The following is a 133691-nucleotide window of genomic DNA, read 5'->3' on the forward strand; positions in this document are numbered from 1 at the left end:
ATTCGTGGCCACAACCATGTGCTGCTGGGGCATGATGTTGTGCCTCCAGTGTTCCTGTCTTGTTGTTCCGTTTGGCGGGAGAATATCATGCCAAGTGTGAACAAAGTAACATCAGAGTCCGTTTTTGTTCACAGTTCACGGAACACGTACTTATGAGATATACCAAAGCCAAATCTAATTGAAAATTGTACCTAGGCCTATCCCATTATTTGTTTACCTAAAATGTTTCTGAATGGGAGTGTTTGTCTAGGCTAACATTAGATGTTGATTGAGATGCAGGATTGTGTCTTGTTAGTTGTAGGCGGCTAATAATGCAGGGCTCCCATGGAGCTACCATTGACGTCATTTGATTTAGACCTGTTTTCTTTTTAGCCTACTGCCTTCCTGATGCCATAAATAATGTTTTATATTTATGCCTCTCATCCAACTCAGCACCAAAACTATTAATTCCTTGTTTTAAAGGACAGCATCCTGCTTTAACCTCCATTGTTCATCTAACCACAACAACGTGATAGCATTGATTCTTCTTCTATGGATTTTAAATGGCGGTTGGCAACCAACTTTAAGGTGCATTACCATCACCAACTGGACTGGAGTGTGGACCAGAGACGGGGAAGGTCAAAAAAAAAAATCCTACCCATTATTCTCATCTCCCTAAGGAAGATTTTCTCAGCAGTTCACTTAAGCTTGGCTCTTTAACACCATTACTTAATTCTAATAACAATCTCTCCCCTTATGTTCCTCCTGACATTGATCACACCTCTCAGTTGGATGTTTTCCTACCAATTTCAATTTGCTGTTGAACCTTGTTTGTCCCAGTCTCAGCCTAATGTTGACACGTTCCTCCCTTCTCTCTCGGGCTGAGGACCTCCCTGCCCCCACCTTTTCCTGGATCTTATACTGGTGTCTTCCCTTTCCCTGCCTGTTCCACAACTCTTGACATTTGTTTTTAACCACTGTTTTTTATAAACCCCTCGGCTTCTGCTTAACTGATTGACAATTCCATTTCAACATTAGGATGTATGAGAGCCTGCTTGGCGAGAACATACACCTCCCCATTCCCCTCAACTCCCACATGAGCTGGTACCCAGAAGAACATCACAAATTCCCCCATTTGTCTCACCCTATAGAAGCACTGCAAAATCTCATACAATACATCTTGTCTGCTTCCGAGACACAAATGAATTTAAGCTCATCAGTGCTGCCAGGCCTCACCTCCTCCACCCAATCTGCAGTCAATAGTATGGCCAGCAACTCCATTGTGTAAACAGATAAATGATCCGCTGCTCTTTTTGTCACTGCCACCTTAAACTTAGGATGACATCATTGGCTCATTCTAACCATGCTCTTGTATCCTGTCCAAGTCCTAAACTAAATCATTTTTTTTGTCTCATGGTGAGTTGACTTGAACTTTAACCCTTCTTGTCCAATTACTTTGCAACGTAAAAGTGTTTCACAAGTGATTGTTGTAAATCATTTAATCAGCAGCAGCAGAGAAACCCATAAAAAGTGCATTATTATTACAGGCAGAGATGACTATCCCAAATCTTTGAAGTGAGAGGAAACCTTATTACAGTGCTTGCTACTCCATCTAGAGGCCACGAGCGAGAAAGCATTAAAATGCATTCGGCTTCATAATATTCATTAATGAACCTCAAAAATTATTTTGATTCCTATTACCATTACTTCAGCATAATTCATAATTAATAACGACTCATGAAAGGAAATAAAATAAATGTATACACTCCTTTTATTGACAATAAACAATAAAATAATTTCTCAACATTTATGAACAATCATGTGACTTAAGCTTTCATTTTACAGCAAAAAATAATTTTCACAAAGTATGTGACAGAAAATGATGATGATGATTTTTCTCGGCATATAACAAAAAATAATAGACATAAATTTGACAAAAGTGCTATAACATAACATAACATCCATTATGATCCTTATCAGCACCATAATCAAAAGAAACCCCATCTGAAATGTAAAGATTACAGTGTTCTGGAAACATGATTATTTTGCATCAGCAGCGTTATTTGCCTCAATATTCAGGAAAAAGGGATGACCACAATTTAGGGGAGTGTAAGCCTAAGCATTTTGAATGGTTCTGGGTCTGCAAACCGTCTGGCACCTTGTCCGGCAAACCCTACGGCAGCGTCCCCTGCTGCAGACCCTCCTGCAGACCTGCCTGTGTAGCCGGCGCGGTCTGCTCGTTGCCGACTACTGCGTTGTGTTCCGGTGCACTGAAGACAAGACACTGGCGTACTTGAAGGCACTTTATTGTGTACAACTCTCTCAATCTGTTCAACATCAAGGAGAGAAAATGTTCAAAACTCTACCCTCGACCAGAATCCGCCTCTCTCAGTCGAGTAGAATGCAGACTCAGCATAATCACATTCAAAAATCCAAGGAATAAAATACAACATAATTGGAAAATAAACATCGCATCTGGTGTATATCTTATGTATGTGTCATATTGCATGTTATCTCTGCCAAAAACTCTGAGCTTTTAGCCTTTACATTAATACTGTGCAACATGACATAAACCATCTTTCAAATAGGTAATACATACAGTAATATGCACGAAGCAACATGTAATCCTTCACATTTGAACTTTTCAATGCCATTAAACACTAATCAATACATGAAAACATTTTAAATGAACACATATTTTTAACCTGATATAGGGAATACATACCTGTTCAACATCAAGGAGAGAAAATGTTCAAAACTCTACCCTCGACCAGAATCCGCCTAACATAAAAAAATAAAACTGAAACGTGGGCTTCAACACAAGAGGATAGAATGACGATCGCTAACTTACAGCTAAACAAAACACGAGGTTAGCTAAGTTAGCAATTTCTCAAACTCTCAAAAATAGCTAAATTCACGACACAGCTTGATTAACTGTATGTACACTCATCATATAATATACATACAAGTTACTATGTGCACTGAAACGTTTTAGTTTTAACAGGTATATCAAGTTTATATCACGCTGAAGTGAACACATACCTCTCTCAGTCGAGTAGAATGCAGACTGAGAAAAGCATGAGACAACTCCGCATATAACCAAACCAACACTCTAGAGGGCGCACTTACACAACTAACTCTCCCAATATCTGTAAACTACACGAAATGCTGAACAATACAATATTTTGGTGAAATCAACTCACAAAAGAAAATAAAAAATAGAAAATGAACGGTTGCAAAAATCTGTAATTCTTTGACCTGTTACATTCACCCCTCTTTAATTTCACAAAAATCCTTCGCACGTCGAGGGTGGAAAATAACCAAAAACATATAGAATTAAACTCTTGTCCACTTGGTCCAAGATAGCCCTGGGACTCCATTTCCCATATACAGCGCATAAAGCTACTTACAAAGTAAGTTAAAAGAAAACAGCAGTTGATCAGGCTACTGCCCCTTCTAGTGAATATGATGCCTTATACACCATATGAGATCTTGGAACACTTTCCCTCCAATATGAACATCTCATGACCCAGGTCATACTACTGGTAATAAAGAAAAATATCTTAATCTCAAAAATGTATCTAAAATAAAGAACGGAAAGACAGTGACCTTCTGACTCCTGTAACAAAACCCTTGGTGAGTGGTTTTTGTTCTCTATCAAGCGATCGACTGCCTTAACAACCCTGCCAGTACGTGTTCTGACAACCTGACTTTCAAACCCTTGTACTTGGGAGGGTATCTGACTATCCGTCAGTGTAACAGGTGAATTGACGTCCGAAGACCCTGTCTCATCTAAGTCAGGAACATCAATTGGGGCAACAGAGTCAGTGTCAGTCATGTGCAAATCAGGGGGGTCACTGGAATCCGACAAGTCTCTCACAGGTGAGTATTCATTTTCCCCTTGGCCTCTGACCTCTTTAGACTGGGCTCTCGTGGGTGTCAGTTGAACAGACTTCCTGGACAGAGAGTGGGGCATCTCATTCTCCATCTCAGACTCATCAGCTTCTCCAATAGACTCAGAGTCAGAGGATGCGTTTAACCACGAACATGTACGGTCCTCAGAAGCATCTACTGCCATGCCACTCAAAGCATCAACAGAAGGAGGCTGAAACTCACTGGCCACATCCGAGGCAGCTCCATTCGTCTCTTCATCGCTTAGTTCTGGCATGGGCAAGAAGCTCACGTCCAACATCAAATTCCGATGAACAACTTTTGTTTTCCCACTTTCGTCTCTGACTTTGTAAACGTGAGTCTGAGGGTTCCGGTCTATGATGGTATACATAGTGGCTTCCCACTTATCCGCTAACTTCCTCTTCCCTCTCTCTGCTTTATTAGCTAACAAAACTCGGTCGCCAACGTTCAAGTGGGTTCCACGAACTCTCTTGTTGTAGCCATCAGCTTGATGTTGCTGTCCTTTCCTCGCATGCTGCTGAGCTATGTCGGCAGCCACATGGAGGTTCGCCATCAGTTTCTCTGCATAGGTCTTATAATTCACCACGACTGGATCCCTCAAGACTTATTTGAAGACCATGTCTACTGGGAGTCTGGGGACCCGACCATACATCAAATAGAATGGAGGATATCCAGTTGTTTCATGAGTGGTGGCATTATACGCAAAAGTCAAAGTCTGTATCTGTTGGACCCAGTGTTGCTTAGCTGTCAGGGGTAGGGCACGCAACATACTGCCAAGTGTCCTATTGAAACTTTCGGTTTGCCCATTTCCCATGGGATGGTATGCTGTTGTGTGTTTTTTCATAATCCATGTGAGGCTGAGGAGTTCAGCTATGAGTTTGCTTTCAAAATTGGCCCCTTGATCAGAATGTATTCGCTCTGGGAAACCGTAGATGCAGAATACGTTATCCCATAACTTCTTTGCTATTTGCTTTGCAGTTTGGTTTATGCAGGGAAAGGCATGAGCCAATTTTGTAAAGTGGTCTGTTATGACTAACACATCGACAGATCTTTGCTTACAGTCCTCAGCACTCCAAAAATCAATGCACACCAGCTCCATGGGTGCCGAAGTGCGAATGCTCTCCAAGGGAGCTCGGGCAGCTGGTTCAGGGGTCTTTGCAAGGATACAGCGTTGGCAGCATTTCACATATTCCTTGATGTCTCTTCCCATTTGCGGCCAGAAGAAACGCTGTCGGGCGAGGTGTGCTGTTCTAGCCTGCCCTTGATGCCCAGCGAAATCATGCACACCAGCGAGAGCTTTGGCCTTCAAGCTAGCAGGCAGCACAAACTGATACCTCTTCTCTCTGCTTAATGGGTCTTTGGTTACCCTATATAGGACTCCGTCCTGGACTTTTAGATGATGCCACTGCTTGCACAGTGTCTGGGTCGTAAGAGCTAACCTCCTCCTCCCTCGCCTAGGTGGTGGCTCACCCCTCTGAATGAGTGGCAGGACTTCCCTGATAACTGGATCTATTTCCTGGCTGTGCCTCAGCTCGCCGATGGAGAGGGCTGGAAGTGTGTCTTGTTCTGAGGGCACCGCCTGGGGAAGAACATTGAGAAACTGTGTTGCTCTTATCTCTGCTCCCCTTTCCCACTCTACATGAGCTTCACAAGCAGATTTCACATGAGAGGGTTCTTGACTGCCGGCCAGCCTGTCTTGAGTGGGGTCCATAGTTACACAGCACCCTGCATCATGTGCCTGGAGACACTGGGTCTTACTCCGGAAGAGATCTTGGACTTTCTCCTCTTTGGTTCCCTCTGCCTCGGCCAAAAGACTTTCATAGGGCTCACTGATCAACCTTTGGCTCACTGATTTAGCAAACAGATCTCTACTCAGGGCATCTGCCACAATGTTCTTTACCCCAGGAATGTGTTTGATACTGAAGGTGTATGGGGAAAGCTTTGCCACCCACCTCTGTTCGCAAGCGTCAAGTTTTGGTTTGGTCATTATATAGGTCAAAGGATTATTGTCGGTCCACACTGTAAAAGTGTGGCCTTTCAACCAGTGGCTGAATTTCAACCAAAAACACTCCATTTGAGCGCCAAGAACTCCAGTCGGTGAGCAGGATACCTCTTTTGTGAGCCAGTGAGGGTCTTGCTGGCAAAGGCGATCGGGCGTGCCTTCGTTTCTCCTTCTGGTATCTGGGACAGAACTGCCCCAAGGCCATCAAGAGACGCATCAATGGACAGAACCAAGGGCTTAGAAAAGTCTGGATGGTTAAGGACCACACAATTCAGGAGCTTCCCCTTAAGGCCGGCGAAAGTGGAATCGCAGTCAAGGGTCCAATCCGCAGGTTTGAGCTTTCTGTAGACTCCCGCATTCTGACTGTACTTCCCGGCCTTTCCTCTCCGTTTCTGGCCAGCTGTGAGAGCAAACAGGGGTTTTGCGATGGAGGAGCAATTTGGTATGTAGTGTTGGTAATAAAATACCATCTCCAGGAACGACTTCACTCTGTGAACTGAAGGAGTGCAGCCATCATCTTCCATCAAGTCCCTCTTTGACATTTTGGTGATGACCTCGACCTTCTCTGGGTCAACAGCAACACCGTCACTGTCAACGATGTGTCCGAGAAACTTCACAGATCTCCACAACAGATGGCATTTTTTTGGACTCAACTTTAGATTGTGCTCCCGTAGCCTCTGGAAAACAACCTCTAATCTGCTGAGGGCCTGCTGTTCATTGGGGGCAAATATCAAGAGATCATCTAGGTAGCACAAGAGACTGCTGAAGTTAAGATCGCCAAAGATACTCAGCATCATCCTCATGAAGGACGCTGGACTGTTGCAAAGCCCCTGTGGCATTCTGTTATACTCGTGCAGGCCTAATGGTGTTGTGAAGGCGGTATACTTTCTGTCCTCCTCATGCATGGGCAAGTTATAAAATCCAGACGTGAGGTCCATGGTGCTGAAGACGGCATTACCGCCATGGGCAGCCAAGCAGTCCGATTGATGGGGCAAAGGATGAGCATCCTTGATAGTTCTTGCATTCAGCCATCAAAAGTCTGTGCATATCCGGAGGTCGCCATTTTTCTTCCAAACCATCACGAGTGGAGAAGCATATTCACTCATTGATTTCCGTATGATTTCCTGTTCCTCCATCTCGGTGAGAACTTGGCACAGCTTTTGATAGTGGGCTGGCGGCACTCTGCGATATGGAAGACGGAAGGGACGGTCGTCAGTGAGGCGGATCCTATGGGCAAAGCCCTTGGCTTCTCCACAGTCAAGATGATGCTTTGAAAATATATCCTGATATTTCTCCAGCAATGTCACAAGTTGGAGCTTGGTGGAGGGGCTCGCTTCACAATGATCAATGTCGACATTTCCTAGACCAGACTTCTGCAGTCTGTCTTTCAGGTCACCGTTGTCGTCCTGTTTCACATGAGTCACTCTAACAGAGCCAGCATCACTCTGACAGGAACCCTGGAACAGTGTGAGATCTTCAGCTGCAACACAAGTAGAGACGTCCGCAAGCTTGCTATTCCTTTTCAGTGTGAGTGGTTTGTCTGAGATATTAGTGATTTTCATGGGAGTCCAGCCATCTCCCCATAGCGGTGTTACCACTCTCCCCACCATAATGCCCAGAGGCACACACCTGGAGGTTGTAGGCTCCACCATAACTGTACTCCCAGGTGACTTGGGCATATTACTTGGCAGTCTTCCCCACAGCAGGTACTCTTGTTTGGGAAGGAGAGTCACCGCCTGAGTTAGCTTCACTGTCCCTACTTTTTCTGGGACATCTTCACCCCTCCATCTTGTGAGACTGGTCATCATTTCTAGAAACTGTTCGCCATCTGGAGACCCTTTTGTGTTGCTCGAGATAAGTGTCCAATAACTGTTCTCGTTTTTCAGCTGATGCAGTACACGTTTCAACATGTTGGTGCCTACCATTATGTCGTCTTTCTGACCAGTGATCACCAGAACAAGGACCATGCACTTTACCCCATACAGACTTAGTTCCATGTCATACATGCACTTGGGGCGCACTTGTACTCCTCCACAGCCAACAAGGATGATATGCTGTGAGAGTTCTTGATGTGGGGTCAAGACGCTATCCGATAGTAGTCTCTGCTCTGCCTCTTCACTTATCGTGCAGGCCATTGAGCCTGTATCGAGGAGCCCTTGCAACTGAGCACAGCCATTAACTGTCACCGGTGCGTGAAATAACTCACTGAACGTCTCAACTCTGTGAATATTCTGAACAATTACCGTGCAATTATCAGACATTGCTTTACAGACATTGACATACATCTCCTTCAATTATTCACTTTCTTCAAGGGTTGAATCTTCAACGCTCACACATCCCCTTTCCGTATGTGAGCTATCTAGTTTAAACTGGCTCCACCTTGCTCAGAGTTAGGTGGTGTGTGCGCTAACTGTGGCTGAGCGTTAATTCTTGGCCGGCGCTGTTGGCATTCTCTCTTCCAGTGGCCGGGCTTGTAACAGCCCATACAGAGGTTCGCCTGTCTACAGTGTGCAGTAGTTGAGTGTTCGGCAGACTGACAGACTTTACATCTACTCTGAACAATGGCTGCTGGCCCCCTGCTTGGTGGCACGACTGCTGTTGTGTGTGCCGTCTGCTCTAGCACACGGTTCAGCAAGCCAATGAGAGACTGCATGCAGATGCTCTCTGTCTGAGGAGAGGATGGAAGCCCCATTGCCTTTGGGTAACCAGTAAGGTCTGTTGGGTTTTCAGCAGCGACTGTCTCTGTGGTTAATGCCTGAGCATGTGCACCAATGTTCTTTGGCCGATAAGATTTGGCTTGACACATTGTGCTAGCCTCTCTCTGATGTTCAACGAGGTGTTCCTGAATCTCATTTGCTGTCCACTTTTCAGCTGTTTTGCACTTTAGGACACTTGCAAGAGCGGGGTCGGGACAGTGTTTCACCAGCATCATTGTGACTTCGTGAGAGGGGTCCTCAATGTTTCGCCCCTGCCTTCTCAGACACTCATCTGCGACATCCACAGCCTTGTTCAAGCGTATCCAATAGTCCATGGGACTTTCTCCGGCCAGAGGAAGTGTGTTATAGAAATCTGCTAAAGGCATAGAGGAGTAGGTTAACTCACTGAAATGTTGTTTCAGAATATCAAAGACGAGCTTGGAGTTCTCAGCTGGCTGCAGCGATGGCATACTGCGCAGGGTAACTTTAACAATGTCTCTAGCCTTTCCCATTAGTCTTGACATTATCTCCTGGGAGTGCTCTTGCGGGTGTACACCCCTCTTATTCAGATAAACGCTCATAATCTCTTCCCACTCATGCACTGTGTGTTTGTCTGTTCCATCACCCCTGAAGTACGGCGGCTCTTTGACATCTGTCTTCATGACTAACTTTACTCCTGTCATGTTCAAATCAGACTGTCCATATCCTAAGTTCAGGCTAGGCGTAGGAGTGGTTTGGTTATCTGCACTACCAACAGATCTCTGTAATTGGCTAGCAATGTTCTCTCCTATTTCATGAGCTAACTGTGTGATGAGACTCCCTAGGTCTGCAGAACTCACATGTGAACTAGACACTGGCTGACGTGGAGAATGTTCATCTGTTTGGGTGTGAGTGTATGAAAATGCAGGACGGTCCACTGAACTAACGCTGCTTGCAATGTATGGAGCATCTCTTAAGCTACGCATGTGTGGTGCGGGGGAATATTCATCAGTGCGTAAGCGTGTGGACGAGAGTACAGGTCTGCCTAGTATACCAGCACCCCTAACCGGCGTGCTCTCCACCCTACTCATAAACCTGCCCCTCCCCAGGCTTACCCCTGCAGCATCTCCAACACTAAATGGTGTCTGCGCATCCTTACCATCAGTCATTTAAAAAAAAAAAATAGAAAGTTGTAATATACTATGGTAATGATATGTGAATCACCAGAACATGTGAATATGATTTTTTTTTTGTAAAATGATAGAAGTAGCTGAGGTAAGCAATTAAGAGCTACAATTTACACATTAATGTTTGCCCTTATACTTGTCAACGTTCCGAAGAGGTTCCTACTCGTCACAGCAACCACCGGCGATCACCCTGGCGATGATCTGAAGCGAAGATATCCGGGTCACGGCACCAATGTAGCCGGCACGGTCTGCTCGTTGCCGACTACTGCGTTGTGTTCCGGTGCACTGAAGACAAGACACTGGCGTACTTGAAGGCACTTTATTGTGTACAACTCTCTCAATCTGTTCAACATCAAGGAGAGAAAATGTTCAAAACTCTACCCTCGACCAGAATCCGCCTCTCTCAGTCGAGTAGAATGCAGACTCAGTATAATCACATTCAAAAATCCAAGGAATAAAATACAACATAATTGGAAAATAAACATCGCATCTGGCGTATATCTTATGTATGTGTCATATTGCATGTTATCTCTGCCAAAAACTCTGAGCTTTTAGCCTTTACATTAATACTGTGCAACATGACATAAACCATCTTTCAAATAGGTAATACATACAGTAATATGCACGAAGCAACATGTAATCCTTCACATTTGAACTTTTCAATGCCATTAAACACTAATCAATACATGAAAACATTTTCAATGAACACATATTTTTAACCTGATATAGGGAATACATACCTGTTCAACATCAAGGAGAGAAAATGTTCAAAACTCTACCCTCGACCAGAATCCGCCTAACATAAAAAAATAAAACTGAAACGTGGGCTTCAACACAAGAGGATAGAATGACGATCGCTAACTTACAACTAAACAAAACACGAGGTTAGCTAAGTTAGCAATTTCTCAAATTCTCAAAAATAGCTAAATTCACGACACAGCTTGATTAACTGTATGTACACTCATCATATAATATACATACAAGTTACTATGTGCACTGAAACGTTTTAGTTTTAACAGGTATATCAAGTTTATATCACGCTGAAGTGAACACATACCTCTCTCAGTCGAGTAGAATGCAGACTGAGAAAAGCATGAGACAACTCTGCATATAACCAAACCAACACTCTAGAGGGCGCACTTACACAACTAACTCTCCCAATATCTGTAAACTACACGAAATGCTGAACAATACAATATTTTGGTGAAATCAACTCACAAAATAAAATAAAAAATAGAAAATGAACGGTTGCAAAAATCTGTAATTCTTTGACCTGTTACACCTGCAGACTCTACGACAGACCCTCCGATGAGCAGGTCCCTCGAGGTTGGATTCGGACTCACCCTATAATAGTAGAAACAAGGAATGTTTAAAATCATACTGCAGTGATCATTTGGATTGTATATGTTACTTGTGCATTCAAAAGCATTGGAAAAGAGCATCACGTTGGAGCCCTCTCCCCGGTGCTTTTGAATGCCCCGCTAACTGATACAATCTGCTTCCACTAGAAAAATACTAGCCAGAATATTCTGGCTGTTGCTAAATAACCAGCTTACAAATTTAGCAATGGTTTAGACAAAACAACAACACCCTAGGTACAGTACCTTGCAAAAGTATTCATCCCCCTCTGCGTTTTTCCTATTTTGTTGCGTTACAACATGTAATTTAAATTGATTTTTATTTGGATTTCATGTAATGGACATACATAAAATAGTCCAAATTGGTGAAGTGAAATAAAAAAAATCACTCAAATAATAAAATAATGGAAAAGTGGTGCGTGCATATGTATTCACCCCCTTTGCTATGAAGCCCCGAAATAAGGTGCAACCAATTACCTTCAGAAGTCACATAATTAGTTAAATAAAGTCCACCTGTGTGCAATCTAAGTGTCACATGATCTGTCACATGATCTCAGTATATATACACCTGTTCTGAAAGGCCCCAGAGTCTGCAACACCACTAAGCAAAGGGCACCACCAAGCAAGCGGCACCATGAAGACCAAGGACCTCTCCAAACAGGTCAGGGACAAAATTGTGGAGAAGTACAGATCAGGGTTGGGTTATAAAAAAATATCAGAAACTGAACATCCCACGGAGCATCATTAAATCCATCATTAAAAAATGTAAAGAATATGGCACCCCAACAAACCTGCCAAGAGAGGGCCGCCCACCAAAATTCACAGACCAGGCAAGGAGGGCATTAATCAGAGAGGCAACAAAGAGACCAAAGATAACCCTGAAGGAGCTGCAAAGCTCCACAGCGGAGATTGGAGTATCTGTCCGTAGGACCACTTTAAGCCGTACACTCCACAGAGGTGGGCTTTACGGAAGAGTGGCCAGAAAAAAGCCATTGCTTAAAGAAAAAAATAAGCAAACACATTTGGTGTTCGCCAAAAGCCATGTGGGAGACTCCCCAAACACATGGAAGTAGGTGCTCTAGTCAGATGAGACAAAAATTGAGCCTTTTGGCCATCAAGGAAAACGCTATGTCTGGCGAAAACCCAGTGAAGCATGGTGGTGGCAGCATCATGCTGTGGGGATGTTTGTCATCGGCAGGGACTGGGAAACTGGTCAGAATTGAATGAATGATGGATGGCGCTAAATCCAGGGAAATTCTTGAGGAAAACCTGTTTCAGTCTTCCAGAGATTTGAGAATGGGATGGAGGTTCACCTTCCAGCAGGACAATGACTCTAAGCATACTGCTAAAGCAACACTTTAGTGGTTTAAGGGGAAACATTTAAATGTCTTGGAATGGCCTAGTCAAAGCCCAGACCTCAATCCAATTGAGAATCTGTGGTATGACTTAAAGATTGCTGTACACCAGCGGAACCCATCCATCTTGAAAGAGCTGGAGCAGTTTTGCCTTGAAGAATGGGCAAAAATCAATTTTAATTCCAGGTTGTAAGGCAACAAAATGTAAGCAACTGTAAGTCGAAAATAAGCTAAAATATCAAAAAAGGGAACTATCCCTTTAACCTGTGTCCTGTTATTGGTTCCAATGTACAGCAAACCTGACCCATAAAGGATCATACATCTGTTGCAGGCTCATCCCAAGTCTTTGCAGTGATGCAGCTTGATCCGTATTTGGACCAGCCTGTGGGGCATCGTTGCCTGCTCTCTGCCCCCTCATCTATGTCCTCTACGTCCTCCGCTACATCCTCCTCTACGTCCTCCTCTATGTCCTCCTCTACGTCCTCCCCTATGTCCTCCTCTACGTCCTCCTCTACGTCCTCCCCTACATCCTCCTCTATGTCCTCCTCTACGTCCTCCTCTACGTCCTCTTCTACGTTCTCCCCTACATCCTCTCCTATGTCCTCCTCTACATCCTCCTCTACGTCCTCCTCTACATCCTCCTCTACGTCCTCCACTACGTCCTCCTCTACGTCCTCCTCTACGTCCTCCCTACATCCTCCTCTACATCCTCCTCTACGTCCACCTCTACATCCTCTTCTTCGTCCTCTACGTCCTCCTCTACATCCTCCTCAACATCCTCCTCTACATCCTCTACGTCCTCCTCTACATCCTCCTCTACGTCCTCCTCTACGTCCTCCTCTACATCCACCTCTACGTCCTCCTCTACGTCCTCCTCTACATCCTCCTCTACGTCCTCCTCTACATCCTCCTCTACATCCTCCTCTACGTCCTCCTCTACATCCTCCTCTACATCCTCCTCTACGTCCTCCTCTACGTCCTCCTCTACATCCTCCTCTACGTCCTCCTCTACATCCTCCTCTACATCCTCCTCTACGTCCTCCTCTACGTCCTCCTCTACGTCCTCCTCTACATCCTCCTCTACGTCCTCCTCTACATCCTCCTCTACATCCTCTACACATAAACTCACGTAACCCAATTTTGCAAGCTCTGATATTGCTAATTGGAATACAAGTAGTCAGTTGTCTGCCCTACATACACAAACAAAGAGGATTAGGATATCTTAATGCATCTTGGAAATATAGTGTAGACCTGTAAACACAGAGATACAATAGGCGGAAATATCAACTAGGAATATTTATGATGAATGTAAGCTTTACTCTTTGGTAGCTGATTATTAGACAACTTTCCAAGTAAAATGTTATCTCGTTCAGTGCTGTATGGTTCTGCCTGACAAAAATACATACAGTTACACGTCTTTTCATGTTGGGACTATTGTAATCGTCTCTAAGGAAAACAAGTGGGCTCAGACATCGAAATTATTTTTTTGGGGGGTCCAAGGTTCCTTAAAGGATTTTGTATCCACCCTGGATTTTGCCTCAAATCCAATATGGTGTCCAAAATCCAATAATGGTGACATAATACCATCACAGGTCAAATCACATGTAAATATGAATTTTGTCGATGAGAGGCATTTTTTCAGAATTGTGTACAACCCTCATGTCCATAAAGACTGTTTTGGTGTAAATCTATTTTATTCTGAATCCAATATGTCCAACATGATTACACTCCAACCCCTTGGCCTGCATATAAATTGCTGGGTTTATTTTGTATGGTGTTATTCTGTCTTTAAAAGGGTTTCATGTGCCTCTTAGTATAACTAGGACTGTGAGTGGCACTGCCATGCCTCTGTTGTGTTTGAACAGCTGAAGCCAACTAGCTTTTCAATGTGTGTTCATGTTGTCCACTACACAAGCACATAGTAGCGTAACCAAGTTACAGGAAAGCAACCTGTAACACAACAGTCAGCCACTCTAGTAGCGTATATGTACAGCTCAAACATTTTCTCTATTTTCCCCGCTGCCTTGTTCACACTGGCAGTTTGAAGTGACTCAAAAGGCCCAAAAATGTGAATATCCGATTCGAATCTGTTCTTTTTCCTGCGGTCTGAACAGACAAAAAACACATGGAATCGGATATTTCAAGCCACATTTCAAACCACCTTCGTAACTGGTTTGAAATCAGCTACCAATCTGATTCCTGGGCATGCAACTTGTCTGAACTGTCAAATCTGAATTTTATGCCCTGAAGTGGTTTTTCAGACTGTTATTTGGCATATCTTGTTGCTTTCTAGCTACTCTGTTGAGTTTGACAAGAACGTATGGTAACTAGCTTGTTATTATCTAATTGTTTACAAACAAATTAGTGAATGTGCTAGAAAGCTAAACAGCTACCTAGCTAGCTAGTTGACTGCTTTGGCTAGCCAAAAAGGACTGGTTCTGAAAGTTGGATCATCTTATCCTTTGAGGCTTTAAGTGTTCCTATGCTATGATTTTGAACATTCAAAGCAACTGGGAAACATCCATGGCAGGCATTGTTGTCACCTTAGCTTGCTACATAACTTCTGAGTGATATGAGCACCACCAGCCCACACCACTGCACACACACCTGTCATTACTATGACAACTAACGTAGCCATGTCAGCAAATGACTGCTGTCTGAACATACACAATCTGATTTGGTCACTTGTGATTTGCTGTTTGGACCGTCAGTATTCCAAAATGGATTTGAAAAACAAAACAGATTTGAGAATTAAGGCCTGCAGTGTGAACAAGACTTTAGTGTGCAAGGTTGTTTCAAAGTATTTGAAGGGACCAGGACATGAGTGTGTCCTATCCTTACAAAAATTAAGCATGGTAGTACAATAAAAAGAAATACCATGGTACTATCATGGTTTTTTGGTCACTACCATGTCAGGAAAATACCATGGTACTGGTACAAATACAATTGGTAATTTCCTGCCAGGGTAGTGACCAAAACAACATGATAGTACCATGGTAGTTTGTTCATTGTACTACCATGGCAGGAAAATACCATGGTATTTGCACCAGTACCATGGTATTTCCCTGCCATGGTGGTGACCAAAAAAACATGCTATTTTTTAAAAATTGTACTAGCTACAATGGTACAAAAATGAACCATGGTAGTACAATGAAATAAATACCATGGTTTTGTACTAGCAGCATGTAGTGAAACATGAAAGCATGGTAGTTGTTTACAATGTATTATGAAGGTCTGTGTCCCACTGTTTTTCAGGCAAAGTGATCAAAAATAGTAATTTATGGTACTCACATAATGCAACATTGACTACTCACTCTGCAATGGCAAAGTGTAGGCCTAATACCCTCTTAAACCCCTTTAGCTTATAGTGACAAACCCCAACACACATGGTCTAGTAGGGTAGTGTACCCTCTTAAACCCTGGGACCTGGATAGGGTATGGTGAGAAGAATGAAGGGAGTCTGAAACCTTGAAGATTTAAAATAGTTAGTTTATCTGATGCTTCTCTCTTCAATATAGTTTTCAGTTGGCTCTCTCTCATTCAACTGACTTGGCTACTCTTATACAATTCTAAATAGCCAACATACTAAAAAACTATTTGTAAAAAATCTTATCTCATAGATAAATGTTCATCATGTAATTCTCAACATATCCCTAAAAATAGCAAGTTACAATGGGTGTGTTCATAAATTCAGACTTCAGAGAGTTGTCATATTGTCCATTTGTATATTCAGAGAGTTTCGCCCTAGCAGAGCTGATTAGGCTGTTTTCATGTTATCTAGAGCGTTGGTGACTGTAACTGTGCTGCTGGCAACAATTGAATTACCTTTTTTTGCCGACGTTTACTGACACCGGTCATATTCAAGGGGTGTTGCGCGGTCGTAAATTCATCAGTTATTCTGCACTCTGCCACACTCAGACTATAACCACTTCACTATACACACTGTAAATGATTACAAAATGCCAACTGGGTTACCATATATCTGACATTCTCCCACATTTCAGGTTGCAACTCTGCGTTGCATCGTGCATATTAACAGCCCTTAGCCGTGGTATATTGGCCATATACAACACCCCCTCGGGCCTTATTGCTTAACCATGGTATTAATTAGGTGCATGGCAGTACATCATACTTAAAAGCTAAAACCATGGTACATTTCCATGATTCAGATTTATACCATGGTATAAGTGAAAGTACCATAGTAGTACCATGGTATGAATGAAAGTACCATAGTAGTACCATGGTACATTTTTGTAAGGGTAACAGGGTGAGGGGTAGCCAGTAGTGGTTGTAGTTCTGGGGCCTGACCAGGTTGCACAGCTAACTGTTCATTCTGGGCAAGTTGCAGCGACAAGGGCAGTGTCCTTCCTGTATGACTGGCAAGGTATTCAGGGCTGTGTGGTTATCAGTTTCCATTTCTACAACAGTTGGGTGCAGACATTCAGCAGATGCAGCTTGCATGCCAACGAGACCCACTGACTAACTGGAATGTTATCTCAGCCTGATTGATGCTGGGGATACTCCAGTAGTGAAATGGTTGGTTGTCTGTTTGTGAAGGAGAGTCTGTGAAAGGGCTGTCACAAACAGACCTGCCTTTAGATCTTTCCAACGTCTAATTGACCTGTGGGTGGAGTTTTTTTATGTTGAATGTTTCAAAAAGTCCTGCAGGTCACGTCCTACATATTCCTTTATATTCCTTTGAAGTCAGGTAGGATGATTATTTGGCCGATATTTACTGTGGGTAGTTGGCTGTGATTACGGTCTGGGGCAGACCCAGCAGGAGATGAGGAGAGTGACAGAACCTGTGAGGGTGACCTCAGGTTACCTAGAGGTTACTTAGAGTGTACGTCATAGATTACGACTATGAAGCATTGGTTATGAGCACAGCTCCACAAGCGTATACATTTGAAGATCATCCCTAGGCTTTGATGGACAGTAAAGGTGTTGAAGGTGGTGGAACTGATCAATCATGGTGCACAAAGAGGACTATCTCACAGTCAATCCCCAACCACCATACACAATCACATACAGCATCTTTAGGTTCAGTTTGACCATCCTAAGGGGTCTCTTGTTTGCCATAGATGGCATTATGTCCTTATGGGGATGTTTGGGATTACTGAACAGTTTTCCAGACCAATGCATGAGTTACCACAGCATGAGAGCTCATTCTTCACATGCGAGTCCAGTTCAGGTGTCACATGGGCAGGCCAGCCATGGGTGGTAGCAAAATAGATACATCTCAGCTAGCACCTTTGGTGCCTTGGAAGTTGTGGGAACATGTTTTTGCTTTCACATTAGTTTGGGAATGAAGTCATACGTTTCCTGACTGGTAAAACTGAAGGTTTTCAAAACTTTCTGAGAACAGAAGTGAAAATTTCGCCTGTTCTGGGAAGGTTGCAAGGAGGTTCTGAGAATGTTTTACTCTGGTTCCTTGAAAGTTTTCCTGGGAGGTTTAATCTCTGTGAATGTAAATCATACGATATCTGGAGGTTTTTGAATAACTTCCTTAAAACTTTCTCTGAATGTTTCAATAAGACTTTTAATACCACTGCTAGCTTATTTTGGGTTAACTTTGTTTAACTCCAAGTACAGATAGGACACATGGAAATAATGTTTCTTAGACATTGATCATGCAAACACATTTTTTTTATTTATTGTGACACGGCATCAGTGAGATTCAAACCTGTAATCTTGTGTTGTATATTCATGGCATTAGTCCACTGTGCCACCAGGATGGAGCTAGCATGCCGTGTTTTTTTAACACATACAATTCAAACAAACCCCATTTCAAAGGAAGCAAACGCTTATTAAGATCAAGTGTAGCCAATGAGTGGGTACGGCCAACACACCTGAACACACTTAACAAGATAAACAATTGAGAGACTTTTGTTGACGCTGAGAACGGTGGTTTGTGGTTTTTATGGAAAGTTTCCTTAAAGTTCTTAGAGCAAATTGAGAACATGACTTTAAATGTCCAATGCATCTCAATATCAAATCATTTCTGGGTAACAATTCGGTATACCTTACTGTGATTGTTTTAAAATGGTCAAAAATAAACAAAAAATAGCTTCTTAGCAAAGAGCAATTTCTCAAGCAAAAATGTTGCTAGTACTGTCTGAGAGTGTTCTGAGGGGGAGGAGAAAACTGAAAACTATTAACTAACTAATTTACCGCCTGTTGATGTCACCAGGCAGGCCAATACTAAATTCCACTAAAACAGGCTGAAATTTCAGGCGGTCTTTTCAAACAGCTCTTACACTAAAAGGGCTTTATCACATTTTTCACAATTTCACACTATTATTCCAACCTCACAGTGTTCAAATACATATAAAACACAGGGAAATCACGTTTTTGACTGCATCTGGCCTTTATATAGAATAATGAGGAAATCTGTAAGAGAAGTTATGCTGAAGTAGTGAACTTCCCACAGAAGAACGTTGTTTCTTAACGTTCTCTGAACTATTTGAGAACATTCCCAATGTCAAACCAGTTGGAGAACGTTCCTAGAACATTACCAAAATTGAAATTAAATGTAAACATGTTTGAACTTTAAAAAAAAGTTTGGTTAAAGTAGTCAAATACCAAGAAAATAAAGTTTTTCCTTAAATGTGCTGAGAATGTTCCAAAGCCAAGCAACTATCCTACACCTTTCCTGGAAGGTTGTGGGATGGTTGTATGCAAAATAACCATAGGACAACCACACTTTCACTAAGCTCTTAGAAACATATGGTTCTCAGAACGTTATGTGCTAGCTGGGATTTGAGGAGAACGCACGCCAGCACTTTCCAAATGGCATTATGGCTGTTGAATGGCCTCCTGACACGTGGCAGTCCACTTCCATGGTGTCTCTGTCTTTATGAACTGCCTGAGGGGAGGACTGATCGTGGAGTTGGCCTATCGAGGACAGTTCTGGGAGATTCAGGACGGAATTGACATTGGAGAGGTGTGTTGGTTCATTGTGCTGAACACCCGCCTTATGAGCTTGTCATCATATGTGGTTGCATCCTCCGTATACACCATGTTACCAAGTCAACATGTACGGCAGGGTTCCCCAACTGGCGGCCCGCGGGCCGAATTTGTCCCGTGGTTAGTTTTATTTGGCCCCCCAAGTTTTCTGAGCAAAAACATTTATAACTTTTAAAAGTTATTTTTTGTTTAATTTTCATTGTTGAACATAAAAGACTGTAAAATCACCAGGGTATCAGCTCTCAATTGATTTTAACTTAAGACATCTGTTCCCAAGTATTCTCACTCATAACAGAGATATATACAAATGTAAGCAATGTTTGAAATTATTATGTTTCAGTCAAACATTATATCTGTTTGGGCTTCTTGCAATTTGAAGTATGTTCCGGCCCCCAACCATCCACTCAAAAAAAATTGGCCCGCGGCTGAATCTAGTTGATGACCCCGATGTACGGCAACTCCAGAGCAGACTGGGAGATTCAGGATGGCATTGACATTGGATAAGCACAATTCCAATGACATGTGAAGGCCCACTAAGTTGATGGCATGTCTTCTCAATGACTGTCAAGTTGTGCTGGTTCATTGTGGTGCCTTATCCGTGTGTGGTTGCATCCACCCCGTACACCATAATGTCACCAAGTCAACATGTATGGCAACTCCAGGGCAGACAGCCAGGATGGTGGACATGATAAAAATTTTTTAAAAATGTGCCATCTGAACCCAAACTGCATAAGAGTGCACCGTAACATCCCAATGAGCATCACAAATGCAGTGAGCCAGCGGATGGTCATTTTGGACTCAGGCAGCCGTATCGGTCTAGCAATGAAACAAAGCTTAGTTCTAAATAATGAGGTGACTTAAGAGACCAATCATGGAGGTACAAGTTATACCACAGTTGGTATACTGCAAATTGTAGAGCTCGGGATAGGGTGTCCTGGGTTGCCTCATTGATCCTCAAAGAGGGTCATGACTTGGAATAATTGGTGTTGCCATGCCAACCAGTCTGCTGCCTTTACTATATCCAGACAATGGTGTTGGAGTGTAATTATGGCAGGTCTGCTGGATTCCCAACCTAGTTGAATTACACAAAAATAGTATTGAGTACATGTGAGGCAAAATGCATCATACTGGCTGTATTTCTGTATTTTGAAAACTTGATTGCTGACATGTAAAACATTTTGGGACTATATCAACAATGGACAAATGAAACAAACACCAGAAGATAGTTTTGGAGTGGAATTCTCCTTTTTAGATCTTTCTGTCATGACAGACAGCAAGGTCACCTCCCAAATAACAAATCAAGGGCTCACATTTTACAATCTTCAATTACACCCATAAACCTAATCTATGGTGCAGAAAGAAAAACAAGCCATGAAAAGGAAACAATATCAACCTTTATGAACAACTAAAGTATGTTGTACTTTGTTCAATTGCTACAGGACTATACTGTACCTACACAAATCACAATTTCCAGTTAACAATTCTTTGAAATTACTGATTTACAGATGCTGCAGAACGTACCTGTGATTCACTTAAACAGGTAAATCCTCTTCTCACCTCACACTGTGTTGCTGCCTGTTTTGATATGTTTTTCAGTGAGGTCTTTCTGATTGTTTCTAACATTAGTGTCCTCTGATTGTTACGTATTATAATCTTATATGTCTCGTTTTCAAAAGTTAATCATCTGCATGGCGAGGTTGACCATTTCCCTGTTACTCAGTGCTACCTTTGCTCTGAGTGGTGCAGCAGGTAAGACACACAGCAAAGACACTTTACACTTTACAATATTGACACTTTTCACCTGCCAGTCTTATCTGTGTTTTTGCTGTTGCTGAGGCCCAACCTTCACTGTAATATTGCCTGTTCTGTTCTTGTTTCAGAGCCCCTACTGGAGGAAAACATGGAACAAATCCCTGCTCTTTGTAAGTGTTTCTATAGAAGTCTATATTGTCTTGTGTATGGCCAGGACATTGAAACTCTAGCATGTTTTGTCCGTTCTACTCATTCAATACCTTTCCTTTTACAGTGCCCTTTCTGGAGACTAATATTGAAAAGGTTCCTGCTATGGGTAAGTTGATTATTTATCAGTGAATACAACTAGTAGAGGTTCCTCTGTCAAATTGTGTTTCCTATCTCAAAATAGTATCCCTCCTCACTGAGTTTGTCTCTGTTTTTATAGAGGATCTGAATGATGAGGGAAACACCTTTGAACAGAACCCACCTCTTGGCAAGTCTGTACCAGGTAGACTCCCCTCACTAGTACATGCTTTCTGTTGTCAGAATAAGAAGTGTGTGAGTGAGTAGTCGTGTGTAAACAAAGACACTGCGTTAACATTGCTACCACAGGTCTGTTTGAACTCCACCCTGTGCCTGTCCTCCTCCCACTGACTGATCGGACAGAGGAGGACGTAGAGGAGGACGTAGAGGAGGACGTAGAGGAGGATGTAGAGGAGGACGTAGAGGAGGACGTAGAGGAGGATGTAGAGGAGGACGTAGAGGACGTAGAGGACGAAGAAGAGGATGTAGAGGAGGACGAAGAAGAGGATGTAGAGGAGGATGTAGAGGAGGACGTGGAAGAGGATGTAGAGGAGGACGTGGAAGAGGATGTAGCGGAGGACGTGGAAGAGGATGTAGAGGAGGATGTAGAGGAGGATGTAGAGGAGGTTGTAGAGGAGGATGTAGAGGAGGATGTAGAGGAGGATGTAGAGGAGGATGTAGAGGAGGTTGTAGAGGAGGATGTAGAGGAGGATGTAGAGGAGGATGTAGAGGAGGACGTAGAGGAGGATGTAGAGGAGGACGTAGAGGAGGATGTAGAGGAGGACGTAGAGGAGGATGTAGAGGAGGATGTAGAGGAGGATGTAGAGGAGGATGTAGAGGAGGACGTAGAGGAGGATGTAGAGGAGGACGTAGAGGAGGATGTAGAGGAGGACGTAGAGGAGGACGTAGAGGAGGATGTAGAGGAGGACGTAGAGGAGGACGTAGAGGAGGACGTAGAGGAAGATGTAGAGGAGGACTTAGAGGATGTAGAGGAGGACGTAGAGGAGGACTTAGAGGAGGACGTAGGGGAGGACATAGAGGAGGACTTAGAGGAGGACGTGGAAGAGGATGTAGAGGAGGACGCAGAGGAGGACGTAGAGGAGGACGTAGAGGAGGACTTAGAGGAGGATGTAGAGGAGGACTTAGAGGAGGACGTGGAGGACGTAGAGGAGGACGTAGAGAGCCTGCAGCATTGCCCCACAGGCTGGTCCAAATACGGATCAAGCTGCATCACTGCAAAGACTTGGGATGAGCCTGCAGCAGATGTATGATCCTTTATGGGTCAGGCTTGCTGTACATTGGAACCAATAACAGGACACAGGTTAAAGGGATAGTTCCCTTTTTTGATATTTTAGCTTATTTTCGAGTTACCTAGGGCGTTCTCATTTTGTCTAAACCGTTGCTAAATTGTAAGCAGGTTATGTAGCAACAGCCAGAATATTCTGGCTAGTATTTTTCTAGTGGAAGCAGATTGTATCAGTTAGTGGGGTATTCAAAAGCATGGGGGAGAGGGGTCCAAAGTGATGCTCTATGCTTTTGAATGCACCAGTAACATATACAATCCAAATGATCACTGCAGTATGAATTTAAACATTCCATTGTTTCTACTATTATAGGGTGAGTCCACATCCAACCTCGAAGGACCTGCTCCTCAGAGGGTCTGCAGGCAGGTGTGCTGGATGGTCTGCAGAAGGGGACGCTGCCGTAGTGTCTGCCGGACAAGGTGCCTGACGGTCTGCAGACCCAGGACCATTCAAAATGCTTAGGCTTACACTCCCCTAAATTGTGGTCTGTAGTGAATCCAGAACACTGTAATCTTTGCATTTCACTTGGGGTTTCTTTTGATTATGGTGCTGATAAGGATCATAATGGATGTTATGTTATGTTATAGCACTTTTCTCATATTTATGTTTATTATTTTTTGGGTCCCGCTTTAAATGACATTCAGCTTATAAAGGCTTCATAAAGCCTTCATAAGCACAACATAACTGTCTTACAAATCATCTATAACTGTTATGTCCCGTGTAGCTCAGTTGGTAGAGCATGGCGCTTGCAACGTCAGGGTTGTGGGTTCGATTCCCACGGGGGGTCAGTATGAAAAATGTATGCACTCACTTAACTGTAAGTCGCTCTGGATAAGAGCATCTGCTAAATGACTAAAATCTAAAAATGTCAGGCTTTATAAAGGGTTCATAAATGTGGCATAACTGTGAGACATAATCACCTATGTCAAATGTGACATAACCACTATGTCGAATATGATATAAACATATAAACATATAAACAAAGGATTGAAATACGCTCTAAAGTGAAGTCATGTTAATCACATCACAGATAATCTTGTTCCCAGACACTTCCGGCCAACTGTACAGAAGGTGTGGTGGACCAACGGATAAAACTTTTCCTTCATTAGTTAAGGTCAGGTTAAAAATAAAATTTTAAGAAGATAAATTGTGGAAATGCGCAGGGTTTAGCAATAATTATGACTTCTGGTCTCCAGCATGGAAACAGAAGAGGAATACCTGGTACGGTAGTCTCAGGTCGGACTACTTCAAATCATCTTGGTTCTGACACACAACAAAAGCTTTGCAGGTCCATCGACCCATTTTAAATACCTCTCACACCCTACAGTAACCTGTGGATAATGAGAGAACCTTCATAAATCAGCAAAAAGTTAATAACCTATTTATTGAGACTTCATGTAGTGTCCTGCAATACTTAGTTTGAAGTGAGACACCTTCGGTCATTCATAACACATCCATAAAGACTCTATATCGCATCACGCTGTACTTACTTCAAAGTCAGACCCCTTCGGTCATTCATAACACATCCATAAAGTCTCTATATCGCATCACGCTGTACTTACTTCAAAGTCAGACCCCTTCGGTCATTCATAACACATCCATAAAGACTCTATATCGCATCACGCTGTACTTACTTCAAAGTCAGACCCCTTCGGTCATTCATAACACATCCATAAAGACTCTATATCGCATCACGCTGTACTTACTTCAAAGTCAGACCCCTTCGGTCATTCATAACACATCCATAAAGTCTCTATATCGCATCACGCTGTACTTACTTCAAAGTCAGACCCCTTCGGTCATTCATTATACATACACTGAACAAAAATAAAAATGCAACATGCAACTATTTCAAAGATTTTACTGAGGAAATTAATTAATTAATCAGGCCCTAATCTATGGATTTCACACGACTGGGAATACAGATATGCATCTGTTGGTCACAGATACCTTAAATATATGGTAGGAACGTGGATCCGAAAAAAACAATTTGCCTTATGAAGCGGGGCACATCTCTTTTGCATAGAGTTGATCAGGCTGTTGATTGTGGCCTATGGAATGTTGTCCCACTCCTCTTCAATGGCTGTGCGAAGTTACTGGATATTGCGGGAACTGGAACACGCTGTCGTACACATCGATCCAGAGCATCCCAAACAGGCTCAATCGGTGACATGTCTGGTGAGTATGCAGGCCATGGAAGAACTGGGACATTTTCAGCTTCCAGGAATTGTGTACAGATCCTTGTGACATGGGGCTGTGCATTATCATGCTGAAAAATGAGGTGATGTGGCGGATGAATGGGCCTCAGGATCTCGTCACAGTATCTCTGTGAATTCAAATTGCCATCGATAAAATGTAATTGTGTTCATTGTACTTAGCTTATGCCTGCCCATACCATAACCCCACCGCCACCATTGGGCACTCTGTTCACAACGTTGACGTCAGCGCGCACACACGACGCCATCTGCACGGTATATTTGAAACTGGGATTCATCTGTGAAGAGGACACTTTTCCAGCGTGCCAGTGGCCATCGAAGATGAGCATTTGCCCACTGAAGTCGGTTACGACTCCGAACTGCAGTCAGGTCAAGACCCTGGTGAGGACGACGATCATGCAGATAAGCTTCCCTGAGACGGTTTCTGACAGTTTGCGCAGAAATTCTTTGGTTGTGCAAACCCACAGTTACATCAGCTGTCCTGGTGGCTGGTCTCAGACGATCCCACAGTTGAAGAAGCCGGATGTAGAGGTCCTGGGCTGGCGTGGATACATGTGGTCTGCGGTTGTGAGGCAGGTTGGACGTACTGCCAAATTCTCTAAAACAACGTTGGCGGCAGCTTATGGTAGAGAAATGAACATTCAATTCTCTGGCAACAGCTCTGGTGGACATTCCTGCAGTCAGCATTCCAATTGCACACTCCCTCAAAACTTGAGACATCTGTGGCATTGTGTTGTGTGATAAAACTGCACATTTTAGAGTGGCCTTTTATTGTTTAATCAGCTTCTTGATATGCCACACCTGTCAGGTGGATGGATTATCTTGGCAAAGGAGAAATGCTCACTAACAGGGATGTAAACAAATTTGAGCACAACATTTGAGAGAAATAAGCTTTTTGTGCGTATGGAACATTTCTGGGATCTTTATTTTCAGTTCATGAAACATGGGACCAGCTCTTTACATGTTTATATATTTGTTCAGTGTACATACATGCCTTATATCATATGACGCCAAACTTACTATAAAGTCAGACACCTTTTGTCATTCATAACACATACATAAAGGCTTAATGATGTAAACACACATGTATTAACACTTAGGGAATTATCACTAACAGCTAAAACAAATAAACATTAAAGACATGTTTAAACCATACATTTCCTTTTATTTGTTCATTTTTAAAACAATACAAAAACATGAAGTTTCAAAAAGTCCAGCAATACAATTACATTGAACATTACACAGGGCTGTAAATAGTTTAGCTTGTTCCTGAGCTGGCGGACGAATGGTTTTTGCCTCTCTGCCTGCTGGAGGTACTGCATGTTGGCTCCAACCTTAAAAGTAACAACAAAGAACGTTAGCAGGTCTGTTAGGAAATGCCTTTGCACACCATCTGGATAAGGGCATTTCTGTGCTGCGTCAGAAACTGGGGAGATGGGAAACTTCATTTGATTTGTATTATTATTGGACTAAAGCATCCGCCAACTCCTGGACAGTCTGTGGTGCAACGTGGCGTTGGTGGATGGAGCGAGACATGATGTCCCAGATGTGCTCAATTGGATTCAGGTCTGGGGAACGGGCGGGCCAGTCCATAGCATCAATGCCTTCCTCTTGCAGGAACTGCTGACACACTCCAGCCACATGAGGTCTAGCATTGTCTTGCATTAGGAGGAACCCAGGGCCAACCGCACCAGCATATGGTCTCACAAGGGGTCTGAGGATCTCATCTCGGTACCTAATGGCAGTCAGGCTACCTCTGGCGAGCACATGGAGGGCTGTGCGGCCCCCCAAAGAAATGCCACCCCACACCTTGACTGACCCACCGCCAAACCGGTCATGCTGGAGGATGTTGCAGGCAGCAGAACGTTCTCCACGGCGTCTCCAGACTCTGTCACGTCTGTCACGTGCTCAGTGTGAACCTGCTTTCATCTGTGAAGAGCACAGGGCGCCAGTGGCGAATTTGCCAATCTTGGTGTTCTCTGGCAAATGCCAAATGTCCTGCACGGTGTTGGGCTGTAAGCACAATCCCCACCTGTGGACGTCGGGCCCTCATACCACCCTCATGGAGTCTGTTTCTGACCGTTTGAGCAGACACATGCACATTTGTGGCCTGCTGGAGGTCATTTTGCAGGGCTCTGGCAGTGCTCCTCCTGCTCCCCCTTGCACAAAGGCGGAGGTAGCGGTCCTGCTGCTGGGTTGTTGCCCTCCTACGGCCTCCTCCACGTCTCCTGATGTACTGGCCTGTCTCCTGGTAGCGCCTCCATGCTCTGGACACTACGCTGACAGACACAGCAAACCTTCTTGCCACAGCTCGCATTGATGTGCCATCCTGGATGAGCTGCACTACCTGAGCCACTTGTGTGGGTTGTAGACTCCGTCTCATGCTACCACTAGAGTGAAAGCACCGCCAGCATTCAAAAGTGACCAAAACATCAGCCAGGAAGTATAGGAACTGAGAAGTGGTCTGTGGTCACCACCTGCATAACCACTCCTTTATTGGGGGTGTCTTGCTAATTGCCTATAATTTCTACCTGTTGTCTATTCCATTTGCACAACAGCATGTGAAATTTATTGTCAATCAGTTTTGCTTCCTAAGCGGACAGTTTGATTTCACAGAAGTGTGATTGACTTGGAGTTACATTGTGTTGTTTAAGTGTTCCCTTTATTTTTTAGAGCAGTGTATATACATGGCCGTGACTACAGTATGTACCACAGAAGAACCAAGAAACGAAGAGCGACACCACAGCTGTCTTTTTTAGCTTTTATGTATATCTGCAATAATATTATGAAAAGACAGGACAGGAATACATCAGTCTCCAATGCACCATCTGACAAGTTGTTCTTTCTCTCTCAGTGTTTTCTCGGACTCACACAATCACATTCATAAATAAAGCCATAACATATCAAATAAAATAATAAACAATCTTCAATACTGTGATGTCACGAGAGGCTGTGTCCTGGAGGGACGTTACATCCCCCTGAGATGGCTGCAAACCCAGACAGCTATGGCTCCATCTGCTGGTATGGTCGGGAACTCCAACCCTCTATGGCCAATCTTCCCACGCAGCTGAAACCAATCAGGAGCTGATGGGCTGAAGGTTTGTTGAAGGGAAGAGACACGGTCTCCAACCGGGGCTCTCTGGAGGACAAGAGTGCTGCACGTCCACTTCCATGAGGAATATAAGGATTTGGAGATACTTACCTTTGGGGAAATACTCACCTTTGGATGTCTGCACCTGTGGAAATACGTGTGGGACCTTTGGAAGGACGTTTTGCTGGGTTGGCCACTAGCTGCAACGTGGAATACAGTAAGACTGGGGAAAAGTTATTTGAGCGAGTGAGAGTTATGATTGTGGATGTGGAAGAGACATCCCTGAACTGTTAACCCTTAAAGAGCCACCAGAGAACAGAATTGTGTTATACTTTCGTTAGTTTCCCAAGACCTTTAATAAAATCCTTGTTTTGGTTGAACCTGGTCTCCTTGCACTACTTGAGCAATCCCGCTGAAAGCTGTGTAGCCTCTCGTGACATCACAGATGGTGGAGAATACGGGCACGCTCAAGCGGTAATAGTGCATGCCAGGAGGATACCGAAGGTTTGATCACCCAGTTTTCCAAGTTGGCCGTAGGCTCCCCGCCGACTGAAATGGAGGACATATTGAAAGCCCTTGTTGCTGGCCAGCAAGCCCAGATGCAAGCAAACGTGGCTCTCTTGGAGGAGCAAAAGAAAGCCAACCTTCTGAAGGCAGAGGAATTGCAGTTGCAGAGACAGAGGGTGGTCCAAAATACCCGCCCAATAAAGGCAAGTGACTTTATATCTAAGATGGGAGCTACCGATGACATTGAGGCATACCTGCATGCATTTGAGGCCACGGCCACTAGGGAAGCCTGGCCCAAGCAACAGTGGGTTGGTCTGTTAGCCCCCTTTCTAACCGGGAATCGCTGAATGCTGTCCGGGACCTGGGCCCTGACCAGGTTACTGACTATGATGCCCTGAAGTCTGAGATCCTCAGCAGATATGGACTCACAAAGTTTGGTATGGCCCAGCGCTTTCACAGCTGGACCTTCCAACCAGACCAACCTCCTCGGGCGCAGATGCATGAACTTGTCCGATCGCAAGGAAATGGCTGGATCCGCAGAGGAATACAGCAGCGGCGGTGGTGGAGGCCGTTGTGGTGGATCGTTACCTCACGCGCCCCTGCCTTATGAGGCAAAACGGTTCATCAGTCAACAGGCCTTGACCACGGCTGATCTGACCGTGGAAGCTGTGGAAAAGTACCAGGCCACAGCGGAGATGCTGAATGCTTCCCGAAAAGACCCCAGGAGTGCGGCCCCACCACAAATGGGAAGAACCCGTCCAAAGGACCCCAAGGTCTCGAACCCAGCCACGTCAGGACTTATCCCGGCTCCAGGGGGAGCCAGAAACCAGGCGGGTCCAAGAAGAGTACACCAGGAGGGGGGAAACTCGACAGTGTTACCGGTGTGGGGAGATGGGACATATCTCCTGGCAGTGTGGGAAACCAGCCGATGAACCTATGCCCACTGCGGAGTCCTCCAGCTCAGCACCCACACACCGTTTTGCCTCGCTCTTGGGAGTCGTAGATGGCGGCCCAGATCGACCCCCCACCTGCCCGGTAACTGTGAATCACCATGATGTGGAGGCCTTACTGGATTCTGGTAGCCGGGCCACCCTGGTGCGTAAGGATTTGGTGGGCCCAACGTGTCTGACCCCGGGGAAAGTCCTCCCAGTTTCCTGTGTCCATGGGGACACCAGAGAATACCCCATTACTGAACTTACAATGACCAGCACACGGGGAACCATACACACGACGGCGGGGGTGGTTGATTCCCTCCCCGTCCCTGTCCTAATTGGACGAGACTGCCCAGCCTTTTACCCACTCTGGAGAGAGTCTCAGGAGAGGATAACCCGAGTACCTCGGAAACGGAGAGGCAAGACTCATCCTGGGAAGGCTCCGGTGCAATCCTCCGAGTTACTCACTCCCGCCCGGGCTCTGATAGGGATGGCAGGTGCCCAGACCGACACCGAGACTGGTCCGGATACGGGAGAAGAGAACGCAGCCCAGGAAAGTGCTCCGTTCTCCAGTGAAGAAGACGTCCCAGGCACCCAAGAGCTTCCCCCTCTCACAGGCCAGTATGGTACGGCTCAATTACAAGATCCTACTCTTGCAAATGCCTTAAGAAATGTGCAGGTATTAGAAGGTGTAGTGTTAGGTGATAAGACAACCCCTACTTACCCCATTTCGCAGTAAACCGGGGGTTAGTATATCAGATAGTCAAGAAAAATGAGGAAGTGCATGAACAGCTCCTCGTGCCACAGCCCTATCGGGCCACAGTACTCAACCTAGCACACACACACCCGCTAGGGGCCCACTTGGGGGTAGAGAAGACTAAGGAAAGAATCATGCAACGTTTCTTTTGGCCAGGAGTACACAAAGAGATCGAGAACTACTGCCGTAGTTGCCCTGAGTGTCAGCAGGTTGCGCCAAAGCCCACATATAGAAACCCGCTCATTCCCTTGCCCATTATCGAAACTCCTTTTGAGAGGATTGGATTAGACATAGTCGGGCCCTTACCGAAAAGTGCCAGGGGACATCAATACATTCTGGTCATTCTGGACTATGCGTCCCGGTACCCGGAGGCCATTCCGCTGAGGAAGGCTACATCCAGACAAATCGCCAAGGAGCTGTTCCGTCTCTCAACTAGTCTGGGAATCCCAAAAGAGATATTGACGGACCAAGGGACTCCATTCATGTCCAGGGTGATGAAAGAACTCTGTGCTTTACTGAAAATCAAACAGCTGAGAACCTCGGTCTACCACCCCCAGACAGATGGCCTAGCTCGAACGTTTTAACAAAACACTAAAATCCATGCTGCGGAAAGCGGTAGGGGAAGATGGGCGCAACTGGGATCAGCTGTTACCATACATATTATTTGCGGTGAGAGAGGTACCTCAGTCTTCTACTGGTTTTTCACCCTTTGAGCTCTTGCTTTCCTACAGACCCAGAGGACTGCTCGACATCGCCAAGGAGGCCTGGGAGGAGCAGCCATGCCAACAGCGGACACTTATCGACCATGTAGGGGCTATGAGGGAGAGAATGAAGGCCATCTATCCCATGATGCGGGAACACCTGGAGGCCAGTCAGCGTCAACAGCAAGCCTCCTACAACAGATCTGCTCAACCCAGGGAGTTTAAGCCGGGGGACAGAGTGCTGGTCCTGGTGCCAACCGTTGAGTGCAAATTCCTGGCAACCTGGCAAGGACCATATGAGGTCATTGAACGCATGGGAGAAGTAAACTACAAGGTGAGGCAACCAGATAAAAAGAAAACTGAGCAGATTTATCATGTTAACCTTTTAAAGAAGTGGCACGCCAGAGAGGCGCTGTTCAGCTCTCTACCCCCACAGAGACCCAGGAACCGGCGCGAGAAGAGGTTCAGCTGGGTCCAAATCTGTCCCCACATCAACGACAGATGGCCCTGGAACTCGTGGAGCAGAACCAGGATGTCTTCTCCTCCCTTCCCGGTCACACAGAGGTGGTCCAACATGAGATCCGCACCATGCCTGGCCGAACGGTAAACCAGCGCCCGTACCGCGTGCCAGAGGCTCGTAAAGTGGTTATACAGAAGGAGGTAAGGAAGATGCGGGAGTTGGGAGTAATCGAAGAGTCCCACAGTGCCTGGGCAAGTCCCATCGTACTAGTTCCCAAGCCAGACGGTTCAGTACGATTTTGTAATGACTATCGAAAGTTGAATGAAGTGTCTGAATTTGATGCATACCCAATGCCTCGTGTCGATGATTTAATAGACTCCTTGGGGCATGCTCGTTTCCTAACCACTCTTGATCTCACAAAAGGCTACTGGCAGGTGCCCCTGACCCCCGGCGTCTAAGGAGAAGACAGCCTTTGCCACCCCGGGAGGGGCTCTACCAGTATACCCGACTTCCGTTTGGTCTCCACGGGGCACCTGCCACGTTCCAACGCCTGATGGATCGAGTCCTTGCGCCCCACAAGAGGTACGCAGCGGCTTATTTGGATGATGTTGTTATACAAAGTCCGGATTGGGCCAGCCACATACCCCGGGTACAAGCGGGGCTGGATTCGCTCAGGGAAGCAGGGCTCACGGCAAACCCGAAGAAGTGCAAGCTGGCCTTCAGTGAGACAAACTACCTGGGGTACACCATTGGGCGGGGGTTGGTCAAACCACAGGAAGCCAAACTGCGGGCCATACAGGACTGGCCGCAGCCCATCACCAAGAAGCAAGTAAGGTCATTTTTGGGCCTCGCTGGCTACTATAGACGCTTTATTGCAGATTTTGCTACCATAGCTGCACCGTTGACGGAGCTGACGACCAAACGCCACTCACGAATGGTGAAGTGGAACCCTGCGGCGGAGGCGGCTTTCCTCAACCTGAAGCGAGCACTCTGCTCCAGTCCGATCCTGGTAGCACCAGACTTCAAGAAGGAATTCATTGTCCAAGCGGATGCTTCGGAGGTGGGTCTGGGTGCTGTCCTCACCCAGGCACATGACGGTGAAGAACATCCCATTCTCTACCTAAGCAGAAAGTTACTTCCAAGAGAGAAGAACTATTCAACGGTGGAGAAAGAATGTCTGGCTGTAGTCTGGGCCCTGGAGTCCCTTCGGTTCTATCTCCTGGGCCGACGTTTCATGGTGGTATCTGATCACGCCCCTCTGCAGTGGATGGCCAAGAACAAGGAATCAAACAGTAGAGTAACCAGATGGTTTTTGAGCTTGCAACCGTTTAACTTTTCGGTTGTCCACAGGGCTGGCAAGCACCACGGCAATGCGGACGCCCTCTCCCGGCGTGATGCCTTCTTCGCTGCCTTTACCCCGACGAGGACGTCGGTCCCGAGGAGGGGGATGTGTGATGTCACGAGAGGCTGTGTCCTGGAGGGACGTTACATCCCCCTGAGATGGCTGCAAACCCAGACAGCTATGGCTCCATCTGCTGGTATGGTCGGGAACTCCAACCCTCTATGGCCAATCTTCCCACGCAGCTGAAACCAATCAGGAGCTGATGGGCTGAAGGTTTGTTGAAGGGAAGAGACACGGTCTCCAACCGGGGCTCTCTGGAGGACAAGAGTGCTGCACGTCCACTTCCATGAGGAATATAAGGATTTGGAGATACTTACCTTTGGGGAAATACTCACCTTTGGATGTCTGCACCTGTGGAAATACGTGTGGGACCTTTGGAAGGACGTTTTGCTGGGTTGGCCACTAGCTGCAACGTGGAATACAGTAAGACTGGGGAAAAGTTATTTGAGCGAGTGAGAGTTATGATTGTGGATGTGGAAGAGACATCCCTGAACTGTTAACCCTTAAAGAGCCACCAGAGAACAGAATTGTGTTATACTTTCGTTAGTTTCCCAAGACCTTTAATAAAATCCTTGTTTTGGTTGAACCTGGTCTCCTTGCACTACTTGAGCAATCCCGCTGAAAGCTGTGTAGCCTCTCGTGACATCACAATACAAAGACTGTATAATAGTAATTCTTAGACAATAGAACCATACCTGCAATAACATTATGAAAAGACAGGACAGGAATACGTCAGTCTCCAAGAAGGAGAGTGATGGAGTGCTGCATCAGATGACCTGGCCTCCACAATCCCCCGACCTCAACCCAAATGAGATGGTTTGGGATGAGTCGGACCACAGAGTGAAGGAAAAGCAGCCAACAAGTGCTCAGCATATGTGCGAACTCCTTCAAGACTGTTGGAAAAGCATTCCATGTGAAGCTGGTTGAGAGAATGCCAAGAGTGTGCAAAGCTGTCATCAAGGCAAAGGGTGGCTATTTGAAGAATCTCAAATATAAAATATATTTTCATTTGTTTAACACTTGTTTGGTTACTACATGATTCCAAATGTGTTTTTTCATAGTTTTGATGTCTTCACTATTATTCTACAATGTAAAAAATAGTAAAAATAAAGAAAAGCACTTGAATGAGTAGGTGTGTCCAAACTTTTGACTGGTAGTGGATATAAAAAATAAAATAAAAAACGCTTTCTTGAAGTGAGATGGTCCTTCTCCACTCTCATGTCATTAGGCAAATTACTTTTACAGGGGTGGATCCCCAAATAAATGTGTTAAGTGATCAAAACAAATTAAGTTAGTTGTGCAATACATTTTATAGAAAAAACAATAAGTATCATATTGTTTTTGAACATGTGCATGTTTTTCTCCTCTGACAAAACAAAAGCTGATCCAAAGGGGGTGTGGCAGATTTCAAAACTATTTCGCGGTAGGATACACATAGTATCCTCGATGATAGGTGGCAATCGAGGAGGACACTCTTCTGTTTGCCTACTAACGAATTGACAAACTCTTTGAGAATGGAGAAGAGAGGACTGAGGATAGATTTCCACATCGATAGAGACTATCTTTGAGAACCTCCAGAAACCTAAACCTAAACTTCAACTGTTAGTTTGTGTGTGTGTGTGTGTGTGTGTGTGTGTGTGTGTGTGTGTGTGTGTGTTTGTGCCATCCACCCCAGAATCTCAAATGTTTCATACTGAAGCATATTTACGTAGGTAGAATTGGGGTGGTTTTATGCGTGCACTCAAATACAGTATTTTCTGACGATAAAGAATTCGGACTGAGTTATAATAATATTTCAAACATAATGTATTTATTGTCTGAAACTGAGCTTATTTAGTGTTCAGCAGATAGTTGTAAAAATCAGATGACTCAAATACAATTAAATAAAATTGTATTTGTCACATGCGCCGAATACAACAGGTTACCTTACCGTGAAATGCTTACTTACAAGCCCTTAACCAAAAATGCAGTTTTAAGAAAATAGAGTTAAGAAAATATTTACTAAATAAGCTTAACATTTTAAATAAAAAAAATAAAAAAAATAATATAACAATAATGAGGCTATATACAGGGAGTACCAGTACCGAGTCAATGTGCGAGGGTATAGGTTAGTCGAGGTAATTTGTACATGTAGGTAGGGGTAAAGTGACTATGCATAGATAATAGTCCCGTGTAGCTCAGTTGGTAGAGCATGGAGTTTGCAACGCCAGGGGTTGTGGGTTTATTTCCCACCGGGGGCCAGTATGAAAATGTATGCATTCACTAACTGTAAGTCGTTCTGGATAAGAGGGCCTACTAAATGACTAAAATGTAAATAGTAAGCAGCAGTGTAGATAGCAAAGCAACAATGACACATCATAAATGTACAACGTTGAAGAGTTAATGTTGATATTGTGCATTATTAGACCACCCACACCACAGAGGATGAGTAGTAGTGGATGTGTGCAGATTTTTTATGCCCTCAAGCATTGGAGTGGGTTAATTACACCGTTTTGTGAAGTCCACAGCGTCCATGGAAGAAAAATTAAGACACAATGGTGTTTTTAGTCTGATTAGGCTACAGTGTGGAAATTCTTACTATAATTTACAAAAATAAATAATTTCTCCAATTGATTTAGCTATATGTTGAACAATGAGAGAACATTTAATAGAGACGTGACTGGGTATGTGTGACTGAGATACCGTGTAGGAACTTGGAAGCACCATAGACTGTTTTGTCAGTGCTGATTTGGAGGTTGGACTCGTTTCCAGCAAGTAGACCTGTCATTCCGATTTCTTGCTGTGTCCTTTTACCGAGCAAGCTAACCAATGTGCACCGTCTGGAAATATGATATGAATTGTGCCTAAGCGCGAATTTATAACACATTTTCATTTACCCCTTGTTGGTAATAGCATTATGTTACGAGTTGGAAGCGCAGTGGCCTGGTAAGTGGGGTAACAATAAAGAAAGCTCAACCTTTACCGCTAGCCGGCTAACTAGATATATAGATAGGTACTGTTAGAAAGCGAGCAAGCTAAGTTAGCAATCTGGGCATGATGATAGTGTTGCTAGCTGTGCTATATTGAGATAACTAGTTAGCAATGTTGACCACAATACTAGCTAGCTAGATAAGTCAATCAATTAATGATGCATACAAAAACAGCAATAGCTAGATGACAATGATGTACTACTTCTAATTACCGGTACCTGACTGGCTAGCTAACGTTACCTTAGTTAACTGGCTTGTTGCCTAGAGGCTGACTACGAAAGGGTTGTTATTAGTCTTGATGATGGTCAAGAAGGTAACGCAAACAGTTAGTAGCTAGACATTTGCTTGGTGTAAAACAAATTGGAATCACTGATATCAAGTGGCCTGCTCGATTGGGTGTGGTGTGGGTTAACTAGTTAACTGCAAAACAAAAGGTTGACATTGTTTTTACGTTCACGTTAACAATGCATTTTAGCTAACCAACATTACTGTATTTAGACAGGCAGATATGCAGCTACTGTAGCTAGCTAACGTTATTTGTTCCCTGTTCAATCAACACTATCATGCCGTTGTTGTTCATCATGTTGTATTGTACAGAAAAATATCAATCGTTCTACTCATTACACCTAGCTGATGTCTGCAGAAGGTACAGTGTTAAAGTTGCTTGTGGGTCTAAATCCCTAACCCGTTTTCTCCATGTCTCTGTCCTGTCAGCATGGCCTGCAGAAACCTGGTCTCCCCCAACATGGGGGTGAGGTTCAGGATGCCCTTACAGAAGCTGCACCCTCTGTCTCGTGCCATCCACCACCGGTACAACGCCAGTGCCAATCCCCCGCACCGCTCGGCAGCCCGCCACTTCACCTCCATGTCCCGGCTGCCCATGCAGCCCCCCAAGCCTCCCCCGGGCAGCCATGGCGGCTGGCGCTACCAGCAGCACCGCAACTTCTGGATGCTCCGCCTGGCCTCCAGGCTGCTCAAGCTCCGGTACATTGTGCTGGGCTCAGCAGTGGGAGGCGGGTACACTGCTAAAAAGGTACAGTACATTTGAGGTAGAGGAGAGTGCGTTGAACGTTAACGGCCAGACATACACTACCGGTCAAAAGTCTTAGAAAACCTACTCATTCAAGGGTTTTTCTTTATTTCTACTATTTTCTACATTGTAGAATAATAGTGACGATGTCAAAACTATGAAATAACACATTTGGAATCATGTAGTAACAAAAAAAGTGTTAAACAAAATATATTTGAGATTCTTCAAATAGCCACCCTTTGCCTTGATGACAGCTTTGCACACTCTTGGCATATCTCTCAAATCTAGATACCAGTTGGCACTCTGACCTCTAATTGGCTTGACCTGCTTGGTAAGAGCAGTGAGAGTAACGAACACACAGATAAAGTGGTTTACTACCATTCACACTGTGCTTACGCTATATTGGCTTTGAGTGCTGTTTTTCTAATCCTAATGTACGAGTCCACCTACTTACCTCCACTCCCAGTGGAACAGAGGTGAATTGCTCTACATTTGACTGCCGCTCTGCTAGGGTGTGTGTTTATGCCAGACTGCCAGCACAGATGAGATTCCCTTATGAGCTGGTTATCTCAAACCCCTTTCACTATATGGTCCAGGTTTACATATGATTATTGTATAGGCTAGATGTGTCTAGTCTCCCCTCACACTTCTTCTCTTTTTAACCCAGACTCATTCAAGATAGAGGAAAACACAAGGGTCCTTTTACCTAAGAGTTAACCCTTTCATGTCACTTAGAATGGGAAATACAGTGCATTTAGAAAGTATAAAGGCCCCTTGACTTTTTCCATATTTTGTTACGTTACAGCCTTATTCTAAAATGGATTAAATCGTTTTTTCCCCCTCATCAATTTACACACAATACCCCATAATGACAAAGCAAAAACAGGTTTTTAGGATTTCTTGCAAAAAAAATAAAAAAACATTCAGAGACTTGTCCCGAAGCTACTCCTGCGTTGTCTAGACTGTGTGCTTAGGGTCGTTGATCTGTTGGAAGGTGAACCTTTGCCCCAGTCTGAGGTCCTGAGCGCTCTGGAGTAGGTTTTCATTGAGGATCTCTCTGTACTTTGTTCCGTTCATCTTTCCCTCGATCCTGACTAGTCTCCCATTCCCTGCCGCTGAAAAACATCCCCACAGCATGATGCTGCCAACACCATGGTTCACTGTAGGGATGCTGCCAAGTTTCTTCCAGACGCGATGCTTGGCATTCAGGCCATAGAGTTCAATCTTGGTTTCATCATACCAGAGATTCTTATTTTTCATGGTCTGAGAGTCCTTTAGGTGCCTTTTGGCAAATGTGATGTCAGGTGCCTTAAACTGAGGAGTGGCTTCCGTCTGGCCACTCTATCATAAAGGCTTGATTGGTGGAGGGCTGCAGAGATGGTTGTCCTTCTGGAAGGTTCTCCCATCTCCACAGGGGAACTCTGGAGCTCTGTCAGAGTGACCATCGGGTTCTTGGTCACCTCCTTGACCAAGGCCTTAATCCCCCGATTGCTCATTTTGGTCGGGCGGCCAGCTCTAGCAAGAATCTTGGTGATTCCAAACTTCTTCCATTTAAGAATGATGGAGGCCACTTGGTTCTTGGGGACCTTCAATGCTGCAGAACTTTTTTGTCACCCTTCCCCAGATCTGTGCCTCGACACAATCCTGTCTCGGAGCTCTTGGTTTTTGCTCTGATGTGCACTGTCAACTGTGGGACCTTATATAGACAGGTGTGTCTTTCCAAATCATGTCCAATCACTTGAATTTACCACAGGTGGACTCCATTCAAGGATGATCAATGGAAACAGGATGCACCTGAGCTCAATTTCGAGTCTCATAGCAAAGGGTCTGAATACTTATATAAATATTTTATTTTCTAAAAACCTGTTTTCACTTTGTCATTACGTGGTATTGTGTGTAGATTGATGAGGGAAAATATGTATGTAATCCATTTTAGAATAATGCTGTAACGTAACAAAATGTGGAAAAGGGAAGGGGTCTGAATACTTTCCGAATGCACTGTATGTCCAATTGTTGTGCCCTAACCCATCCCTTGAAATATTGTTGTTGTTAATCTTTAACTGAGGTATTTTTTTTGTCCCATTTAAAATTGTAAATTGACCATGTGATTGAAATGCCACTTCTGTTCTGTTCTTCCAGACCTATGAGGAATGGAAGGATATGCTGCCTGATATGAGTGAATACAATTGGGTAATACCTGATTTCTTCTGGGAGCTGAGTAAACACATTGACCTAGGTAAGATTTTTTTTCTGAATCAAAATGGGGCTTAGGTAGTGGGCATGGCCTTCCTTTCTACTCAATGGAAAATTTAGTGGCCCTACTTTCTACTCAACGGAAAATTTAGTGGCCCTCCTTTCTACACAATGGAACATTTAGTGGCCCTCCTTTCTACACAACGGAACATTTAGTGGCCCTCCTTTCTACACAACGGAACACTTAGTGGCCCTCCTTTCTACTCAACGGAAAATGTAGTGGCCCTCCTTTCTACTCAACTGCAAATTTAGTAGCCCTTCTTTCTACACAATGGAAAATTTAGTGGCCCTCCTTTCTACACAATGGAAAATTTAGTGGCCCTTCTTTCTACACATTTTTCCATGGCTTATTCCATGTTCTTATGCTATCTGGGTAACTCAAAACATTATAACAAAGTCAGTGGGGGCCCCATGCCATAACAAAAAAACTTCTGAATGCATAATTTTCTGGAATTTTAGATTCTCCCTGACTTTATAGCTATATTTCGGTGATTGTTAGTTCTCAAAGATGATCTTATTAAAATATATAGATCCGTTGTCATTTTTTTTTTTTTTTACATACTTTGTATCTGTTTCACTTTACACTTAAAATGTTTTTCAATGCCGAAAAATTATTTGTATTTGTTTTACTGTTTGGATTTAGGCGGCCTGAAAAAAAAACATTTATGCAGAAAACCCCCTACATGAAATGACTCATTAGAAGCCTATGAACTTGAAATTCTGATATAGATTTACCACTGTTAAATAACTTGTCATGTTGGTTTATTTCCTGTCAATCAGTGAAGTGTGTGGTTAATCTGATGTGAATTGGATGTAGTACACTGCTCAAAAAAATAAAGGGAACACTAAAAGAACACATCCTAGATCTGAATGAATGAAATCATCTTATTAAATACTTTTTTCTTTACATAGTTGAATGTGCTGAAAACAAAATCACACAAAAATTATAAATGGAAATCAAATGTATCAACCCATGGAGGTCTGGATTTGGAGTCACCCTCAAAATTAAAGTGGAAAACCACACTACAGGCTGATCCAACTTTGATGTAATGTCCTTAAAAGAAGTCAAAATGAGGCTCAGTAGTGTGTGTGGCCTGCAGGTGCCTGTATGACCTCCCTACAACGCCTGGGCATGCTCCTGATGAGGTGGCGGATGGTCTCCTGAGGGATCTCCTCCCAGAGCTGGACTAAAGCATCCGCCAACTCCTGGACAGTCTGTGGTGCAACGTGGCGTTGGTGGATGGAGCGAGACATGATGTCCCAGATGTGCTCAATTGGATTCAGGTCTGGGGAACGGGCGGGCCAGTCCATAGCATCAATGCCTTCCTCTTGCAGGAACTGCTGACACACTCCAGCCACATGAGGTCTAGCATTGTCTTGCATTAGGAGGAACCCAGGGCCAACCGCACCAGCATATGGTCTCACAAGGGGTCTGAGGATCTCATCTCGATACCTAATGGCAGTCAGGCTACCTCTGGCGAGCACATGGAGGGCTGTGCGGCCCCCCAAAGAAATGCCACCCCACACCATGACTGACCCACCGCCAAACTGGTCATGCTGGAGGATGTTGCAGGCAGCAGAATGTTCTCCACGGCATCTCCAGACTCTGTCACGTCTGTCACGTGCTCAGTGTGAACCTGCTTTCATCTGTGAAGAGCACAGGGCGCCAGTGGCGAATTTGCCAATCTTGGTGTTCTCTGGCAAATGCCAAACGTCCTGCACGGTGTTGGGCTGTAAGCACAACTCCCACCTGTGGACGTCGGGCCCTCATACCACCCTCATGGAGTCTGTTTCTGACCGTTTGAGTAGACACATGCACATTTGTGGCCTGCTGGAGGTCATTTTGCAGGGCTCTGGCAGTGCTCCTCCTGCTCCTCCTTGCACAAAGGCGGAGGTAGCAGTCCTGCTGCTGGGTTGTTGCCCTCCTACGGCCTCCTCCACGTCTCCTGATGTACTGGCCTGTCTCCTGGTAGTGCCTCCATGCTCTGGACACTACGCTGACAGACACAGCAAACCTTCTTGCCACAGCTCGCATTGATGTGCCATCCTGGATGAGCTGCACTACCTGAGCCACTTGTGTGGGTTGTAGACTCCGTCTCATGCTACCACCTAGAGTGAAAGCACCGCCAGCATTCAAAAGTGACCAAAACATCAGCCAGGAAGCATAGGAACTGAGAAGTGGTCTGTGGTCACCACCTGCAGAACCACTCCTTTATTGGGGGTGTCTTGCTAATTGCCTATAATTTCCACCTGTTGTCTATTCCATTTGCACAACAGCATGTGAAATGTATTGTCAATCAGTGTTGCTTCCTAAGTGGACAGTTTGATTTCACAGAAGTGTGATTGACTTGGAGTTACATTGTGTTGTTTAAGTGTTCCCTTTATTTTTTTGAGCAGTGTATTTGGGCTGAGCCAGTGCTGTCTTTCTGTTAAGGCTGCTTAGTTCGTTTGTTTCATTTGATTCTCATGTTCAAAGGGTAAACTCCACCTACCCTATCGCACTTCTCTTCTGCACACAGATAAACTAACCAAAGTGCTGCCTGAGTTAGAGGAGATTGCCAAGCTGCTACCCGAGTTACCTGACTTCGATAAGATAGGAGAGAACGTCACCTTCCTCAAAAGCATTCTCTTCACCGGTGAGTACAGGCTTTTTGGAGGCTATGTCAGACAAAGCAGGTCATCAATTTTTTTAGGCCAGGATTGTATCTTTTTTTGAACAAGTGGCAAAGGTGATAAATAAACATCTTGAGTTTTGAACCCAGAATAGCTATAGCAGCTGCTTCAAGTGGTAGAAAATCACAGTTGACGTCATTGGTAATCTGAACTTGAAGTGGGCTTCTTTTTGTTGATTCATACCTGCATTACCCAGCAATCTACCCTCATACTTTCCAGCAAAAAAAGGGTTTCGCTAACAAGTTGCAATCACTTTTCACTTTCCCGATTAGCTATCCTGCATTATTAGTAGTATCACAATAACGTGCCCGGATTGCACACGTGGCCAATGGTATCCAACTCCGTACTTGCAGGACGCAGCCATGACAACAAGCTCACAGCAGGGCCTTGAAACATGTCTCCAGCAGTGACCTCTGACCCCTTTGCTTCGGTCTTTTGATTTGTTTTGTGTTCTTCCTTCCTCCCCTCCCCTCCCCTCCCTCCCCTCTGCATTCTTCACAGGTGTTGGTAGTAAAGGAGCTTCTGGTCAGAGTCTGTTGTTAGGTGTGTACCCCCCCACACTCAGTCCCCCCTCTCCGCCCTGGTGCTGTTTGAATACCCAACATTGGTGTGTGTGCGGCAGCACCCTTGCAGACCTGTTTAGCAGTGGTTTGGAGCCGAAGACGATGTCAAGTGTTCCTGGATGGGGACCTCCAAATCCAACACGATTGCGTTCCAGACTACCAACTCATTGTCTTTATTCAATGCTGCTGTTGTTTGAGACACCAATGACACATGATTGATGGAAGGATTGTTTTTTTTGGGTGGAGACAATACCAGAGTGTGCTATGATTGACATAAAGGCTTTCATTGATGTAGAGGATTTATCCTTATGTCATATTATTGATATCAGAAGGGTGTAGAGATGGACATTTTGTTCACTGTCTAATTATGCAATCGAATTCCTCTGAAAACCAAAATTGACAACTGAATTGGACATACTTCGATTGGATTGAATTGGTCTACAGTCTTGTGTTCTACAGTGGTCTTAACAACAGATCCAGTGCTTTATCTCCCTCCTTCGCTTTGGTTTCATCTGACTGGCTTTTGTCACTTTTCCTGCTTGTGTGTTTTTGCCTTCTTTTGGTTTACAAGTTCCTCCTCGCTCTCCCTGGCTTCCCTAGCTCTCCCTGGCTCTCCCTGGCTCTCCCTGGCTCTCCCTGGCTCTCCCTGGCTTCCCTCGCTTTCCCTGGCTTCCCTGGCTCTCCCTGGCTTCCCTGGCTCTCCCTGGCTTCCCTGGCTCTCCCTGGATTCCCTGGCTCTCCCTGGCTTCCCTGGCTCTCCCTGGCTCCCCTGGCCTCTTTGGTCTCTCTCCCCCTGTACTTACATTATGGGAGGCTAGTCCTTGTCTTAGAGGGCTCTCCTTTTCTGCTGGTAGCTGATGCCTCTCAAATGTTTGGAAGATACATCTCTCTATGAGAGATGGAAACACCTTGAACTCCATCCATCCATACCTCTTCTTTGACTTGCTAAAACAATAGGTGTATTCCTGGGTTGTGTCGCAAGTGGCACCCTATTCCCTATGTAGTGCACTACTTTTGACCAAGGCCCATAGGGCTCTGGTCACAAGTAGGGCACTATATAGGAAATGTAGGGCACTATGTAGGGAATAGGGTGCCATTTGGGACATAGTCCTGTACTGTAGTTGTGAGGCTTGTTATTGACAGGTCTTTCATTGGCTGGATGAAGGATTGTTGTTCCATTACATTCTCAAGGGCAGTGTATAAATATGTACAAAGTTAATGTTTTGCTACGGGTCCAGCTGGCTCTGTAGCATGTCCCAATGCCACGCTGTGTTGTACAGGAGAGAAACAAACCAAGTCTTTCATAACAGTACTGTATAAGGTTTAGCCGATTTGACGGCAATTAATTAATTATTTCATTGTCATTATTTTGTAGTACCATATCAGACATAACTGGTCGGAGATCCAATGAAAAGCACAAGCTCCCAAATGTTATTGTGAGCAATATTTTCCAAACCTTTGAGATTCCATCACGTGGGTGCTGCTTCTGATCTGGGGCATATACACTAGATAGAGTCCTCTCTAATGTTGGGCATGCCAATACATTTGACTCATTATTGTTTTTTGCTAATAAACTATTATCGATGATGTGTAATTATGTGTGGGTAACCTTATGATTTTTGTCATGTGTTACGCTGTTTTTGTCTCCTTGCAGAAGCCCCTGGGGACACTCCAGTGAAATCTGCCACAGAGGCCCCAGTCACGTCCACACCAGAGGCCAGCGGCAAGCAGTTTAAGAAGGTAAGTCTGCTCTGCACCGCCTGACTAGCTCACCCTCGCTCCCTGTGGCATATAGCTTGGCCTCCTCATCAGTAAACTACTGCATTTTGGAGTTTGCAGTTTGGGTCAATGGCAATGCCATTTCAGCTCCAGTCAATTTGTGAAATGAAGTGAAATTCAGGTCTTGAGTCAAACTCCTAGAGGTAAAGCGTTGTTTTTCAGGTCATTAACTGAATTTCACATCATTTTTACTGGGCTGAGTTTGGGATTGACCACAGTCCTGGCTGACTACCTATACAGTGCATTTGGAAATTATTCAGACCCCTTGACTTTTTCCACATTTTGTTATGTTACAGCCTTATTCTAAAATGGATTAAATAAATATGTTTCCTCATCAATCTGCACACAATACCCCATAATGGCAAAGGGAAAACAGGTTTGAGAAATTTTAGCAAATGTATAAAAAAACAGAAATACCTTATTTACATAAGTATTCAGACCCTTTGCTATGAAACTCAAAATGGAGCTCAGGTGCATCCTGTTTGATTGATCATCCTTGAGATGTTTCTACAACTTGATTGGAGTCCACCTGTGGTAAATTCAATTGATTGGACATGATTTAGAAAGGCACACCTGTCTATATATGGTCCCTCAGTTGACAGTGCATGTCAGAGCAAAAACCAAGCCATGAGGTCGAAGGAATTATCCGTAGAGCTCCGAGACAGGATTGTGTCGAGGCACAGATCAGGGGAAGGGTACAAAAACATTTCTGCAGCATTGAAGGTCCCCAAGAACACAGTGGCCTCCATCATTCTTAAATGGAAGAAGTTTGGAACCACCAAGACTCTTCCTAGAGCTGGACGTCCAGCCAAACTAAGCAATCGGGGGAGAAGGGCCTTGGTCAGGGAGGTGACCAAGAACCCGATGGTCACTCTGACAGAGCTCCAGCGTTCCTCTGTGGAAATTGAAGAACCTTCCAGAAGGACAACCATCTCTGCAGCCCTCCACCAATCAGGCCTTTATGGTAGAGTGGCTAGACGGAAGCCACTCTTCAGTAAAAGGCACATGACAGGCCGCTTGGAGTTTGCCAAAAGGCACCTAAAGGACATGAGAAACAAGTTTCTTTAGTCTGATGAAACCAAGATTGAACTCTTTGGCCTGAATGCCAAGCGTCACTTCTGGAGGAAATGTTACACTATCCCTACAGTGAAGCATGGTGGTGGCAGCATCATTGGGGATGTTTTTCAGCGGCAGGGACTGGGAGACTAGTCCGGATCGAGGGAAAGATGAACAGAGAAATCCTTGATGATACCCTGCTCCAGAGCGCTCAGGTCCTCAGACTGGGGCAAAGGTTCACCTTCCAACAGGACAACGACCCTAAGCACACAGCCAAGACAACGCAGGAGTGGCTTCGGGACAAGTCTCTAAATGTCCTTGAGTTGCCCGGACTAGAACCCGATCGAACATCTCTGGAGAGACCTGAAAATAGCTGTGCAGCGACGCTCCCAATACTACCTAACAGAGCTTGAGAGGATCTGCAGAGAAGAATGGGAGAAACTTTGTAACTTAATACATCCGATAGTAAGCACCAAGCTCTGTTGACAGTGGTGCAGCTTTCTCACAGCTACTTTTGAGGATTTTACATGTGGTGGTGGTCGTCTTCAAAGCTGTTTCCGCGGTTCGCAAAATTAGCATCACACTAGCTGAATAAAATGTAAAAGGCTTTGAAATTTAAAAGCTTGTACAATCAATGCTCCGTTGACATTTCAGAGATACGCTTGTTTTTGTGTGAAATCTCAGAAAAATAACAGAAATTTCTAATTAATATGAAAAGTGTATACAAAAATGTAATGTCTCAAAATCGATATCTATCTTACCTCTATATTGTTTTATGACCTACGGATTCGAGAAGAAACATGACGAGTTCAACGGGAAAGTGAGCCTGTCAGGTAGCCTTTATTCTTGCACAGAATCCAGCTTAGCTGACACGATGCTGTGCAGTTTTCCTTATTTTGGGAGTACAACGCTGTGTACTACTCCCTTCACAGAACAGCGCAAACTGGCTCTAACCAGAATAGAAAGAGGAGTGGGAGGCCCTGGTGCACAACTGAGCAAGAGGACAAATACATTAGTGTCTAGTTTGAGAAATAGGTGCCTCACAGGTCCTCAACTGGCAGCTTAATTAAATAGTACCCTCAAAACACCAGTCTCAACGTCAACAGTGAAGAGGCGACTCTGGGATGCTGACCTTTTAGGCAGAGTTGCAAAGAAAAAGTCCCCATGTTCAGTGGAATAGTCCTGCTACTCAAGTGAGGAATTTTTTAAAAGTCTAAAGCAGTGGTCCCTAACATGGAAAAACACTATCATAGACCAACGTGATTCCTGGGTTGGGGTCAATTCAGTCTCAACTCAATGTTTTTTTAATATTAAATTAATGAATTTGTAATGGATTTATTTATTTATTAATTACCTGAATGGACTGAGGTAAAACAGACCCCAACCCTGCTTCATAGTTCTGGAAAGTCTCTCAATATAACAGTTGCCTCAGTTTTTGGATGTACATTAGGCAGCTAAAGCCAAGGGAGAGGGAAGAGTTGGGGACCATTGGGCTGTGGCTTTACTCATCTCCCCCTGGCCTGCAGCAAGCTTTCTGCTCATCTCCCCCTGGCCTGCAGCAAGCTCTCTGCTCATCTCCCCCTGGCCTGCAGCAAGCTCTCTGCTCATCTCCCCCTGGCCTGCAGCAAGCTTTCTGCTCATCTCCCCCTGGCCTGCAGCAAGCTTTCTGCTCATCTCCCCCTGGCCTGCAGCAAGCTTTCTGCTCATCTCCCCCTGGCCTGCAGCAAGCTTTCTGCTCATCTCCCCCTGGCCTGCAGCAAGCTCTCTGCTCATCTCCCCCTGGCCTGCAGCAAGCTTTCTGCTCATCTCCCCCTGGCCTGCAGCAAGCTTTCTGCTCATCTCCCCCTGGCCTGGTACAGTAACTTTCCCAAATTTCCCAGGTTTTCCAGAAATCGTGTTTGGAGGATTCATAGATTTCCTGCTTATTCCCTCTTGATTCCAGAAAATCGTCCAACTGGGATTTCTGGAAAACCTAGGGATTTTGGGAAAGTTACCTGAATTTTGAAACCCTCTTCCCAGCGCAGCTTGCTTCGTTTATCATCAGGCTGATTTTAACAGATATAATTGGATGATTCTGACCCAAATCCCACATTTTTATGGTGATTGTATTACGTGTTTTGAATATAAGGAATAATTTTTTATAGTTTATCCACATTCAATAATGTATCCACATCTACATTATCCTTAAGCATGTTGAATATTAAGAGTTTTCATGTGTCATATTTTCATTGCCTCTTATAGCATGATCATTGTGTAAGTTGGAGGACATCAGTTGTGTTTTAGTATTACTATAAAAACCAAAGTAATGGTCACTATGGAATACTGCTCAGAAACCGTACAGAATCTTACCCCTGTGTGCCACTGGCTGAGAGACACTGGTTGTGGTATCAGTTGCCTCATCCGCTTTCAGTCTCCGGACTGGCTAAGTCTGTTCTGGAGTCTCTGTGACAGAGAAAGTCTGACTGTTGGGTACCGCTGATGGTGGCAAGACCTAGACATGGATTCAGTTTCCCCCGAGCCTTGACAGAATGGTGACCAGAGGTCCTATGATGATGACGACTCTGTGGGCATAGACGACTCCATGTCTATCTATCTATAGGTCAGCCCTGGCTTCAGCTCCAGCCTGGTTGGTTGGTCAGTGTGTTGCTTGAATGATGGGTACAGTATGTTGTGTTGACGGCTGTGTTGCTCCTGCTTCTCTCTCACTGTGACGTCCCTCAGGGTCTGCTCGACGAGCTCATTCTCATTCAGCAGCAGATCCAGCAGGCCGAGGAGGTCGTCTGGCGGGCCTCCGCAGCCAATAACGCACAGCCAAGCCCAGAGCCCGCCCCCAGCCCACCCCCGCGCCTTCCTCCACCACCACCACCACCTCTGAGCCCGCCCCCGCGCCAGATACCCGAGCCAATGCCAGCCACCGCCCCGAACCCCAGCCCCAGCCCCCCTCGGCAGAAACGCAAGGTGAAGGTCCTACCCACCCTGCCCCCCACCAGCACCCAGCACTCATCCGTAGAAGCCCCCTTCAGTACGTAAACAGTAGAACCGCACCCAAACCCACCTACCCTCCTCAGGAAGGACAAACCCCCTGCCGTTCAAATTCACGCTAACGGAAATTTGCCGGGTAATTCTATAAGGAATACTGTTGATGAGATTGGTGGATGAAATTGCTATTGTCATATGTCGTTTGGATTGGTACCATTGAGCAAGCCTAGAGCTCCTTCCTAGCTCACATATCCTATGAAAAGTGGACAAGAAGGCACTTTATTGAACCTCTAGTCATTGTTGATTTCTACCATTGTCTTTTTATAGCCTATGCTATATGCTAATCGTATTGTGCAGTGCTAGTTTTCAATCGCTGAATACAATGCAGTGATAATTAGCAAATATTTAATTAACCACATCTTTCGTGTCACTTTACCCAAAATGTTCTGGTCAGTTTATTTGATTCTGGGCTAGCTGTTTTTGTCTTACCAAGTTAGTTTGGATATGCTAGTTAGCCTACATATGTTAGTTTGCATATGCTAGTTAGCCTACATATGCTAGTTAGCCTACATATGTTAGTTAGCCTACATATGCTAGTTAGCCTACATATGCTAGTTAGCCTACATATGCTGCATAGCACACATTGCCATCTCGCTTCATTCAACCCGCCCAGACATAGTACCCTGCCTACTCCCTCAAACTTCCTCTTAGTTTGAACAAGGCATTGAAAAAAAATCATCCATCCACATGGTGTCCCTCAGGGCAGTGTGCCGTGACACACTATGTTGTGCCACTGGTGGAATGGCATGTCTGATGCCTGGCAATCTCAGAATCAGCTCACGCCAGTTCAGTACCACAGTAACATAGCCCTGGCTCCCTCTCTCATGTAAACCGCTGGACTACGACCAACGCTCCCTCCGCAACACTCCACTAACGCAACACTCCACTAACGCAACACTCCACTAACGCAACACTCCACTAACGCAACACTCCACTAACGCAACACTCCACTAACGCAACACTCCACTAACGCAACACTCCACTAACGCAACACTCCACTAACGCAACACTCCACTAACGCAACACTCCACTAACCAAAATTGTATGGAGTGGAGTGACACCCCACTGCATGGTGTGCTGTGCACTTCTGAAATAAGTCTACATATCAGCTATACAGTAATTGGGTTATAGGCCTATATCACTACTATATGAGGACAGGACTATATCAGGACAAGACTAGGACATGACTATATCAGGACAGGACTATATCAGGACTATATCAGGACAGGACTATATCAGGACAGGACGATATCAGGACTATATCAGGACAGGACGATATCAGGACTATATCAGGACAGGACGATATCAGGATTATATCAGGACAGGACTATATCGGGACAGGACTATATCAGGACAGGACTATATCAGGACAGGACTATATCAGGACTATATCAGGACAGGACTATATCAGTACATGACTATATCAGGACTATATCAGGACAGGACTATATCAGGACAGGACTATATTAGGACTATATAAGGACAGGACTATATCAGTACATGACTATATCAGGACTATATCAGGACAGGACTATATCAGGACAGGACTATATCAGGACTATATAAGGACAGGACTATATCAGGACTATATCAGGACAGGACTATATCAGGACAGGACTATATCAAGACCGGACTATATCAGGACTATATCAGGACAGGACTATATCAGGACAGGACTATATCAGGACAGGACTATATCAGGACAGGACTATATCAGGACAGGACTATATCAGGACTATATCAAGACTATGACAGGAGTATAACAGGACTATATCAAGACCGGACTATATCAAGACCGGACTAAATCAGGACAGGACTATATCAGGACAGGACAGGACTATATCAGGACCATATCAGGACAGGACTATATCAGGACCATATCAGGACAGGACTATATCAGGACCATATCAGGACTATATCAGGACAGGACTATATCAGGACTATATCAGGACAGGACTATATCAGGACTATATAAGGACAGGACTATATCAGGACAGGACTATATCAGGGCTATATCAAGACTATGACAGGAGTATAACATAACTAAATCAGGACAGGAATATATCAGGACAGGACTATATCAGGATATAGGAATCAATACTATATCTTTCTTAGTCCCCTAATCAGATAGAATGCTATAGGCTATGATCACGGCATTGTAATTTGCAAGTAGTTAGCACAATCACCTTAGCTAAAGCCCCTGTCTTTCTTCTATATGTGTGTTTCATCTCCTGTCCCTCCTTGCCGTCCCCATCAGCTCAGTGGTGCTGTGTCTCCCTCCATCTGCTTTGTGATCTCCCCCTCTCAAAAATGCATTGCAGGTGTGGAATTGTTAATCTGGGGGGCTGCCGAAGTCACGTGAATCATCATGGTGTAATAATCTTGAAAATTATCTCTTTGATTGATGATTGCGATAATTCAGCCGTCTTTTCCAGGGCTGGATTTGACTTGTGCCTGTGTGATTTTTGCACTGTGATTCACAGTATACAGATTAAGACCAAACGAATGACTACAACCTGGAATGGAATCAGTTATCCCCCTTTGTTGCATTAACTTGTCTTTCCTCCACTGTTGTGCCCCCACTGATCTATGTGATGTGATGTGATGTGCACGTTATCTGTTTGTCATGATGCTAGTGGTCTCAGTGGGTTTGGACTGGCTCACAGAGGGTGATGGGTTAAGACATTTCCTAGACTTGTGTTGGAGAGGTTTAATGAACCTGCTCTTTCTGTGACTGCTCTCTGCGTCTCCAGTCTTCAGACAAGGAGAAGGTGGACCAGCTTCAAGAGGAACTGCTCCGAACTCAGGTACAGCACAAGTATTATACCACATTTACACAGTAAAAATCCAGTTTAATTTGGTAAATGGTCCATCTCCTTCCTCCAGTAGACTCCACATATTAAACCACATTGACCTTGTAAAGTCAGGTAAAATAAAATAAAAATAAACTTTTTAATTGATAAATGCACTGAATTTAAGAGAGAATTTGTGATTTAAAGATGAAATCTTCTCTCTCTCTCTCTGTTGTCCTCAGATGAAGTACCAGCGCATGCTGGAGAGACTGGAGAAGGAGAACAAGGAACTGAGGAAAGTGGTGCTGCAGAAAGATGAGAAGGGCATCCACCAGAGGAAGGTCAAGGTGAGTGTGAGTCGCACACACACACACACACACACACACGCACAAACACACACACACACACACGCACAAACACACACACACACACACGCACAAACACACGCATATGCACAAACACAAACACACACACACACGCACAAACACACACACGCACAAACACACACACGCAGTGACACACACACGCAGCGACACACACACACACGCACAAACACGCAGCGACACACACGCAGCGACACACACATACCAGGGTTGTGCATGTGAGTAAAAGTTAATGAAGAAATTTGTTTCGAAACATTATTTTGTTATCGTCTCCTCAATAAAAAGACTTCTTCTCCCATCAGGCATTGCTCTAAGTGTTCTTCCATCTGTATTTCTTCTATAGAAGTCTCTGATTGACATGTACTCTGAGGTCCTGGACATCCTCTCAGACTTCGACTCGAACTACAACACCCAGGACCATCTACCCAGGGTAAGAAACAACAAATAGCTCATGGCTTTCTGGAAATGCAATCAAATGATGGAGACATTATTGTGACCCCTTTCTCGAGTGTACTGTATGCCAGAAATACATCAATTGTTTCCTGTTGCAAAGGAAAAGGCATTGTTGTGAAATGGTAGGTCTCTGCTATCTATCACGCCCATGTCATCTAATCCCTCCTCCCCTCTACCACCCCACCCAACCTTCCCCTCCTCTCGCTCCCTCCTCCCTCCTATAGGTGGTGGTGGTGGGAGACCAGAGTGCAGGGAAGACCAGTGTGTTGGAGATGATCGCCCAGGCTAGGATCTTCCCCCGGGGCTCTGGGGAAATGATGACCCGCTCTCCTGTCAAGGTATAGGAACTCATTTACTAGACTACCTTAACCCCCTCAAGACCCCTACCTTCCTTAACTGTAGCTGTAAAGATATCAAAGATGTATAGAAGCCAGCGTTTACTTGACACAGTAGTGTTGATTATTTAATTTTTTACATTTTAGTAATTTAGCAGACGCTCTTATCCAGAGTGACTTGCATGAGCAATTAGGGTGAAGTGCCTTGCTCAAGGGCACAGACAGATTTTTCACCTAGTCGGCTCGGGGATTTCGGTTACTGGCCCAACCCTCTTAACCGCTAGGCTACCTGCCGACCCAATTTATATTCTTATTTTAAAGGGGCAATCTGAGATTCGGTACATCCATTTTTGGAATTGATATATAGCCATTGTTCTTGAAGAATATAACTTATTAAGTGGCGGGGTGACCGCTTTGTTGTTTGTCCAGACTTGTCCTACTGCTGTGGCTATTCCTTGATGAATTTCCTCTTTGATGCTCTCTAGGTCTGCACTGTTCCATATGGGATGTTGTAGTCCACAGTCTGAGTGCTGGAATGAGGCCTGTGTTGTCTGGATGGATGGGCAGCGTTACCAGAGTAGTGTTGTTGTTTTGGACTGGGGACTTTGACAGTTATTCATTTCATTTTGCCACCTGCTGCTCTCCCTCCCTCCACTAGGTGACGCTGAGCGAGGGACCTCACCATGTGGCCATGTTCAAGGACAGCAGTCGAGAGTTTGACCTGGGAAAAGAGGAGGACGTAAGTTTAACACAGTGAGGCGCTCTCTCTCCCACCATGGAATCATCTTTTCATTGGTGTTCATTCACACTGATTCACTTGTTGATTGGTTCATTCTCTCTTCCCTGCAGCTGGCTGCCCTGAGACATGAGATCGAGCTGAGGATGAGGAAGAGTGTCAAGGAGGGACAGTCAGTCAGCCCTGAAGTGAGGACAGAACTCTCTATTGCTCCACATCTTCTGCCTTGTACCTCTGTCTGCATCCCAAATGGCCCCCTATACCCTATATAGTGCACTACTTTTGATATAGGTCTCTGGTCAAAAGGAGTGGTCAGTCAAAAGTAGTGCACTACTAGACTTGGGAATAGGGTGCCATTTGGGATGCATCCATGTCTCTGCCAGCCATATAAAGAAAGCTCACTAGTACTCAGCATTGTACCAGCTGTATGTGGATCTCTGACTGTTTTTAGTGCTGACTAAATGTTTTTTATTTTTCCTGTGTGACAGACGATCTCTCTGAGTGTCAAAGGACCAGGCATCCAGAGGATGGTACTAGTGGACCTACCAGGAGTCATCAGTGTGAGTACTACACACGCACACACACACACACACACACACACACACACACACACACAAACACACTCTCCTTCTCTCTTCTCTCTCCTCTCTTCACTCACTCAGTTACATTCACACGTACAGAAACACATACATGTGTATGAAAACAGTGACCGTACAGTGGTAGGAGCAGTGATGGTGATGCGATGGTGTGTATTCCTCTCAGACTGTGACTGCAGGCATGGCAGCAGACACCAAGGAGACAATCTTCAGCATCAGTAAGAACTACATGCAGAACCCCAACGCCATCATCCTCTGTATCCAGGGTGAGTCAACACTGGAGTCACCTTTCCATGACCAAACAGGAATATCCTAGAGCTCCTTTCCCTCTCTTTAATCCCTCGCCTCCACTTTGATCCTGTGTTCTTTTCTCTCCTGTCTCCTCTCCTGTCTCCTCTCCTGTCTCCTCTCCTGTCTCCTCTCCTGTCTCCTCTCCTCTCCTGTCTCCTCTCCTGTCTCCTCTCCTGTCTCCTCTCCTGTCTCCTCTCCTGTCTCCTGTCTCCTCTCCTGTCTCCTCTCCTGTCTCCTGTCTTCTCTCATGTCTCCTTCCTCATCTCCTGTCTTCTCTCATGTCTCCTCTTCTCCTGTCTCCTCTCCTTTCTCCTCTCCTTTCTCCTGTCTCCTCGTCTCCTGTCTCCTCTCCTTTCTCCTGTCTCCTCTCCTGTGTCCTGTCTCCTCTCATGTCTCCTGTCTCCTCTCATGTCTCCTGTCTCCTCTCATGTCTCCTGTCTCCTCTCCTGTCTCCTCTCATGTCTCCTGTCTCCTCATGTCTCCTGTCTCCTCTCATGTCTCCTCTCCTGTCCCGTCTCCTCTCCTGTCTCCTCTCCTGTCTCCTCTCCTGTCTCCTGTCTTCTCTCATGTCTCCTTCCTCATCTCCTGTCTTCTCTCATGTCTCCTCTTCTCCTGTCTCCTCTCCTTTCTCCTGTCTCCTCGTCTCCTGTCTCGTCTCCTGTCTCCTCTCCTTTCTCCTGTCTCCTCTCCTTTCTCCTATCTCCTCTCCTGTGTCCTGTCTCCTCTCATGTCTCCTGTCTCCTCTCATGTCTCCTGTCTCCTCTCCTGTCTCCTCTCATGTCTCCTGTCTCCTCTCATGTCTCCTGTCTCCTCTCATGTCTCCTCTCCTGTCCCGTCTCCTCTCCTGTCTCCTCTCCTGTCTCCTCTCAAGTCTGCTGTCTCGTCTCCTGTCTCCTCCTCTCCTGTCTCCTGTCTCGTCTCCTGTCTCCTCTTCTCCTGTCTCCTCTCCTGTCTCGTATCCCCTCCTGGTTCCTCTCCTGGTTCCTCTCCTGTCTCCTCTCCTGTCTCCTCTCCTGTCTCGTCTCCTCTCCTCTCTCCTCTTCTCTTCACCTCTCCTCTCATCTCATGTCTCCTCTTGTCTCTTCTCTTCTCCTCCTCTCCTCCTTTACCTGACATGCTCTTCTCTCACCCTTCATCCATCAGATGGGTCAGTGGATGCAGAGCGCAGCATCGTCACAGACCTGGTCAGTCAGATGGACCCACAGGGGAAGAGGACCATCTTTGTCCTGACCAAAGTAGACCTAGCAGAGAAGAACCTGGCCAGCCCTAACCGGGTGAGATATAAACTCACACACACACACACGACACATGCTCACACACACACACGACACATGCTCACACACACACACACGCACATGCTCACACACACACTCGCACATGCACACACACACACTCGCACATGCACACACACATGTTCAAGACGTTTTGCAACGGGAAGCGGAAAATGACAACAGTGGACAAGTTGAGGTACTCCCAATGAGCATGGACTAAATACATTTGACAAGTTCAAATGGTCTGAAAACAATTATGAGCCTCCTTAGCCACAAAGGGGCACCCTTTCAGTAGTTTAAAAAGTTGAATGGTACACTCAAACAGTCACGAGGTACAGACTGCATGAAATCCAATGACACTTGATTGCATTGGCCCTCTCATCTGGGATTTTATTCATGTAGTTTTCTCCCTACAGATTCAACAGATTGTTGAAGGAAAGCTGTTCCCTATGAAGGCCTTGGGCTACTTTGCTGTGGTGACCGGGAAAGGTAAGATGCATTCCCTGCTCCAGTCTTACCCATCAGAGCTATCTTAAACACATCTAAAAACACTGGACTGTTCACTTCAACATGTTCTGTTGTTTTATGCTTCCTTAGAAAAGTATAGATTGAGTTACGTGTAGCCTACGAGAGAACGCATGTGTTGTAATTCGTGTGTTGTGTATCGTGTCAAACATTTAACAAAAAGGTTTGTAAATTGAGTATATATCGCTACAAAAAAATACTCTACAACTAGAGCAACTGTTGAAGGTCAACATCGTTAACAACATGTGTGAGAAATACGCAAGGACCACCAGGGGAAAAGACAAGAAAGTGTCTGACTCTGGCTTACTGCATGAGCTGAAGCTAATTAAATACAAAATAGACGGTATGAGTTTAAGCTTCACGAAACGGCTGAACTGTAAAGTTGACGGTCTGCAAGTGACCCTAGAAAACGGTATTTTACATTTTTAGTCATTTAGCAGACGCTCTTATCCAGAGCGACTTACAGTTAGTGAGTGCATGCAAACCCATCCACTAAATTCGACCCTGAGGTGTCCATCATTATAGCAGGCCTACCGTTGGAAGAGGAAGAGGAAGTGATGGAGAGAGCGAGGGTACTCTGCTCCAGTATGACCCGGAGCTAGTAGCTGCAGAGCGGATGCGGGCGAGGGTCCGGGGCCGGGCGTGATCAAGCTGGAACTACGCTCTGTCCAGGAGAAAGTGGCTGTCGTCTGGCAGAAACAATAGCTGAAGAGTGATGAAAGGTTCAAGGATCACCAAAGTCTCACACGGAGCGACTCATTGTTCTGAGATCCCGACCGGGAAAACTTCTACATCACAGGGAGTGGGCTAGTGATGCAACAGCCTTCATCTGGTCCTGATGCTGGTAGAAGGGGCGGGGACAGTGAGGAGGACTGAGACTCACCTGCCCAGCCAGTAAGAGCCGACCAGTTTAATCTTCTTCAGTGGAACTTTAATGGTTGGACGGCTTTGAACTGTGAGCTAAGACAATTGAATGTACTTTTACTGAATCCTGACATTATAATCCTGAATGAGACACATCTAACAGGTCAGCATTCAATTGAAATGGACGGGTACACTTGGTTTGGACATAATAGGAAAACGCATGTAAGAGAGAGCCTAAAGTATCTGGTGGAGTTGGACTTTTTAGTTAGAAACAAGATGCTTGAGTCCTATAAAGTAAATGTGACTGACAAATCAGTGGATGGCATGATGGGACTGTGATTTGAGCATCGAGTATCTGGATATTGTTTTGATAGTCCCCGTGCCCAAGAACTCTAAGATAACCTGCCTAAATGACTACCGACCCGTAGCACTGACGTCTGTAGCCATGAAGTGCTTTGAAAGACTGGTCATGGCTCACATCAACAGCATAATCCCAGAAACCCTAGACCCACTCCAATTTGCATACCGCCCCAACAGATCCACAGATGATGCAATCTCTATCGCACTCCACACTGCCCTTTCCCACCTGGACAAGAGGAACACCTACGTGAGAATGCTATTCATTGACTACAGCTCAGCATTCAACACCATAGTGCCCTCAAAGCTCATCACTAAGCTAAGGATCCTGGGACTAAACACCTCCCTCTGCAACTGGATCCTGGACTTCCTGACGGGCCGCCCCAGGTGGTAAGGGTAGGTAACAACACATCTGCCACACTGATCCTCAACACGGGGGCCCCTCAGGGGGTGCGTGCTCATCCCCTCCTGTACTCTCTGTTCACCCATGACTGCATGGCCAGGCACGACTCCAACACCATCATTAAGTTTGCCGACGACACAACAGTGGTAGGCCTGATCACCGACAACGATGAGACAGCCTATAGGGAGGAGGTCAGAGATCTGGCCGTGTGGTGCCAGGACAACAACCTCTCCCTCAACGTGACCAAGACAAAGGAGATGATTGTGGACTACAGGAAAAAAAAGAGGACTGAGCACGCCCCCATTCTCATCGACGGGGCTGTAGTGGAACAGGTTGAGAGCTTCAAGTTCCTTGGTGTCCACATCACCAACGAACTATCATGGTCCAAACACACCAAGACAGTCGTGAAGAGGGCACGACAAAGCCTATTCCCCCCTCAGGAGACTAAAAAGATTTGGCATGGGTCCTCAGATCCTCAAAAAATTCTACAGCTGCACCATCGAGAGCATCCTGACTGGTTGCATCACCGCCTGGTATGGCAACTGCTTGGCCTCTGACCGCAAGGCACTACAGAGGGTAGTGCGTACGGCCCAGTACATCACTGGGGCAAAGCTCCCTTCCATCCAGGACCTCTATACCAGGCGGTGTCAGAGGAAGGCCCTCAAAATTGTCAAAGACTCCAGTCACCCTAGTCATAGACTGTTCTCTCTGCTACCGCACGGCAAGCGGTACCGGAGTGCCAAGTCTAGGTCCAAAGACTTCTCAACAGCTTCTACCCCCAAGCCATAAGACTCCTGAACAGCTAATCATGGCTACCCGGACTATTTGCACTGCCCCCCCACCCCATCCTTTTTACGCTGCTGCTACTCTGTTAAGTATTTATGCATAGTCACTTTAACTCTACCCACATGTACATATTACCTCAACTACCTCAACTAGCTCGGTGCCCCCGCACATTGACTATGCAACGGTACCCCCCTGTATATATAGCCTCCCTACTGTCACTTTATTCTATTGTATATATAGCCTCCCTACTGTCACTTTATTTTTACTTCTGCTCTTTTTTTTCTCAACTTTTTTGTTGTTGTTTTATTCTTACTTTTTTGTTTAAAATAAATGCACTGTTGGTTAAGGGCTGTAAGTAAGCATTTCACTGTAATGTCTGCACCTGTTGTATTCGGCGCATGTGACCAATAAAATTTGATTTGATTTGATTTGATATTTTCTCCTGTTATTTGCCTCCTGAGGGCTCATCTACAGCCGTGGTCAAAAGTTTTCAGAATGACACAAGTATTGGTCTTTACAAAGTTTGCTGCTTCAGTGTTTTTAGATATTTTTTGTCAGATGTTACTGTGGTATACTGAAGTATAATTACAAGCATTCCATAAGTGTCAAAGGCTTTTATTGACAATTACATTAAGTTTATGCAAAGAGTCAATATTTGCAGTGTTGACCCTTCTTTTTCAAGACCTCTGCAATCCGCCCTGGCATGGTGTCAATTAACTTCTGGGCCACATCCTGACTGATGGCAGTCCATTCTTGCATAATCAATGCTTGGAGTTTGTCAGAATATGTGGGTTTTTGTTTGTCCACCCGCCTCTTGAGGATTGACCACAAGTTCTCAATGGAATTAAGGTCAATCGGAAAGGGGATTCATCAGAGAAAATGACTTTACCCCAGTCCTCAGCAGTCCAATCCCTGTACCTTTTGCAGAATATCAGTCTGTCCCTGATGTTTTTCCTGGAGAGAAGTGGCTTACTCACTGCCCTTCTTGACACCAGGCCATCCTCCAAAAGTCTTCGCCTCACTGTGCGTGCAGATGCACTCACACCTGCCTGCTGCCATTCCTGAGCAAGCTCTGCACTGGTGGTGCCCCGATCCCTCAGCTGAATCAACTTTAGGAGATGGTCCTGGCACTTGCTGGACTTTCTTGGGCGCCCTGAAGCCTCCTTCACAACAATTGAACCTCCCTCCTTGAAGTTCTTGATGATCTGATAAATGGTTGATTTAGGTGCAATCTTACTAACAACAATATCCTTGCCTGTGAAGCCCTTTTTGTGCAAAGCAATGATGAAGGCACATGTTTCCTTGCAGGTAACTATGGTTAACAGAGGAAGAACAATGATTTCAAGCACCACCCTCCTTTTTAAAGCTTCCAGTCTGTTAATCTAACTCAATCAGCATGAGTGATCTCCAGCCTTGTCCTCGTCAACACTCTCACCTGTGTTAACGAGAGAATCACTGACATGATGTCAGCTGGTCCTTTTGTGGCAGGGCAGTGGAAATGTTTGTTGGGGATTAAGTTCACTTTCATGGCAAAGAGGGACTTTGCAATTAATTGCAATTCATCTGATCACTCTTCATAACATTCTGGAGTATATGCAAATTGACATCATAAAAACTGAGGCAGCAGACTTTGTGAAAATTAATATTTGTGTCATTCTCAAAACTTTTGACCACGACTTTTGACCATTGAATGCATTCAGTTGTACAACTGATTTTGCGCTTTTATTTTCTATGTTTTATTTGTTCAATTTTTTTAAGAAACATGTTATTGTCAAGATGAGGTAGAGGAGAACATGCAGAGTCATACTCCCCTAACCAGCATCTGAATGCAAAGGAAGTCATACTCCCCTAACCAGCATCTGAATGCAAAGGAAGTCATACTCCCCTAACCAGCATCTGAATGCAGAGGAAGTCATACTCCCCTAACCAGCATCTGAATGCAGAGGGAGTCATACTCCCCTAACCAGCATCTGAATGCAGAGGGAGTCATACTCCGCTAACCAGCATCTGAATGCAGAGGGAGTCATACTCCCCTAACCAGCATCTGAATGCAGAGGGAGTCATACTCCGCTAACCAGCATCTGAATGCAGAGGGAGTCATACTCCCCTAACCAGCATCTGAATGCAGAGGGAGTCATACTCCGCTAACCAGCATCTGAATGCAGAGGAGTCATACTCCCCTAACCAGCATCTGAATGCAGAGGGAGTCATACTCCCCTAACCAGCATCTGAATGCAGAGGGAGTCATACTCCCCTAACCAGCATCTGAATGCAGAGGGAGTCATACTCCGCTAACCAGCATCTGAATGCAGAGGGAGTCATACTCCGCTAACCAGCATCTGAATGCAGAGGGAGTCATACTCCGCTAACCAGCATCTGAATGCAGAGGGAGTCATACTCCCCTAACCAGCATCTGAATGCAGAGGGAGTCATACTCCGCTAACCAGCATCTGAATGCAGAGGGAGTCATACTCCCCTAACCAGCATCTGAATGCAGAGGGAGTCATACTCCCCTAACCAGCATCTGAATGCAGAGGGAGTCATACTCCCCTAACCAGCATCTGAATGCCAGTGTTACCCTAGAGGAAGTCAGGAAGGTAGTTGAGCATGCTAAACCAAAGAAAGCTACAGGAATTTATGATTTTTCTAATGAAGTTTTGAAGTCACCTAAATTGTTCCAAATACTATTTGAACTCTCCAAGGCTTGTTTTGAGAATTGCATTATTCCATCTGGATAGTACGAATCCATAATCAAGCCTATCCACAAATCCTCCAAACATGACCCTAAAATCCCATTGAACTATAGAGGGATAAGTCTCATTAGCACTGTTTGTAAATTGTATTCTTGCACTGTAAATAACAGGCTCTTCCACTATCTAGAACAGTCTTTAGGAAAGCCACAGTGTGTATAGACATACAGTAACAGTCAAAAGTTTGGACACACCTACTCATTCAAGGGTTTTTCTTAGTTTTTACTATTTTCTACATTGTAGAATAATAGTGAAGACATCAAAACTATGAAATAACAAATATGGAATCATGTAGTAACCCAAAAAGTGTTAAACAAATCAAAATATATTTTATATTTGTGATTCTTCAAAGTAGCCACCCTTTGCCTTGATGACAGCTTTGCACACTCTTGGCATTCTCTCAACCAATTGTTTTCTAAAGCTTATTTTTGTCTAGACGTCACACCTAGAGTAAAAACCTCCAGGCTTCCATGAGTCAAAAAATATATATCATTAAAAAAGGAATTACAGGGGGCAGTTTGGAAAAACTTTTCCTGTGTGAATCGTTCTCTGGAATAACGCACTAATGGGGTAATAATTACATAACCAACTTCTCTAGTAATACTACTCCTGTTTGAATAGGGCTTAATCCCGTCCGAATAATCCACTGGAGAAACGGACTTGCTGGGGTAATAATTACATAACCAAAGTTCTATAGTAATACAAGTCCCGTAGTCAGGCCTTGAATCACTGACGTGAATCTCTATTGTCCCCTCTTCTTTAGGCAGTGCCGGGGAAAGCATTGACTCCATCAAAGACTACGAAGAGGACTTCTTCCAGAACTCTAGACTACTCAGGTGGGTGTCCTGGCTCCCTACCATCTGTTTTCAATTGTTTTCTAATTGAATAGAAATGGAACTGCGCTGGAACGCGTTATCCTGACCTGTGTCCTTCTGTCCAACCCAGAGACGGCATGCTGAAGGCCCACCAGGTGACTACCAAGAACCTGAGTCTGGCTGTGTCCGACTGCTTCTGGAAGATGGTCAGGGAGTCAGTGGAACAGCAGGCGGACGCCTTCAAAGGTAAGCAGGCTGGTTAGGGCCCCAGAATAGTCCTCGGAGGTGTGTTCCCCAAAGGCTTATCCATTTAACCTAGGTAGAGACACAAAGGATCTCAAGAATTAACCAACCCTGTGAGCAGAGAAGTGCGATATGTTGGAAGCTTGTGCAGCAGAGCTTTGTAAACAAAAGAGAAATGAAGTGATTATCAGGAATTTAGAGGTCCGGCCGACTTTCTGACAAAGGATGCAGTGATGAGTATCAAACCTGTCTCCTCTGATAACAGGAAGCATGATATTATACACTACATCCAAGGGTTATATTATACACTACATCCAAGGGTTATATTATACACTACATCCAAGGGTTATATTATACACTACATCCAAGGGTTATATTATACACTACATCCAAGGGTTATATTATACACTACATCCAAGGGTTATATTATACACTACATCCAAGGGTTATATTATACACTACATCCAAGGGTTATATTATACACTACATCCAAGGGTTATATTATACACTACATCCAAGGGTTATATTATACACTACATCCAAGGGTTTTATTATACACTACATCCAAGGGTTATATTATACACTACATCCAAGGGTTATATTATACACTACATCCAAGGGTTATATTATACACTACATCCAAGGGTTATATTATACACTACATCCAAGGGTTATATTATACACTACATCCAAGGGTTATATTATACACTACATCCAAGGGTTATATTATACACTACATCCAAGGGTTTTATTATACACTACATCCAAGGGTTATATTATACACTACATCCAAGGGTTATATTATACACTACATCCAAGGGTTTTAGAGAAGTGGCTGCTGCATTCTGATAAATGGTGTCACCATAATCAAGAGCTGGCAGGAAGGTTGCCTGGACAACCTGTTTCCTAATGTTTAGGGAGAGGCGCATGATCTATTTCTATAAAAGAAGCCTTCTTTAAATCTCAGTTTCTTAACGAATTCATCCGTATGTTTTTTTTTTTAAACGTCACATTTTTGTAAATCCAAAATCCCAGATATTTATAGGCTGGAACCTGCTCGACGAGAGAACCATCCAATGCATAAATGTGTAAACCATCATTTAGTTTTTCCCGCATTAAGTACCAATTTTAAATCAACAAGGGCTTTCTGCAAGGCAACAAAATCAGATTGGAGCTCTAACATAGCCTGATCAGCAGTTTGGGTAATAACATACACAAGTGTCATCTGCATACAGATTGTAATGAGGACAGATCCCCAAATCAACCCCTGCGGGACACCTTTAGTAATATCGAGGTAACTTGGCACCATCAGAAAGCACACACACATTGTGTCCTGTCTAGTTCCCAAACCACTTGCAAAAACGCCTGGTCAAGGCCCATTTCAGACAACCTTTGAATGAGTAGGGGATGGTGGACAGTATAAAAGGCCTTGGATAGGTCTGTAAATATGGCAGCACAGTGATTCCTATGATCTAAGCTATTTAACACGTTTAAGACGAGCGTAGCTGCTGAAACGGTCCCGGTCTATAACCAGACTGTTGCACATGAAGAATATCATCTGAAGTTTAAAAAGTTCTTAGCTGCTGTACACTGGATTCTTGACATACTGTAGCTCCCTCTAGTATATCTACTGCTGTACATATCATTCTTAGTATATCTTGTGTTAATTCATCCAGTGTATATACGTGTAGATAGCATTTGGATTGCTGTTAGTGCTATTTAGGTTAATTGGATTTGTTCAAGATTTCTTGTTATTTTTGTAATTATTTGTGTACTTGTTTGACATTTTACTACCTTGTTAGGAGCTAGTAGCATAAGCATTCCACTGCACCCGCTATAACACCTGCTCCTTTCCTTCATGCTAGGCCATCTAGTCATCTACCTCCTCTTACATCCATGGCTGAGCACCACCACCCAGCTTCGTTAGCAAGTGATGCACACTTTTCCTCTCTGCTCGCTCCCACCTTCCCCTTCTTGTCCTCGCCCATCCTGCCACACTTCTCCCCTCGCCCGGCGCTGCTTCCAAGTGGCCATTATCCCAGCCAGCCGGTGGTCCTCACTAACTGTAGCAGCAGGGACTAGATTTATGGCCCTGTGGCTGTGGTGTGTCCCTGTTGCTCTCCTTCCCATTGTGTGGCGTGTTGTTGATCTGCTGCACGTCAAAGCCCCTCCTCACAGGCACCGAGCCTGGCGCCGGACACCCTGGCCCAATAACCCGCCCACCCCGGGTGGGCTTTTGGATTGGGCTTTTGATTAAGAGCGTGTTCTCTAGCGAGTGATCTCAGCCACGGCGCCATCCCTACTGCCCCGGTGTTCGTGCGAACATAGGAGGTTCTATTCATCATCAAAGCAGGTAGTAGTGAAGCTGTCCTTATGCAAACTGCTTGTTAGTGACGTTTTCAATAGTTCTACTGGTTAAGTCATAACACCAACAGATGAGACATTCGGACAATAAAATTAGACCGTCTAACCAGCTAGCTCACCTGCTACTGTCTGGGTCAGCCTGACTGTCTAACCAGCTAGCTCACCTGCTACTGTCTGGGTCAGCCTGACTGTCTAACCAGCTAGCTCACCTGCTACTGTCTGGGTCAGCCTGACTGTCTAACCAGCTAGCTCACCTGCTACTGTCTGGGGGCAGCCTGACTGTCTAACCAGCTAGCTCACCTGCTACTGTCTGGGTCAGCCTGACTGTCTAACCAGCTAGCTCACCTGCTACTGTCTGGGTCAGCCTGACTGTCTAACCAGCTAGCTCACCTGCTACTGTCTGGGTCAGCCTGACTGTCTAACCAACTAGCTCACCTGCTACTGTCTGGGTCAGCCTGACTGTCTAACCAGCTAGCTCACCTGCTACTGTCTGGGGCAGCCTGACTGTCTAACCAGCTAGCTCACCTGCTACTGTCTGGGTCAGCCTGACTGTCTAACCAGCTAGCTCACCTGCTACTGTCTGGGTCAGCCTGACTGTCTAACCAGCTAGCTCACCTGCTACTGTCTGGGTCAGCCTGACTGTCTAACCAGCTAGCTCACCTGCTACTGTCTGGGTCAGCCTGACTGTCTAACCAGCTAGCTCACCTGCTACTGTCTGGGTCAGCCTGACTGTCTAACCAGCTAGCTCACCTGCTACTGTCTGGGTCAGCCTGACTGTCTAACCAGCTAGCTCACCTGCTACTGTCTGGGTCAGCCTGACTGTCTAACCAGCTAGCTCACCTGCTACTGTCTGGGTCAGCCTGACTGTCTAACCAACTAGCTCACCTGCTACTGTCTGGGTCAGCCTGACTGTCTAACCAGCTAGCTCACCTGCTACTGTCTGGGTCAGCCTGACTGTCTAACCAGCTAGCTCACCTGCTACTGTCTGGGTCAGCCTGACTGTCTAACCAGCTAGCTCACCTGCTACTGTCTGGGTCAGCCTGACTGTCTAACCAGCTAGCTCACCTGCTACTGTCTGGGTCAGCCTGACTGTCTAACCAGCTAGCTCACCTGCTACTGTCTGGGGCAGCCTGACTGTCTAACCAGCTAGCTCACCTGCTACTGTCTGGGTCAGCCTGACTGTCTAACCAACTAGCTCACCTGCTACTGTCTGGGGCAGCCTGACTGTCTAACCAGCTAGCTCACCTGCTACTGTCTGGGTCAGCCTGACTGTCTAACCAGCTAGCTCACCTGCTACTGTCTGGGTCAGCCTGACCGTCTAACCAGCTAGCTCACCTGCTACTGTCTGGGTCAGCCTGACTGTCTAACCAGCTAGCTCACCTGCTACTGTCTGGGTCAGCCTGACTGTCTAACCAACTAGCTCACCTGCTACTGTCTGGGTCAGCCTGACTGTCTAACCAGCTAGCTCACCTGCTACTGTCTGGGTCAGCCTGACTGTCTAACCAGCTAGCTCACCTGCTACTGTCTGGGGGCAGCCTGACTGTCTAACCAGCTAGCTTACCTGCTACTGTCTGGGTCAGCCTGACTGTCTAACCAGCTAGCTCACCTGCTACTGTCTGGGTCAGCCTGACTGTCTAACCAGCTAGCTCACCTGCTACTGTCTGGGTCAGCCTGACTGTCTAACCAACTAGCTCACCTGCTACTGTCTGGGTCAGCCTGACTGTCTCAACCAGCTAGCTCACCTGCTACTGTCTGGGTCAGCCTGACTGTCTAACCAACTAGCTCACCTGCTACTGTCTGGGTCAGCCTGACTGTCTAACCAGCTAGCTCACCTGCTACTGTCTGGGTCAGCCTGACTGTCTAACCAGCTAGCTCACCTGCTACTGTCTGGGTCAGCCTGACTGTCTAACCAGCTAGCTCACCTGCTACTGTCTGGGTCAGCCTGACTGTCTAACCAACTAGCTCACCTGCTACTGTCTGGGTCAGCCTGACTGTCTAACCAGCTAGCTCACCTGCTACTGTCTGGGTCAGCCTGACTGTCTAACCAGCTAGCTCACCTGCTACTGTCTGGGTCAGCCTGACTGTCTAACCAACTAGCTCACCTGCTACTGTCTGGGTCAGCCTGACTGTCTAACCAGCTAGCTCACCTGCTACTGTCTGGGTCAGCCTGACTGTCTAACCAGCTAGCTCACCTGCTACTGTCTGGGGGCAGCCTGACTGTCTAACCAACTAGCTCACCTGCTACTGTCTGGGTCAGCCTGACTGTCTAACCAACTAGCTCACCTGCTACTGTCTGGGTCAGCCTGACTGTCTAACCAACTAGCTCACCTGCTACTGTCTGGGGCAGCCTGACTGTCTAACCAACTAGCTCACCTGCTACTGTCTGGGTCAGCCTGACTGTCTAACCAACTAGCTCACCTGCTACTGTCTGGGTCAGCCTGACTGTCTAACCAACTAGCTCACCTGCTACTGTCTGGGGCAGCCTGACTGTCTAACCAACTAGCTCACCTGCTACTGTCTGGGGGCAGCCTGACTGTCTAACCAGCTAGCTCACCTGCTACTGTCTGGGTCAGCCTGACTGTCTAACCAACTAGCTCACCTGCTACTGTCTGGGTCAGCCTGACTGTCTAACCAACTAGCTCACCTGCTACTGTCTGGGGGCAGCCTGACTGTCTAACCAGCTAGCTCACCTGCTACTGTCTGGGGGCAGCCTGACTGTCTAACCAGCTAGCTCACCTGCTACTGTCTGGGTCAGCCTGACTGTCTAACCAGCTAGCTCACCTGCTACTGTCTGGGTCAGCCTGACTGTCTAACCAGCTAGCTCACCTGCTACTGTCTGGGGGCAGCCTGACTGTCTAACCAGCTAGCTCACCTGCTACTGTCTGGGTCAGCCTGACTGTCTAACCAGCTAGCTCACCTGCTACTGTCTGGGGGCAGCCTGACTGTCTAACCAGCTAGCTCACCTGCTACTGTCTGGGGGCAGCCTGACTGTCTAACCAGCTAGCTCACCTGCTACTGTCTGGGGGCAGCCTGACTGTCTAACCAGCTAGCTCACCTGCTACTGTCTGGGGGCAGCCTGACTGTCTAACCAGCTAGCTCACCTGCTACTGTCTGGGGGCAGCCTGACTGTCTAACCAGCTAGCTCACCTGCTACTGTCTGGGTCAGCCTGACTGTCTAACCAGCTAGCTCACCTGCTACTGTCTGGGGGGCAGCCTGACTGTCTAACCAGCTAGCTCACCTGCTACTGTCTGGGTCAGCCTGACTGTCTAACCAGCTAGCTCACCTGCTACTGTCTGGGTCAGCCTGACTGTCTAACCAACTAGCTCACCTGCTACTGTCTGGGTCAGCCTGACTGTCTAACCAGCTAGCTCACCTGCTACTGTCTGGGGGCAGCCTGACTGTCTAACCAGCTAGCTCACCTGCTACTGTCTGGGGCAGCCTGACTGTCAAACCAACTAGCTCACCTGCTACTGTCTGGGTCAGCCTGACTGTCTAACCAACTAGCTCACCTGCTACTGTCTGGGGCAGCGTGACTGTCTAACCAACTAGCTCACCTGCTACTGTCTGGGGGCAGCCTGACTGTCAAACCAGCTAGCTCACCTGCTACTGTCTGGGTCAGCCTGACTGTCTAACCAACTAGCTCACCTGCTACTGTCTGGGGCAGCCTGACTGTCTAACCAACTAGCTCACCTGCTACTGTCTGGGGCAGCCTGACTGTCAAACCAACTAGCTCACCTGCTACTGTCTGGGTCAGCCTGACTGTCTAACCAACTAGCTCACCTGCTACTGTCTGGGGCAGCGTGACTGTCTAACCAACTAGCTCACCTGCTACTGTCTGGGGGCAGCCTGACTGTCAAACCAACTAGCTCACCTGCTACTGTCTGGGTCAGCCTGACTGTCTAACCAACTAGCTCACCTGCTACTGTCTGGGGGCAGCCTGACTGTCAAACCAACTAGCTCACCTGCTACTGTCTGGGTCAGCCTGACTGTCTAACCAACTAGCTCACCTGCTACTGTCTGGGGAAGCGTGACTCTCAACCCTGGCTTGGACCTTTAGCGATGGAGGCAAAAAACATAGTATTGATCCTCACTCACTTTTTGTATACCGTATATCCATTATAATGTCTCAGATTTATACCTCTGTAACTTATTCTGTGGCTTTTTAGTTAGTACATTCAATACAGTACAGAGCAGTTAAAGACGTATAAACAGACTCTCTATGAGAAATGATCTGTCCTCTCCTTCCTCAGCGTCCCGCTTCAACCTGGAAACTGAGTGGAAGAACAACTACCCCCGTCTGAGAGAGCTGGACAGGGTATGTCAAGTCAACAATATTGTCCTTCAACTGTCTACTGATTTTGAGAGCGGCCATATTGGAGTGCCAGATTCCATCCAATAATCACAAGTCTTCTGTTCGTCTTTTCCTCCCAGAATGAACTCTTCGAAAAAGCCAAGAACGAAATCTTGGACGAAGTCATTAGCTTGAGTCAAGTGACACCGAAACACTGGTTAGTATTTGCCCTGATGTTTCCCATTTAAATGATGTTTCATCACCTGCAGCTTATGTACATTATTATTGACTATTTCTAGATTTTTAAAAAAAAACAATTTATAATTTTTACATGGCCAACATCAACTGAGTGTTGAATGCTTCATATTCAAAGGCTGTTAAACTAAGTCTGAAATGCCCGTCAGCCAGCTATAGGAGCCTCCTGTAGCTCACTTGGTAGAGCATGGTGCTTGCAACGCCAGGGTTGTGGGTTCGATTCCCACGGGGGGCCAGTATGAAAAATGTATGCACTCACTAACTGTAAGTCGCTCTGGATAAGAGCGTCTGCTAAATGACTCAAATGTCAATGTAATGTTGTAGAAGCTGTGGTGGGTGTGTTTATGATAAATTAGTCTTTACAGAAGCCCATGGGGATTGAGCTGGGGTTTGTCCCATTGTCACAGAGCCCTGTTCAGATAAAGAGCCTTGCTTTAGTGAACAAGCTGCTGGGCTTTCATGGCTATGCGGACCAAATGGCACCCTTTGTAGGGAGCAGGGCACCATTTGGGTCGCAGCCATTGGGACTCTACAGTAAAGTTGTCTGAATAGTAAGGGTTTATCTCCTTTGCCAAACAGGATATTTTCTGTCCCTTCATAAAACCTGATATATGAAAGATCTGGCCAAGTCAAAGGACATATCACAACCACTTTCTGCCCTATTGCTTTCAGCGATCATGCCTGTTCAGATAAGTTGTAAATGTGGAGAGGACATAACCAAAGGAAGCAACTTGAGGCTTTTTATTTGTGGGTTTATATTTATTTATTGAGATAGGACCGTGAAGAGAAGACAGGAGAGGTACAGGAGGGCACTGGGTTGGATTCGAACCCATGCCGACTCTGGTGTAGGTTATGTGTGCGCCGGGGTTTGAGGAACTAACCGCTGAACCACACAGGGCACTACTTTAGACTATTAATGTACACTCACACAGTGTCGTCTCAAACTGGTGTCCAACCAAGAAGTGCTTGTTTTCCTATCTTAACTCTGTAGGGAGGCCATCCTGCAGAAGAAGCTGTGGGAGCGTGTGTCCACCCACGTCATCGAGAACATCTACCTGCCTGCAGCCCAGACCATGAACTCTGGTACCTTCAACACCACCGTGGACATCAAGCTCAAACAGTGGACGGACAAGCAACTGCCTCACAAAGCATTAGAGGTAGAGTTCCACTACTGCTGCCACAATAGCTCTCTAAACCTCTTCTCGCTAACTGTGGACATAAATGTCATTAGGAGATGTTGATGTTGGTGTCAGGACTAAGTCAAGAGATTATTTTGATAATTGAAGATGAATGGATTTACTGTGCCAGTCAAATTTGCGTGTTCTGGTTGGTATGACAGGAGTGGTATACAGGTATTGTAGCTTTGTCAGTGTTGTCTGTAGCTGGCCATGGTGTTGAGTTGATAGAAGGCCCTCTGTCCTCTGTTCCCTCCCAGGTTGCCTGGGAGACTCTGCAGGAGGAGTTTGCCCGCTTCATGGCTGAGTACAGAGGGAAGGACCAGGACGACATATTTGACAAGCTGAAGGAGGCGGTGAAGGACGAGAGCATCAAGAGGCACAAGTGGAACGAGACAGCCATGGACAGCCTGGTACAAACACACAATGAGCTTAGGTGGTTGCCGTGGCAATGGGCGCCGTTAATTTTAGAGAACATTTTAGAGGTTCCTGTCTTGGCAGTGTAGAGAAATGTTTTATGTTTTTAAGACAATTTCCTGCAATTCTACACATTTCTCCATGGAGCTGAAATACATTTTTGCAGTTTTATGCATTTTGCCATGGCTAATGGCTAATGCAGTGTTCTTTCGCTCAAACATAATAACAAATCAATAATGCTAAATTCATTGTTTTTCTAATTTTCGATTCTCCCTGACTGTCTAGGTTTTATTTTGGTGCTTGTTAGTTCTCAAAGATGATATTATAAAATAATATATAGGTCCATTATCTTTTCTACGTACTTTATATCCGGTTTTAGTCTTTTTATTTAACACTGAAAGTGTTTTTCCATCCCCAAAAATGTATAAATACAAAAATGATGTGTGTATGTATGTACACTACATGACCAAAAGTATGTGGACACGTGCTCGTCGAACATCTCATTCCAAAATCATGGGCATGAATATAGAGTTGGTCCCCTCTTTGCTGCTATAACAGCCTTCACTCTTCTGGGAAGGCTTTCCACTAGATGTTGGAACATTGCTGTGGGGACTTGCTTCCATTCAGCCACAAGAGCATTAGTGAGGTCGGGTACTGATGTCGGGCGATTAGGCCTGGCTCGCAATCGGTGTTCCAATTCAACCCAAAGGTGTTCAATGGGGTTGAGGTCAGGGCTCTGTGCAGGCCAGTCATGTTCTTCAACGCTGATCTCGACAAACCATTTCTGTATGGACCTTGCTTTGTGCACAGGGGTATTGTCATGCTGAAACAGGAAAGGACCTTCCCAAAACTGTTGCCAGAAAGTTGGAAGCACAGAATCGTCTAAAATGTTATTGTATGCTGTAGTGTTACGATTTCCCTTGAATGGAACTAAGGGGCCTAGCCCGAACCATAAAAAACTGCCCCAGACCATTATTCCTCCTCCACCAAACTTTACATTTGGCACTATGCATTGGGGCAGGTAGCGTTTTCCTGGCATCTGCCAAACCCAGATTCGTCCGTCGGACTGCCAGATGGTGAAGGCTGATTCATCACTCCAGAGAACGCATTTCCACTGCTCCAGAGTCCAATGGCGGCGAGCTTTAAACCTCTCCAGCCGACTCTTGGCATTGCACTTGGTGTTCTTAGGCTTGTGTGCGGCTGCTCGGCCATGGAAACCCATTTCATGAAGCTCCAGACAAATAGTTATTGCGCTGACGTTGTTTCCAGAGGCAGTTTGGAACTCGGTAGTGAGTGTTGCAACCGAGGACAACATTTTTTATGCGCTATGTGTGTGGCTTAGCACTTCCCAGCTGAGACGACGTTGCTCCTAGACGTTTCCACTTCACAATAACAGCACTTACAGTTGACCGGGGCAGAAATTTGACAAACTGACTAGTTGGAAAGGTGGAATCCTATGACGGTGCCACATTGGAAGTCACTGAGCTCTTCAGTAAGGCCATTATACTGCCAATGTTTGTCTATGGAGATTGCATGGCTGTGTGCTCAATTGTATACACCTGTCAGCAACGGGTGTGGCTGAAATTGCCAAATCCACTAATTTTGAAGGGGTGTCCACATTCTGTGTATGTGTATACAGTGCATTCGGGAAGTGTTGTTTTTTTCCGCTGACATGAACTGTCAACTGTGGGACCTTATATAGACAGGTGTGTGCCTTTCCAAATCATGTTCAATGAATTTAATTTACCACAGGTGGACTCCAATCAAGTTATAGAAACATCTCATTGATCATTGGAAACAGAATGCACCTGAGCTCAATTTAAAGTCTCATAGCAAAGGGTCTGAATACTTATGTAAATGTGATATTTCAGTTTTTTGTTTATAATACATTAGTAAAATGTTCTATAAACCTGGTTTTGCTTTGTCATTATGGGGTATTGTGTTTAGATTGAGGAAAAAAACAATTGAATCCATTTTAGAATAAGGGTGTAACGTAACTAAATGTGGAAAAAGTAAAGGGGTCTGAGTACTTTCCAAATGCACTGTATATGTGTGGTTTTTAATTATATTTTTTATTCAATGTTTTTAATTTTAATATTTTATATATATATATATATATATATATATATATATATATATATATATATATATATATATATATATATACATACACAGTACCAGTCAAAGGTTTGGACACACCTACTCATTCCAGGGTTTTTCTTTGTTTTTTCTACATTGTAGAATAACAGTGAAGACATCAAAACTATGAAATATCACATATGGAATCATGTAGTAACCAAAAAAGTGTTAAACAAATCAAAATATATTTTATATTTGAGATAATTCAAATAGCCACCCTTTGCCTTGATGACAGCTTTGCACACGCTTCTACAATGTAGAAAATATTAAAAATAAAGATAAACCCTTGAATGAGTAGGTGTGTCCAAACTTTTGTCTGGGATATATTTTTTACGCTGTTGGGTGACCGGAAAAAATGCCCATGGATTAAAAAAATCCCTGCACACACACGCGCCCGTGTACACACATGCATGTACACACACACACACACACACACACACACACACACACACACACACACACACACAACACTCTCATATTCAACCACATATACAGCAGGCAAACGTTGGTATACATTCAGATTTCCTGTCTTGCCATGCCTTATGGGTAATGTAGTTTCTCCTGTCTGTGTGTGTTGTCAGAGGGTGATCCAGCACAATACTCTGGAGGACCGCTCCATCACAGACAAGCCCCAGTGGGACGCAGCCATCCAGTTCATGGAGGAGACCCTGCAGGCACGCCTCAAAGACAGTAGGTTATACACCCCCACCTTTACCATAACTTATCCCCTGTTCTATCAAATGCTTTATTTACCTCACCAGCTTTCTGGGTTATGGTCAGATATGTCAGACATTAAAATGTCTCTCCACCTCCTCTCTCTGCTCTGTCTCTCTTACTACCACTATCTCTGTCTGTCTTCCCATCTTCTCTTCACACTTCCCTTCATCACTCCTCTCGCTCTCTCTAGCTGACTCTGTGATAAATGACATGGCGGGTCCTGACTGGAAACAGCGCTGGATGAGCTGGACGAACCGCTCGCCCGAACAGCACATCCGCAACGAAACCAAAAAGGAGCTGGAGCGCCTGCTGAAACTACATGAGGACCACACAGCCTACCTGGCCAATGACGAGGTCACCACCGTCCGCAAGAACCTGGAGGGCCGAGGGGTAGATGTAGAGCCTGTCCTGGTAAGAACCTGGAGGGCTGAGGGGTGGATGTAGACCCTGTCCTGGTAAGACCCTGGAGGGCTGAGGGGTTGATGTAGACCCTGTCCTGGTAAGACCCTGGAGGGCTGAGGGGTGGATGTAGAGCCTGTCCTGGTAAGAACCTGGAGGGGTGAGGGGTGGATGTAGAGCCTGTCCTGGTAAGAACCTGGAGGGCTGAGGGGTGGATGTAGAGCCTGTCCTGGTAAGACCCTGGAGGGCTGAGGGGTGGATGTAGAGCCTGTCCTGGTAAGAACCTGGAGGGCTGAGGGGTGGATGTAGAGCCTGTCCTGGTAAGAACCTGGAGGGCTGAGGGGTGGATGTAGAGCCTGTCCTGGTAAGACCCTGGAGGGCTGAGGGGTGGATGTAGAGCCTGTCCTGGTAAGACCCTGGAGAGCTGAGGGGTGGATGTAGACCCTGTCCTGGTAAGACCCTGGAGGGCTGAGGGGTGGATGTAGAGCCTGTCCTGGTAAGACCCTGGAGGGCTGAGGGGTGGATGTAGACCCTGTCCTGGTAAGAACCTGGAGGGCTGAGGGGTGGAGGTGGAGCCTGTCCTGGTAAGAACCTGGAGGGCTGAGGGGTTGATGTAGACCCTGTCCTGGTAAGACCCTGGAGGGCTGAGGGGTGGATGTAGAGCCTGTCCTGGTAAGACCCTGGAGGGCTGAGGGGTGGAGGTAGAGCCTGTCCTGGTAAGAACCTGGAGGGCTGAGGGGTGGATGTAGACCCTGTCCTGGTAAGAACCTCGAGGGGTGGAGGTGGAGCCTGTTCTGGTAAGAACCTGGAGGGCTGAGGGGTGGATGTAGACCCTGTCCTGGTAAGAACCTGGAGGGCTGAGGGGTGGATGTAGACCCTGTCCTGGTAAGAACCTGGAGGGCTGAGGGATGGATGTAGAGCCTGTCCTGGTAAGACCCTGGAGGGCTGAGGGGTGGATGTAGAGCCTGTCCTGGTAAGACCCTGGAGGGCTGAGGGGTGGATGTAGACCCTGTCCTGGTAAGAACCTGGAGGGCTGAGGGGTGGAGGTAGAGCCTGTCCTGGTAAGAACCTCGCGGGGTGGAGGTGGAGCCTGTTCTGTTCTGGTAAGAACCAGGGGCCTCATTTATCAACCGTGCATACATTTTTTACTAAATTCTAGCATACGTGGAGACGCACACAACATATGCGTATGTTTGCAGAAATAAATTAGAGCCTTATATTTGTGCGGTCGTGAACGAGCACTACAACCCCGCCTGGAAAATGCCCTCCATTCACCTTTTTATGGTAACACAAACACCCTTATTTGCTGTATGATTTGAAGATGTTGGAACTGGGCCATGATAGTTCCTAAAAGAAAGCGCAATGGCAAATTTGATCACATTTCTGTAGAGGTGTTGCAGAATGTTGCAGTGACTTCTCCAAACTAAAAATGCATGCCGCCTAGCGAGTGCCAAACACTCGCAACGCATTCTGCAAGATTACCGGCCCATTCTATTAGTGGTGTAGTGGGAATAATTTAAACCAGTTATGTCAGAAAAGGAGAGACGTCCTGCAATATGATTATGATTTAGACCTATAGTATTTACTAAAAGTAAAACGAACATATTAGGCGACATGCTGCTATGCGATCTCCTTACCAACGGCAAATGTATCTGTTTTATCATTAGGCCTACGTTTGAATGTTTTTAATAGCCTACCATTATTACAGTTCCTGTGCATCAAACACCTCCCATTTCCCCCAAACAAACTATAAGCCAATTTGCTTGCAATACAGTTGATCAACCTTCTAAAAGTTGTGCGCACCTATGGTGTGAGATTTGCGTGAAGATACGCACGCTTTTCCGTCAAGTTCAAAATGGATGAATACCAACCTTTGCAGGTAGACTGGCGCACGCAACGTTTACTCTTTTTTTGTTCTCACACACCTTTGATAAATGAAGGGGGCAATCACAGTAACATCTCTACCTCTCTCTCTCTCGCTCTCTCTTGTTGTATCGTTATACCTCTCTCTACTCTCTCTCTCTCTCTCTCTCTCTACCTCTCTATCTCTACCTCTCTCTCTCTACCTCTCTCTCTCTACCTCTCTATCTCTACCTCTCTCTCTCTCTACCTCTCTCTCGCTCTCTCTCTCTCTTGTTGTATCGTTATACCTCTCTACCTCTCTCTCTCTACCTCTCTCTCTCTCTCTTTCTCTCTCTTGTTGTATCGTTATACCTCTCTCTACCTCTCTCTCTCTACCTCTCTCTCTCTCTCTCTCTCTCTCTCGTTGTATCGTTCTACCTCTCTCTACCTCTCTCTCTCTACTTCTCTCTCTCTCTCTCTCTCTTGTTGTATCGTTATACCTCTCTCTACCTCTCTCTCTCTACCTCTCTCTCTCTCTCTCGTTGTATCGTTCTACCTCTCTCTACCTCTCTCTCTCTACTTCTCTCTCTCTCTCTCTCTTGTTGTATCGTTATACCTCTCTCTACCTCTCTCTCTCTCTACTTCTCTCTCTCTCTTGTTGTATCGTTATACCTCTCTCTACCTCTCTCTCTCTACTTCTCTCTCTCTCTCTCTTTGTAACATAACCACACCTGTAGGGTCAAGATAAAGTAGAGAGGGCATGCCCTCTACTAAGATGTTGTGACATAAGCTATACATTTATAGTTGAAGTCGGAAGTTTACATACACTTAGGTTGGAGTCATTAAAACTCGTTTTTCAACCACGCCACAAATTTCTTGTTAACAAACTATAGGTTTGGCAAGTCGGTTAGGACATCTACTTTGTGCATGACACAAGTAATATTTCCAACAATTGTTTACAGACAGATTATTTCACTTAATTCACTGTATCACAATTCCAGTGGGTCAGAAGTTTACATACACTAAGTTGACTGTGCCTTTAAACAGCTTGGAAAATTCCAGAAAATGATGTCATGGCTTTAGAAGCTTCTGATAGGCTAATTGACATCATTTTAGTCAATTGGAGGTGTACCTGTGGATGTATTTCAAGGCCTACCTTCAAACTCAGTGCCTCTTTGCTTAACATCATGGGAAAATCTAAAGAAATGAGCCAAGACCTCAGAAAAAAAATTGTAGACCTCCACAAGTCTGGTTCATCCTTGGGAGCAATTTTCAAACGCCTGAAGGTACCATGTTCATCTGTACAAACAATAGTACGCAAGTATAAACACCATGGGACCACGCAGCCGTCATACCGCTCAGGAAGGAGACGCGTTCTGTCTCCTAGAGATTAACGTACTCTGGAGGACACAGGTACAAAAGTATCTATATCCACAGTAAAACGAGTCCTATATCGACATAACCTGAAAGGTTCCGCTCAGCAAGGAAGAAGCCACTGCTCCAAAACAGCCATAAAAAAGCCAGACTACGGTTTGCAACTGCACATGGGGACAAATATTGTACTTTTTGGAGAAATGTCCTCTGGTCTGATGAAACAAAAATAGAACTGTTTGGCCATAATGACCATCGTTATGTTTGGAGGAAAAAGGAGGTTGCTTGCAAGCCGAAGAACACCATCCCAACCGTGAAGCACGGGGGTGGGAGCATCATGCTGTGGGGGTGCTTTGCTGCAGCAGGGACTGGTGCACTTCACAAAATAGATGGCATCATGAGGAAGGAAAATGATGTGGATATATTGAAGCAACATCTCAAGACATCAGTCAGGAAGTTGAAGCTTGGTCGCAAATGGGTCTTGCAAATGGACAAAGGCCCCAGGCATACTTCCAAAGTTGTGGCAAAATGGCTTAAGGACAACAAAGTCAAGGTATTGGAGTGGCCATCAGAAAGCCCTGACCTCAATCCTATAGAAAATGTGTGGGCAGAACTGAAAAAGCGTGTGCGAGCAAGGAGGCCTACAAACCTGACTCAGTTACACCAGCTCTGTCAGGAGGAATGGGCCAAAATTCACCCAATTTATTGTGGGAAGCTTGTGGAAGGCTACCGACACGTTTGACCCAAGTTAAACAATTTAAAGGCAATGCAACCAAATACTAATTGAGTGTATGTAAACTTTCTGACCCACTGGGAATGTGATGAAATAAATAAAAGCTGAAATAAATCATTCTCTCTATTATTATTCTGACTTTTCACATTCTTAAAATAAAGTGGTGATCATAACTGACCTAAGACAGGGAATGTTTACTAGGATTAAATGTCAGGAATTGTGAAAAACTGAGTTTAAATGTATTTGGCTAAGGTGTATGTAAACTTCCGACATCAACTGTATGTATTCTGTGTTTTGACACTTTCTTCAGATTAGGGATGGGCATTGAATTTATTTTGACTGTTCGAGTAATAACATTATTTTTTTCCACAAAAACAATGATTGAATATGTGCCATTTATCTACAATATATGCCAACAGTGCACAACAATGCCTAATTTATCATAACCGGTACAGATAACAAATCTCAAATGCCCATATATATTCAGTCAATAAAAAAACAATTGTCATTTAATATTAATGTATTGATACCGTAATATCAACTGGTTATATTATATCGTTGAACAAGTTGTTCAGAAAGGCAGTAACCTCAGCAGTGGTGCTTACTTGTAGAAGCCTATTGCTGTGCAATGGCTTAGCCTTATTTAGTTAATTTAGCAGACAAGGAACTCTTATTTCCAGAGCCCTTATCACAGTCAAGTAGGGTTGTCTCGGTCAACCGAGAGTCGTTTGTTTAAATATGTATTTTTCCATATAGACACATCCAAATGAGTAGAGGGAGTCTGACTGCAATTAATTTGATTGTGCTCAGACGTGCTGCGCTGTAAAAAAAAAAAGACAGCAAGTGACTGCGTGACTAGCACCCATTGTCTCTCTCTCCTCCCTGATGCAGTGACCACTACAGAACTTCAACAGTGTTTACCGCGCTGTCCATGCTACTGAAGCTGCAACATAATTACAGCCATTTCTGACTGAAAAGTTCTGTTACCGAAATCCCTCATTTGTTTAGGAAAAACATTCCCTATTCCCTCAACCCATGCTCTCTTTACCTGACATGTATGCTCCACATGCACGTGACCAATAGGGGCTGACCTATAGCATATCATAATCACATCAATAAATTGGTTATAACAAGCTCCGACCACTGTAACACATGTGACAACAAAATGGATGCAGAGGACATGACAAATAAACTCGCAACGGGGGAATCTTTACTGGTTACTCAGGAGGTAAAGGGGAAGTCAGATGTGTGGAATATATTTGACAAGTTGTGGAAAATACTGGAGTACTTTATTTTTTAATGATCTATTTTTTACTTAACACTTATTTTTCTTAAAACTGCATTGTTGGTTAAGGGCTTGTAAGTAAGCATTTCACTGTAAGGTCTACACCTGTTGTATTCGGCGCATGTGACAAGTAAAATTTGATTTGAGATCAAGACCAAGAATGTAAGGAGCATGCACTGCGTGCATATTGTGTGTGCCAAACGGGTACTGTTAGATTACAATATAATTTTTCTGACCGTTTGGAACAACGTAAACAACACTAAGTAAATTATAAGCGTTTTTTTTGTGTGTTCTTTTTAAAGCCTTTATTACAGCAAAGACTAAAAACAGTCGCATTCATTCGTGATAAAGTGATTTATTTGCAATGAAGTGGTTTATTTATTGTTTACGCTAATTATTGAAGGGTCGCTTTATTTTATTTTAAAAATTAAAATGCTTGATTGCATTTCAAATCATGAATGAATCATATGCAATGTGATGACATGAACAAATGAATGATTGATTGATACAGTAGCCTGTGTAAGTATTGAAATATAGGCCTAAGTAAGTAACAGTATTAAGACTAAACAGGATGCGCTCTTAGGCCTACAGCTCGATGGTGGTTATACAAGGCTGCTATAGGCTACTAAGCCTGCTAATAATAACGATATTACTTATTATAATAATGATGATGATAATAGTAATAATAATAGTAATAACAATAATAAGGAGATCAAGAAAAAGGAGGGTTATTATTACTATAAATATTATTTGTCTGACCATTTGGAACAGTGTAAACAACAGTAAATAAATGATAAGTAATACCAGAGACTGTTCTAACGAGAGAGAAAAAAAGTGTACAGCCTTTATTACAGCATAGCAAATATTAAAAACAGCCGAATTTGTGAAATTGTTTATCAGACATGTTGTGGTTGCGTGAGGCTTGGTGCTCACGGAATCAGTAGGCTATTAAACAAACAGTCAACCAGAAGCATGATCTGTCTTATTTCTGTAGATATACAGTACCAGTCAGAAGTTTGGACACACCTACTCATTCCAGGGTTTATCTTTATTTTTACTATTTTCTACATTGTAGAATAATAGTGAAGACATCAAAACTATTAAATAACACATATGGAATCATGTAGTAGCCAGAAAAGTGGTAAACAAATCAAAATATATTTGAGATTTGAGATTCTTCAAATAGCCACCCTTTGCCTTGATGACAGCTTTGCACAATCTTGGCATTCTCTCAACCAGCTTCATGAGGTAGTCACCTGGAATGCGTTTCAATTAACAGGTGTGCCTTGTTAAAAGTTAATTTGTGGAATTTATTTCCTTCTTAATACGTTTAAGCCAATCAGTTGTGTTGTGACAAGGTGGGGGGGGTGTATGTGTGTGTTGCACCATTGTTCTTACGTAATATAACCATAATATAACCATATACAATTTCAGTAGCACATGTCTTAGACTGATGGACTGTGCCATCGCCACGGCCTCCACAATGGTTGAGTCCACTCAGACAGGTACGAATCAGACAGGTGTCTTCTGCAACACGGGGGAAAAAAACTTGCTACTGCTCAACTAAAGAAATCTCGGTTGACCAACAGCTTATCGACCAAACAATCGACCAGTCGACTAAATGGGGTCAGGGGTCCTACAGTCAAGACACCTATTATAGAGCAAAAAACATTTTGTAATATAACAGAATAAAATAGAACCAAATGTTTTCCCAAATTAAAAACGTTGCCAGTGCGAAGTGATGCGCTTCTGGAACAGTTATTCTCAGTGACCATTTGAAACAGGGCTTAGTTTGGCGCGTTGAAAGACAAACTTTTTCAAGGTTATAAACCAACATCTGTCTTCTTTTTTGCTAAAGGCCTACAGACGTTCGTTTTAGTTTATTCTGCATGTTCTTTGGAACTTTCTAAATGTATTTGGCATTTCTACATTGAACACTGACTGTGTGGTGACGAATTACGGCCACTACATCTGTTTGGTGAGTAGGTCTAGGCTTAATGATTCTGATGAAAATACGCTCTTTGTCTTTATCAAACTAATGTTTTTGCATATTTTCAGTGTGAAAACCTGTATGTTTAGGGGGGTTATAGCCTCGGCTAACCGATTTCTAAATGGCACTAGCAGTTCACAAAGTAGCCCAAGTGGAAAATAGACATTTCCCAAACTGCAGCTGGTTGTTGCAACACATATTTCCCAACTTCAATCAACCAGTCCATTTTGAATTAGTGATACAACTGTTGTTGTTTAGCAAGGAATGTAGCTTGTGTATCCCATCAGTGAGAGATGTGTTTATGCCCACCTTATAGACCTCTGTTTCTGTAGGCCTAACTGGAGCTTGTGAGAGAACTGGGCATGTGTATGTAGAGGGAGTGGTCAGAATGGAATTGAGTGAGTGAGACACGGAGGGGAAATTGAATTTAGGGATGCTTGCCTTGGTTTCTTTTTTGTTGTGCCCCGCAAATGCACATGTACGAATGGAATACTAGAGTCAAAGCAAATGAACGTTGTCTTCAAGACAAAATTTCATTTTTTTTTTGGGACAAGCCACAAAGCACATTCCACCAAATAGTTTTACGGTATTTGAAAAATACTTAGGTTAAAGATCGAGTTTTGACGTCCATTTTGAGTACTCGGGTACTCATGCCCATCCTTACTTCAGACAGTAAAGTAATCAGAGGGGGAGACAAGCAAGTGGGAGAAACAGTGGGAAAGGTGAACGCGGGTATTGAACCCGGTCTCTGTTGGGGTTGTATATGTGACATGCCAGGAAATGTTACCACTCGGCCACAGCTCTGCATGTCTTATAAATTGTCCCTCTCTCACTCTGGTCCCCTCTTTTACTTCCTTTGTTTCTAGATTAAGGACACGTGGCACCAGCTGTACCGACGTCACTTCCTGCAGAAGGCCCTGCAGCACTGTAACATGTGTAGACGAGGCTTCTACTACTACCAGAGACACTTTGTTGACTCGGAGGTAAGGGACCTAGGCTCTGTGGTAAGCTGCCAGAGTAAGCTGATTTCAGGAGGTAAGGGACCTAGGCTCTGTGGTAAGCTGCCAGAGTTAGCTGATTTCAGGAGGTAAGGGACCTAGGCTCTGTGGTAAGCTGCCAGAGTAAGCTGATTTCAGGAGGTAAGGGACCTAGGCTCTGTGGTAAGCTGCCAGAGTTAGCTGATTTCAGGAGGTAAGGGACCTAGGCTCTGTGGTAAGCTGCCAGAGTTAGCTGATTTCAGGAGGTAAGGGACCTAGGCTATGTGGTAAGCTGCCAGAGTTAGCTGATTTCAGGAGGTAAGGGACCTAGGCTCTGTGGTAAGCTGCCAGAGTTAGCTGATTTCAGGAGGTAAGGGACCTAGGCTCTGTGGTAAGCTGCCAGAGTTAGCTGATTTCAGGAGGTAAGGGACCTAGGCTATGTGGTAAGCTGCCAGAGTTAGCTGATTTCAGGAGGTAAGGGACCTAGGCTATGTGGTAAGCTGCCAGAGTTAGCTGATTTCAGGAGGTAAGGGACCTAGGCTCTGTGGTAAGCTGCCAGAGTTAGCTGATTTCAGGAGGTAAGGGACCTAGGCTCTGTGGTAAGCTGCCAGAGTTAGCTGATTTCAGGAGGTAAGGGACCTAGGCTCTGTGGTAAGCTGCCAGAGTTAGCTGATTTCTGTAGGTAAGGGACCTAGGCTCTGTGGTAAGCTGCCAGAGTTAGCTGATTTCAGGAGGTAAGGGACCTAGGCTCTGTGGTAAGCTGCCAGAGTTAGCTGATTTCAGGAGGTAAGGGACCTAGGCTCTGTGGTAAGCTGCCAGAGTTAGCTGATTTCAGGAGGTAAGGGACCTAGGCTCTGTGGAAAGCTGCCAGAGTTAGCTGATTTCAGGAGGTAAGGGACCTAGGCTCTGTGGTAAGCTGCCAGAGTTAGCTGATTTCAGGAGGTAAGGGACCTAGGCTCTGTGGTAAGCTGCCAGAGTTAGCTGATTTCAGGAGGTAAGGGACCTAGGCTCTGTGGTAAGCTGCCAGAGTTAGCTGATTTCAGAGGGAAGTTATGGACGTAGGGTTGCAGAATTCCGGTAACTTTCCCAACGTTCTCTGGAAGATTTCTGAAATATCTTGGAATTTTGGGAAAGATACTGGAATTTTGTAACCCTATATGGACTGTAGTAAGTTGTCCATCTACACTACCCCCTGTTATCTCTGACTGATGCATGTAACTTAATAACACAATATATGCCAACGTCTACCCCGTCTCAGTGCATGACTATCATGTTTCTCTCTCACCACAGCTGGAGTGCAATGATGTAGTCCTGTTCTGGAGGATTCAGAGGATGCTGCTCATCACAGCCAACACGCTCCGACAGCAGCTCATCAACACAGAGGGTAGGCTGGGGCTGTGGTATAGATCTGGGGCTGTGGTATAGATCTGGGGCTGTGGTATAGATCTGGGGCTGTGGTACAGGGCTGTATAGGCCCCTTTCAACACCACCAGAAATACTACTTCCCTTCAGAGGATGCTGCTAATCACAGCCAACACGTTCAGCCTGCTGCAGACTGTTAGGCTGACGATAACTGCAGGCTAGCTACCTAGCTAGGGAGTGATGTATGCGTGTCTCAATCTGACTTGCGCAATCTCTTCAGAATATGTGATTGTTGTTGATCAGAAAATCCTGAAATTAATGACATAGTGGCCACTGTCTTTTTGATATTAGATTAGTTTGGTCAACCTTTGAAAGCCGAAGTAACGTTAGCGACCTTGTAAACAAATGCGCTGCCATGTTGGCGGAAGTTGTTACCCATCTAGCCTTGACTGAAAGTGGCATTTCCGGCACTGTGGAAAGGGGTTGGATATAGGGATGGGGCAGGAGTATTTGGCCAGGCTGGACTGGGCTGAGTCGTTCTACTGAGTTGGGCTGAATCTGGGCTTGGCTGGGATGAACCAGCCATGGTCAATATTACTGTCATGTAGCATTCACCCTCTTAGTCTGCTAACTGCCAAGCCCTCATCAGAGCATACATGCAGGCAGCTACCGTGATATTTTTTCCATGGCAAAAATGAAAACACGAAGCAGACAAAACTCTTTGGTCCTTTAGAAACTTGTAAAATATTGTGTGCTATAGCTTGGAAAATAAATAAATGTGGCTATGGATGAGAACATAATGATGTTTGTTTCCAACATTAGGGCTGTTTTCCTAAAGAAGTTAACCCGCTTTTGTTTCCTGGCCACGATACTAACGCGTATCGCCATACTGGTAACGTCTCTGCCCTTTTTATAGCTCCTAACTGGTTAAAATGAGAGAAAAGGTTAATAGTCTGAGTCATAGTTTGATTGGAGAACGTCTGCCCTCTGTCTGACCCTGTCTGACCCTGTCTGACCCTGTCTGCCCTCTGTCTGCCCTCTGTCTGACCCTGTCTGCCCTCTGTCTGCCCTCTGTCTGACCCTGTCTGCCCTCTGTCTGCCCTCTGTCTGCCCTCTGTCTGCCCTCTGTCTGACCCTGTCTGCCCTCTGTCTGACCCTGTCTGCCCTCTGTCTGCCCTCTGTCTGACCCTGTCTGCCCTCTGTCTGACCCTGTCTGCCCTCTGTCTGCCCTCTGTCTGCCCTCTGTCTGCCCTCTGTCTGAGTGAGCTGAGCTACTGTGTCCTGGGGAGCAGTTAGCAGACACAGTATAATTACGGCCTGCGTCCCAAATGTACCCTATTCCTACGTAGTGCACTACTTTTGCCCGGGCCCATAGGGTGCCATTTGGGGCTCTGATACTGCCACACTCAAGCACTGGGGTCCTGTCTGGGGTCCTGTCTGGGGTCCTGTCTGGGGTCCTGTCTGGGGTCCTGTCTGGGGTCCTGTCTGGGGGCCTGTCTGGGGTCCTGTCTGGGGGCCTGTCTGGGGTCCTGTCTGGGGTCCTGTCTGGGGTCCTGTCTGGGGGTCCTGTCTGGGGTCCTGTCTGGGGGCCTGTCTGGGGGCCTGTCTGGGGGTCCTGTCTGGGGTCCTGTCTGGGGTCCTGTCTGGGGGTCCTGTCTGGGGGTCCTGTCTGGGGTCCTGTCTGGGGTCCTGTCTGGGGTCCTGTCTGGGGTCCTGTCTGGGGTCCTGTCTGGGGTCCTGTCTGGGGTCCTGTCTGGGGTCCTGTCTGGGGTCCTGTCTGGGGGTCCTGTCTGGGGGTCCTGTCTGGGGTCCTGTCTGGGGTCCTGTCTGGGGTCCTGTCTGGGGGCCTGTCTGGGGGTCCTGTCTGGGGTCCTGTCTGGGGTCCTGTCTGGGGTCCTGTCTGGGGTCCTGTCTGGGGTCCTGTCTGGGGTCCTGTCTGGGGTCCTGTCTGGGGTCCTGTCTGGGGGCCTGTCTGGGGTCCTGTCTGGGGTCCTGTCTGGGGTCCTGTCTGGGGTCCTGTCTGGGGTCCTGTCTGGGGGCCTGTCTGGGGGCCTGTCTGGGGTCCTGTCTGGGGTCCTGTCTGGGGTCCTGTCTGGGGTCCTGTCTGGGGGTCCTGTCTGGGGTCCTGTCTGGGGTCCTGTCTGGGGGCCTGTCTGGGGGTCCTGTCTGGGGGCCTGTCTGGGGTCCTGTCTGGGGGCCTGTCTGGGGGCCTGTCTGGGGGCCTGTCTAGAGGTCTGTGTTCCCTTTGTCTTTGATTTCTGACATTCTGTGTGTGTGTGCCTGTGTGTGGTTGTGTGTTTGTGTTTGCACACTCAGTACGGCGCCTGGAGAAGAACGTGAAGGAAGTGCTGGAGGACTTTGGCGAGGACAACGAGAGGAAGGTCCACCTTATCACCGGACGCAGAGTACAGCTGGCAGAAGACCTTAGTGAGTTGCCTAAACACACACACTGGCTACACAAATATACACACACACTTGGCTATACACACACACACACTTGGCTACACACACACACACACTTGGCTATACACACACACACACACACAGAGACTATGTTACACCCATTTGGGTTTAACCAGAATGGTAAAGTCACATTTGGGTTTAACCAGAATGGTAACGTTACAGTCACATTTGGGTTTAACCAGAATGGTAACGTTACAGTCACATTTGGGTTTAACCAGAATGGTAACGTTACAGTCACATTTGGGTTTAACCAGAATGGTAACGTTACAGTCACATTTGTACTGGTCCCTCCTGCTTATGCCTTACTTAAGCAATAATGCCCGAGGGGATGTGGTATATGGCCAATATACCATGGCTTAGGGCTGTTCTTTGGGACGACGCAACACGGAGTGCCTGGATACAGCCCTTAGAAGTGGTTTATTGGCCATATACCACAAACCCCTGAGGTGCCTTATTGCTATTATAAACTGGTTACCAACGTAATTAGAGCAGTACAAATAAATGTTTTGTCATACCCGTGGTTCTGATATACCACAGCTTTCAGCCAATCAGCATTCAGGGCTCGAACAGCCCAGTTTATAATAGTGAATAGATCGCTACCTATATTATGGTGATAATAGATCACTACCTATATTATGGTGATAATAGATCACTTATATTAAAGTGATAATATGAGGAACAACAGAGATTTTTCTGCAGACAAACGTTGTTTTGAAATTGATGGAATCGGCTGTGAGTTTTCTTTTAGCCGATTTGACTGCACTGTAAGTTGTGTGTGGTTAGTGCAATATACCTGATGCCACTAGATGGCAGTGGTGATTTGTATTTGTATTTATTTGTATTTGTTATGGATCCCATGGGGGTCCAGCAAAATTAAGGCAGTTATACATTGTTTAAAACATTACAATACATTCATAACAGATTCCACAACATACTAAGTGTGTGCCCTCAGGCCTCTACTCTATCTTCAACACAAATACGCACTATACACGTGTGTGTATAGTGCGTATTTTATTGTGCGTTTGTATGCATGTGTCTGTGCCAATGTTTGTGTTGCTTCACAGTCCCCGCTGTTCCATAAGGTGTTTTTGTATCTGTTTTTTAAATCTAATTTTACTGCTTGCATGAGTTACTTGATGTGGAATGGAGTTCCATGTAGTCATGGTTACCATGAAGAAAAGGTGAAGTCATCACTCATTGGAAAGGGTTGAGTGGATCTCTCTCTCCTGTTTCTGTTACTGCTCAGATTGACAGCTGCTCAGAAGGGGATGTCTGCTTTTTATTTATATTTATTTAACTAGGCAAGTCAGTTAAGAACAAATAGTTATTTCCAATGACGGCCGACCAGAAGGCAAAAGGCCTCCTGCTGGGACGCCGTGACCTCTTAGACTGGCTGACCACTGGACGGCTTATTTAGCTGTAGCCTATAACCCCACCTCCCACACGCGTGTGCCTTCCATTGGGAAAGAGACACATTCTCTGCTTCAAGAAACACACGTTCTCTCTCTCTTTCTCTCGATCCTCTCTCTCTCTCTCCTCTCTTTCTCTCTCTCTCTCTCTCTCGCTCTCTTCTCTCTCTCGCTCTCTCTCTCTCGCTCTCTCTCTCTCTCTCTCTCTCTCCCTCTCTCTCCGTTTCTCTCTCTCCCTCTCTCTCCGTTTCTCTCTCTCTCTCTCTCTCTCTCTCTCTCTCTCTCTCTCTCTCTCTCTCTCTCTCTCGTTTCTCTCTCTCCGTTTCTCTCTCTCTCGTTCTCTCTCTCTCTCCTCTCTCTCTCTCTCTCTCTCTCTCTCTCTCTCTCTCTCTCTCTCTCTCTCTCCGTTCTCTCTCTCTCTCTCTCCGTTTCTCTCTCTCTCTCTCTCTCTCTGTCTCTCTATCTCTGTCTCTCTATCCATGAGGCTTGATACTTTACTTGATAGAGAGGGAGAGTGTCTGGCAGCAGTAGCTAACAGTATGCTGCCCGCCACCTGTCATGTCCACCCTCCCAGCCATGCTCTCTGGTAAGAAGCCCTACTGATTAAACACAGCAATTTGTGGAGCGGCCGAGTGGAGTGCCGACAAGCCCAGACTAGCTCTCACACACCACCCGCCCTCTCACACACCACCCGCCCTCTCACACACCACCTTCCCTCTCACACAACACCCGCCCTCTCACACTCCGATAAGAGTGGAAGCACATTATTAGTGCTGCCACCTCAATTAGCACGTGATGATGTGGCAGGTGACACATTGCTTCTTCAAAGTCCAATATCTTGACAACTTCACTGCTGACATGCAAAACATTTTGGAACTGTATCAACGGTGGAGTAATGAAAGAAATACCAAAAGATAGTTTTTGAGTGGTATTTTCCTTTTAAGTGTGCATTAGTGGAGCAGCACCAGAGTCCTGCTGCCAGCCTGCCAGAGCCTTGTTGCCTCGGTTTCAGACACACACACACACACACACACACACAGTTTGAAAAATAAGGGTGCTGGGATCTCTCAAAATGAATCAGGGCACCCTTATAAGTCACAAGTCAATGTTTAGGCTAATTTGAACCCTACACACACACACACACACACACACACACACACACACACACACACACACACACACACTAGACTATTGTTATTTCCCCCTAAGTTTGGTGAAGGTGTCAGCATTGATGAAGCCTTCCACCTGCAGCTATTGATGTTGTGTTGTAAAGGAGCTAATATGTCTGACTCCTATCTGTGTGCCAGCTAGGTAGACTGGTATGCCTTAAACATACACTCCTCTCTTTGACTGTATGCCACCTCGCCGTCAAAGTCGACACACACATACTCTCACACTCTCTCTCGCTCACAAACACACGCATGTGCACATGCATACATGTCAGCTTGAGTTTAACAGGGGCGGACTTAACTTCCTCCTAAGGGCTAAGGGAGACTTTAAGGGAGATCGCATTTCAAAAGTGAAACATTGTTTCCGAGGTCCGACAGGCAAGGTTTATACAAACCATCACTGTTGGAAATCAAATGCTAGGCTAGAAGCAAGAGGAAATAATGTGTTCATAAATGTCTTATTGCTTTATAACATTGGTCGCGTGGCAGAGATAGAATGTTGGTCGCATGTGTGTTTGTCCGTTAGCCCAGGGCTTTGGAATACAAGTGTAAATCCTAAGCCCAGGGCTAAAGCTTAGCCCAGGGTTAACACATGCTTGTGTGGACACAGGATAAGCTAGCCCAGGGCCAGTCTAGCCTGGGGCTAAGAACAATGCAGTGTGAAAAGGCCTCTATAGGGTCATATTCTCTCACCACAACACCATAGGGGAAAGAGAGAGGGATATTAAAATGAAAAGACTCCTCTCCTCATCCTCCGCTTCTTGGCAGAGGAACTCCTAGACCTGCCCGGCTTTGCAGCCCTGAGCCATCCCACGTTCCGAGGTGGCACGGAATTGCCAAATATCGATGGTGTCCCAAATGGCACCCTATTCCCTATATAGTGTACTACTTTTGACCAGGACCCGTAGGGCTCTAGTCAAAGGTAGTGCACTACATAGGGAATAAGGTGCCATTTGGGACACAGACATCCTCCTTCCCAGAGTGTTTGATGTGGGATGAGGGAGCGTAGTGGGGCTGGGAACACGATGGGAGCGTAGTGGGGCTGGGAACGTGGTGGGGCTGGGAACACGATGGGAGCGTAGTGGGGCTGGGAACACGATGGGAGCGTAGTGGGGCTGGGAACGTGGTGGGGCTGGGAACACGATGGGAGCGTAGTGGGGCTGGGAACACGATGGGAGCGTAGTGGGGCTGGGAACGTGGTGGGGCTGGGAACACGACGGGAGCGTAGTGGGGCTGGGAACACGATGGGAGCGTGGTGGGGCTGGGAACACGATGGGAGCGAGGTGGGGCTGGGAACACGATGGGAGCACGATTGGAGCGTAGTGGGGCTGGCAACACGATGGGAGCATGTTGGGGCTTGGGAACACGATGGGAGTGTGGTGTGGCTTGGGAACACGATAGGAGCGTGGTGGGACTGGGAACTCGGTGGGAGCGTGGTGGGACTGGAAACTCGGTGGGAGCGTGGTGGGACTGGGAACTCGGTGGGTGCGTGGTGGGACTGGGAACTCGGTGGGAGCGTGGTGGGACTGGGAACTCGGTGGGAGCGTGGTGGGACTGGGAACTCGGTGGGAGCGTTGTGGGACTGGGAACTCGGTGGGAGCGTGGTGGGACTGGGAACTCGGTGGGAGCGTGGTGGGACTGGGAACTCGGTGGGAGCGTGGTGGGACTGGGAACTCGGTGGGAGCGTTGTGGGACTGGGAACTCGGTGGGAGCGTGGTGGGACTGGGAACTCGGTGGGAGCGTGGTGGGACTGGGAACTCGGTGGGAGCGTGGTGGGACTGGGAACTCGGTGGGAGCGTGGTGGGACTGGGAACTCGGTGGGAGCGTTGTGGGACTGGGAACTCGGTGGGAGCGTGGTGGGACTGGGAACTCGGTGGGAGCGTGGTGGGACTGGGAACTCGGTGGGATCATGGTTGGGCTTGAAACGCGATGGTTACGCACCACATTGATGAGGGAGCGTGGTGGGGCTGTGGACATGATGGGAGCGTGGTGGGGGTTCAGAACACGGTGGTTACACACTAAATTTGCTCTGCGCATGGCTACAGGTGCTACACACTTCAAGAGAGGAAGGGGAAGGCACCGGCAAGCCAGACACCCCTCAGAGAGTAGCCCTGCCGGGGCTTGTCCTCTTGCAATACCCCCTTGGCACTCAGAGGAACCAGAGAGTGGGGCTCAGAAGTCGAGGCTGAATACAGAGTAGTTTTACATTATGGGTATAGAAGCATGTTTGTGCTAACACAAACCATTGTTTTCCTGCAGAGGAGGAGAGTAGAGGTGTTGATAAAAAAAAAAGCTTCAGGCTTTGCACTTCAATTCATGCTCATTTGAACTTTTCAATGCTTCTGCGCTCCAACCTTTGCAGTTTGCGAAGCGCTTTTAAGAACATGGCTACATTAGGTTTATGGCTGACCCCAGTTAGTCGACTGGTCGATTGTTTGGTTAATAGGCTGTTGGTCGACCAAGATTTTTTTTTTGTCGAGCCGTAGCATATATTTATTTATTTATTTTTATGGCACACGAGACACCGGTCTTATTCGCGCCCATCTCAGTGAACTAATCCATTGCGGAGGCCGAGACTAATCCATTGCAGTGACCGTGGGGATGGCACAGTCCAAGAAGGAGGGGAGTGTGGCTGCACAATGCACTTCTCTCTCCAGAATGCGCGCTCTCCAGCCAATTTGTGCACATTCATTGTTTCATAACTTCATTGTGTGAATTGTTTGTGTTTGATTGTTAGTCTATCAATTCCCCATTACATTTATCACCAGTCGTACATTTACCTTCAATTCCTATCATTTCTAATCTACAATGTTTGTTTGGTTACGTTAATGTCTGTAATAATATTTTTCCAGTCTTTTACCATTCTCATTGTTGGAGTGGACACGTAGTTATTTTTTAAAATTAATTTAATTTAATTTTTATTTTTTTCTGGGGGGAATTAGGTTAACCTCCGACGTAAGCCTCTCCTCTCTCCCACACCTGTGTGCTGTTTTACCCTCCCCTGCAAGACTCAACAGGAGATTCCACCAGTTTATCCAGGCTGTGTGCGTGTGTGTGTGTAAAACTGAACACAGTGGCTCTTGAAATCCCCTCCGATCTGTTGTTACACGCTCCTCTTCTCTTCTTCTGAGGAGGCGTGATGACGGCCCCTCATAGAGGTATTAGGCCAGGTCAGGACTCAGCCCCAGGAGTCTGGTAGTTAATGGATGGAAGGGAAACTTTAGCGCTCTCTATCTCTATATCTCTCTCATTGATGGAGGGCGCGTGTATAACAGTACTCACACACACAGGCAGATAGGCAGGCGGGAAGACAGGCAGGCGGGAAGGCAGACATGCAGGCAGGAAGAAAGGCAGGCAGGAAGACAGGCAGGCAGGAAGACAGGCAGACGGGAAGACGGCAAGACAGACAGGCAGGCTGGAAGACAGACAGGCAGGCTGGAAGACAGGAAGACGGCAAGACAGGCAGGCAGGAAGGCAGGCAGGAAGACAGGCAGACGGGAAGACGGCAAGACAGGCAGGCAGGAAGGCTGGTGGGAAGACAGGCAGGCAGGAAGACGGCAAGACAGGAAGGCAGGTGGGAAGACAGGAAGGCAGGTGGGAAGACAGGCAGGCAGGAAGACAGGCAGGCAGGAAGACGGCAAGACAGGCAGGCAGGAAGGCAGATGGGAAGGCAGGCAGGCAGGAAGACAGGCAGGCAGGAAGACAGGCAGGCAGGCAGGAAGGCTTGAGGAAAGACAGGCAGGCAGGAAGACAGGCAGGAAGACAGGCAGGCAGGAAGGCTTGAGGGAAGACAGGCAGGCAGGAAGACAGGCAGGCAGGAAGGCGTGGGGGAAGACAGGCAGGCAGGCAGGAAGACAGGCAGACAGGAAGGCTGGCAGGCAGGAAGACAGGCAGGCAGGCAAGAAGGCGTGAGGGAAGACAGGCAGGCAGGAAGGATTGAGGGAAGACAGGCAGGCGGGAAGACAGGCAGGCAGGAAGGCTGTGGGAAGACAGGCAGGCGGAGGAGTTATTTTTTATGCACGGCGTCTGTACACAGACACATGCGCCCACCAGCACACACTCACACCAGACTAGACATCCTCTTCACCTTTCACCCCAGGTCTTCTTGAGGTCTTCCTGTGAGCTTAGTGCTGGTATTGTGTGCTGTGGAAAGACCACAATAGCACTCTTGGTAGTCTGTACCTGCTCCCCGCAATGCCCTTCCCCTCTCACACAGTCCTCCATCTCACTTCTTCTCCCTACGTCCCTTTCATCGCCCTTTTCTCCCCCCTCCTTTTCTTTGAGCAGTTCTTCCTCTGGAGTGATTAGTGGGACTGAGTGAGAAGTGCTCCTCTGTTTCCTCCTGCTGTAGTGAAGGAGTATAGGAGTCTTAGGTGTGTGTGTTTGCTCAAGGTTTTACTGTGTTTGCCCTGGGCAGCAGGTCACAGCAGAAACGGCTCTAGAAGCCTGTGCAGGCACTCCTAACCCCCCTCCACACACACACACACACACTCCCCAACATGCACACACAGCACAACATGCACAAGCTCTCACGCAACACCTGCATACATGTTTGTGTTTGACATAGAGAAGCAACGAGGAGCGTGGCTGATGTTAAAAGCACATGTGCCACCCCCCCCCAATCCAACAGAGGACTGTTTATACCCCTCCCTGACAGCCAGGGGAGGAAACAGCTTCCGCCTTTCCAACAGCTGGATCAGAGGCCCACCATACCTCCTCCTCCTCTCTCCACACCCCGGGCCAGCCAGCCGCTCCCAGTCCCACTCACGACCCCCTGCCCTCACCTCTCTCCTTTCCTCCCCCATGCCCACTTCCCTACTCCACCATATGTGTTTGACAGCCCCGCAGCAGCAGTCTCCGGGTGGGTGTAAATCTCTCCTCGCTGGGCCTGAGTGAGTGGATGGGAGAGGGGTGGTGGACGTTCTGGGAGACTGTCCACCCTGTCAGACACCCAGCCAGAAGGAGAAGGGCTAGGCTGTTGGCCCTGCCTTTCACAGGCCTGGTCTCAATATGCTCAACTTGCCTCCTTTCCTCATCTTTTCCAAGATCACTGAAGGCAACAGGTGAAAGCAATAAGGCTGAAAGTAACCAATCAAGTCCTTTCATTCATACATGATAATGAAGTAAAGAGCAAAGGAAGCCGTTTTAAGCTATTGTGGCACAACCTTACCTGTCACCTATCAGTGGTCATCAAGAGAAGGTTACGAGGAAAGGAAGCCTCTGAGGAGTATTGAGACCGTTCCTGGTGCTCCTGAGAGACCCGTCCCCGGTGGGAAATGAGGAAGTGGACGGGGGCGGAGAAGCGGCTCAGCGAAGCTTCCATCAGTCTGTTTCCATCCCAGCGGTGTCCCCAGGGGCCCATTCCTGCAGATCCTCCTGTCACTCAGACACTGTCTCCATATTTGGAAATAGCCACGGGATGGTTTTTCAATACCGTTGAAACTATTTCTTAGACGTTTTCTAATAAATGTGAATATTTGTAGCTACTTTTTAAGTAAAAACCAGCAGGCAACTTGTGCAATACGTTGGGAGATAAAGCAGATCACATTCTTCATTTCACCTGTCACATCATTTTTCATTATGAAACTTACCGGTAGTCCCCAGTCACATGGCGTTTGTTTACAAACACACTGACTAGAGACCAGAGCCTTGTGAGGCACTCACTGTTGTGCAGCATGTGCCAGTTGATCTAGTTTCAGTATGGAATTCACAACTAAGTGTTTGCCAGCTAGGAATTTTAGAACCATTAACTGTATAAAAGTTTACTGTATAAAAATGTGCTAGATGCTCTGCAGTTATGCATTTGGTTTGCTAATCTAGTTAGCTATGTAGCTAAGTGGTTAGCTTCTTCCAAAATCAAGCTTCACTTGGTAACAGCAGAGAATAATTTACATTTGAGTCATTTAGCAGACACTCTTATCCAGAGCGACTTACAGTTAGTGAGTGCATAGATTATTTTTTTACTTTTTCATACTGGCCCCCCGTGGGAATCAAACCCACAACCCTGGTGTTGCAAACGCCATGCTCTACCAACTGAGCTACATCCCTGCCGGCCATTGGATCAAGAGCCTTACTGTCTATTTGTTTTGTGTGAGCAGCAAACTGTGAGTATAATTTATTTAGTTACTGAGCTGGGGTGTCTGTCCTGCAAATAGCATTTAGTTAGCATTCTCTATGGGACTTTACATGTACTTGTTAGCATTGCTAACAGGGTCAGTGGGGTTTGAAAATACCGCCCCTTGTGTTCAGTGCTGGTATTACACATATCCCGGGATGGCACAAGGTCGGTATGAAGGTATGACAATCTGGATACCGCCCAAGCCCAATGTGTTATATAGGGAATAGGGTGCCATTTGGGACACAATCCACAGTCTCAGAGAGCACCGTTACTGTTCACACACTAGCTCCTGCTAGCTTTCCATCGCTCAGATAAGAGCACACAACCTGGATGAGGTATTAGGAAAACCATACACTTCCTCCGTCACATGGTAAAAATAGAGCAGGGCTGTTTTAAGAGCTCTCACTTTGTCTCTTCTGTTGCCCCGATCATTTTAAGCCTTTGAACAGATGACATTTCCCAGCAGGTGGGTTACCATGGTAGATTTATAACTAACATTTAGATTATTTGCCACGTTTATTGCTGAATGGTTAAAGTTGGCAGGTCTTCTAATTGTGTATTAGATATCGCCCGCTGACGTAGATAAAGGCACGTGATGTCAGTTTTCAGATATCGAGTTTGAATGTGCTAGCAATGGCATTTAATTCTAGCGTGGCATTAGGGAATTTAGTCTGTGTTTGCTGCTCCTGCACAATGGGACGTGTGTGGGCTCAGCATCAGCTGGAGACCCGTATTTACCTGAGGGAGTTCAAGTGTTGGGTGTTCTTCTGGGGGGCTGATGTGCAGAGTATGATGTGTTTGTCTGTATCGGCCGTGCAATCTCTGTGGTTGTTGAGGTTGTTTGGGATCAGCGCTGTTCCTAATGGGATGTACTGACATGCAGGCTTTAGGGTATGTCCCGAGCCGGACCGCCAGATTCATCCTTGTGTGTGATTAGAAATCATGGAGACGGAGACATGTAGGGCTTTACCAGAGTGGGACCCTGGTTTGAGTGTCACTATCAGGCTTTGCCTTGGAATTCACATGGCAGGTGATTCAGGTCAGTCTGTCAATGTGTGTCTGTCTGTCTGTCGGTTTGCCTGCCTGTGTGTGTGTGTGTGCGTGCACGTCGGTTTGCCTGCCTGTGTGTGTGTGTGCGTGCACGTCCAGAGTTCAGCAGCGGATAGTCTACACACCTGTGGCTCTGAGGGATTATGACAGTGACTTAATTTAAACACTCTGTCATCCCGAGGCCCGACGTTACCCCATAAGATTGATTGGCCAGGCTACTTAGCTGCAGTGCAGACCACCATCTTAGTGCAAAAGGTTGGCTTTAGAAGCCGGGGATCTCTGGCTCTCTGTGGTTTACCATGATTTACAACTCGCAAATTACATAGACATTTTCTGAATTTACAACTTGAGTGTCTTGCACAGCTTTAACTGTATAAAGACGTCATTACTCTGGGCTTGTAAGTGAAGTAGAATTGATTTGATCCTTTATCATTTATTTTTATTTTTATGGTTGTATTGGCTCCTTTTTTCATAAGTCTCTCTCTGATTAGGCCTACTCCTCTGCGTTTAATAATTCTGCTGTTTTCCTGCATGAAAGCTCTTGAACCCATCAGCACTAGTGAAGATAAATCCACTTTGCAAATTAAATCTCCAGATTTTCCCCGGTAACCCAATTTTACATGTCACCCTTCAAAGCCATAGCAATGTCTGTCAATAAAACTTGCCCAGGAGACTACGAAACACATCCTCACCTTTCCAGGAGACGACACAACACATCCTACCCAGTAGACTACACAACACCTGGCGTAACTACCCAGGAGACTACACAACACCTGGCGTAACTACCCAGGAGACTACACAACACCTGGCGTAACTGCCCAGTAGACTACACAACACATCCTACCCAGGAGACTACACAACACCCGGTGTAACTGCCCAGTAGACTACACAACACCTAGCGTAACTACCCAGGAGACTACACAACACCTGGCGTAACTACCCAGGAGACTACACAACACCCGGTGTAACTGCCCAGTAGACTACACAACACCTAGCGTAACTACCCAGGAGACTACACAAGACCTGGCGTAACTACCCAGGAGACTACACAACACCTGGCGTAACTACCCAGGAGACTACACAACACCTGGCGTAACTACCCAGGAGACTACACAACACCTGGCGTAACTACCCAGGAGACTACACAACACCTATCTTAACTACCCAGGAGACTACACAACACCTATCTTAACTACCCAGGAGACTACACAACACCTATCTTAACTACCCAGGAGACTACACAACACCTGGCGTAACTACCCAGGAGACTACACAACACCTGGCGTAACTACCCAGGAGACTACACAACACCTGGCGTAACTGCTCAGTAGACTACACAACACATCCTACCCAGGAGACTACACAACACCTGGCGTAACTGCTCAGTAGACTACACAACACATCCTACCCAGGAGACTACACAACACCTGGCGTAACTGCCCAGTAGACTACACAACACATCCTACCCAGGAGACTACACAACACCTAGCGTAACTACCCAGGAGACTACACAACACCTGGCGTAACTACCCAGGAGACTACACAACACCCGGTGTAACTGCCCAGTAGACTACACAACACCTAGCGTAACTACCCAGGAGACTACACAAGACCTGGCGTAACTACCCAGGAGACTACACAACACCTGGCGTAACTACCCAGGAGACTACACAACACCTGGCGTAACTACCCAGGAGACTACACAACACCTGGCGTAACTACCCAGGAGACTACACAACACCTATCTTAACTACCCAGGAGACTACACAACACCTGGCGTAACTACCCAGGAGACTACACAACACCTGGCGTAACTACCCAGGAGACTACACAACACCTGGCGTAACTACCCAGGAGACTACACAACACCTGGCGTAACTACCCAGGAGAATACACAACACCTGGCGTAACTACCCAGGAAACTACACAACACCTAGCGTAACTACCCAGGAGAATACACAACACCTGGCGTAACTACCCAGGAGACTACACAACACCTATCTTAACTACCCAGGAGACTACACAACACCTATCTTAACTACCCAGGAGACTACACAACACCTATCTTAACTACCCAGGAGACTACACAACACCTAGCGTAACTACCCAGGAGAATACACAACACCTGGCGTAACTACCCAGGAGACTACACAACACCTATCTTAACTACCCAGGAGACTACACAACACCTATCTTAACTACCCAAGAGACTACACAACACCTATCTTAACTACCCAGGAGACTACACAACACCTATCTTAACTACCCAGGAGACTACACAACACCTATCTTAACTACCCAGGAGACTACACAACACCTAGCTTAACTACCCAGGGGACTACACAACACCTATCTTAACTACCCAGGGGACTACACACAACACCTGACGCTTTCACGTGTTGTTTTCCCCGCTCTGCTTTTTTGTTTAATCTGGCCCCTGTGGTGACCCCAGTTTTCAACCTGTTCAGTCCCAGGGCTCGACTTGTTGGTTCTGCTCTCAGGCATCTGGTTTCTAGATAAGCCCTCCAGAGCCAGCCGTGATTCATGGCTTTGCCACTGACGGGCGTTTTGCCCACAAGATCCCTGCTTTCTGCATCCGCCTCCCGCTGCCCTGCGTTTTTATAGCACGTTACAATACAGATTTAGAGACAAATCCTTAGTGACATGGCCATGCCTCCTCTTCTGTTTTTTACTTTAAGAGATCGGTTTTCAGTTGGGACAGGATCACGCATGCAGACGTACAAAGGATCCCGCCTCGACTGTAACCTTGCCGGTGACAGAAGTTGAATCATGACAGTTTGGGACAGGAGCCTCCTCCTGACCAGGCGCTGAACTCTGTCCTTTCAGAGTTGGCTGATGCTGGACTGGAGCACCATGCAAAAAAATAACTAACGGGCTTGTCTTGGCACCGAACGTTGGCCACCGAAACCCTTCCGTTGACACTTTCCAACACAGTCTCCCATTTCTAACACAGTCTCCCATTTGTAACGGCTGCCTTCCTCCTTTCACATCAAACTCCAGAGAGGGGCATCCCCCATATTAAAGAGATTAAGATCTCTCTCTCCCTCACAGCGTGCTGTACGACCCTCTGTCCTCTCTCACCTCTCTCTAATCTCTTTCCATCTGTATGGAGCGGTTGTTCGACCGCGGCCACACTGTTTCGCAGTCTAGTTACAGGTCAATTAAAGGCTTTTCCATCAGTCCCTTCTGCTGTTCCTGCTCCGTTCGCCGAAGGCTTACAGCATTACGGCTTAGAAGAGTGGGAGTGAAAGAGATGTATCATTTCCTGTGGAGATCAGCCGAGAGAGGGACCTGAAATAAGGGATTTCAGAGAGTTATGGGAATATTCATGACCAGATAAAGGGGAGGGCGGCTGAGTGTCTTGGGGCTCATCTCTTAGGTAAACATGCGCCTAAATTGAGTTTTTTGATCCCCCCGAGGCAACAGGCAATGAACGGCGACTCTGTCCACTTTGTGTGTTGCATTTCTGCGCTTCCTGAAAAGAAAAGCCAGCATGTTTTAGGCTTTTCTTTCCCTTGTCGTCTTGTTGGGACAAACAGATGGCGGAGGAAAAATAAATATCTGTTTCTCACCATCACTAACCAGAATATTGGCTTTTTTAAAGCCACCATTCACAACCTGTGCATGGCCTTGCTTTTCCCTCACAAGATGACAGGGGCCTCATTTTAACGGCATTATACATTTAATTGCATTAAATGAATGGCGGAACATTTTGCCTATCAAATTCTGATCTAAATGGTGCGAGATATGTCCTGCAGCTATGAACTGTAAAATGTACTTCAGTTAATGTTCTTTCAACGTGTGTCGTCTCTCCTCCGTGGTTGACCTGATGCAGTAAGTGGTCCACATCAAGCTATTTCATCACAATTTTATTTCAGCTGACTATATTTTTTGAAATAACTTCTAGGCCTACTCTCTATGACATTGCGCTTAATGCTGATGGGGAACATTTGCAGAATGATTTGGAAAATGTTAGTTGAGGATTTTTATTTTCTGCAATTTACAAAAAAATAGGTCCTTGATGCCCTGCTATCTATAGACACAAAGAAGTCCACAGGGGCCGACAAACTGGAGCCGGGGCTGCATAAGTGCACAGTTCCCCTCATCGCTGGCACAATAACCCACATTTTAAATGAAACATTGATATCAGGAAATATTCCTAAAGTATGGAGGGTTGCTTACGTGCTGCCACTCTATTAGGTTGGGGACACTAGTGTCCTTCATGATTATCATGCCATGTCTTTCTTGTCTAGCTAAGATTCTTCAATCTTTGGTAAATTTGGTACAACTTCATTCCTTTTTATCTGAGAATTGTGTTCTGAATGTACATCAATCGGGGTTTAGACCAGGGCACAGTACTGTTACTGCAACCACGTTAGTTGTAAATTATATTGTCAATGCTTTAGATGCCTAAATGAATTGTGCTGCCTCGTTTGTTCGTTTGACACGGTTGATCATTCTATTTTATTGAGTGAGTTGTCCTCAGTTGTCCTGCGCGCTGATGCCTGTATGTGGTTTCAGAACTATCTCAGTAATAGAACTCAGGCTATTGTCACAGAGGGGGTCAAATCTGAATTCCTTGAAGTGCATAAAGGGGTACCCCAGGGTTCAATTCTGGGGCCACTAATGTTTACATTGTATATACAGTGCCTTCAGAAAGTATTCAGACCGCTTGACTTCCTCCACATTTTGTTATGTTACAACAAAAACCAAGCCATGAGGTCGAAGAAATTGTCCGTAGAGCTCCGAGACAGGATTGTGTCGTGGCACAGATCTGGGAAAGGGTACCGAAAAATGTCTGCAACATTGAAGGTCCCCAAGAACACAGTAGCCTCCATCATTCTTAAATGGAAGAAGTTTGCAACCACCAAGACTCTTCCTAGAGCTGGCCGGCCCGCCAAACTGAGCAATCGGGGGAGAAGGGCCTTGGTCAGGGAGGTGCCAAGAACCCGATGGTCACTCTGACAGAGCTCTAGAGTTCCTCTGTGGAGATGGGAGAACCTTCCAGAAGGACAACCTTCTCTGTAGCACTCCACCAATCAGGCCTTTATGGTAGAGTGGCTAGATGGAAGCCACTCCTCAGTTTAAGGCACATGACAGCCCGCTTGGAGTTTTCCAAAAGGCACCTAAAGACTCTCAGACTATAAGAAACAAGATTATCTGGTCTGATGAAACCAAGATTGAACTTTGGCCTGAATGCCAAGCGTCATGTCTGGAGGAAACGTTGCACCATCCCTACGGTGAAGCATGGTGGTGGCAGCATCATGCTGTGGGGATGTTTTCAGGGACTGGGAGACTAGTCAGGATCGAGGCAAAGATGAACGGAGCAAAGTACAGAGATCCTTGATTAAAACCTGCTCCAGAGCTCTCAGGACCTCGGACTGGGGCAAAGGTTCACCTTCCAACAGGACATTGACCCTAAGCACACAGCCAAGACAACGCAGGAGTGGCTTTGGGACAAGTCTCTGAATGTCCTTAAGTGGCCCAGCCAGAGCCCGGACTTGAAGCTGTGCAGCGACACTCCCCATCCAACCTGACAGAGCTTGAGAGGATCTGCAGAGAAGAATGGGAGAAACTCCCCAAATACAGGTGTGCCAAGCTTGTGGCATCATACCCAATAAGACTCAAGGCTTTAATCACTGCCGAAGGTGCTTCAACAAAGTACTGAGTAAAGGGTCTGAATACTATGTAAATGTGATATTTCAGTATTTAAAAAAATTAAATAAATTGGCAACAATTTCTAAAAACCTGTTTTTGCTTTGTGATTATGGGGTATTGTGTGTAGATTGATGAGGGAAAAAAAACAATTTAATCAGTTTGTAACCTAACAATGTGTAAAAAGTAAAGGGGTCTGAATACTTTGCAAAGGCACTGTAAAATGGAAATACTGTGACATTTTTTTATATAAATGTTTATGCTGATCAAACAGTATTGTACTCTGTTGCACCATCTGTAAACCAAGCATTTTCACATTTGCAGTGTGATTTCCAAGCACTGCAGAAGTCATTCTTGGATCTTAATGCAAACAAAACAAAAGACATACTATTTTCTAAGTCTCATAACTTAGACATAAGTGACATTGAAATTACTAGCCTGAACGGAACACAAATTGAAAGAGTTCCCTCTTATAAATATCCTGGAATCTGTCTAGATGATAAATTGGCGTTTAAAACGCATGTTACTGAGCTGGTAAAGACATTGAAGATCAAAATGGGATTGATTTACTGAAATAGAGCACGTCTGTCTTTTGTCCAGGCCACTTTTATGTCTGTTATAGATTACGGAGATATAATCTACAGCAAGCAGCAGCTTCCACACTTAAAGATGCTGTTTTCCATTGTGCCCTTATATTCATTACTGGTGATCATTTTAGAACTCACCATTTTGTATTGTATCAAAAAGTGGGTTGGGCCTCTGTATGTAAGAAGAGAGCAGCATTCTCTTTTGGTTTATTTACAAAGCGCTCCTGCAGAGACTTGCGATGTATCTGACATCACTGGTCAAGGTCACAACAATAGAACACAGTATGAGAGCACAACATTGGATAGAGCTAGAGGTTCCAATGGTGGCTTCTGATTTTAGGGAGAGCAGCTTTTGGATGTTATGCTCCACAGATGTGGAATGTGTTGCAGGGGAGGCTCAGACTTGAATACCTATTGCCCTTTAGGGAATTTATAACATTAGTGGGGAATCCTCTAAGTGAAGATAGTGTTTGTTTTGTAATTTAGTATTTTATTGTGTTTTGTATTGATGTGTGTGTTTTGTATGCGGGGCTGATTTGAAAAACAGACTTGGTCTCAATATGACACCCTGGTAAAATAAGAGAAATGAACTGGACACAGGACCCTTAATAGTGCCACATCTAGACTCTGCTGAGCTTTGAAGTTGAGCCAGGGGTTTTCCCTGGCTTGTTTTGATGATGTGACAGAGATGTCTCTCCCTCCTCCTCTGCGGTATGTGTGTTCCTTAACTTCCTTTGAGCCGTGCGGTTGGGTAGTGAGTTCTAGAGTGGGGCTACAGCCGGGTTAGGTTTCAGGCCCATCACACCTGCCGTGATCTTCGTGCCCTCTTTCCCAGCCCTAATACCTACATTAGGTGTTGTAATCTCCCCCTAGCGCCTCCCCATGTGCCTTTTGTTTTTCATGGTTTAGGTGTGTGTGTTGGTCATAGTGATTTCTCCGGACTTTTTAGTGTTATATTTCAGGACTCGGAGGTGTGTGTGCGCATCCTTAAAGACTGCCGTGTGACTTTCATCCGTCAGAAAGGGATACCTCTGCACCCGTGCCCCCCGCCAAAGGGTCTCGCACGAGCCCCTCTCTTTAGGATAAGGTTACCCTCTAAATATAGCTCCCACCTTTTGTGTTGACCTGAAATGGACACTTAAAGGAGTAGTTAACTTTTTTACAACTTGATGTTAGATGGTTCTTCACCCTGAAAGTAGTCTTTGGGCCAGGAGAAACTGTAATCCATGGTTCAGTTTTCTTTAAACAGCCACTACAAACTTCAGCTAACCTTAGCCACCACAAGCTAACAATCAATGGAAGTAATGGGGGCATGTGGGCATGTTTTTTTAAATGGCCAAATCACCTTTAAGTAAAATCAAACCAAAAATTGACTTTATTTTAATAGATTTCAGGTGATTTTTACTAAAAAAAATTTTTTTTTTACATGCCTCATTGACTTCCATTGATTGTTAGCTTGTGGTGGTTAAGATTAGATGACATTTCTAGTGGCTGTTTAAAGAAAACTGAACCATTCATTACAGTTTCTCTTGGCCCAAGAACCATCTAACAAAAAGCTGTAAAATAGTGAACTACTCCTTTAAAACGCTGTTGTTCTGAGTTCTAAACCGCTTTGATTTATCGACCCATAAAAATAAAGGAGTCGTCTGGTTTTGAAGCTTTCAGACCTTTGTGTCTTACATTTTTTTTTAGTCAAAAGCATTTGAAGATACTCTTCTGATAGTATCTTGTGAGGCGTATTGAAAGTAGGTCAGTTGCAGTTAGTGCCTCAGAGTTTTGTTTGTGCTTGGGGCAGCTCCAGTTGGATTAGTCTACTGGAATAGAGTGAGACAGAGAGATGGGGCCAAGGATGAGTGCAGCTGGCACTGCTAGTCCGCTATAGGCCTCTTTTTCACTCGTTGGCTAATAGACTTACTCTTGCCGTTGTTTATTCAGCGATTAAAGTCTCTCTGTAACTGCAGCCCATCGTGTGACAGTACATGTTGTGCGGACGGATCTCTCCTCAAAAGGCCATCTCGGACAAAAGGACCCCAACGGCGGGACGTGGTGACAACTTTTTGTCAATGTATTTTCCCTTTCATGTGGAATAATGTTATGGTATCTCCCATCCATTAGCTAGACGTGTGCCTGGAGGGACACGTCTTTTTTTTGGGGGGGGCTTTGATGTGGTGTGTGTGAGGTAACTGGAAATGGTCCACGACTCCCCTCTTCTTCAGAATATTTCACTGAAGTGGTTGTTTTTTAGGTTTGAGGGCTGTCAGTGGGGACCGTCTGCTGTTTGGCTGAAACAAGGTGCAGAACAATGGCCTGTGACACGTCTGTTATTCTGTTAGTGAATACATACACAATGTCAGGTCATTGGTTTCACACTCATACTGTGAATGTATACCACAGGATATTTATGGTGTATTTGTCTGGTACTGGTGTTACTGGTAGTTGGGAGGCCACGGTCACAACAGGAGGACTTAGGGTCTGAGAAACATCTCAAGTCTTCTTGGGTCTCGCAGTTAGAAACACAGTAGAATAGAATAGGCCTGATTAGCCGACTCAACCAACTCACATTTACTGGTTTACTGGGATGTGCTGTATCAAATGAGGCATCTTGGATGCTCTCCATATCTACTGTTTTTGTTTTGTAAAGACTCAACTAACCCATCCTCTGTCTTTCCTCCTCTGCAGAGAAGGTCCGTGAGATTCAGGAGAAACTTGAAGCCTTCATAGAAGCTCTACACAAGGAGAAGTAGAGCACCAGGTATCTGCCTGTCAATCGTCTCACATGCTACAGTACATAGACTATTAGTGAGCAGTGTTGTACAGAAATGTCTCTAATATCAATATATGTGTAAGCATTTCACTGTCTACACCTGTTGTATTTGGCGCATCTGACAAATACAATTTGATCTGATTCGAATTTGATTTGAATACACATAAAAATACATTTTATGATATCTTTGCTGCTTTGCTTATATTCAAATATTGGAGCTCGGCACATGTTCATAGTGTTCCACCTGTAAGGAGTGTTATGTTGAATACTTTTCTGTATCAGGAAATATACAGTAACCCATCTCACCCTTTCTCCTTGGCAGAAACTATTGGAAGCAAACCTGCGGATCACAGAAGCAATGCACTGATCAAAGGAAACTAATTCCCCCCTCTGTAAATGACTGAACACCCAGTGGAGTTTGTCGGACGGAGCCCTTAACACTGAGTCGGGTCAGGTTAACAGTGTGGCTGAGCAGATAGTCCTTCCTCAGCTCAGAGTGGGCCCCATGTTTTAAAGGCCCACAGTGTGTTCACCAGACGTGTCGTCCTCACACAGGAATCCAACAACTGTCTCCTGCCTTTTTGCTCGGCTTTTCGCTTTATCGGCACGGAAGACGAAGGGGGGGGACAAGATTGAAGTTACACACCTCGTGACCGATCCACCTCATGTCGTCTCTCTCTCTCTCTCTCTCTCTCTCTCTCTCTCTCTCTCTCTCTCTCTCTCTCTCTCTCATTGCTCCCTCGTTTCTAATAAATGAGGAGGTTGTAAAGGTTTTCTCTCTCGCTGCCAACTTCCTTTCCTTTGTTTGGGAATGTGTTTCATCGGCTTGAGCACCTGTCAGAAGTTGTGTCCCAAATTGCACTGGTCGAAAGTAGTGCACTATACAGGGAGTAGGATGCCATTTGGGATGCAAGCAGCATGTCTGATGGGGTCAGTCAGTGTGAGTCTGTTACAGACAGGTGTTGGGTGTGTGCATGGAAGGGTGATGGGAATTGGGACTTATGCATCTCTCTCTGTGCCGCTGGCATCCACCCTCCTCTCTGTAGATTGACTAGCTGTAAAGGAAAGAACCATTCAGCCAGAACCAAGAACCATTCAGCCAGAAAGAAAGGGTTCAGCCACAAAGAAAGGGTTCAGCCACAAAGAAAGGGTTCAGCCACAAAGAAAGGGTTCAGCCAGAAAGAAAGGGTTCAGCCACAAAGAAAGGGTTCAGCCACAAAGAAAGGGTTCAGCCAGTTGGACCATTCTCCTGCCTGTTGTTAGTCCCTCTTAAGACTTCTTAATGCGAAGGCACTTCAGTTATCACAGCGACTAGCTCTAACCCAACTCTACACTGCATCACTAACCCTATAGGTACAGGTCTAACTTATTAACCCACACTGGCACAACAGTCAACCTCCTAAAACTAGAATATATTAACAGTGGATCATCTATTCCACACTAGTTGGAACTAAGATAATATAATATAGATTGGGTTTCTTATTTCAGGGAAGCAGAGTAATGTCTGCTATTGATAGGCAGCGTGCAAGGCCCCACTATGTACCTCTCTCTGTGTCCTACTGTGTGTGTGCACCTCATCATCACAAGGGTTTATATGATGGCATTTCATTTCACTGTTGGACGAAACAGCCTCTACTATCTTGGTTCTGGGTGAAGATCCAGTGTTGGACTAGAATCTAGTTCAACCTGCAGTGGATGGAACCACATTGTCCAATCACGTTGGGGGAAAGATGCTAGTGCCCTCGTTGTATTCATAAGTGGTGACACAGCTGCACAGGCCTGGTACGTTCACTCTCCTCCTTTCACTTCTTCTTCTTCTCCATGCTCTCCTGCCTCTGGGCAGGTCATACTGTCTGACTTACTGGTCTCTCCTGGTCTCTCCTGGCCTCTCCTGAGGGACCTTTTTCTCTCTGCTCTCTCTTGCTGTTCTCTCAAGCCTTCTCTCTATCTTCTCTCTCTCCTATTTCCCCCCTACTCTTTGTTCCCAGCTCTAAAGCGTGTCTCCTGATAATATGGAATGAATGGGTGAGTGGCATACTTAACCCCAGTCCTTCATATGTGTATATGGGTTAATACCGTACATTGTGTACATGTAAAGCTAATACAAATCATGGATCTGTTATTGCTTATGGGAGAAATATCAGAGTGCGATGCGCTTGTAACAGGATATCCATCGGTTGGTTCAGTACCTATAGTTCTCTTTTTATGTTATAGAATGTAGTGTTTGCAGGGTGTACCCCATCAGATGTGCTTTATTTATTAAACATTTGAAAATAAAATTGACGTTAATAAAAATGTAATTTTCCAAGAAGTTGTTTCCATGTTATATCGACTACGTCTGTCTACCTTTTGTTACCACAGTATTGTAGAAGTGTAAAAGACAAAACGGTGGCCGTACTATAGCCTCGGTGGCCGTTCTATAGCCTCGGTGGCCGTTCTATAGCCTCGGTGGCCGTTCTATAGCCTCGGTGGCCGTTCTATAGCCTCGGTGGCCGTTCTATAGCCTCGGTGGCCGTTCTATAGCCTCTGACCACAGAACATCAGCCGTCATTTTGTGTTCGTCTTCCGACGATACTACATGGGAAATCACCACAGTTTATTAATGCCCAGCGGCTGTGCATGGCCAATGTTCGTGTTGGTCTGTCTTGTCCTTTATATATATATATATATATATATATATATATATATATATGTGTGTGTGTGTACAGTACCTTCGGAAAGTATTCACACCCCTTGACTTTTTCCACATTTTGACTAAATAGTTTTTTTCCCTCATCAATCTACACACAATATGCCATAATGACAAAGCAAAAACAATTTTTTTGAAAATATTGCTAGTTTATTAAAAATAAAAAACAGAAATATCACATTTACATAAGTATTCATACCCTTTACTCAGTACTTTGTTGAAACACCTTTGGCAGCGATTAGAGCATTGAGTCTTCTTGGGTATGACGCTACAAGCTTGGCATATCTGTATTTGGGGAGTCTCCCATTCTTCTCTGCAGATCCTCTCAAGCTCTGTCAGGTTGGATGGGGAGCGTTGCTGCACAGCTATTTTCAGGTCTCTCCAGAGATGTTCAATTGGGTTCAAGTCCGGGCTCTGGTTGGACCACTCAAGGACATTGAGACTTGTCCCGAAACCACTCCTTCGTTGTCTTGGTTGTGTGCTGCAGAGATGGTTGTCCTTCTGGAAGGTTCTCCCATCTCCACAGAGGAACTCTAGAGCACTGTCAGAGTGACCATCGGGTTCTTGGTCACCTCCCTGACCAAGGCCCTTCTCCCCCGATTGCTCAATTTGGCCAGGTGGCCAGCTCTAGGAAGTCTGGGTGGTTCCAAACTTCTTCCATTTAAGAATGATGGAGGCCACTGTGTTCTTGGGGGACCTTGGGAGATGGGAGAACCTTCCAGAAGAACAACCATCTCTGCAGCACTCCACCAATCAGGCCTTTATGGTAGAGTGGCCAGACGGAAGCCACTCCTCAGTAAAAGGCACATGACAGCCTGCTTGGAGTTTGCCAAAAGGCACCTAAAGGACTCTCAGACCATGAGAAACAAGATTCTTTGGTCTGATGAAACCGAGATTGAACTCTTTGGCCTGAATGCCAAGCGTCACGTCTGGAGGAAACCTGGCACCATCCCTATGGTGAAGCATGGTGGCGGGATCATCATGCTGTGGGGATTTTTTTTTCAGCGGCATGGACTGGGAACTGGTCAGGATCAAGGGAAAGATGAATGGAGCAAGGTACAGAGAGATTGTCATTATGGGGTATTGTGTGTAGATTGATGAAAAAAAAGTAGGATTTAATCCATTTTAGAATAACTCTGTAACTTAACAAAATGTGGCAAACGTCAAGGGGTCTGAATACTTTCCGAATGCACTGTATGTAATTTGTTTGCACCCTTCCAGGTAAACTGACACTGTCTGTATCTTATCAGAGGGCTGTAGAGAAAGCAACAGGTTTCATTCTCCATTTTCAGCAACAAACCCTTGACTGTCCCCAGGGCCCAGTGTGCTTTCTGTGCAGGGGAGAAAAGATGCCACAATTGGCTATTCATTATGTCCCAGGCTGTGGGGTCCAGTCCAACGCTGAATTGGGCCCATGGGGATTTCACCAAGTCACAGAGGTCAGCGACCCACAACACAAACACACACACTGCTCACACACACACGCACACACTGCTCACACACGCGCACACACTGCTCACATACACACGCTGCTCACACACACGCACTGCTCAAATACACGCATACACTGGTCACACACATCTCGCATCCTCTCACCCCTGTCCTCAGATTCAGGGTGAGCTATAAATGACGGTAAGTGCATAGAGTTGAAGGCTGTATTGTAAGAGCAGTGAACACGTGTGAATGCTGAGGTAGGTGGTGTGTGTGTGTATAATGGTGAACACGTGTGAATGCTGAGGTAGGTGGTGTGTGTGTGTATAACGGTGAACACGTGTGAATGCTGAGGTAGGTGGTGTGTGTGTGTATAACGGTGAACACGTGTGAATGCTGAGGTAGGTGGTGTGTGTGTGTATAACGGTGAACACGTGTGAATGCTGAGGTAGGTGTGTGTGTGTGTATATAACGGTGAACACGTGTGAATGCTGAGGTAGGTGGTGTGTGTGTGTATAACGGTGAACACGTGTGAATGCTGAGGTAGGTGGTGTGTGTGTGTATAACGGTGAACACGTGTGAATGCTGAGGTAGGTGGTGTGTGTGTGTATAACGGTGAACACGTGTGAATGCTGAGGTAGGTGGTGTGTGTGTGTATAACGGTGAACACGTGTGAATGCTGAGGTAGGTGGTGTGTGTGTATAACGGAGGTTGTAGCTCCACCAGATGTTTTCTCTTTCCTGTGGGCCGGAAGAAAAGAAAGGGAAGATATCCATAAAATGGCGTCACCGTCTCTTATGCAGGGGCCATTCATTCATTAACGCTTTGTAGAGGAAATCGGTCCGTTTAATGGATTCCTAATGTCTGATCTATATTTCAATCTTAATCCCTCCCCAGACCGCCGTTTCCCACTCACACAGGATCGTCCAACACAAGATTCAGGTCTGGTTCACTCAGTAGCCACGCAAACACATACTGTTAGAATGAAATGAATAAGACACCCACCGTCTACCGGGATACAGGGTAAACAGTAATATAGAAACAAACACAATGAAACAGCAGGGATAGAGGAGGGGGAGGACGAGGTTGTGGTGGAAGAGGAGGTGGTGGGGGAGGAGGAGCAGGTGGAAGAGGAGGAGGTGGAGTAGGATGAGGACGAGGTGGTGGAAGTGGAGGAGGTGGTGGTGGAAGAGGAGGAGGAGGAGGGGGCAGGAGGTCAGCACATGACAGGAGTTAACATCGAAAAACACATAACCACACAAACTGTTTCTTAAAGTGAGAGGAGAAAATGTGGGTTGGGCCGGGCCTTGGTAGTGGGTTTGCATGGATAGGATCAAGGAGTATTGTTCAAAAGAATGGAAAACGGAGCAAAGTAGTGTACAGTGATGAAAATGAACCTTCGTATCTAGTAGGAGTACGGTTTGTTAATGTGGAGCAGCTGAGCAGAGTACCAATCTTGAAGAAACCATTTGAGTTATCCAAACTGGTGGCGAGAGCGCCGGGTAAAGTGAAGGCTGTGAGAATCACGAGAGGCGGCCTTGTTTAGATGTTTTGTGCTTCTGCGGATCAGAAGGAACGTGCGGTGTGTCTTAACCGATTTGATAAGCGATGTGCCCTTGAGCAAGGCACTTAACCCTAATTGCTCCTGTAAGTCGCTCTGGATAAGAGTGTCTGCTAAATGACAAAAATAAATCATAATAAATAATACGTTTGAAGTGTCGTGTGTGTGTGTGTGTCTCTTCGGAACAGGGCACCCCTCAAGGGGGTTATATCTGGCGTCTCGTGGGAAGTCGATTAGGAAGAGATGAAAATTATTCCTGGAGTGATTAAAGTACGTGTTTTTTTTTATATGGGGTCTCTTCCTATTCAAGTGCAGTTAGGGTATATTACCTATAGAGTCATAGCAGTGTGATCACTGCATTGGGGCCTCCTGTAGCTCAGTTGGTAGAGCATGGCGCTTGCAACGGCAGGGTTGTGGGTTAGATTCCCATGGGGGGCCAGTATGGAAAATGTATGCACTCACTAACTGTAAGTCGCTCTGGATAAGAGCGTCTGCTAAATGACTAAAATGTAATGTAAATGTAATAGGATTATGACCGGCATTCATGGCAACCCGAGGGCCAGCAGGTGAGATCTGGGCTCCGCTAGCTCATCCTTTAGGTATACAGCTCTGGTGGGGCTGTGTTGCCAGGTCTAGAGGTGGCGGTAGGTTAGGTTGCCAAGTCCAGTCTGGATTGCCAGGATGAAAGTGTATCTGTGTCCACAGTGGTGGAAGGGAGGGAGGCTGATCCCTCGCGGTAGGAGTTGCTTTGACAGGGGGCCAACGCTGAGGGCTCGCTTTCACTGTCTAAGTAGCATTTTGTGGCCAAAGCAAAAAGGGTCTGACGACATTACTTGACTGGCCAGAATGGTGTCTAAGCAGGCTCTAAAACCTTAGGCAAACAGGGAGACTCAGAGTGAATACACAGACAGTGGGAGGGAATACACAGACAGTGGGAGGGAATACAGACTCCTAGCTAGCCGGAGGGTTTCCTGACCAGCTTCTGTAACATGGCAGCCTTGACATGGGCTAGAGCCACGTAGAGGTGACAGCTCGGCTGGTAAAGTGATCAATGCCAAACAGTCTTTTTGTGTCCTTTTAGGAAATGCTGAGCTGATTTAGATTGACCTTATACTCTATATTGGCTTTGCATTTCTAAATGGACTGGTGTGTTATGTGTTTTTGCCAGGAGCTGTCATGCATAAGAAGACCCAGACAAGGACATATCAGAGATGTCTTGAGAATCAGCTTTCCTCGACTTCTTTCCCCCGGTTTCTGTGAATTTGTGAATATCACCTTTCTGCATTTAGAATTTCTTTCCCTTGGTTACAGTAAATTGATGAATGACTTCTGTGCATATTTTCTCGTGAAGAATCTAGAATCCTTGATTTATTCCCCTCAGTTTTCTTGAAGAATCTGTTTTTATATGTTAGTACATTATTAATGTATGTTGTGTGTTTGACAAATCCATGTCACTACTGTGAATAATGTTGAATGTTATTTTTATCAGCCTGCCTAGAGCATTGAACTGGAATATCCATCTTACTTGGTCGAGCAGACAGAAGCAGCAAGAAAGGGTTTATCCACATAAACACAGAGCTCAAGAAAGGGTTTATCCACATACACACAGACAGTTCTCAGACAGACCCGTCACTGTCAATCAATTGATCAAATACAAATAGGGTTGCAAAAATGCCAACATTTTTGCAATCCTATTTTTCAAAATTCCCACGTTTTTGTGAAAACCTCTTTAGAGAATCCCAGATTTCCTTTCTATTCCCTTCTGATTCCGGTAATCTTCCAACAGGAATTTCTGGACAACCTGGGAATTTTGGGAAAGTTACCGGAATTCTGCAATCCTACAGACAAATAAATAACAGATCTGATCCAATGTTGGATTAGAGCGTTTTCAGGAGACAATAAGGTAATGTCTCTCACAGACCTGTGCTGAACTGTCCTGTACGCTTGTGAGAACAAGTGTGTGTGGAAATGCTGGATCACATTCCATCTGGACCGCTGTGGCACCTTTCTTTCTAACTCTATCTCTCCCTATAATCCTAACATGATCTTTCTCTCTCTCATCCTCCCTCCTTCTCTCTCTCCCTCTGTCTTGGGCCTGTTTGCTCACCTGCCTGGCTGTCATCTCCCTCTTAAAGGTCCAACTCCTGCCCTCTCGCCATCTGCCCCCTCACCGGCCTCCTCACGCCCTTTCTTAGACCAGGGCATCCCGAAGCTTCCTCAAATATTGGGGCAGTGTCTTGGGGGAGGCTGCTCCACTGCCTGTTGCGGTTGACAGTAGCTGGCTAACAGCTTTTTCCCTATTGTCCAGCACGGGTACATGGCCCCTTCGCCCCTCCAAGCAAGGGTAAATAAAGTGTATGTGTCAATGTGTGTGTGTGTGTGTGTGTACACCCTTTGAGTGTGTGTGTGTGTGTGTGTGCGTGCTTGTGTGTGTGTGTGTGCGTGCTTGCATGCTTATGTGTGTGTATGTGTGCACAAATCCATCTGAGTATGTATTGTCATAATGTGTGTGTGTTGTATCCCCAATATCACTGTTGTCTGGTGCTCAGGAATGTTTGCTCTGACAATACAGAGCAACAGTAGTCCCTGCCTCTCCCCTCTCCAGCCTCATGTCAAACTGGCCGGGCGAGAGCTGAGATGAGGCCCTTTATCTCAGAGACGTGGGTCTTCCTTTAAGAAGAGGAAGGTAAATAATGCCAGGGCTTTAGAAGGTATATAATGTGGTCTCGGTGCAGAGGCTGACAGGGACTGACTGGGACTATGTAAACAGACCCATCCTCGGACAAGGGGGATACAGCACGTCCCTACACACTGACCAAAGAGATCTGACTGCAGGGAGATCTTAAACACACACATTCTGGGCTTTCATCTGAAACACACACACAATAAAAGATAGTGAGTTTTGTCTTTGTGTCGGTTTTGTTGGTTGAGGCAAGTCTGTGTGACTGGCACAGTGGGATTCTCTATCTACGACTGAAAGAGGGTTTTTGATGATGAATTCATACTCAAATAGACAAAAAATCACCACAATTTGCAGTTCAGACATTTTTATTAATTCAATGCATTTTTGGCATTAGTCTGGAAGATTCAGCAATACAAGGACATCATTTTTATGTCCTTCCCAAAATTGTTCTGTAGTGGCCTCACTAAAGTGAAATTAGTTCGGGCCAGGTTACCGGACACAGATTAAGGCTAGTCCTAAACTAAAATTGATTGAAAGTGCTTCTTATTCCAGCACTAGTCTTAATCTGTGACCAGAAAACAGGCCCTTAAAATTTGACTAGCTTCCATGCTATCAGATGGGATGGGACTCCATCATAGACCAATAGCACTTTAGCTGCGTTTACACAGGCAGCCCAATTCTGATATTTTTTCCACTAATTGGTCTTTTGACAAAGCACATCAGATCTTTTCACATCAGATCTTTTTCAGAGCTGATCTGAAAAAAATAGATCAGCCTTTATGACCTGGTGATTCCACATGCTGAACACTGGGCCTGGGGGCTACTCACTCACTCACTCACTCATTCACTCACTCACTCACTCACTCACTCACTCACTCACTCACTCACACACACAGACCTATAGGCTGGACACATTAATCATGTCCTGACTGTCTCCAGATTAGCAGTCTTCTTTTGAGAACATTTCCACTAGTTTCACCACTCTGCACACCCTGACCTCCAGCGCAGTGTCAAGGTGGAGACAGAGAGAGTACAATAGGTTTACCTGAAGGCCTCCTTCCCCCTGTGAAATGTTGACCTCTAGACACTCCTTCTCCCCCCTAACCCCCCCCCCACAAACACACACACACCGACAGGCACAACATTCTGCTGAGGTCTTCAGGGACCAATTAAGAGTGTCTATCTGCCCAACTCCTACCGACCCCCCCTGACACACAACCTTTGTGCTGAATGAGAACACACAGGAGTGTCAGCGCGAGACCCCAAGCATTTCCACCCTCCACCACAGGCACACAAGCACACACACACACACTCACACACACACACAGAGATAGAGGTGAGGGGTAAGTGAGGGCCATAGGTGAATACAGTCCAGATTGGGGAGGGGTCAGTGAGGGCCATAGGTGAATACAGTCCAGATTGGGGAGGGGTCAGTGAGGGCCATAGGTGAATACAGTCCAGATTGGGGAGGGGTAAGTGAGGGCCATAGGTGAATACAGTCCAGATTGGGGAGGGTCAGGACAGCTGTAGACTGGAGCTGACAGAGGCTCAGGAACCTACAGCAGCATCTATGATACTCTGCAGCCCACAGCCCATGACGAGGTATACAGACATGATGGAGGTATATAGACATGATGGAGGTTTATAGACATGATGGAGGTTTATAGACATGATGGAGGTATATAGACATAATGGAGGTATATAGACATGATGGAGGTATATAGACATGATGGAGGTATATGGACATGATGGAGGTATACGGACATGATGGAGGTATACAGACATGATGGAGGTATACAGACATGATGGAGGTATACAGACATGATGGAGGTATATAGACATGATGGAGGTATATAGACATGATGGAGGTATATGGACATGATGGAGGTATATGGACATGATGGAGGTATATGGACATGATGGAGGTATACAGACATGATGGAGGTATACAGACATGATGGAGGTATACAGACATGATGGAGGTATACAGACATGATGGAGGTATATAGACATGATGGAAGTTTATAGACATGATGGAGGTTTATAGACATGATGGAGGTATATTGACATAATGGAGGTATATAGACATGATGGAGGTATATAGACATGATGGAGGTATATGGACATGATGGAGGTATATGGACATGATGGAGGTATATGGACATGATGGAGGTATACGGACATGATGGAGGTATACAGACATGATGGAGGTATATGGACATGATGGAGGTATACGGACATGATGGAGGTATACGGACATGATGGAGGTATACGGACATGATGGAGGTATACGGACATGATGGAGGTATACGGACATGATGGAGGTATACGGACATGATGGAGGTATACGGACATGATGGAGGTATACGGACATGATGGAGGTATACGGACATGATGGAGGTATACAGACATGATGGAGGTATACAGACATGATGGAGGTATATGGACATGATGGAGGTATACGGACATGATGGAGGTATACGGACATGATGGAGGTATACGGACATGATGGAGGTATACGGACATGATGGAGGTATACGGACATGATGGAGGTATACGGACATGATGGAGGTATACGAGACATGATGGAGGTATACGGACATGATGGAGGTATACGGACATGATGGAGGTATACGGACATGATGGAGGTATACGGACATGATGGAGGTATACGGACATGATGGAGGTATACGGACATGATGGAGGTATACGGACATGATGGAGGTATACGGACATGATGGAGGTATATAGACATGATGGAGGTATACAGACATGATGGAGGTATACAGACATGATGGAGGTATATAGACATGATGGAGGTATACAGACATGATGGAGGTATACGGACATGATGGAGGTATACGGACATGATGGAGGTATACGGACATGATGGAGGTATATGGACATGATGGAGGTATACGGACATGATGGAGGTATATAGACATAATGGAGGTATATGGACATGATGGAGGTATACAGACATGATGGAGGTATATAGACATAATGGAGGTATACAGACATAATGGAGGTATACAGACATGATGGAGGTATACGGACATGATGGAGGTATACGGACATGATGGAGGTATACGGACATGATGGAGGTATACGGACATGATGGAGGTATACGGACATGATGGAGGTATACGGACATGATGGAGGTATACGGACATGATGGAGGTATACGGACATGATGGAGGTATACGGACATGATGGAGGTATACGGACATGATGGAGGTATATGGACATGATGGAGGTATACGGACATGATGGAGGTATATGGACATGATGGAGGTATACGGACATGATGGAGGTATACGGACATGATGGAGGTATATGGACATGATGGTGGTATACAGACATGATGGAGGTATATAGACATGATGGAGGTATATAGACATAATGGAGGTATATGGACATGATGGAGGTATACAGACATGATGGAGGTATATAGACATAATGGAGGTATACAGACATGATGGAGGTATATAGACATAATGGAGGTATACAGACATGATGGAGGTATATAGACATAATGGAGGTATATAGACATGATGGAGGTATATAGACACTCAGAATACATGCATAGTAGGCCTACAGCATATGTTAGTGGACAGAGAGACCTTATAAAGTAAAGGCTCGCTACTGAGTTTGTTAATCACAACATGTACTTTATTGTCTGTCATGTCCCAAATACTATATAAATATTTTATCAATCAGCAATGTAGTTTGATCAGCTTTGTTATTTCCCTAGGACTACCTGAAGGAAATGAGCGAGGAACAATCATCCAGTATGAAGCCGTTTTGGGTTGGTAAGATGCATTGTAATGCAGTAGTTAGTACAATTCTTGTTGACGGTTTGTATTTATTGAGATTTAGATATACTTGTGAGTGCCTCTTTTACATTTTCTGATTACCATGAACCAATTGTTTCTTACTTCTGAAATGTTTATCTGGATTGTTCTGTCACTGTTATCACCATCAGTGGTCAGTGTATCAGGACATCAAAGCTTCCAGCTCAGTGGTGAAGACATAGGGAGCAGGATAAGACTACTGAGGCCAGACAACAAAACGAAGTCCAACCTGAAAGAGCAGTGAAGGACAGAGAGGGCCCAGTAATATGGCATCATATCTGCTGTAATACAACCCTAATGCCCCCCTACCTCCCCCCGTCCGCCCCCATAAAGAAAGCCAGTCCGGCCGGGCCAGTGGTCATTCTCTGACCATGTCTCCATGCCAACCCTGCTGTAACACCTCCCCTCCCCTCCCCTCCCCTCCTCTCATCACTACAGAGGGTCCGGAGCCCTCTGACCTTTTTCATCCCCCCCATATTCTAATCTGATGGATTAGGCCCAGCGCTGCTTTGTCTCTGGACGTGTCCAAACATGGTGGGGGGTCTGAGGTCACGCTGGCCACTGACCTTGGCCCCTGGTGGCCCCACGGTGGTCTCCTAGTTGAGAAGGCATTGCGGGGCGATAGCAGGGACCAGGTGCTTCATAACAGGGTGTCTCTCAGTGGCAGGTCCAGTCTGTAATCAGCTCAGAGGCTGATCTGGGCCCGGCTGGCTTTGTCCAGCTGCCTTCTCAAAGGCCTGGCACTGAATGGGAAGGCAGGGAGCGGTCATCAATAGCTCCTCCTCGCCCGTCCACTCTACTCTGCTCCGGTCCGCTCTGCAAGGACGGTATCCATGGACACTAGTTGTTATAGCCACTATGGACAAAATGTACTTCATATATAGGTACATTGATGTGTATCCATCAGCAAAATATAGTTCTGTAACTAAAACAAATAATTATTTTTCAAAATGGGATCATATTGGATTTACAGTTTGCACAGGACATAAAGATGCCGCCAACAAATACCAGTGGTCCATCACTATCCTTATACTGAAGCTTTTTAGAGGTGTCCTGATTGAGTCCCCACTTCCTCCACACTCCAGACATATACTCCGTCTGTTGACACAGAACTCAATTAGGGCTGATAAACGCACAGGGCCAAGTCATTTGAGCACAGCCGCTAATGTCTTTAGCCTCCCCTCAGAAAGCTAGCCTAGAGACGCTAACTCTATTAGAGATGTCTGCTCCACAGCGCCTGGTAATTTCATCAGGTGTCCCACGCTAACTTACACATACTAATCACATTTTAGTCTAACTAATAGTAATCAATAGAGCTGCCCAGAGAGATAAAGTAGTCAGGGAGAAGTCAGGCAGCAGGCAGGCAGCTAAACGGACAGACTGTTTTTGAACGCATTCAACTGGGAACATTAGGGTGAAACCTACTTTTCCTGTCGACCATAACATTCTGTGTTGGAGGTTATGTTTGTGGCGGATATTTGTGGAGCACTGTTTGAGTAATAGGATATTTGGTGCTGGATTTGACGGTGAATTAGTGTTGCTTATTGTAATAATAATAATAATATGCCATTTAGCAGACGCTTTTATCCAAAGCGACTTACAGTCATGCGTGCATACATTATTATTATTTTTGTGTCTGGTCAGGAGTCCTTACTACAGACGATTGCAATTTTTGTGGCTATGTTATTTAGAACTGATGATGGTTGAATGACTGTAGACTGCAGGTTAAAATAACCATGTTTTCAAATTGATCTAATGATCTGATGTCTCTCAGTCAATCAACAACCTCTCCCCCAAATGCAGTACATCTGATGCCTTCTTGGAATGCACACACATACATAGATTCCTGGTAACGCTCTTCATTAACCCTAATGAGATGGCATCTTCCCCTCTAAATACCACCAGAAACCCATCCCAGTAAGTTTGACCCAAAATGGCTGACGTTGCACTGAACCTGAGGAGGCCTCAGTGTGTCTCCTCTCGGCTCTACAGAGGATGTGCGAGGACCCGGATGCCTGGTCTCTGGTGCTAATAGGACCTGCCAATGGAGGCTCTCTACTTTTCTCTCCGCCCACACAACCAAGAGGAACAATTAAATGCAATTTGAGCCTACTGCTGGGGACTGGGGTCCCGTGGAGGCCCCGGGGCCAGACCTTTAATTATGAGGTGACCTAGTTGCCTGATAAATGGGCAGGAAACTGGTCGCCGGTCATTAATCTACAGTCAGAACTGGACAACTGCACACGGCGATCTTGGCGTTAATTGGCCACTTATTTTAGCACGAGATGGAGATGAATGTTGCTCAGCTGATCCATAATCCGTCTCTCTGAGGTTCTGATGCAGATAAATAAACATAGAGGGAAATGAAAGGGAGGAGGAGAGAGAGATGAGGGGGAGGAGAGGGTGATGAGGATGAGTCTAGAAGGCGCCTCTCCAGGGATCCAAGGCTTTCCCCACCTCAAAGTTGTGAAAATATGGCCCAGGGCAGCGTGTAAGGAACAGACGCCAGGTTGCCTCGGAATCCAGGAGAAGGCTTTTGATGGTGTCTGTGACTGTACATTTTAAACTCTTGCCTTTTCAGGTTTTCCTCATAGCCTATTGTTTATGTGGGAATACATATTGTCTTGGGTAGATTGTATAGTGTGTATCTGATGATTACTTAATGATTGGTATGTATTATGTACTGTACTGTCCATCTATGTATTCATGTTTAATCCCTACCTGACCTGCACTTTTCTCTTTCTCCCCATATCTCTGTCTGTGATATGGGCAGTCCAATCAAGGTTCAGCATGTCTGAGGTGAGGTGAGGTGTACTCAGTCTTCCAGGCGGCTGGCCGACTGATGGATGAATGGAGGCATCAAGGCCCACGCCTGATAACAGCCATATCTCGACAGCGGCTTCCTTCCAATGTTTGAGCCCAGTCAAACACTGTCGGCAGGGACAGATGGATGGCTGTGAGAGTGATTGATGAGGGGCCTGAGGGGGGAAAGGCAAAACCTGTCCTTGTCACACTTTTATCAAGCCTTTTCCATTCTCTCCCCCTCTATCCCCTCTACCCCCTTTACTCCTCTACCCCCTCTACCCCTCTATCCTCTGCCCCCTCTACCCCCTCTGCCCCCTCTATCCCCTTTACCCCTCTGCCCCTCGACCCCCTCTATCCTCTACCTCCCTCTCCCCCTCTACCTCCCTCTCCCCATCTATCCTCTACCCCCTCTAATTTTTACCCCTCTAGCCCCTCTATTATCTACCCCCTCCATCCTCTACCCCTCTCCTCCTCTATCCTCTACCACCTCTACCCCCTCTATCCTCTTCCCCTCTACCCCTTCAACCCCCTCTACTCGCTCTACCCCTCTAGCCTCTACCCCCTATATCCTCTACCCCTTCTACCCCCTCTATCCTCTCTACCCCTTTGCCCCCTCTACCCTCGACCTCCTCGACCCCCTCTATCCTCCACCCCCTCTCCCCCTCTATCCTCTACCTACTCTACTTCCTCTACCCCTCTATCCTCTACCCCTTCTACTCCCTTATCCCCTCTACCCCTCTACCCCCTCTACGCACTCTATCATCTAACCCCTCTACCCCTCTGCCCCCTCTATCCCCTCTACCCGTCCTTGTCACACTTTTTCATGCAAGCCTCTTCCATCCTCTCCCCCACTTCCCCCTCTATCCCCTCTACTCCCTCTATCCTCTACCTCCTCTACCCCTTGACCCCCTCAATCCTCTACCCCCTCTCCCCCTCTATCCTCTCCCCCCTCTCCCCCTACACCCTCTACCCCCTCTCCCCCTCTATCCTCTCCCCCCTCTCCCCCTACACCCTCTACCACCTCTCCCCCTCTATCCTCTACCCCTCCAACACTCTACACCATCTACCCCCTCTAACCCCTCTACTCCCTCTACCCCCTATATATCATCTACCCTTTCTACCCCCTTTATCCCCTCGACCCCTCTACCCCCTTCTATCCTCTACCCCCTCTACCCCCTCTCCCCCTTTATCCTCTAACCCACTACCCCCTCTACCCCTCTACTCTATAGAATATACATTTTAGCATACGTTTTAATACAGGAAGGGACAATTTAAAACCTTCTTTATCTTCTACTTACACAAAAGGCTCACTTGGTAACCTCATACCTATGTCCTCTACCCCCTCTACCCCTCTATCCTCTACCCCCTCTAACCATCTACCCCCTCTACCCCCTCTACCCCCTTATCCTCTATCCCTTCTACCCCCTCTACCCCTCTGCCCCCTCTATCCTCTACCCCTCTATCCTCTCCCCCTCTACCCATCTACCCCCTCTATCCTCTACCCCTCTAGCCCCTATATATCCTCTACCCTTTTTACCCCCTTTATCCCCTCTAGCCCTCTACCCCCTCTACCCCTTCTATCCTCTACCCCCTCTCCCCCTCTATCCTCTACCACCTCTAACCCTCTATCCCCTCTCCCCTCTACCCCTCTCCCCTCTATCCTCTACCCCCTCTGCCCCCTCTCCTCTACCCCCTCTACCCCCTCTCCCCTCTACCCCCTCTCCCCCTCTATCCTCTACCCCCTCTACCCCCTCTACCCCCTCTCCCCTCTCCCCCCTCTCCCCCTCTATCCTCTACCCCCTCTACCCCCTCTCCCCCCTCTCCCCTCTATCCTCTACCCCCTCTACCCCCTCTCCCCTCTCCCCCTCTCCCCCTCTATCCTCTACCCCTCTACCCCCTCTCCCCTCTCCCCCATCTCCCTCTCCCCCTCTCCCCCTCTATCCTCTACCCCCTCTACCCCCCTCCCCTCTACCCTCTCCCCCTCTACCCCCTTACCCCCTCTCCCCCTCTCCCCCTCTATCCTCTACCACCTCTCCCCCTTTATCCTATACCCCCTCTACCCTCTACTCTATAGAATATATATTTTAGCATAATTTTTAAAACAGGAAGGGACCATTTAAAACCTTCTTTATCTTCTACTTACACCAAAGGCCCACTTTGTAACCCCATACCTCAGGGCAGCCTCATCAGCCTGCTCTTCACCATATAGACACACAGCCCCATCCACAGCCCCCACCACACTCCTCTTAGCAGCCCACACCACACTCCTCTTATCAGCCCCCACCTTACTCCTCTTATCAGCCCCCACCTTACTCCTCTTATCAGCCCCCACCACACTCCTCTTAGCAGCCCACACCACACTCCTCTTATCAGCCCCCACCACACTCCTCTTATCAGCCCCCACCACATCCTCTTATCAGCCCCCACCACACTCCTCTTATCAGCCCCCACCACACTCCTCTTATCAGCCCCCACCTTACTCCTCTTATCAGCCCCCACCACACTCCTCTTATCAGCCCCCACCACACTCCTCTTATCAGCCCACTCCACACTCCTCTTATCAGCCCCCACCACACTCCTCTTATCAGCCCCCACCACACTCCTCTTATCAGCCCCCACCACACTCCTCTTATCAGCCCCCACCACACTCCTCTTATCAGCCCACACCACACTCCTCTTATCAGCCCCCACCACACTCCTCTTATCAGCCCCACCTTACTCCTCTTATCAGCCCCCACCACACTCCTCTTATCAGCCCCCACCACACTCCTCTTATCAGCCCCCCACCACACTCCTCTTATCAGCCCCCACCACACTCCTCTTATCAGCCCCCACCACACTCCTCTTATCAGCCCCCACCACACTCCTCTTATCAGCCCACACCACACTCCTCTTATCAGCCCCCACCACACTCCTCTTATCAGCCCCCACCTTACTCCTCTTATCAGCCCCCACCACACTCCTCTTATCAGCCCCCACCACACTCCTCTTATCAGCCCCCACCACACTCCTCTTATCAGCCCCCACCTTACTCCTCTTATCAGCCCCCACCACACTTCTCTTATCAGCCCCCACCACACTCCTCTTATCAGCCCCCACCACACTCCTCTTATCAGCCCCCACCACACTCCTCTTATCAGCCCCCACCACACTCCTCTTATCTGCCCCCACCACACTCCTCTTATCAGCCCCCAACCACACTCCTCTTATCAGCCCACACCACACTCCTCTTATCAGCCCCCACCACACTCCTCTTATCAGCCCCCACCTTACTCCTCTTATCTGCCCCCACCACACTCCTCTTATCAGCCCCCACCACACTCCTCTTATCAGCCCCCACCACACTCCTCTTATCAGCCCCCACCACACTCCTCTTATCTGCCCACACCACACTCCTCTTATCAGCCCACTGAGGAGAGTAAGAGGCCCCTGATCCGAGGTGTGATCTGGAACAACAAACAGCCAGGATAGATGCCCAGCCCTCCACAGCTCACCCATTACACTAAGATCAAATTAGATAGAAAAGACGATACGCGCTGCTGCTCTGGACGTCTGGGCTGGGATGGTTCTCCTTTGTGGGTGACTGGGCCATGTGTGAATACTGGTGTACAGAGAGAACTCAAGACATGAGTGAATCTAATGGATTTTCTGCTCATGTGTTAGTGCTGCTTGTCTTGTGGAGTTACATAGAGGTTTAAAGAATGCAATGAGTTTAAGGAGTATGACAATATAATTTTTGGGACCATATGGGGACTTGAAACATAATACTATCTAATTAAGAATTTTATATGGATATGATCAAGCTGAAGAATATGATGAATACTGAGGCCATATTCTCACTTGATACGTAATTCCACCTAATTGTGACTTTCACACATACTTCCAGTCTGGACGCGGCTCCTGTTGAGTGTGATTCCTTTAACTGCCTGAGCTCTAGACAGCAGCTGGTGAGGGACCCGTCGGGTCCCCATCAGTCAGCACTCAGCCGTCCAGGTCCTAGTTAGTCTCTGCTGAATACGACCTGATCCCTCCACTCTCCACAGGACAGACCGGCCTGGAGCACCAGGCCTGACCTGCACACAGGGGGGACAGGTCGGGGTCAGGCCCCAGTGTCAACAACCAAGGAGCGGGCTCCACACCAGCTCGTGCCCCCCCTGTCCTCCTTCCAGCCCTTTGCATGCCTAGCTTGCACCCTGCTGTGTGGAGGGCCATTGTAGCTTGTTAGCTGCCACTGACCACCAACAAAAGGCCCTCGGGGGGGGCTAGTGGTCAAGACGAGGGGGCCTGAGGGGGCCGGAGTGAGTGAAAGCGAGGGGATCGGGGTACCTGTGGCTCGGGCATAATTTGGCAGGATGCCGGCCTGGCGGCCACTAGTCTTGTGTTGCCATACCTCCAAAATCACGTCGTTGTCACACCTCACTTGGAGGTCTGGAGAAGTTTGCATTGCAGAAACAGTTTGAATGGTCCGCTGGCTCCCATTTGGTCCCCTGGATATTACATTTCAAGAACCCTCCCCACATGCCCGTTGGTGCTACGTATTATGTTTCTCACTGTTTTCAGACCGGGAAGTTGTTCCGTATGCTAGTTTGCAATATTGCAGAAAAGGAAAGAAAAACTGTAGGAAAAACTAAATTCTGTTTTGTCAGAAGTGTGCTCTATACACAAAATCGACATACATCAACATATTTTGATTGGGTTTTAATCTGTGATTTCCCGGCCATCCTCACACACTGTTGCACCTACGACACTAATCTAGTGAACACTATTGGAGTTCTGCCCAAGCAAGGCATTGGGCAGATTGGTTTGACGTGTTGCGAGGCGTCACTGATTTACACCTGGTCGTCACCCCTGTATAGCTATTTTTCCGGCATGAAATTCCCCAGGATTCCTGTTTTAGGGAAGCCTGGTCCTCGACTAGGCTATGCGGCCAAAGACGCAGGGCCCAACAATGGTTGAGCACACAGGCACACAATAATGTTTGTGCAGGGGCCTTTCTGGGGGCCAATCCAGCACTCTCAGGGCCCATCTGGACTGAATGAGCTGTCCTGAGATGCTATTGAGAACATCAGTTTTCATTTAACGTGTGTTTACAAGGCCCTCTCTGTGTTCGAACAGGGTAGTGCCATACAGATGGCTGTTGGAATCTGCTTGAATAACAAATGCTTCAGATTGGAGATCGTTGGAATGGAATGATGTATCCTCTGGTCCTGGTTGTTTCAGGGAGTCTCTGTCTTGGAAAGTGTGGCGACTGCCATATACCGAATAGTAAGGGACCTTATACAGGGCCTTCAGAAAGTATTCATACCCCTTGACTTATTCCACATGTTGTTGTGTTACAGCCTGAATTCAAAATTGATTAAATATATGTTTTTTCTCACCCATCTACACACAAATAATGACAAAGTGAAAACATGTTTTTATATATATTTGCAAATTTATTGACAATTAAATACAAAAATATCAAATTTACGTAAGTATTCACACCCCTGAGTCAATACATGTTAGAAACACCTAATGGCAGTGATTACAGCTGTGAGTCTTTCTGGGTAAGTCTCAACTGTGGGGCTCTATTGCCCAATATGTTTGTTGACAACACAAATCATAAGATGTATTTTTGTAACAAAAAAATAACCATGTTTTTGATTTATCCAGGAAACCTAGTGAATTCTAGTCTTGTGACGTTTCTACTGTATATGCACTGATCACAAGTTATTCTGGGCAGGAGAGCATCTCCTAAAAGAAATTCATTGTAAGTTCACAGTCCATAGAAAAGAGCCACAGTCCCCTGTATAAAACCTCTCATGGTGACTGGAGCAGCGTGACTCACATCCCTGGTAGTGGGTGAATAAGCAACCAGTGTTTCTCACTCTGTTCCCAGTACTAGACTGGACTTGGCTGGGGTGAATGAACGGCCACTTAATGAATGAGAGAAAGAGACAGAGGGAAAGAGAGAGAGAGAGGGAGCGAGAGAGCGTGAGAGCGGGGGAAGTGAGCACAGCAAACGGCGGTAGAGGAGGTCCTCAGCAGGCCCCGGCCCCAGAAGCCCAGGGACAGGATGTGGGATTGTTCTGTGACAGGGGCCTGTGTGTGTTCCATGGCCCAGCATGCCGTGCTGCATGCGGGAGGTCAGGCAGGAAGTGGCAGGGCATGGGCTGTGACTGCTGGGTAATAAGCGCCAGCCTCGGGGGGGACTCCTGGCCTACTGGCTGGCACGCTACCATCACTCTACACATAGTGTCCATAGTTCAACCCCTTCCCCAAGACCTCCCCCCACGCCTCCCCCTGCTAATTTAGAGTTTACATCCCCCAGTCCAACCACCACACCCAGGTATGTTAACCTGTAGGAACCTGATGAGGGCAGTGAAACAGAGGAACAGCCACAGGCCTCATTGTATTGTCCACATTCCAGCTGGATCTATCATGGCCTTTAGCTGTGACCCCTGGAAAATGACCTTCAGTCACGTCCCCAACCTATAAATAACACTGAACACACTGAAAGACTGAGAGACTTAACACTATCAGCAGGTCAGATTGAAAGTATATGTTGTATTGTCTATTGATAGACTTTGGTCAGATGATTGTTGCGATCACTGAGTCAGTGTAGGGGTTGGAACCATCTGTCTCTGTTTGGCCTCTGCTGGCCTGCAGCTCTGCTCCTTCTATCTCCCAGTCTGTTGGCCTGCAGCTCTGCTCCTTCTATCTCCCAGTCTGCTGGCCTGCAGCTCTGCTCCTTCTACTTCCCTGTCTGCTGGCCTGCAGCTCTGCTCCTTCTACATCCCTATCTGCTGGCCTGCAGCTCTGCTCCTTCTAATCTGTTGGTAACAAACCACTGGGAGAGCAGAGCAGAGGCACACAGGCTTGAGGGTGTGTGTGTGTGTGTGTGTGTGTGTGTGTGTGCGCTGCACGGTCTATGTGTGTGTGAGCAGAACTCTGTGTGTGTCTTTCTGTATCAATCTCCTGGCAGATTGCTCTCTTCCCATGCCTCCTGCCTTTGCAGGTGTTCTGCTTGTTAAGGGCTGCCATTGTCAGCGGTGTGTGTGTGTTTGTGTGTCTGTTTGTGTGTGTGCATGTTTGTTTGTGTGTGTGTGTCTGTGTGTGTGTGCTTCCCTGACAGGCTGCGTCGAGTTGGGGTGTCAGAGCAGACTAATAAAGGCTAATTCATGTGCCGATCTTTAAAGAGTCCCCCACCACACAGCCATCAGCCAGGTTCCCAGGATACCTCCAGCCAGCCCAGCCCCAGCCAACCCCCCTCCAGACATGACCCAACAGTCACGACCCTCCAGACACGACCCAACAGACAAGACCCTCCAGACACGACCCAACAGACAACACCCTCCAGACACGACCCAACAGACACGCCCCAACAGACACGCCCCAACAGACACGACCCTCCAGACATGACCCTCCAGACATGACCCAACAGACATGACCCAACAGACAAGACCCTCCAGACATGACCCAACAGACATGACCCAACAGACAAGACCCTCCAGACACGACCCTCCAGACACGACCCTCCAGACACGACCCAACAGATACGACCCTCCAGACATGACCCAACAGACACGACCCAACAGATATGACCCTCCAGACATGACCCAACAGACACAACCCAACAGACACGACCCTCCAGACAAGACCCTCCAGACACGACCCAACAGACAAGCCCCAACAGATACGACCCTCCAGACATGACCCAACAGACACGACCCAACAGACACGACCCTCCAGACACGACCCAACAGACAAGCCCCAACAGATACGACCCTCCAGATATGACCCAACAGACAAGACCCTCCAGACCTGACCCAACAGACACGACCCAAAAGACACGACCCTCCAGACAAGACCCTCCAGACACAACCCAACAGACACCACCCAAAAGACACGACCCAACAGACACGACCCAACAGACATGACCCAACAGACAGTGGGGAAGGGAAGAGACACAGCTCAAACAGCCCAAACACAACACAAAACTATGGGGCCACCAAAGTCAGGTGGGGGGGCATGGACGCGTCTCCCTGGGTGTTGACACAGGGGTAAGATTGACGAGGCACTGGTTTTGCTGTCTCGAATGCAGTTTGCCAGATGAATGCACGTTCGGAGACAAACCTAATTAGCCAGCATGGAGATTTTAAGGCAGTGTCGATCAACAAAATATGCTGATGTTTACACGATTAGGATACTAAATGCAAAAAGCTCTTGTTTTATCAGATGATACTGCTCTATATATTAGAGAGAGACAGAGACAGAAAGAGAGGCAGAGAGAGACAGACAGAGAGACAGACAAAGAGAGACAGAAAGAGAGGCAGAGAGAGACAGAAAGACAGAGAGAGAGAGGCAGAGAGAGAGACAGAGACAGACACACAGACAGAAAGACAGACAGAGACAGACAGGCAGACCGAAAGAGACCGACAGAGAGACGAGAGACATAAAGACAGACAGAGACAGACAAACAGAGAGACAGAGACAGAGAGACAGACAGAGACAGACAGACAGACAGACAGACAGACAGAGAGAGAGACAGACAGAGAGACAGACAGAGAAACAGACAGAGAGACAGACAGAGAGAGAGACGACAGACAGACGGACAGACGGACAGACGGACAGACGGACAGAGACAGACACAGACAAAGAGACAGTCAGAGAAACAGACATAGACCGACAGAAAGGACAGTCAGACAGACAGACAAACATACGCACAAAACGCTTATTTCTCTAAAATGTTGTGCACAAATTTGTTTACATCCCTGTTAGTGAGCATTTCTCCTTTGCCTAGATAATCTATGAACCTGACAAGTGTGGCATATCAAGAAGCTGATTAAACAGCATGATCATTACACAGGTGCACCTTGTGCTGGGGACAATAAAAGGCCACTTTAAAATGTGCAGTTTTGTTACACAACACAATGCCACAGATGTCTCAAGTTTTGAGGGAGCGTGCAATTGGCATGCTGACTGCAGGAATGTCCACCAGACCTGTTGCCAGAGAATTTAATGTATTTTTGTATGTATTGAATATATTTCTCTACCGTAAGCTGCCTCCAACGTCATTTTAGAGAATTTGGCAGTACGTCCAACCGGCCTCACAACCGCAGAGTTGTGAATGGCATTGTGTATGGCGTCGTGTGGGTGAGCGGTTTGCTGATGTCAACATTGTGAACGGTGCCACATAGTGGCGGTGGGGTTATGGTATGGGCAGGCATAAGCTACGGACAACCAACACAATTACATTTTATCGATGGCAATTTGAATGCACAAAGATACCGTGACGAGATCCTGAGGCCCATTGTCGTGCCATTCATCCGCCACCATCACCTCATGTTTCAGCATGATAATGCACGGCCCCATGTCGGAAGGATCTGTACACAGCTGCTGGAAGCTGAAAATGTGTCAGTTCTTCCATTGCCTGCATTCTCACCAGACATGTCACCCATTGAGCATGTTTGAGATGCTCTGGATCAACCTGTACGACAGCGTGTTCCAGTTCCCGCCAATATCCAGCAACTTCGCACAGCCATTGAAGAGGAGTGGGACAACATTCCACAGGCCACAATCAACAGCCTGATCAACTCTATGCGAAGGAGATGTGTCACACTGCATGAGGCAAATGGTGGTCACACCAGATACTGACTGGTTTTCTGATCCATGCCCCTACCTTTTTTTTAAGGTATCTATGACCAACAGATGCATATATGTATTCCCATTCATGTGAAATCCATAGATTAGGGCCCAATGAATCGATTTCAACTGACTGATTTCATTTTACATTTACATTTGAGTAATTTAGCAGACGCTCTTATCCAGAGCGACTTACAGTTAGTGAGTGCATAATTTTTTTCATACTGGCCCCCCTTGGGAATCGAATCCACAACCCTGGCGTTGCAAGCGCCATGCTCTACCAACTGAGCTACACGGGTTCCTTACATGAACTGTAACTCAGTAAAATATTTCGAAAACGTTACATGTTGCGTTTATATTTTTGTTCAGTATATGTAGGGTCCCCCTTCCAGCCCTGGAGAGGAGATCATTCAACCCCCCCCATGTTCCCTTACTACATGTTTTTCCCCCTATAAGATTTACAGAACTTTATAGCTGGGTGGCAGCAGTGAAGAGGTTTCCCCCCAATTCCCTGTGTGTGTGTGCAGGTGCACGCTGTGTGTGTGTGTGTGTGTGTGTGTGTGTGTGTGTGGGTGTTTGTGTGCACGCTGTGTGTGTGTTTTTTGATGCAAGCACACATGCTCGTGAATGTGCAAACGTGTGTGTGTGCACGATAATGTTTTTCGGAGGTTTGGGCTGAGCCGTGCACTGCGGTTGGGTGACACTCCTCCATTCCCCATCTGTGGCTCCTGCTGAAGGGCCTGATGAACAGCGTTTGTGGTTTACGATGGCACCACTGAGTTATATTGTAGCTCTTCCTCTCCCCAGGCAATGGAACATAAAGCATATTTCACCCTCTCTCACCCCCCTATTAAAGAAACAATGTGTTCTCTTACCAAGTACATATTTCAAAGTACAGGTGATGAAAGAAACTACTTGGTGAGAGATAGCAGATAGCCAGCCATGTCACACACAAATAATAAATGTATGTCACCCAGATCTATACAGGGGGAAGGGTGATGCTGACTAGAGGGGATGGGAGGAAGGGGGTAAAAACCTCGCCATGACAACGAAAACATTCGATGTCCATGGGTAGAAACCTTATGGTGTGTGTGTGTGTGTGGAGGGGGTGGGGGTGGGGGGGGGGTGTAGTTCAGATGAGGGCTGGTTAACAATAACTTTAATGTCATAGCCCAGGGCTTGGGCGGCGCACTGCGACCGACACAAAAACTCAAAGGCAAAATGGATTCGAATATAAGTGAAAAGATGACTGAATCAAACCCAGTGGATTGAGGAGATTAGCAAGGGTGAAAGGAGCAATGACACAGTAATTACTATCTATTGCTTTAGGAGTGGAGTTAAATTGAAAAGTAACTTTTTTGGAAGGCTTTCACAACCTTTGTGTTTTTAACAACATAATGTATTAAAAAAGTAGGGGTTTTATTTCATTTTTAAATTAAAGATTTTATGGATTCAAAGAGTTAAAATATTATCTATATTCCAATTAATATATGATGGATTTTTATATGGTGGAAATATTATAATGAACTTGTTTATGCAGTTATAATGGTTTAAACAATTATCATGTCTTGGTTATGCAGGCCATACAGCATAAAAATGATTGAATCTTCTCCCACAGATAAAAACCCACCCCTGAAAACCACTGTTCACCTTTCTTTCTAGTCCAGTGTGTTAAAATGACATTTTACATCTCCAATAGTTCAGTTAATAGCATCTTCAGCTACAATTAAAGACATTTGTATCTGACTGGAAGTGTGCAGAGACTTTTCCCTCTTTCTCCAGCTTTGCCTCCAGCACCTTCACTAATCAGTGTGTGGTAGATCTGGCTTAACATCTTCAATAATTAAACATCTTCTTTACAGCATAGTTATTTTTGTTGCAATGTTCATCATCAGAGAAAAATGTCTATAATGGCAACTATAGAAATATCCAGACATTCCAGACAAAAATCCAAACATTATTTTTCACAAACAAAAGACAAGGCAAACACTAGAAAAATGTGAATATGTTGCATTTGATACTAATTCCTGATCAGTGTCTGTTGGGGAACTATGTCTCTGTTGTGTAACTGAAGAGTCCAAACTCAGGACAAACAACACCCCCCTGTCTTCAGAACTGCTGTGAGGTTTTCTAGGCTCTGTCCGTCTCTGTGGAGACCTGGAAGCCCTTCTTTCCTCTTTATCCTATCTCGGCTCCTGGTCGTCGCCCCTTCCTGCCCTCCATTCACGTCTTCCCTTCTTCCCCAGGGTAAAACAAAGCGCAGAGCTGAAAGGGCTCTGAGGTAGGTAAATGTATTCAGTGACATTGGCCGGATGATTCTATTCTGCGCCAGCCCTGTAACATTTGTTTTTAGGCTTGTCTGAGGGCTGGGACAGCATGCTGGGCCCATTGTCCCACATGCCCTCCACACAGCCCCTCAGTTAATGGTGCACTTGTCCAGGGCCTCTGGAGCAGAAATGCTCAGCCAGGCAGGCCCGAGCCACCAGGAGATGGGGGGGAGGAGGAGGGGGAAGGAGGGTCCGGTACAGCGTGCCCACCTCAGAGGTTGCTTTGGGAAGTTATCCGCTCTCGGAAAAGCACTCTCAAAAGAAAGTGAAAGCTAGCTAGCTAGAGAGAGAGAGCGAATAGCATAACTGCCACTAAACCCCCCTCCCTGCCTCCACCCTTATCTCCCCATCCCTCCATCTCCAAATCCCTCCATCTCCCCATCCCTCTATCCCTCCATCTCTCTATCCCTCCATCTCCCCATCCCCCCATCCCCCCATCCCCCCATCTCCCCATCTCCCCATCTCCCCATCTCTCCATCCCTCCATCCCCCCATCCCCCCATCTCCCCATCCCCCCATCTACCCATCTCCTCTCCTCTTCCCCTCCTCTCCTTTCCTCACCTGGTGGTAGAGGGTGGGGGGCCACAGGAGTCTACGGCAGACCCCTCCGATAATCTTCTGGGTACGGACTGGAGGGGTTCTTGAAAGGTTCTTTAAAGCAGGGATCATCAACTACATTCAGCCGTGGGCCGATCTGTTCTTGATCGGATGGTCAGGGGGCTGGAACATAATTAAAAATAATTTCACAAATTAAAATCACTTGGAGCTGATTTGCTGGTGTTTTTACAGTATTTTCTGACCAAAAATGTATAAAAAAATGTACATTTATTTTTAATGTTTTGTTCAGAATACTTTGGGGGACAAAAATAATCATCCGAGGGCCGCCAGTTGGGGAACCCTGCTTTAAAACCTCATGAGACCCCCCCCCCTCCCCACCCAAAAAATGTTTGCGATTTTATATTTAATTTTTTACATAACATAATTACCAAGAACAAAATGTGAAAATATGTTGTTATTTATCTTTTATTTTCAGTGCAAATTGTCCTCTGTAGTGGTCATTAGGACGTACAGTAAATATGAAAAAATTAACATTACAGTCAATGGGTACAGTAGGTGAAAAACATTTAACATCACAGTCAATGGGTACAGTAGGGGAAAACATTTAACATTACAGTCAATGGGTACAGTAGGTGAAAATATAGTTGAGGCATCCGGGTATCCACTACAGAGGACATTTCTTGATAAACTCTAATTTAATGTGAAAAAATGATTACACAGTCCTGATAACTCACTTAACTATTCCTGAGATTTTAACTTTTGAATTTGAATATCAAAATCATTACAGACACTTCTTTTAACGTTTCAATAAAATGTGCTAATTTTGACAGCAGACGTTTCTTTAAGAAACCAGGAAGATCACACCCCCACACATGATATAATTGAAAATCCCATAATGTCCTCTCAAAGGGACAACAGGAATTAATACAGTGGCTTGTATGGCCTCAGAGATACTGCAAGGACCAAGAACTGATGTCCACTAGAGAGGACACACATGTATTGCTGGGTCTCAGGAGTTTAAAGGTTCTCCAATGGTTCTTTAAGGGTTATTTAAATGATTATTAACAGCCCAGCAGTTGGTTAGACTGATAGGAGAAATATCTACATCCAAGAGATCAGATCATGTGTGGTTATTAGTAAACATTGTTTTGAATACATCAAATCCACTCCCAATATATATATATATGCCATGGCTTGGGAGTGTCGTGAATGTGTGCACTAAACTGGGGCATGCGGATATCCAAAGCAAATAGAAAAATACTTTGTTTGAAAAGAGACTACGGGAACTGCAAAGCCTAAAACATATTTACAGACTTAGGAGGAGCCGACTGTTAGCAGCTACTGTTAGTCTTCTTATAGATATGTCATGGGTTTTACATCTATGAATCTGCCATCATTATTGCATGGATAATACACTACGTATTATACGGAAAGCTTATTAAAGAGCAGTGATACAAGCAAGAGCAGTGTGCAGGGTTTCTTCTTTTTTCTCATGGGATGGTACACTACAAATGTATTGTTGAGTTAAAATGCATTGTATCTGTTTCATTAACGTTCTTCGGCCGTACATTGCTAATGAAAAGATCACCTCTGTTACAATGGGCGGGCCATTTAACTTATTTGAAAACGGTTCCCCATCTGTCTTGATGAGTTTTCGCGTACGTCCATTCACTCATGAAAACCCTTTATAGGAAATGTCCCCCGGCTATTATGCTGGCAGTCCCCGGGAGCTGATTCTCACCAGACTTAACTAAACAGGAATTAAGTCAACCGTTTGCCACTGCAGATGTGTGTGTGTGCGTG

At 46.0% G+C, this 133691-nt stretch overlaps 1 protein-coding gene and 1 long non-coding RNA gene across 3 annotated transcripts; both read left to right on the top strand.

Annotated features, from left to right (window-relative positions):
• The first annotated feature begins 21271 nt into the window (after window positions 1–21271).
• LOC121577388 lies at window positions 21272–21665 on the top strand. The gene is made up of 3 exons (XR_006002621.1): window positions 21272–21356; window positions 21461–21502; window positions 21614–21665. It is a non-coding gene; the product is annotated as an uncharacterized LOC121577388 (long non-coding RNA).
• A 13897-nt stretch (window positions 21666–35562) lies between these two features.
• On the top strand, window positions 35563–105593 carry LOC121576534 (dynamin-like 120 kDa protein, mitochondrial). 2 transcript variants are annotated; one of them, XM_041889753.2, is made up of 29 exons: window positions 35563–35766; window positions 36525–36843; window positions 38980–39076; window positions 41613–41729; window positions 42268–42309; window positions 43984–44069; window positions 50957–51010; window positions 51238–51342; window positions 51722–51808; window positions 52056–52169; window positions 52825–52905; window positions 53016–53090; window positions 53391–53462; window positions 53665–53764; window positions 54933–55063; window positions 55477–55549; window positions 61509–61581; window positions 61691–61806; window positions 68419–68483; window positions 68600–68676; window positions 69706–69871; window positions 70150–70302; window positions 73027–73135; window positions 73353–73573; window positions 81649–81765; window positions 83050–83143; window positions 85438–85548; window positions 104273–104345; window positions 104680–105593. In XM_041889753.2, exons 1-28 carry the CDS (start codon window positions 35738–35740, stop codon window positions 104335–104337), a joined length of 2949 nt encoding a protein of 982 aa, XP_041745687.1. In that variant the 5' UTR covers window positions 35563–35737; the 3' UTR covers window positions 104338–104345; window positions 104680–105593. The 2 variants fall into 2 exon arrangements, with proteins under 2 accessions (XP_041745687.1, XP_041745688.1); XM_041889754.2 differs by lacking the exon at window positions 42268–42309.
• Window positions 105594–133691: the final 28098 nt, after the last annotated feature.

Source organism: Coregonus clupeaformis, chromosome 11, assembly GCF_020615455.1.
Source record: "Coregonus clupeaformis isolate EN_2021a chromosome 11, ASM2061545v1, whole genome shotgun sequence".
In the NCBI taxonomy this organism is placed as follows: domain Eukaryota; kingdom Metazoa; phylum Chordata; class Actinopteri; order Salmoniformes; family Salmonidae; genus Coregonus; species Coregonus clupeaformis.

Excerpts from the sequence above, each read along its gene's own strand:
- LOC121576534 (XM_041889753.2), top strand. The coding sequence starts at position 35,738 with ATGTTACGAGTTGGAAGCGCAGTGGCCTG. Across the intron at positions 36,844-38,979 it reads GCGGGTACACTGCTAAAAAG|ACCTATGAGGAATGGAAGGA; the intron begins GTACAGTACATT and ends CTGTTCTTCCAG. Across the intron at positions 61,807-68,418 it reads GCAGGCGGACGCCTTCAAAG|CGTCCCGCTTCAACCTGGAA; the intron begins GTAAGCAGGCTG and ends CTCCTTCCTCAG.